Source organism: Mercurialis annua, linkage group LG1-X (assembly GCF_937616625.2).
Source record: "Mercurialis annua linkage group LG1-X, ddMerAnnu1.2, whole genome shotgun sequence".
NCBI lineage: Eukaryota > Viridiplantae > Streptophyta > Magnoliopsida > Malpighiales > Euphorbiaceae > Mercurialis > Mercurialis annua.
The window spans coordinates 70,341,487-70,450,947 of record NC_065570.1 but is presented as its reverse complement, the minus strand read 5'-3'; the positions used below and the strand labels follow the sequence as shown (position 1 = coordinate 70,450,947).

Genomic DNA, 109,461 nt, shown 5'->3' with positions numbered 1-109,461 from the left:
GAAAGGAAATTTGACCAAATTTTTTGGGAGGAAATATTTTTGGAATTCTTAAGTGTGTTGTTAGAAACGATCCATTAAATTTTATGGTTCCTCTTTTATTATAATTAGGAGGTGTTTGATAACCCAAATTATTATTTAAATTAATGTACTAAGCACTTAATTGTTTTAAGATTTATGGTCAATTTATTCAATTTTCGGCGATTGAATCACATAAAATGGTATTCAAACTTTAAAACTTAGTTAATTGATTATGAATCTGAAAATCTCTGGATTTAAAATCTTTCACTGGTGTGTATGTGGGTAGGGGCGGAGCTTGAATAGCTTAAAAAGTGAAACGTTAGGATTTGTTTTGCCAATTTTTTTTTTTAAATATGACCATGAGGTGTTCTGAACAAGTTCCAACTATGAAATGGCGCCTTTAAACCTTCTATATTCAGATTACTCCCCGGCCACTCGAGCTGGGTAGGTCCCTTACGAAAGACAAAATTCTGACCCTAAGTTTTAAATGACTGCATACATGAGTATGGTTCGAACTTGCGACCTCAATTAAGCTAAACGAGCGTTTTACCAATTCACATACACCTTACGGTTGCCAATACCCCTTTTTATGTATATATATTTAACTTTTTTTTAATTTGTATGATATATTGTCATGTTTATAATTTGATGTAGAAGTTTGACTTCGCCTGCGTCTGTAGAAAAAAATTTGATTCATTTTCTGATTTTTTTTGATATAACTGTATTTAACATAGCTTAATGTAAGCGTTGTTTATTTAAAAAGAAAATTACATGCATTTCAGTTTTTAAAATATAAGTGGCACATGAGTTCTTCAATATAAACATAAAAAAAACAGTGAACAAATTCTAAATTGGTTGTAAGTTAATATATTGGGAAAACACATGCAATATTAATAATTATTAGGGCTCAAATATATTTGTATAATAGTACGTTTACTTAAAAAAAAAGATTTATACCATAATTAAGTACGTAATTGAGAGGTCATGATTTTTATTTGGTTAAGATTGTTAATACCTTCAATAACGAGTGTATATTAACATAAAAAGTTCAAATATTCGGATGCCTTTGCATGCGTCCATTTTAAAAATCAGTTTGGTACATACGTTTATGTAAATTAGTTATGTCTGTCTACTACGTTGATTTGTACCACTAAACTTCGTAAATACTTTACTTTTTAGTTACTTCGTTGGCAAAAATAAATTTAATACAATTTAATTACATTTCCGCTTCTTATATTAAGAATTGATAAATCACTGCCGACTATTCCGATCAACGAGACCTTAAAACCACAAATAACGGTCAGAAGGAGCGCCGGGGGGTCTCCGAACGTTCACTCCGATGCTCAAGTCAGCTTTTTAGTCGGGGAAAAAAGAGAGAAGAGAAAGAAATAATAATATAAGTGAGTAGAAAAGAAATACCCTATAATTTTCTCATAATGTGAATTATATAAAAGATTATTATGGCCCTATTTCTCTTGTTCAGCAAATCATATTTTTCATATCTCGGTATTGATGGTAAATTCTTTCGTTGTATGAATATGAGATACGGGTAGATTGTACCTTCATATTTGTATCTCGGAATCCGGATGCGAACGTGGGAGAACAAATCATGTTTGTCATTATCTCAGCTTATTATTTGGCTGAGTTCTTGCGTATCGGCTATACTTGTATGAAATTTTCATGTGATGATGATATATCGGTCCGTGTAATTAAAGTTATCATGTTATGATAGTATCTTGGTCCGGATCATTGAAGTTATCATGTAATGATGGTATTTCGGTCCATATCATTAATCGTTTGACTTAATGACATCCCATCTCGGTGAGGATGCTTCGCTCCTTTCATGCGTTGCTTACTACGTTATCAAGAATAGAGAAGACAAATATATAATTTAATTACAGTTCTCTAAGGTTTTTTAAAATATGTATTCGCTCTGTCACCACGTCATTATTTTGTTCGGTTTCTGGTTTCATCGCTTAGCAATTTATATAAACCGAACCGACCATGCTGAAACTTTGTACATTTGGTAACCAATATGCACCACGCTGAAGCTTTGTAATCTGCAACATTCCTATCATTTACACGAACCAAATCACAACACAAACATTAATTCGGTTTGGTTCAATTTATTTGGGTGGTTTGATTTTTGCACAAATAAAGTGTGCTCCTCCTCTTTAACTATCCACAAATAAATAAAGAAAAACTCAGTTATTTAATACTAAAAATGAACCGAGTGATTAAATTATTGACGAAAATAAAAATAAAAGGCCATTTTATTTGACTTTTAAATAAAAAAGATAAAAATATGAATTATAACATATATAGAAAATAATAATGCATTGAAAATGGTCGACAAGGTTTTGCTTGGTGTGTCAATTTGGATTTTACTACGTGGGCCTGTCCAGATAACACAATTTAGGCCTAGCTTAAGTCCAGGACAATGATTCAAGCTTAAAGCCCGAATCAAAAACAAAAAGGGCCATGGATGTACTACAACATTAATTTGTGTTTAGTGTACTTATTTTGAAGGATGAAATTGCACAATTTTGACCTTTACACATATGTCGACGCTTCCAGAAATAATTAAATTGGTGACATAATGAAATTTATGTGAAAGATACAAATTAACCTCTCAAGGTTTAAATTGGTGGCTTGAGCTAGAAATTTATTTCTGAAGTTCTGTATAGATTTATGTGGAAGCATTTGTTTTTTAAAATTAAGGCTGGAAAATGATGTATGTTGTGCAAAAAACATCATGAGCTGATGTTTTTTGTTCCTATCACCTTGACATGAACAGAATAAATAAACAAATTATTCTGTTTCCAAGAAGACAGTTTCTCTCTCATTTTTTAACAGTTTATTATATAAATATTTGTTATTCTATCAAATTATTTCTTTTCGATCACCGAGTATTTTATGTAGTCTTTGATTCATTTAGAAATTTACTTTTAGAGATACAAAATATTATAAATACATACTCACAACATATTGATATAAATTGTTGACTGTAATAATTTCAACGTAATCGACAATCGATATATCAACTGACTATATATGTAGATCGGTTATTTATTATGTCTCTCGAAATATAAAAAGAAAAAAAATTAGCAATCACTCGGCTTAATTGAGATTCCTAACACATTATTTACTAGAATTAACGTGCTTTTAACTGTAGTACAAACATAATATTATAGACTCTAAATTTAGGAATTAATTAATATAAAGTGTTAAGAGAAAATATAGGGCAAATGGCAGTACTACACATATGCGAACGTTAGTAATATATCATATATTAAAGGTAAAATGAGTTATATACCTATAGTTTTGATAATTTTATCAGTTATATATTACAAATAATTCGGACATTTTTTAAGTTTTCAAACTGAAAGAGATATATTCAACCTTCAAACTAAACTTATTTTTAGACGCATTATTCTCATCTTAAACCCGCATAATCTTTAAATTATGCAAAATCATAGAATGACAGACTGAATAAAAATAAATCCTGAAATAGGTATAATTTAAGACATGATATAATTTTCCAATTCGTAAAATTGATGGATTAGAAGATTCAAATTATTTTTTAGAAATATATTTGAAAAAATGGTCAAAGTCGTATATTTAGAAAAAAAATCATTTTGCCTGTGTCATATAAGAGGTGTTAGTTAAGGAAAATAATATATTTCATGCCCCTTAAAGTTCGATATATCATACTAAATCTATCCATTTATTTTGTAATATTATACACTTACTTTTAATATAAAACAAATATAAACAATAATAACTATATGCATCAATGATAGTAATATGTTTATATTTTTTATAAAATAAGATAAATTGAAAAATGTTATATTATTAATGAAAAAAATATATTTATAAAAGTATAAGCACATAATTAGAATTAAACATATTAAAATAATATATATGATGGTAAAATGTGTAATATTGTAAAATAAAAGGTTTGGTTAGTATAATATATCAAACTTAAAGGGGCATATAGTATATTATTTTTTTAACTGAAGGTTAACTAACATAAAATAAAATGGAAACATGTTTTAGTATAATATTACAAAATTGAAGGGTGTTTTAGTGTAATTTTACATTTCAAGATATAAACTACTAATATGTCCAATCTCAGGGGTTGAAAATAATTACCTCTTCAAATGGAGAAATTCTTAGGTGAACCAAGTCCACTACATATGATTATGAACCATCCATTTAATACGTGACACGTGGCGCGATTATTTACATGAGCTAATTAATAAAATTAATTCTAAATAAAACACATTAAATACTCATTAATTAGTGTGCCTTTCATTAATTGGCTCATATAAATAATCACGCCACGTGTCACATATTAAATGGATGGTTCATATATAATCCTACGTGGTGGACTTAGTTCACATAAAAATTTCTCATTTTGATAATGTGTTTAAAACAAAAACCACACCATTGCCGTGACCTCAAGAAGAAGAAGAAGATCTTTCTGTAAAACCAGCCATAGAATGGTGAAATTGAAAGCCTATAGATTTAGGTTATACCTCGAAATCCTGCAGCCATACAAAATTAAAGAAATATATAAAAAATATAGATACAGAGTTGCGCCAAGTGTACGACTCCATTGTTAAGCTCCCCCTACCATGGCTGCCACGTTTATTGATGGTAGTTAAGCACAGGAAGGATCAGTGTTGTACTTATGGAGAAGAAGATAGGTCCACACCCAACACCTTTTTACTTTTTGACCACTTAAAACTGTTTCACTTTATACTTATTAGTATTTCAGACATCACTTTAATTTTATGTTCTTCTGAGCTGTGAATCAAAATGGAAACGGAATCGCCAATTTCAGTTCTTGAGAGGCAGTCGTCTATGGAAACTGAACCCAAAACACTGTTTGATAAAGATATGAATTCTGCTAGGGTTTGTCTTCTCTGATCTCTTTTTCTTTTGAAAGCTCATCATTTCATGTTTTTTTAACAGTATGTTTTTGGTGAAACAGGAGGCAGCTTTGAAGGTGATCGAGGAGTATTCCAAAGAGGAAGCGTTAAATATCTTTCTACAGGTACATCATCTTGTTGAAGAGTACTAATTAATTAATCTCATATATATATATATATATATATATATATATATATATAATATATGTTCAAGAACAGATTGTAAAATAGAAGAAATTAAATTAGTGATTCATTCTTTAGGGTTTGAGGCCTGTTGTTGCTGTGAAGCCGGATTGGGACCTAGTTTTGGATGTCGATGATGATGCAAGTTCAGCTGACGATTGATTCCGGCCAGTGAGAAGTGTGTGATCATCTTCTAGGCTTGCATGGTGATGCTTGTTTTAATTGAGACAAGAATTAAGGAGATCACCTTTTTTTTAGTAGAAATGATAACAGGTGTAATTAAAAGTATCGGCGCGAGATCTGCGGAAAGGGCCATCAAATATTTTAATGATTTTAATATTTTCATGCTTTCGTATTTTACATATTTAACTTTTTGACGTCATATTATTCATATATAGATTTATTTTTCGTCATAACATAATATCAAAATCAAATTGGACTCATAAATTAAAAAATAGTCAAAACTCACGAATCTCTTCGTATATCTCTTAATTCAAATAAAATTGAAAATGACTCAAATTTAAATTCATGATCTCTCAATATGTACAATCTGAAATTATTCCAATTCTAACTTATCATCATAGCTTTTAATGTCTAAGGCGGTTACAATAGAGACAAACACTACTATCGAAATGTTGAAAATCTCACAGCAATTAATTCCCTTCTTTAATTTGGATCCGATGGATCTTTCTTTTTTGTTGTTCTTGGAGAAATGGAGCCCGGATTGGAGACACTAATCCATGGATCCTCATGGTCATGGATTCTTTATTATTTGTAGTTTGTGTGATCATTTGTTGTAGGCAGCAGCTGCAGTGCAATTGTTCATGAAAACTAATGTTGATAGAGCTGTAAGTACAAGTAAGCATAACCTTAACCTGTGATTTTCTGTTATGTTTTTTATTGGAAAATGAGTTAAAATTGAAAAGATGGAGCTATTAGCAAAAAAAAATTAAAAGGTGATTTTTTTTGAATAATTAAGTCTAAATTCAAACATTCAATAAAATTATTAATTCTCTTCAAAGTTTATTATACTTTTGGTCTAATTTCATGAATTTGTTTAGTTATAATCAAAGAAAAATAGTTAAAAAATCCTTATCGAAATTAAATTAAAATTAATGAAATTAAAAGGTTCTTGGAAAAAGTTAGATAAGTTTTGAATTTTTTAAATAACTTAACATTTTATAATATATTAGGTTAAATATAAATTGACATCAAATCAGATATAAATCTATAAAAATATATTGAAGATGACTATATAAATATATATATAAATCTAATTTAGAAGTTTTGGTTTGATTTGTGAGAATTTTGTAGAACATTAGTCTTTAATAAATTAAGGAAGATGTTATTGAGTATGTACCATATTTGGTTTCATCACTAATTTTAGGTCTAAAAAGCCCATGTTATATGTTATATGCCTCCCAAATTTGGTTTCATCACAATTGTTTCTCCGTGCTTGAATATTTTATGGCACATGAAAGCTATCACTAAATTTGTGCTACACTTCACCAGTTGCCCTAAGATGTTTACTTGATTAATTATCACTTGTTTAGAAAAGTTTAGTCTTCCAAGCTATTCTAGCGAAATTATCACGAAAAATATAAAAATGGCCCGAAATTTAATTGACCAAATAACAATTAATTTTTTTCAAAATGCATGGCTATTTCTTTAAATAGTTTGATCAAACTAACCCTTATAATAATAGTTTGAAATGTATATTGTGTAAAAAGATCCTTTTGTAAATGACTACAGTTTTTAATTTTGATAATTTTAGTTCAATTTTTTTTAAAATCAAATATAATTATAGTCAATTTTATTAATTGTTCAATTTGATATATAATTTTAGCATTTTAAAAGCTAAACTACTTGTAGAAGTTTACTAGAATTTCTATCAGTTTTTAATTTAAATTGACTAAATATTGAAATTTTAAAGCTTTTATTACATTTATAAAAAAAGTATAAAAAATAGATATTTTTCTATCCATAAGGTCTATTTTAAGGCTTGCAACTTTATTATTGACTCCTCAATTTTTTCAATATTTATGTATTTGTTTACAATGTTAGAATATATCGATAGAAGCATTAAAGTCTATCGTAAATCACCTGATACAAAATATCCAAAATTAAATAAAACTAACATATAATCTACTCAAAATGAAACAATATAATAGAAATATAAAAATACAATTTAAGAGCATCTCCATTGCATGTTATATTTTTTATGCTATTTTTAGCATAAAATAAAATAAAATGCTATACATAGCACATATTATTGAAATTCACTCCATTGCAAAATGTTAAATTAAATGCTAAATTTATAATTTTATAAGTGATTATCATTATTGATGGAAAACCTGTAAATAATTTATAATAATAAAATTTGGCATATGCTAAACTTTCTAACAAATTTGACACAAAGTTTAGCATATGCTAAATTTAGCACATGAAATAGAAGTGCAATGGAAATGTGTTATTTATACTATATGCTAAATTTAGCACATGAAATAGAAGTGCAATGGAGATGTGTTATTTATACTAAATGCTAAATTATAGCATTGTGAGGATTTTTGGTGCTAGAGTGGAGATGCTCTAACAGCACAAATTAATCAGAGATGATAATTACCGAGCACTACACTTTTAGAAATTCTATCTCCAACGTATTTCGTTGTAAATATTCTTCAATAAAATAGAAATAACCTTGATTTATCAAAAAAATCAAAATTTTAAGTTCGATCAAAGGCTATAGACAGACTTAATTCAACCAATGATCAATTCAATCAACACAAATTAAAATAATCAAACACGCTAAAAACAAATAGATTTACAAAATATAATAAAAATAAATCAAGAAAATAGAGAAAAATACAGATATAAGGACGAAAAAATGATGAAATTCCATTATAAAGATTGAAAATCACCGTTTCTCCATCCTTCGAAACAATCTTTGATGGAAATTTCTTTAGCAAGAATTCTAGAAACTTGAAGTGGTGGGAGATATATTTTTATGTATGTTAAAATGTGAAATCTTAAGTGTTTATTGGACACATTTTCTTATCCAATTTTAACAATTTTTTGCCACCATAAAACTTCTGGCCGGCCATGAAATTGCCTTCAAATTGTTGACATACACAAAATTGTTGCACCTTACAGTTTCGGACCTAAATGACATCTCTTCCATTTTCGGAAAGGGTAACCAATATTTGCCAAAAATGTGATGAACATTATCCTTTACGGCTCGCTAAGTCCAAATGTAAACGAGTAGCTTAAGTCCTAAAAAAGTCCTAAAACTTGAGTTCTATCACTTGTGCATAAAGAGAATTGTTACATTAAATTTGGAAAATATTAACCTACACGACATAATTATAAAAATTATATTTTTTACAAAAATAATTATAAGTTTGAAATAATTGTACCGGAAAATGTCATACTTTAGTAAAATTATTTTTTTGTGTGTCAAAGAATTAGCTGTCTTTTTAAATTTTAAATATTGATGTATTTCATTAGTTTTCCATTTTTCTTTGTTATGATACATATTATACAATAATACTTAAAACAAGTGATAATTTCTTTATTTAAGAAAATAATTACATTAGAGAATATGATGTCTTTCACTTTTTCAAAACATATTATATAATCACCAAATATTTTGGGATAATTAGTAGTTTTTTTTATTTGTCTATATTAAAAATTTAAAAATTTCTATATTAAAAACTTCCCATAAATCAGTAAAATTTGTAATCCTTCTATCTAATTTTATCACATAATTAAAAACAAAATCAATTGTTTTTTTTATCAAATACTCTAATTCACTATTGTAAGGTAATGCAACAAATTAATAGTGAACTTATAATAAAGAAAATATAGAAATATTAATTTTAAAAATTATAATTTACTACAAAAAACAAGTATTTGGGAAATAAAATAATAGAAAACAGAAATATCATTTTTACCATTAAATATAAATAATCATAACTCATTCATTGATTAAAAATGAACAAAATAATCTTTATTTTGAAGAAAAAAAATAGAAGCAATTTATTGTCCGTATTAGTTTTCTTTTAATTATTAATTAAATATCTCTTAATTTTGTACAAACGGATTATACAAATTAAGTTTCTATAAACATAAATATGGCGCATATGAATTTTCAAATTTATATTCATCTATCCCATTATAAAAGTTATTTTTTAATTATAAATTACAAATCTTATAAAATCAGTTTCTTTCTCAAAATTTAACATTTTTATAGGCAGCAATGAAATAGAGCTTTGCCGTTTAAATGCCATTTTTACTAGTCATTTGGGCCATGACTAGTACTTAGACCTTAGTCATCCACCGTCCAAGAATACCTCATTGTAGTACTAGTAATGTCTACTTCTATGAAAATTCATAACCAAACGCAATTAACCTTATTTTTAAAGCAAATAAACACTTGTCAATCATGCAAAATCTTTGGACCATTTTTTAACATTTTACATCATCAAAAAACAAAAAAAGTGACAAATAAATGGTCTCAAACCCACATGATAAAACACATCATCATAAGTAAAAAAATATTCTCATCACAAAACGAAAAATCCTACCAATACTTTTTGGTTTTATACACTTTAGTCCATTACCTAAAATTTGCATTTTATCATTTGGTAGCAAATCGAAACAACATAGAACAATAAAACTTGGAAACAAACACTTGGAAGCCCAATTCAACTTTGCAGTAACAAAGTTTTGTTTTATAACCCATTTCGGTTCAATACAAGTTTGTATTCGGGTCTAAACTTGTTCATCTACCGACCCATTTGCCACCAATTGCTTCTCTTTATGTGGCTTTTCTGCTGAACCCAGTTCCATATTTTGCGATGTGGGTTTCTTGCTCTTCCGGTAAATGAAGTATAAGATCAACTGTAATGTCCCTAGTCCACACCCAAACCCATTTGGTACCTGCAAATTGTACATTTTTTTAAATACAGGGATAGAGTAGTAATTTTAACCTAATCTCAGGATTTGATAGTAATTATTTCTAAAATTACTAGAATTTAGTGTACTTACAGCAATAAAGGGGTCACGGCCGAGAAGACCATAGATGAACCAAGAAGTACCACAGAGGAAAACAAATAGTGACAAGAAAAATGGCATAAACTCCACACTTTTTGTCTTAATCACCAGCCTCTGTTCAAAATTTTCATTTAAATGAGGATTTTTCTAGTTTATCACACTCAAAAACAGTAACAAAATAGCAAATTAGAAAGGATTTTTTTATGAGACTTACAATGATGGAGAGAGGTGAAGCATACATAATGATGGAGAAAATGGTGGCAGCAAACCCACAAAAAAGCTTTCTTGTGTTGCCATGGAGAGCAAACACGGAAACAAGAGCCACAGTAGCAAAAATTGCAAGAACAAGTAGGAATAAGCCTGTAATTTTGGCTTTCTCCTTCTTTGTTGCATAGATTATGAACACTAACACATAAATTGTTTCTATTACTGCTCCTGTTCCATTTATTGTTGACACTAACAGATTGTTCTTTGACACAAATGGTAGTCCATACCTGTCATGAAGATTATAAAATTTCAGAAGAAAAAGAACATCTGTCTGTTATTAAGAACACAAATCTTTGCTCCATTGGGTACAAATTTTAGAGTTGCAAGAATACCCTCATCAAGAAAGTGAGAAAATGCATTGTTTGGTTGGTGAGAAAATTTAAAATGAAAAAGAAAAGAGAAGCATACCAGGCAGAGAGGAGACAGTTGAGCAAGGTCATCACGTACGGAATACCTGAGAACTGCTCTGTTGATTTACTCCTTATGATTCTCTTGAATGTAATCCTGTAAATTTCAAGAAAATTCAAATTTCAAGAAAATTCAAGAAAAACAAGAAAAATGAAAAGGAATTGAAGTTTCGATCTTTACGTTGGAGCAAGAAAGAGGAAGAGAGCAGTAGCATTTCCTGATGAAAAACAAGAACCATCAAACACCAAAATTTAACACAACAAACAACAGTAAAGAAACGTGAAAAGAAATTAAAATCACCCACCAAAAATACCAAACAAGAAGTGAAAAACATCCATGTTTCTTGAATCTTGGAAAGACTAGAAATCTTTGAAAACAAAGAGAACCAAGAAAAGAAAAAACTTTAAGGAAGAAGAAGAATTAAATTGCTAAAGAAATATTGAAACAGAGAATTATATATTAGCAAATGGCAATGTGAAGTTGCAGAGTAAGTAAGAGAAATGAAGAGGCAATTGGGTTTTTATAGAAGAAAGAAAATAACCGTTCGGCAGTAAGTATAAATATTGCGGTTTAATTTTGGCCTTATCCGTATGGTAATTCGGTTGCTGTCTCTGAAGAACTGTGGGCTAACTGACATTAGAGGGCATTCTGATGCTTTCAGGACACTACTCTATTTACTCAAAAATTAACTAAAAAATACTATATTAAAGTGATCAGGTCCACTCGTGTAGTTACTAATAGTTTTGAGTTATTCCAATATCTAGATTAAAAAAGAATACTTGCATATTAATGTTGTTAAAAATGTAATTTATAATTTTAATTTGATTTAATTAGTAAAAGTAATAAACCATGAATTTTAATTTGATTTACTCTTATAAATAACGGTCTTACAAATAATGTTGAAAGTTGTAGTCATTAATTTTAGAAAACGACCAAAAAATAAAAAAAAAATCATGTAAAATGATACTCCCTCCATCCATTTTTAGTTGTCGCTTTAGGCTAAATTGCTAAGATTAAGAAAGTGCTTTTTTTGTCTTAAATTATAAACATAAAGACTACTATAACCCTATTTATAAACTCCACTATTGAAAAATTTAGCTTTGAAAATAGAGTTATTAACCCACTATTGGATGATTTAGTTTTGAAAATTGAACTACTATTTAATGAAGTGATTTAATAAGAAGGTCAAATTTGGAATACTAGTGTAAAAGTCACATAGAAATTCTAAAGTGACAACTATTGATGGACAAAAATATTTGCCTAAAGCGACAACTAAAAATGGACAGAGGGAGTAGTAAAATTATCAAATGAACTTTTAGAAAGAAAAAATAATAATTAATGAAGTTGGTTACAAAATGCGGAAGGCATGTGTAGAATCAATTTCTTATGTTCATCCACCTGATCAATACCTACTACGTACTACTAATTAAGATTTGGGCAGCACAGACAATGAATGGAAATATAGAATCCATTTTGATTATGCCTACAATTTATTACCTTTTCAATAAATATTGTAATTTAATGCTAACTTTAATTAATTAATACTCCGTATCTGATATTCATTGCAACTTGTTCATATGTGTAATCTTAGCTAGCTATAGAGATAATTGAATCACCAATGAAGTATAGCAATGGACTATACTTCAACAGGTTAGCTCTTGAATTCAATTTTTTCTATAAATACCTTCGCTTCTATTTAACAATAAAAAAAGTGTTGTCGAATGATAACGGAGGAGAAAATTTTAAATATACTTACTCTATCACATCAACTGTGAATTGAGCTAACTACATTAGAACACATTGTTAAAATATACATAAACTTTAATAAATAAAATTATATTAATATCACCATGTTAATTATATATTTTAACGTGATTGACTAAATCCACAGATAATATAATGAACTGAGTCTATTTAAAAAAAATATCATATTAGAGCTCAAAAATATTTTATAAATTTATATTTAATCAGGTCAATTATCAATTCAACTATTTAAATAAAAAAAAATGTATCTATCCATAACTATAATTAAATTGATATTACTTCATCCACCCTATTGAAAAAGAAAAATAGGTCTTTTGTGCATATATCTTATTTTTCTTCATTTTAACCTACAAATAGTATTTTTTTAATTTTTGTTTATTTGTGATTAATTATAGAAGAGAATAATAAAAAGGAGAAATTTTAATGTAAAATAATGCTAAAATATGATTTGAATTTTTTAGATAAGATATATAAAAATAAAGGAAATTTTTTATCTAACCCTGGTCCATGAAAAATTTATGAACCTATCCAATGAGATGTTAGAAAAATGAGAAGAAAGGAGAAAATAATGAGAAGAGAGATAAAATTGTGTTAAATTGGATAGGTGCATAGAAAATTCATGGATCAGGTTTAGTTTACAATTTTCCATAAAAATGAAATATATCTCCTTACATTAACGTGACATAAAAAATAACTATTTTTAAAAATTAATTTTAACAATTTGGCTTGTCAATTTACAAATCTTAAAAATTAAATTTAAATACTAGATAAAAGAATATGAAGAATTTAATTGATGAAAATAAAATGTTTTTTATGTATCTTAATAACAAATTAGTGCATAATTAAAAAATAACTTATAATTTTTTTAAAAACTATGTACTTAATTTTTAAAAACTATTGTACGTTATTATTAAAATATTTGTTTTGTTATAATTATTATTTTTAAATATATGAACTAATTCACTAAAAAGATTAATTAAAATATTAAATTATATATTTTATTAATAAAATTCTTTATCTTTTTATTTGCTTTTTAGTAGTAATTGTTGTGATTTGTAAAACTGATAGGCCAACTGTCAATATTACTTTTTAAAAATATATTTGTAAATTTAGTCACAATTGAGGATATATAAATATATTTTTAAGCAAATTACACTGAGGTCTATGAGGTATACCATAATTAACAGTTTGGTACCCATTGTTTTAAAAGTATATTTAATGGTCCTTTAGTTTAATTTTATTAACCAATAGACTATTCCGTTAATTAGGAAACCAAATCGTTTAACATAATTGAAACTGGGGTACTAAATCATTTAAAAGCGAGGTACCAAATTATTTAATAAAATTAAAAGTGAGGTACTAAATGTTCACGAAATTAAAATGAAGTATCAAATTATTTGAAAGTAAGTCTCAAATTTAACGGAATGTTCCAATAGTTAACGAATTGAAATCGAAAGACCATTAAATAAATTTTTAAACAAAAAATAGCAAACTGTACTCAACGCAATTTGCTCTATATATTACTAATAAAAGTAAGTATTTTCTGTAAAGTTCTGTTAAATTTCCCCCCCCCCCCCCCCCCCCCCCTCCCCCCCCCCCTCTAAAGTAGCTCTATATGCTTAAGGTTTCAATACATGCATAAATATTTAACTAGCAAATGGACTGAAAATTAGTAAATGTAACACACTCAAATTAGTAAATAAAGAACCAAATCATTATAACGGTTCAATTTGTTTTATAGTTTTTCAAATTTTGTTATGGTTAGAAAAGATTGAACCATATTTTCAATTTTTTTTAAAAAAATCAAATGATACTATTTTCTTTTTGATGATTTCTTTTTTGATAAATTGATACTAATATTTTATTTGGCAATCGAACCAGTTGAACTGGTCGATCAAGTCTAATTGTTATAAATATTATTAGAGACTAGGAATTATCGTGTTCGAACTCTAGCTAGAGCTAATTAATAAAAAGATTAAATACTAATATTTAAATTCTGTAAAAATATATTCCTAATCTTGTACTTAGTGATTTAGTCAAATTTCTTTTAAAAATGTGATTTAATCAAATAAAAACGGCAGATGTTTTTCTTTTCTTTTTTTGATAAAAATATCGATTTATTATCAACATCCAAAATTTAGCATTACCAATGAGCGATAGGTCAAATCGGTAGTTTAAAAACCGGACCGGACCGGCCGGTCGAACAAAAATCCGGCCGGTGGTACGGTCTAAAACAGCAAAAAAACCATCTTTTGTTTGAACCGGGTTGGACCAAGTTGGACCGGTGTTGAACCGGTAGAAAACCGGTGTTGAACTGGTAGAAAACCAGGGTTGAACCGGTAAAAAAACCGGTGAATCCAATTTTTTTTATATTTTTTAAAAATTATTAAACCGGTTGATCCTGTCATTGAAACACTGGTTCAAATGGCATAAACACTAGACAACAAACAATTAGATTGTGGTTCAAATCCTTCCACACGAATTTTCTCCTCCTCAATTATAAAAAATTAATTAACAGATAATTTTTTAAATTCTTTGACTTTTGTAGCAATTTTCCCGCCAGTTTTTTAGTTTCTTGTGGTCTAAGTTATGCAATAATGCCCAGCTCTAATACTCTATTATTCTATCAATTCAATGTTAACACTGATTAAAATAGGCGCACTGTCTCAGTAAACTTTCACCTTTTTTTAATTTGTATCCTGACATTGTAAAATTGTAATTATACTCAAATTTCTATTTTTAAATTTTATTTATATCCTCAAGTATTAAATTAACATCCTTTTAACTTGAAAACTATTCAAATAAATCGTTTATATTTAGCACATTTAATGTTATAAATAGAACAAAAAATCATTCTTCCACACAAATCTTTAAAAAAATTATAATAATAAATAATAATTTTTTTATTTAATATAAATTAATCGCTTTGACTCCGCCCTCCTCTGGTTATGCCACCACATTTTCTGACTCCGACTCCACTTCCGATCCGCGTTCGTCTTCCTCATTCTTGAGAAAGACGAAACAATTTGGTTCATATTTCACCATAGAAGACGAATCAGAGGGCGGCGACAGAGTCTGAAAAGGCTGCAGGGTCAGAGTTAATTTATAAAAAAAATTAAAAAAATTTAAATAATTTATTTAGATTTAATTTAATTAAAATGTATTTGAATTAATTAAGATTTTGAACTAAATTTTAAAAAGGAGAGACTTGTTTGAATTTTTTCGAGTGAAAAAAGGTATATGATTATACCTGAAATTTAGTGTTTTTGATCCCTTTAATAATAAAATCGTCCAAATTTAAAATTACGGGTGCAATTGAAATCCAAATGTGTAAATTTGGATATAATTGGCAATTTTATAATATCAGATAAAATTGAAAAAAGGCTAGAAGATGAGTGTCTTTTTTAGACATTAGGGCACTGAAGTAAGAGTGTGTTTCATATTTTGTTTTATTAAAACTTACTTTTTAATTAATGCAGCATATTAAATGGCAATTGAATAATTATAAAAATAAGAATGGAATTATTGTCAACTTTTAATTTTCCGAATTTAAGTTTTCCGATTGGATTTACAAAATTGAATAGGTTTGAATTTTTTGTATCCAATAAACCTTGATTAATAAAATTGAATACTAGTTGCTTAAGCTAACCAAATGAACACGACATGAATATAGAAGTAAAAACGGAATTATTTTTTTGATAATTTAAAAATGGAAATTTAATAAATACTCTGTCGTTTCAAAGAGTATAATTGTATGAAGTTATTCTACTATAACATCATCATAATTGATTTGGATGTTAGAGTACGTCTTGTGATGGCATCTCAAGTAGAGTGCAAGAATGGGAGAAAATAAAATAGTATTCAATTTATGGAAACACTAAAATTAGATTAAAGACAAAAACGTAATTGCAAATTCATGCATTTGGTTAAGCATCAAGTCATCAAAGATCTGCGATATTGTCTGCAATTTTGTTGCATTATAGCAAGATGGTGAGTGCACTATTTATACACGAGACGAAGATGATATAAGAACTGTTTATATACCTATAATAAGATTATGATTAAGTCATATATGACATTACTATATTTGAAGAATAAGTAAGAGTATCATTATATTAAGTTCACTAATGTTTAAACCCCATAATTAAATGGAGATTTGAATTAAGGGAGAAGCAACAATGTATAATATGGATAAGAAATAATTAAATATTGAAAGAATTCACAAATTTATAAATTTTGAGAAGGAATCTTTTTAATAAACATATCTACTAATTGTGGTGGGAAGATTAAAAAGTAATTGTGAAATAAATAGAAAAACAACTAAAACAATCGAGTAACTAATAATTAAAATGATCATTCATCTCATTTATTTATATCTTGTGTCTAGCATAAATTTTATATAAATAATTTTGATATACTAATTATAACTAAATATTTTTTTACTTATAAATAGTATAGAGTTAAATGAAAAATATAAAGATAAAAGATTAAAAAGTGATAATTTCGTAATAAAGTGAGAAAATAACATAAATTAACATTATTAAGTAGAGATTTTACATTAAAATCTTAATTTAATAATTTGATATTTTTTATTTAGATGAATTAAATTATTTTGATAAGTTAAATTATATTTGAGTTACATTCTTAAATTCATTTTTTAAAAATATGCATTTGATAAAATTTAATTTTTTTATGAATAAAATTTAATTAAATAAATAAAATTATCCAAACATCTCGAGAATAGTGATAAAACGTAGCATATTTTCAATAAAGATTTAATCTGAAAGCCAAATGCTATACAAAGGGGTACATATAGTTGGATTGGATACAAGGGAATATGGAGATATGGCATATGGCATGGTCCTCCGTAACTATTAAACAAGACTCCAAACCTTTTGCCAATTAGAGTTTTCTGACATATCTAATACATGTTCTTTATCAAAACATGTGTGTTATAATTATATTATTTAATTTAATATATATATATATATATATATATATATATATATATATATATATATACAAATTAATGTTAATAATTTATACAAATAATTTTAAAGTCGAAAAAATTACAAATAAATTTTTATAAAGATATAAATAGTAAAACTTTACATATAAAATAAAAAAAGCCAAAATTATAAAATAAAATTTATTGAACAACATTGGAGTTTTTTTTGTTAAAGATAACTTATGACTTTTAGAGTTTCAATTTGTTTAGTTGTTAGTTATAAAGGCAGAATTCAAACTAGTGACCTTTTAATATACTTGAAGATGCCTTAACTATATAGGTTAAGCCCACACTTGCAACAATGTTAGTGCATTTAGAGACTCGTCTATTACCACTTTCTTTGGATTACCAAAGGTACTTTTCTAACTAGTTTTGAAACTAGAGCAAATTATTTAGAGGCGTTTAAGTTATATTATAATTAACAGTTTGATATATGTCTTATTTCAAAAGATTATTTAATGGTTTTTCAGTTTTAGTTCCGTTAATTGAGAGATCATTCTGTTAATTTGAAGGATCAAATCGTTTAACGGATTGAAACTCAGGTACTAAATCGTTTAAAAGTGAGAGACCAAATCGTTTAATAAAATTAAAAGTGAGGGACCAAATCGTTTGAAAGTAAGAGTCAAAATTAACGGAGGAACCTAATAGTTAACGAAATTAAAACTGAGATAATATTAAATAGATATTTAAAATAAAAGGTATCAAAATATTAATTATGATATATTTTAAGGATTTTAGCATAATTTGCTCTTGAAACTATACGTAATACAGACTGACTGTGGTCCTGCATGGTTTTCGCCAGCCGGTACAATTTGTCTTGCATGCATGATAAAACTAGCTATATAGAGATTCTTACCAAAACATGTGTGTTTTATAGCCCAACAAAAAAAAGAATTAGGTTAAATCCATATTAAATCACTAATTTTACACTTTTTGTTATTTTTAAATACGGATTTTTAAAAGGTCACCTTTCAGTTTTTCAAATCTATCACTAGTTTAAAATTCAGCGAATTTTTGCTGATTAAACTAGCAGAAAATAACGTAGCATAAAATTGTTATAAGAATTAAATACATATTAAATCACCATTTTTACATTTTTTTTTAAATTTATCACCATCTTTTAAAAAAAATTAAAATCTATTACGAACTTTAATATGAAATTCGCCGAATTTTAGATTATATGATAAATTTGAATGTTTTAAAGGGAGGTGATTTTATATGACAACAAAAGTCGTGATTAAAATGAAAAAAGACGTAAAAATGGTGATTTAAAATGAACTTAATCTAAAAAAAATCAAATAAGATAATAAAATAATTAATATATCAATTATCTAAGAAATGGTATCTTCCCAGCTGATAATGTACTAAATGGTCAATTTGTTGATTTCAGCCAACACACAACTATTGTATTCAAACTACTGTGATTTGATATCCTCATGATGAAAAAAGGGTAAACAGGTAGGTCCAATATCCATAAAGAATCATATTATAATAAATATATATCCAAATTAATTGCATTTTAATTAATTTCATCGGTTGTGTTGGTTCTAGACTTGTTTTTCAGGTATTGGCGTACTTATCATCACATTAAATGCACTGTCTAATATATACTTAATTGGTTCTGGAGCTATAGCTTAATGCAGGGATCATTAGCATGAAAAACTAACACCATACATATGTAAAATCCACATTCACTTTGCTATGCATACATATTAAGGGTTAATTGCTAGAATAACCATGATCAAAAAACAACAGATCACTATTCATGCAATTGTTAAACAATTAATTAAACTATATGTGTGTGTAACTAGTGACCTGATAAGGAACGAAATTAGATAATTAAAATTGAATGTACACAAATCTACATAAACAATTATACCTATGTAACCGATTGATTTGATCCACATAATAATAATTTGAGAAAAGCTTATCACAAACACAAGGGCCAAAATGAAACAAAAAAATAGCAATGCTGATTACATAATACAATGTGTACAAGAAAGAAAGAAAGAAGCTTTAGGGACCCATTAAAAATTAATTAGCATGACATAATTGAGGTATTGTATTAAAGGCTTTGAATGTTCATTTGCCCTAAAACAAAGGGATCTTTATACCTTTAGTACCCTCGCTAGATCGCTGGTTCAAAATGGACCAAGGGTTATGGATGTGATATGGGTATACATATATATCACTACACCTACAAAAAAGAGACTTTTAGTAACGAACATGCACTACTAAAAAGCATGGTTTTCCCGACGGATTTTCCCGACGGATTATAAATCCGTCGCCAAATCTTTATTTGCCGACGGATTTGGTGACGGATTTAAAATCCGTCGGGAAAATCCCAAATTTGCTACGCGGGAAGCCTCCCGCCCTTTTTTGGTCGCCATTTAGCGACGGATTATAGATATCCGTCGCTAAATGTAGCGACGGATATCCCATCTGTCGCTAAAGTGGGCTCAGCGAAACTCACCGTTTCACTGGGCCCAATTTAGCGACGGATATTTTGAATCCGTCGCTAATTTTAGCGACGGATTCAATATATCCTTCGCTAAATGATGCGTTAATGAAACGCAGCATTTCATTAACGCATCATGTGGATTAGCGAGGGATGGTTTTGTTTTAGCGACGGATTTGAATCCGTCGCTAAAACAAAACCCTTTTAATTCCCACTGTCGTTTTTTTGATTTCAGAAACCTCCTCTCCTTTTTTAATTTCAGAAACCTTTCCTCTCCTTTTTTAATTTCAGAAACCGCCGGTCACCGTTCCTCTCCTCCCCTTTCCCACCGGTCACCGTTCCTCTCCTCCCCGTCCAGGTAAGCACTCCGCCGGTCACCATTTCCTCTCCTCCCCTTGCTCGTTTTCTTTTTCTTTAATGGGTATTAATTTTTTTTTTAATTTGAAAACAGAAACCGTTTTCTGCCGTCCGCCGTCCGCCGTCCGCCGTCCGGTTCAGCCTCACCATCCGCCCCTTCCGTCTGCCAAATAGGTTAGGTTTTACTTTTTTTTTGCTTTGTTAATTATAATTAATTAGGATTGTTTTTTTTTCTTTTATTAAATGTATTGTTAATTTTAATTATTAAGAATATTTTTAATAATAGTATTTATTTTTTATTTAGGGCTGTTTTAATTTTTTTGTTAGGGCTGTTTTAATTTTTTTATTAGGGGTGTTTTCTGTTTTTTTTAAACTAAATTAGATAGATATATAATTATATATATATATATATATATATATATATATATATATATATATATATATATATATATATATATTAATTTTGTTAGGGCTATTTTTATAATTACTTAGGATTGTTTTTAGATAGCGTTTTTGTATTATATATATATATATATATATATATATATATATATATATATATATATATATATATATATATATATATAATTAGACCATTTAGATTGTTATAATAAGGTTATATTATTGTTAATTGTGAATAAATTGTTAATTTAGAATATATCTAAAATTACTTTTTGTAATGTGTTTAATTGTTATATTAGGGAATTTGACAAAATAGGTAAATTTATTTTAATTATTTAATAATTAACTAGAATTTAATTAATGTTCGTGTAAATTGTCGAATTAATTATATAGGTTAATTGACGTGAATATATTGAGTTTGTTAATCTCACAGTTGAGTTGTTTATTTTAAAAATGTATTGGTTATTTGCAGGCTTTTCCTGAAAAATGGGTGATGCTCATTTATAGGGGAAATGCTGCCAAATTTTTTATAAAAAATAAAAAACTAATCTGATATAATTATTGTCTCTTTTGTAGCTAGGTTCGTGTTCCGCTTACAGTTTCTGATTACCGCTCCTAGCCTTTTTTTCATCCATTCTGTGCGGTTCTGCTCTACAACAAGTAAGTATCATTGTTTATTCTTTTTATTTTATTTAATTAAATTAGATTGAATAAACTAAAATAAAATAAAAAGATTTTATTCACACCGAATAAAATCTCACCTAGCCGTAGAAAACCCGTCCCGTGTCTTCAAGAGATTGAACGACGCGGGATTGTACGTGTGTACAGTTCGTAAAACTGGTATCTACGTAATTCGATCACGATAACAAATATATGTGTAGATGCGGTAGAAAAATATTTGGTAGTTTTCCGTCGTACGTTCTCCGGTGGCTATCTCGTATATGCTGCGTAACGCTATTTCCTAACGGAATACGTATTTCGCGTTATTCAGCATATATTTGATAATGCACTTGGAGAACTGCGCCGGAAGGCTGCCAAATATTTTTCTCCGTTTTTACGCATATATCGTGATCGTATTAAGTAGACCCAGTTTTGCGAATGGGATAGGGCCCTACCTTTTTAAGCGGTCAATTGCATTGACTTTGCTGTAACCGAGTAATAAACCCACCTAAATGTACGTGCTACAGAAATGAATTCAGATCGCAGTTGGATGTATAGTGGGAGACTGGTCAGAGGATTGTTGACTGAAGGGTACATCAGTAACGTTAGGGAGTTTTTGAACTTTGCTGTGCAACACCCCGAGTGTATGAGCGGGGCTCAGATAAAATGCCCTTGCCCTAAACCCAAATGCCGGAACACTGCTTTTCGAACTGTTGATGAAGTGGAGTTTCATCTCTACACAGACGGGTTTGTGAGTAATTACCACGTCTGGACTCACCATGGTGAGGAAAATAGGAGGGTCGAGGTGCCTGTTAATGTTCTGCAGGCGGACAACATGTGGGAGCCTAGAAATGAAGACGAGGGTTGCAGTTCATTCCAGAGAATGGTTACTGATGCGGGTGGTCCCGAAGTTTGGACAGAAGAGCCTCCGAATGCAGAAGCTCAGAAGTTTTATGATATGATGCGTGCGGCCGAAGAACCCATATGGCCTGGGAATGACAGACACTCCGCTTTGTCTGCAGCCGTAAAATTTTTAGAATTCAAGTGCCGATTTCAAGCGTCTGACGGTCTGATGAATGAAATGAGCGAGTTTGTACATCAACTGTTGCCTAAAGACAACAAGTTAGCCGCCGATGAGAGATTCCGTACAGATCTCATCGCTCAGTTCGCGGATACGATCCGTGATCAGGTCCAGATTGCGGTTGCGGCGGCGATGCAGCAGTTGCAGCAGCGGGCCCAGGGAGATGTGCTACACACTCCTCCACCACCGCCACCTCCACCGTCACCTCCACCTCCACCCGCTACTGATGACGGTGTCACAGATGACGGCACCACAGACTTGTAGTACTTTAATGTAGCGATGTTTTTGTATACAGTTCTGATGTATCGTACGTTATATATTTATATATATATTATTTAGTATTTTCAGTGTTTTTTAATCTTTTTTACAATTTGTGCGTTATTAAACACAGGATTTATATTTAATTAAAAGTCGGAAAGCAAAAATATTCTGCCCAAATAGATTACATTTCCCGACGGATTTTGCATTTTAGCGACGGATTTCATCCGTCGCTAAATGCAACCCGTTTTTTAAAAATGTGAGTATGGCGACGGAAATATCCGTCGCCATTTGGCGACGGATAAATGGCGACGGATATTTCCGTCGCCGTTTGGCGACGGACTTATCCGTCGCCAAACACGTCCCCTGTCGTCGCCAACCGCGTCGCCCAAGACGTGTTTGGCGACGGATATTTCCCATTTGGCGACGGATGAATCCGTCGCCAAATGGCGACGGATAATATTGAGGCGTCGCTAAACCGATTAGCGACGCCACAATTGCCGACGGATACCATCCGTCGGCAAATCCGCCGCTAAAGGGTTTAGCGACGGAAAACGGCGTTTTAGCGACGGAAAAATCCGTCGCTAAAACGCTGCATTTTAGTAGTGATGTAGGAACACTTTCAGAGAGTGTCGTCGGTAAACAATAAATAATTAACATATAAATATATTTTATGGACAAGTCAGTAACGAATTTGGTGATTATGGGTCATTAACTCCATTTTGATAATTCTCCCCTCAACTTGTAAGCTAATTGTTCCCTCAATTGACAATTTGCTCTCTCAACTTGTAAGCTAATTTCTCAAAATGAGACATATTGTCCATAATCAACAAGTTCATGACTGATTTGCCCACAAAATTAATTTGTATGTTAATCGTCCTTTACTTACAAATTGAGGGAAAAAATTGCTACTCATTAATCGTATTCCATGCTGGTGGTAAACATTTTTTTAAAGAGATTCATTTCTCAACTCTACTCTGATTGGTATTTCGAAATGGTTAATTTTTTATATTTTTATCAGTTTAACCAAATTAATCTACTAAGTTGGTTGGTTTGAGTTGATGGGATTAATTTGAGTTTTATTAAATCTATCGATTAACTTAACCGACCCTATAGCTACCCAAATCTAGACTTAGCCACATATCGTAGTATATAGATCTCCCAAGCATTTATAATATTATTAGTGAAGATAGAGGCAAACAACACCTAACCCAATTTTGCAAAGTAGAATAAGAATTTTAAAAAGTAGCCGATGCAAGTTCAGTTGGTATTTATTGTTATAGGGTTTTTTTTTTCCTTCTTGTTTCATCAAATTGTTCTGTTTTGACCAATTTGTAGTGCCCTATCAGATAGGTTAAATTAGCTCTGCATGAAAGTTTCAAACACGTATCAAAGTAGTATCCATCTATATGTACATATTCTGTTGAGAAAATGATTGTTTCTGGGAAAATGAACGCATAAACACGTAAGTAGTAGTCGTGGAGAGTTATGACAGTGTGATTCATGAACGTTTTTCCTCAATTGAATTTAAAGCTCCTCTGATGCACTAGCTTGAGTTTAATAAATTAAATCTTTTTCAATTATATACAGATTATGTTACCATTAAATATCTTATTATTAATAACAACAGATCCTTTATTTTTTATTTATTTAGGTAAATTTACAAGGGCGGAATAAAGGATAAAACGAGCGTCATTTTTGAGTTGTCATATTTGAGGTTGTTTCTTATTTTAATTATTGAAACATCATTTATCTCTCAATAATATTTTCATCACATTCTCTTCTTTATTCATCAGTTGTTTTAGTTCTCCGATGCCTCTTTCATTTTCTTAATTCCATCACTTTTTATCAATTTCCACTCGATAATGTCCATACATGCATGTATTTGTATTTGATGTACTAATATTCAAAAATCGTTTTAAATTAGCAGAATGTTGGTCAAAATACGCATTGATATGATTGTGATTCTCAAAATCTCATATTTTAACAAAAACATGGGAATTCGATACCATAATTTGGAATAAAATGTAGATTGATGAGTCAGATGAACAACTCCAAATCCAGACAAAATTGCCAACCTTTACCTGCAATCATCTTTTCCTCTTTGTTCCACATCTCATTGTCACCGAAAGTGAAGCAAAGTTGGAGAATTTATGCAACAAAATTACCAAAACAAGTACCCTCTTCACTGTTCTTAGTTCCAAATATCATGCCTAATGCCTTCTTATGTTCTTGCTACTGCTAATAGTGACTTGATCTCAAGAACGTGGCTCTATCTGTACTGGACAAGTAATGATGGAATTGATGCTTTTTGATATTGATTTTTCAAAGTCACTAAACTTTCATGTTATTTTATTTTAATTAGACAACTTTAATTTATTTCGACCAAGATACTTAACTTTAAAATTACAAATAACGAGATTTTTTTTAATGATTTCAGACAAAATTGCATTTATGTCGAAATTTAACCTGGTCGTATTATATTTTCTGTTGGTAACTTTAAAATTCAATATCTAAATTAATTGAATTTATTAAATCGTTAGGTCTCTTCATATATATTGTTTATTTATCTTAATATTAAATATAAATTTAAGGACTAAACTGAAATTTAATTCTAAGAATTAAATATTTTGATCTAGTTGACTAATACAAAAGATAAATCGAATGACTAAAATATTAAAAAAATAGAGGACTATATCGTTTGACTTTCAAACAGAAAGAAAAAACTATAATTAAATTAGGGTACATGTCATGGGTGTTAGAGTAATTTATTTTTATTTTATTCTAATGAAAAGAAAAAAAATGTTACTCGATCCATGACGTTGGAAGCTCTAGGTTTCACATAAACTAATTTGATTTGAGAATCATTTATTATTTAAACTTAAAATGATTCAAATTTTATATCTAAAATAAAATAACAAAAAATTGATAACCTTGAAAATATAATACTCTAAATTTTTTACTACACGAATGACATTATAAAAAGAAATCCAAGATGTAGTAAAATGATTGTGGTTGTTTGAACATGTAAATCACATAATTAATTATTATTTGAGGCTCATGAGAAAGCCTGATCTTGGTAGTATTATATATATTTTTTTAATTTAAATAGAACAAAATTGTATATTTAAATTATTAAAAATTAATGAAAGTTATGTTTAAAAAGTCATTCGTTAAAAGTGATTTTTTTTATAAAAAAATTGCTCTTTGTCCCATATTTAGATAGAAAAAGAAAAAGATTCAATGTTTTTATATTAATTTTTATCTATGCTTAGGTGTAAGCATTTGAACTAAAAAGCTCGCAAAATCGAACGAGTAGGTCGATTTTAGGGTAATCACTCAATACCTCCATCTTTAACTTTTTTTGCAAATATATCTTAACATAGAATTTTTTTCAATTTAACCCTAATTTGCCTTTTATATTTCAATTGTATCCCAAAATATTAAATTGATCTCTTTTCACTTGAATTTTTTTTAAAAATAATCCTTCATTTTTAGTTTATATTTCAGTTAGATCCTAATATTATTAATAATATAAAAAATAAAAAATTATTTAAACTTTTTTATAAGTGAAAAGAGGTCAACTTAATGCTTTGGGGTACAATTGAAACATAAAAAGGCAAATTATGATAAAATTGGAGAAATTTTTACGTCAGGATATATTTACAAAAAATGATAAAAATGGGAGGTTTTTGAATAATTAAGCATCGATTTTATGATTGAAGCTAAGGAACTCTTTAGGTGTATGCACGACCATCGTCTACGAATGTAGCGCAAAGGATTTAACCTTATGCAAGCTTTCTTTTGTACTCTTTTATTGTTCTTTTCGAAAACAAACTTGTAATATTCCAGTAAATTTTTACTAAATTTTAAAAATTACAAACAACATAAAGAAATTAGTTATTTCAAGCCAAATTAATCTTTATATCACTATAACTTGTAGAAATTCGATAGAAATAAATCTTCCATAAAAACTATTGACTTGTATTAAATAATACTACATTTTTTTATAATTTAATTATTTGATGTGCATCACATGCGTACAGGAATGTAACGCAAAAATAAATAGTCTTAAATAAGATTTTTTTTTGGCAAAAAATAGAAAAACGATTCTCATAGTTTCCATGAAAGTATAGGTTAGTCCTTAAAATAATCTTGGCACTGATTAAACTCCTTTATTTTCAATATAGAACAAATAACCACTTTCGTCCATATCATTAAAAACTTCCAAATAATTATTGACGTGTCTCTTATAACCATATAGGAAAAAGGTTCAAAAATAATCTTAATATTTATAATATTTATCAATTTTATAATTAAAAATCTTTTAACATTTTTTCACCTTCTTTCTTTAACCATTACACATAACATTTAAGATTAAACAATGTTTAAAAAGACAAAAAAAAGGGACTCCGGCAAACGGAGATTGTCCGTCTGAAACGAACCCATACGAGTTTGGATTTGTCTCAGACACTCTGAGGTGATGGAAGGACGGCAGCGGCAAAGTAGTGGTCGGCAGAAGAGAAGTAAAAGAGAAGAAGATGAAAAGAAAAAAAATCAATTGGGTTATTAATTTAAAGTTTCTATGAATAAAATATCCTGAAGGATTAATTTGAAAAATATTAAAAATATTAAGATTATTATTTAATTTTTTTTCTAATAAATCGGATTTTACTAACTACCACATTAGCGATTTAATGTCTGACCACAAATAATATTTAATAAATATGTTTATTTGTACAATGTTAAAAATTTAGAAGGTTTAATAGCCCAAAAAAAACTGAAGGGACTTGAATGTTTTAAAAATAGTTTAAAGGCTATATTTTCATGGAAACTACTATTTTTCATACCTTTGTCTTTTTATAAAGGCAAAAATACTGAAAACTCCCTCATCTTTGAACTTTTTTTCAATTCCACCACCACTTAGAAGAATTCTCAATTGCACCCTATTTAGGGTTTTCAGTTTTCATCTGTACCCCAAAATAATAAAAATTGATAATTTAATGATAAAATTATTAAAACCAACAAAATAGAGGGATTGTATCATTATTTTTTCCATTTGAAAAAAACAAATAAATTAGTATATGAAGGATTAATTTAAACTTTTTTTAAATAAAAAGAGGTCGTTTTAGTCAATTGGGGTACAGACGAAAACTGAAAACCCTAAATAGGGTGTAATTGAAAATTCTCCTACGTGGTGGTGCAATTAAAAACAAAATCAAAAGTGGGGAGTTTTTAAGTATTTTTGCCTTTTATAAATATAGTTTTTTTTTTTACTTTTTATGTCTTAATAGATTTTTTTTATTTTTTTATTTATATTTTCTTTCAAAACTCTTATTCCTTTTCAATAAATAACAATTTCTAAAGTAATTTTCTTTTATTGTTTTTATTTAAAATGCGCTAATGAGAGTAAGAATAAGAAGGTCGACAACTTTATATTAATTCTATAAGTGCAGAATTAATGAGTTGTCTGCCTTATTAGGTTTCATTAATTTAGAGGTATTGGTCGGTTCGGTCACAGAACCGAACTAAAACATAATTTAATGAACCTGAAATATTAAAAAAAATTATAATCAAACTGAAACCGAACTGTATTAAAATCAAACTGAAAGTTTAGTCAACCGAAATAATCAAACTTCATTAAAATTAATTATTAAAAAATAAATATAATAGTAATCAATTTAGTACTAATTTATAATTAATATATAATTTGAGGGGCAATTAGTATCTAAATCCTAAAAACATACAGAAATACCTTAATATTTTCTAAAAGTTACATAAATAACATTATAAATATATATAATTCAGTTATTAATCGGTTCGGTTAATTAAAAAAATTTCATATCAAAATCAAACTGAACCAATGATTGACATTGTTAAAACTTCCTTCCTTTCACTCTTTCATCAGCTGATGAAGAAGATATACCTTATGATCCGAGAGAGTTATAATCAGCTCGGAACCGATCTCCTTACAGTTTCAAGCCGATTTTGGTTCAATTTCGAATTTAACCAATTTTGGGAAGAATTTGACCGGACTGGTTCACGGGTCGAACCGGCCCATGGCCACCTCTACATTCAGGCATATGAGCAATGTCTAGTTTCTATTAAACCGGTTAATTCGGTTTAAAGACAGATTGTTGGCCCCTACATCTAGAGCATATGGCCAAGCATTACTATCTTTATCAATAAACAGCAAAAATTGATGAGCAAATCTAAGAACAATTGCACACATATATTTGATTCTTGATTCATTTAATCTTGAAAGAAAAAAAAGTAGAAAGAATATGTGATCTAAGTTGAGCAAGGTGTAATTTGGGACAAACATAACCCATTCCTCCACTGAACATAAAAAAGCAACATCACACTAACTAATTTCTAACATCTGTCTCTACTTTTGATTCTTAATTCTAGTTTTTCGGCAACTCATCATCTATCAGAGACGACATCACTTTGTTCTTCGGTTGACCCCGCAAAAGTTTGAAACGACAGATACCATTATTTCATCTCATCGCTTAACAAATTATTTTTAGTTGGATTGCTATCATTGTATGCTCCTTCCATTGATTTATACCAAAAATAAATTGTCCTATCGGGTAATCTCAGAAAAGCAAGCCACAATACATTTCTATGTAGCTTCTGGGTGTTATTGCTTGTCAATATGGTCTATGAATGATCAACAACCAAACGAAAGGGACCCAAATCAAAATTTTAAAAAAGAATTCAACAAAGACAATTCCAGATCAACCCAATTGGTCTTGCATTATAAGGAACTACCTTTCTCAAGGATCCCATAGAGAAGCCTTAGTGTTATATAACCAAATTCCATGTAGAGGAGCTTATTTGTTAGGCTTAGTGCCTTTAGTTCTCAAGGCCTGTGCTTCTAGCTCTGATTTAACTTATGGGAAATCTTTACACACTGAGGTAGTTAAGAAAGGTGTGGACTTTGATGTAGTTATTGGAACTTCTTTGATTACCATGTATGCAAAATGTGGGGATATAGTTGATGCACGTAAACTGTTTGATTATATGCCTGACAGAAATGTTGTGACATGGAATGCTATGGTTGGTGGATATATTAGAAATGGGGACGTGAAATCACCTTCCGGTTTGTTTGAGAGGATGTCGGTAAAAACTACGGTGACCTGGATTGAGATGATCGACGGGTTCGCGAGGAACGGAGATTTGGTTGGTGCTAGGTCTTTGTTTGATCAAGTACCTCTTGAATTGAAGAATGTGGTAACATGGACCGTAATGGTTGATGGCTATGCAAGCAAAGGAAACATGACAGATGCAAGGGTAATTTTTGAAATGATGCCACAGAGGAATTTTTTTGTATGGTCATCAATGATTTCAGGGTATTGCAAGTTAGGTGAAGTGGAAGAGGCAAGGGCAATTTTTGATAGGATACCAATTAGGAACTTGGTGAATTGGAATTCTTTGATTTGTGGATATGCACAAAATGGGTTTTGTGAGCAAGCATTGGAGGCATTTGGAAGTATGCAAGTAGATGGCTTTGAACCTGATGAAGTAACTATTGTGAGTGTTTTATCTGCTTGTGCTCAGTTAGGCTTATTAGATGTTGGTAAAGATGTTCATCAAATGGTGTATGATAAAGGGATAAAGCTTAATCAATTTGTTATGAATGCATTAGTTGACATGTATGCAAAATGTGGGGATTTAACTACTGCAAGATCAATTTTTGAAGGGATGTGTTATAAGAATAAATCCTGTTGGAATGCTATGATATCAGGTTTTGCTATTCATGGACAGTGCTCGGAAGCACTCGGCTTTTTCAGAAGGATGGAAGAGTCCAATGAGAGTCCTGACAAGATAACATATTTATCTGTTCTTTCGGCTTGCGCGCACGGAGGATTTGTAGATGAAGGTTTAGAGATTTTTTCTAAGATGGAGAAGTGTGAGCTAGCCGTGAACATTAAGCATTACGGTTGTATGGTTGATCTTCTCGGGCGAGCGGGAAGACTCCAAGATGCATATGATTTTATTAAGAGAATGCAGATGAAACCAAATGATGTGATTTGGGGTTCGTTGCTTGGAGCTTGTCGAGTTCATTTCAATATGGATATGGCAGAAAAGGTGATGGAAGAGGTTAACAGAAAAGATTACAGAGCGGATTCTGGAAATGATCCACATTCTTTGCTGCTTTCAAATATATATGCTGCTTCGGACAGTTGGGAGAAGGCCGAAAGTATGCGAATGGTTACGATGAATAAACGGCTTCCAAAGACTCCTGGACGCAGCTCAGTTATGCCTCTCAGTACATAGCTTTGTTATACAAAAACTTCTAAACTCCTGGACGCATATCAGTTTTCTACAACTTGAAAACTATATATTTGGTGGTGTAAAAAATATCGTTTTTTTGTTTTCAATTTCAGCATTTCTTGTTTAAGCATTTCTTTGCCATGCTACACATATAGATAGTATAATGCAATCTCCTATTTGCTCATTTTGTTGCTTAAATTTGCAGTATAGGGGGGAAAAATGCATCCTATAATTTGCTTGAGCTAATTTAGGACTAGACAACACGGAAAGATTCGGCTATTGTCTTCAGATCCTTGTAATGCCTCTTCCATTGAAGACCTACAAAATTTGTGAAAAGTTTAACTGCTTTATCTAATAGCTTGCAATTGTGAGTCCATGACTAAAGAACACTCCTTACCATTCCCGGTAACACCAAACAGGTAGAACCGATTTCCAGCAGCAGTGGCAGTGATCAGTATATGAGGCGGCTCTAGCTCGTACTGATAATATGTTCTTCCAGAATGTTCTGCTACATTCATACTAACAACCTTCCCTTCCACATTCTCTCCGATAACTTCGGGTCCGAATGCACTGATCACCTTCTCTGGAGGTCCAATGCGTTCAATTGTCGCATTATCACCAAGATCTGTATAAGTCACCAAAGCCACCATTGGTCCAGGAGAATACGCTTTAAGAAAAGAGGAGCAATATGAAACTTAATTACCATCAGCAAATCTAAGAACAGGCGCAACAATGACAAATGCACGTCCTTCCTTGGAGCTGGCAAATCGTAAATCAATCTCTGTGCCACCAAGATCAGCAATAGATACTGGAACCTGTTAGAAAGATGGAATATTAATTCCGGTCAAGATTGTAGGTACTTACGTAATAGTCACACCATTGGCGACACGAGAAAAAACCTTCTATCTTCAATAAATGAATAGCTGAAAAGATTTAATGACTGCGGTAGAGATCAATGATAATACCTCTTCCCAATCTTGAGGAACTTTAAAGACATAAGGGATAATTGGACTCCATCCTACGCCATGCCCTCCGGATTTCTCATCTGGTCTACGGTATGTCCTAAAGCCTGTCTGGGAATATTTTGCACAGTGAAGTTGACTATTTCACTTATACTCTAAAAATGTAGCTCAAAATGTTCCATTCAATTATGATAGCATGCAAAATTTCATTTTTCTATGTTGAAATTTCAGGAGACTAGATCACTGATTTTGAAACAGTAATTTATATGGAATAACGAACTACCAGCTACATTTCCTGTCAACCAAAAACACAACCATTAACAAGCTTTTTTGCAGTAATTTTGAAGTTAAAAGCTAGGTAGCATGGATACGGACACGGGAAAACGGGACACTTGAATACGGGCAATAGCAAAACCGTATTATTTTAAGATTTCTCATGTAAAAAATGAAGTTTCGTGTCTGAAACGTCAAGTGTCCAAAAGTTTCCGAAACGGGACAATGAAGTATTTGTCCTACAAAGGTTAAATGCAAATAAAATCATCCACTTCAACTTCTAGTTTCGCAATTCGAAACATAAATTTTTATTTTTGTTTTGCAATTCGCATCACCAATTAAAATTCTAATCAATTGGCATATTCGTACTGATGACGCGGGAATCCAACAATAAAAAAGCACGAATTGGCTGGATTTACAATAGGTGATTTGAATTTAAGCGGTGCTTGGTGTTCATATGAGCAAGAACTGATGGGATATATAATAGGTGATTTGAATTGCAAAAAAGAAAAAAATCATACTTTAAATTGCAAAAACTAGCCGCTATAATAGTTCATGATTGTATTTGAATTTAAGTCTAACTTTAATGGCTGCACTTCTATTTTAGTAGGGAAAAGGAAAGAGAGAAATTAGAAAGCAAACAGAGGTATAAATTTTGTATTGAAAAACAATAGGAATTATCAATATAAAAGCATGAAAACTAACCTTGTTCATCAGTTTCAGATAAACCAGGGATTCTGCCAGCTAAAGGTCCTTGTTTAATAATTGCCAATCCTTCTCCTGGAAATGAAGAGGAGACCAAAGAAATGCCAGTACCCAAAACTGTTCTTCTCGTCCAAAATCCAGATAATAATTTCTCATTTTCTCTTGCTTCTGCTTCTGCAGATGCTTTAGCTACAGAATTGCCGCAAGGAACTATTTGGTGGTGATGATATCTCCAGGAAAAACTACAACTGGTGAATAAGCTAGTTCCCATATTCTCCAAACCACAGAGCACAGTTACAGAAAATGAGAATTACACATATTTTGCTGATCTTTTGTGGACGTGGTGCAATCCCGTTGCCCATTTTGGATTCTTGTTGATAAAGTTCTGCAACTGTAGCCTCACACGTGTCATAATATATGTTGCTTATGTAAGCATCAACAAGTACATTTACCACATTAAAAGTGGTTTCATAATTTATAGAGGCCCATATTACTTACAAGCGCAATTGGAAATTAGGGCAATTTAGAATTTTGATTGGGGATATTTCCGTTCAACTGCATAATGAGCAAGATTAAATAATACGAAATAATAAATTTTAGTCATTGCAGCAATCCACCATGGATGACCTATAAAATTCAGTTCATATCAACAGCAACAAACTTTATCCGGAGCACGGAAAAGAAATGCATTGATCATCGTCAATTTCTCTCATAGTATACAGTGCTAGACGCCTTTACATTACGTGAATTTGATTCCCTTAAAACTACAAGGAGACAATTTTCTATACCTATCGATTTAGTGGCACTTGACATTCATCTAGAGTAAAAAAAAATGAAATATTGTGATGTACCCAGATATACAGTAAAGATAAGCAAGTTCAAGAACAATCATGGCAGAGGCATGGGAGCCTTCCAACTAGAGAATTCTACCAAATTTCGGTTCACAATGGTTCGATTGTGTAGCCAGAATGTCTCAATTGATTGGTGGAATTGCCTTACTTTTCTCTGAAGTTCCCACATTATTCCTTGCATTGCAGAACACTGCTCAGATTCAGGGGCATATACCCATAAACACCTTACTCGTCTCCCATTGGCTATCATCCTTTCTATATCTTCATCTGAAACACAACACCAAAGTTTAATCGCATGATCCAATGCATTATACTAGTAATACAAGTTTAGTGAGTTTGACCTGGTATAGATTCTAAATACTCCAGAAGCTCAGGACCAATTTGAGTAGATGGCCATTTGATTGAAACATGCGAGTAGTCAATCACATTCTGGAAAGGCAGCTCTGCTGCATCTGATAAAATAACTGGGACACACTCCTGTTGAACAGAAGAACAAATATCAGCTCAATTGCATCTCTTTTACATGCATGTGTCTTGCGCAAAAGAGAGAGGCGGACCTACCACAAAAAATGACTCGTAAAAGCGAAGTGTCCAAGAAGATTCCCCACGTGGAGCAAGACAGAATTTTGCATTCCTGAGGTGCTGAAAATAGTCTACTTTTCCAAATTTGTCAGGGCCGCTAAACTTCAACTCCGGGCATTCCAACTGTTCATAATTCAGGGTGAAAATGCTAAGTCACTTGGTAAGCATCAGAATTAATAACTCTATGCAAAAAAAGCATGAGTATTATTCATAATAATCAGCATTGCTAAATTACATTGTGCATATCTAAAAACAATTGCATCCAGCCTAAAATAAGAAATCTAGTTTCAAAGAGAAATGTCGCTTAAATTTCAAGGCTAGTGAACAGATAGCCACTACATATGATTAATAACAAAGAAAGCGCCATCAAATCACCAATCATTACCCAAGCATAAGATTAACTATGTGAATTACGTCTTATTAATGCCAACCATTTAAACTTTTTTCATGTGTTTTACATGAAGGAAGAATGAAAATAGAAACTTATTCAGTCTAGTTAATAATCAAGAATTTGGAAGTAAAGTAACTCAAAGAAAATTAAATACCTTATTTGAATATTGGTTTGCAAGCTCTATTAACTTAACACGACCGACTTTTCCTTGTGCACGGCCTAAATAATTTGCCAAATACTTCCTCTTTGATAATGGCAAAGGTTGAACCATGCGGGTTCCACTTTTAGTCATCCCATCATCAACATTGCCGGGAATGATGATATCCTTCCATGTATTAAAAGCACTTGTATCTTTCTTATCAGTCCGATCGCCCTACACTAACACACAAAAAGCCAAAATTCTTTAAATCAAACAATTAGACTGGAAACGGAGCATGAGGGCAATAAAATGCAAGTGTTTTATCAAACTGAAAAGGTTAAATAAATCATAAAATTTTCACTTCTCTCCCTCCAACACACCCAGCAATAATTGTAATAAAGCGATAAATAACTTACTATAAACTAAGCATGTTCAGAAGCATGAAATCTACCTCAGGAGTGAGAATAATAGATCGATTTATGTAAGTTGACCAAGATCTAAATAAGTGTGCTCCTGCTCCGCTGCACACAAACAAAAATATGAGTTGTAATCTTGTATCATTCAAATGCCAAGTGATGAAAAACTTGCAAAAATGCAAGCTAATATTAAATAGAAACGAGACTATATATGCTAATAGAAACCGCAGTGAAACCATCCACCTCTGTTGTTTTTATAACCAGTGTCACTAATCTATCTTAGAGTAATTAGAAAAAATCTACCAATTGAATCAAAAACATTGAAAACCATAACTTTTCCAGTTTAATTAAAAAAAATCTACCAATTGAATCAAAAACATTGAAAACCATAACTTTTCCAGTTCACTGATAAAATTGCATACCTAGGAAAGATAATCACATGATCACGCCCTCCAGAACGCCTAAAATAGGGCATCTGACTTAACACCTGAATAGAACAACCAAATCAAAACAAAGTAAAAATAACTTATAAAGCAGTAAACATGTCAAAAAACAATACCTTGACATAAGTATGATTAATTTCTTTATCATTAAGACCACCAAACATTCGAACACATTTCACATAAGATGGAACAAAGAATAAATCAGCTTCTTCTTTCTTTCTCGTTCTAAACCTCGAATTCGAAAGCAGCCTGTGTATTTTAACCTAAAAATACAATATAAATACCCTCAACATTCATCAGTACATTCACAAATAGATTAAATTGATACAATTAAGTACAGCATTATTACTAATACGACTAAAATGAGTCAATAAAGTTACCTGAGTGCCCCACTGGCCTTTAACGCAAGCATCGGCGGTTATCTTTCCGTCTCGACCGTGAAGTAACTCTGTTAATCCGTCAATCTCGGTCTCTTCGTAGATATAGATCTTTAGCGTGACGTGAGTCCCGTAGCCTCTTTGTGGCCAGGTGAAAGATCCACTGCTTAGGGTTTGTGATATTGAGTGTGATTGGGACGAGGAAATAGCGCGGGAGGCAGAAAATGATTGGTCGAAGAGGCGCGTGAGGAAGAAGGTGGTGATGATTATAAGAAGAGCGCCGATCTGGTGTGTGCGAGTGCATGACGGTGGGGTTTGATTGTGTGATGTAAAGCTTCGAATTTTGTTGCTGTTGTTGAAGATGGTTCCCATTGTCTGTATTTCTTTGGGTTTTGGAGCCAAACAAAAAATTCGGTTTTTTTCATTCAGTTTAACTGATTACTGAAGGAGAAGAGACTCACTGAACTGTCGTCATACTGATGGACATAGAAGACACATAGACTTCAAACGGGGCCGTTCCTATTTTGTAATAATTCCTCTAATTCCTCTAAATCTTCCTATATCAATTTTTTTTTTTTGAGAATTTTCCTATATCAATTTAATATGAAAGACAGCTATATAAAAGATTTTCATTATCATTTTATTAAAAAAAATTGTAAAAATTGATTGCATTATTATAAGTAATGTATATTTGAAATAAATTTAAATTTTATTTATATTGGATGTAACAAGTTCTGTACAGATAATATTTTCATTATATTCAAAGAAAAATATTTAATTTGACAATTTTAAATTAAATGTATGAGTATATTTACTATAAAAAAAATTACAATTTAGATTTTGTAAATAGAATTGATTGTATTTATTTTAAATTTTGTAACATAATATAATTTTAAAATAAACTACTATTACATTGTAAGAATTTTTTTATTAGCGATAGAAACTATTTTGACATTTAAAAGAAATGGCTGAATATAATTTATATAAATATATTTTAATAAGAAATATTGATTAAATTAAAATTAAAATATTTAATATATTTTAAATACATTTTATCGATTGTTTATGATGCTTAGCTCCCAACCGCCAACCCTTAAAATAAAATAAAAAACTCTTAATTAAATCAAGCACATCCTTCCAAATAAAATATTTTTCTATATTACTACCTAAAAATGCATTACCTAACAATAAACACAATAGTAGTATTTTTTTTTGAATTAATTAAGAGCATTACAAACTCTTCTGATCTCTCCGTCTTCCCCTGTTTTAACACCAATGGTCCCCAGTTTGACCATTGCTACAGCAAAATCATTTTGAAAAGATGATCTCCTTCTTCTTGACCTGGAGAAGCCTTGAGCATATGTGTCCACCATTTTTTTAATGTTTCTGTCATCATAAAGCCTGGCATCTGATGCAATCACAGCGAACCCATTTCTGATATTTTGAAATATATGAGCATCGAAGGTTGATTCAGAGCCCAAATCCAGAGGAATTCTGACGTTGGAATCTCCATCAAAAGGGCATTGATCTTTTAGTTGTGGAAGAAGCCGAGGGTTGATTTCTGGGTCGGAGTCTCCTTCTCCATGGAAGTTGTAAAGCCTATTTGGCATGAAAAAACATGCTGTTGTACCAATTGAATGCCCACCTGATCATTTATATTTAATTTCATTACACATTTTTTATTTTGTAATTTTCTATACAAACAGGGACTTTCATTCATGTATAAATTTTATGGTCTGGTTTTGGTCTAATTAAAGGTTCGATTCACCCCCTCAATTTGAATCAAGTTTCAAAAATTATAATATTCAACATTTTCTGACAATTAAATTCACAATTTAGATGAGGTGCATGCCTTCAAATAGAGCTGCTCACCTAGCTGGATAATTGTCCAAGCCCGGCCCGCTTCAGCCGGTCTTAGACACGTATCCGTTTCATCAAATTTGGCTCGAGCTCAAATTTTAGTCCGTATTAGGTCTGTTTATTTACGTGTAGAGTTTGAAACTTGATTTCTGGATTAGATTTTATGCATTATTTGAAATAAAAATATGATATAACCTTGTAGAAATCTAATATATAAATCTAGTTTGGATAGTAAATAGTAGACCATGAATTTCGAACCAACCATTGGAATCCTCAGAATTGACAAGTTGTGATTTGATTGTCAAAAATAGCTAAAAATAACTTTTTTAATATTATGATCCAAGTTAAGGGGTGAATTGGTCCTTTATCCTCAGAGTTATATTTAAGACTGTGAAGTCTCAAGCTAAAGCTCCATCCATAAATTCATGTGAGGACCATGTGATGCACAAGAAATAAATATATGATCAAGAAAGTATAATGATGATAAACATAATACTCCAAGGATCAAAGATTTGAAATGTTACATTAAAAATTGGAAGGGATGACTGAAGGCATACCCGCACTAAGAAGGAGAAGGTCTTTATCTGAAAGCCCTTTATGTTGGAACTTGGATTTAAGAACCTCAGTTGAATCATCGACATCAGGCAAATCAGCAGCGAGTCCCACTTCTGAAATCAGGCCATCTCTTCTTCCAGTTGGGACCTCAATAAATGGCCCTTTACTCTACAATTTCACACCATGGTCATCATTATTTACAAATATATAACATTCTATAGAAAACATCTATATATAAGCTCAACAAGTACCAAGAAAACAGCATCACGGGCAGCTAATGCTACAATGTCTGCACAAGAAACAACTCCTGGGCAATTCTCTTCTAATTCTGTTTTAGCATTTTCTATCACTTCAAAACCTCCCACTCCCAAGTGCTCTCTTGCATTTCTCTCCCCATCATCCACCAAAATCGACCCATCGCACCCCTGAAACAAATTAAGCAAAAGAAATCTATCAGCTTAGTTATACTAAAAATTATAGGAGTATTTGTACGCAGTGCTCGTTTAAGTACCTGAACAAAGCAGTCATGGAAGAAGAGCCTGAGCAACTTGGCAGCAATCCGATGATCATCAGAAACAGCTGATCGGACAACATTTAAAACAATAGTTTCTGCTTCCGGACACGTCTGTGAATAGAACCCAGTTTGCAAATGCCCTTTTGAAACACCAAAGCAAATATGAACCAAAACAGCAGCAAAAGCCAGAGATTTCAGATTGTAGTTACTCAGCATTTTAAGGAAATAAGTATGGTAGTTCATGATTTGCTGTATTTGTAGACGGACACTGGTTCTATGTTTCTTAGATATATACAAAAGCTGCATGCGTTTTGAATTAGACTTGATCAGCTGAAAATGGGACTAACAAGTTCTCAAATTGAGAGAGAAAAGAAATTGATTGATTATCAATAATACTTGTTACAAAGAAGTAACTGCTCTCTTGAGCTATTTATACAAGCTGATAATGAAAAACTCATGCTGATCTCATGCTGATCTCAGCAACACACACAATGCAGCATGTTTCTAACTAACTTGCTGAGCTGGCATTTCTAGCTAACTTGCTGAGCTGGAGCTTCTGGAAACAGAAACTTGCAGTGTAAGCTATATGGTATTACCCCCCCTCAAGCTGAGACATGTAAATGTTTGAAAGGCTCAGCTTGGAAATAGCAGACTGAAAGGCAATAGGAGGAAGTGCCTTTGTCAAGCAATCAGCTAATTGAGAAGTAGTAGAAATAGGCAATAGGTGAATCAAGCCAGAGTTGATTTTTTCTCTGATAAGATGACAGTCAATCTCTATGTGCTTAGACCTTTCATGGAAAACTGGATTCTGAGCAAGTTGTATAGCAGAATTGCTATCACAGTAAACCTGGACAGGTAAAGAAATAGGAATCTGCAGATCTTGAAACAAATAAGTCAACCATTGAATCTCACATGTAAGAGCAGCAAGGGCTCTGTATTCTGCCTCAGAGCTAGACCTGGAAATGGTAGTTTGCTTTTTGGACTTCCATGAGAGTAAGGATGAACCCAAGAAGACACAAAATCCAGAAACTGATCTTCTGGTATCCAGGCAAGTTGCCCAGTCTGCATCTGTGAATGCAGTGAGCTTGAGATCTGCAGAAGCAGATAGGAAAAGACCTTGCCCTGGAGTACCCTTGAGATACCTCAAAACTCTGTGAGCAGCAGCCTGATGAGCATGAGTAGGGCAATCAAGAAATTGAGACAGTTGCTGGATGGCATAGGAGATGTCAGGTCTAGTTGTACAGAGATATAACAGTTTACCAATAAGCTGTCTATAAGCAGTGTTATCTGAGAGTAAGTCCTTGTCATCTTTGATGAGTCTGTTAGAAGCTATCATAGGTGAAGGAACTGGTTTAGAATCCAGAAAACCACTATCCTTGAGCAAGTCTAAAGCATATTTTCTCTGGGAAAGATGAATGCCAGTAGAGGATCTAGCAATTTCCAAACCCAAGAAATATTTCAAAGTGCCTAAATCTTTGATACTGAACTCCTTGTGTAAGTATGATTTAATGTTATCAATTTCTGGAAGAGAAGTGCTTGCCAGAATGACATCATCTACATAAATGACAAGAGCAATGAAGGAAGTATCAGTATGCTTAATGAAGAGAGAAGGATCAGAAACTGCTTGTGTGAAGCCAATATTGATGAGTGCAGAAGTTAACTTGAAGTGCCACTGTCTACTAGCTTGCTTAAGGCCATACAAAGACTTCTGCAATTTGCAAACTTTACCAGTTGAGCCATCAAAACCAGGAGGAAGCTTCATATAAACTTCTTCATGAAGATCACCATGTAAGAAAGCATTGTTTATATCTAACTGGTGAAGATGCCATTTCTGTTTAGCTGCCAAAGCAAGTAATGTTCTGATAGTTGTCATTTTGGCTACTGGGGAGAATGTGTCTGTAAAGTCAAGTCCTTCTCTTTGAGTGTAACCCTTGGCTACTAATCTGGCCTTACATCTGTCAATTGATCCATCAGACTTGTATTTGAGTCTAAATACCCATTTGCATCCAATTGGAGACTTTCCTGGAGGTAAGTCTATAATTTTCCAAGTATGATTGGCTTCTAAGGCTTCAATTTCAGAGGCCATGGCATGTTTCCAGCATTCATGTTGGATTGCTTGGTTATATGTGTGAGGTTCAGTGGTGGAGTTTATGTTTAAAGCAAAGGTTTTGTGAGCTGAAGATAATCTGTCATAGGATAAGACAGTGGAAATATGATGTGGAGTGGTGGAATGTTTGACAAGAGAAGGAGGTAAAGAACAAGAGAAGTCTTTGAGATGGTTTGGTAATGAAGCAGTTCTAGTAGATCTTCTAAGGGTAGGAAAATCTGAAGAACTGAAAATGGTAGGAATGGATGGAGAAGCAGCTGGACTGGAAGACCAAGCTGAAGAAGGATTTGTAGGTGGTGAGCTAGGAATAGATTGTGCAGTATCAAGAAGAGAAGAAGTTTTTGAAAGTAAGAGCAAATCACAATCTAAGTCAGTACTGGAAGTTTTTTGAGGTATATCAGTTGAATATGGAAATTGATCTTCATAAAAAATAACATGCCTAGACACAAACAGAGATCTTTTGTGTAAGTCATACAAAAGATATCCTTTTATGTTTGGTGGATAACCAATGAAAATGCATTTTATTGCCCTTGGATCAAACTTTTTCCTGTTTGCAGCAATAGTACTTGCAAAGCATAAACAACCAAATACCTTGAGATTGGTAAAAGAAGGTTGTTTATCATAAAGTTTATTGAAAGGAGTTGTGTTTGAAATGACAGGAGATGGAGTCCTGTTTATTAAATAAACAGCATGCAACACACAATGAGACCAGAATTGAAGAGGAAGAGAAGATTGAAACCTGAGAGCCCTGGCTACATTGAGGATGTGCTGATGCTTTCTTTCAACAGTGGAGTTTTGTTCTGGTGTATATGTACAGCTAGTTTGATGCAGAATTCCAAACTGCTGGTAGAAATCTGAAAATTCAAACTCCACACCATTGTCTGATCTCAAAATCTTAATACAGGTGGAGAATTGGTTCTTAACATAAGCAAGAAAATTCTGCAAATGATATCTTGTTTCAGATTTATTTTTCATGAAGAACACCCAAGTAAACCTTGAAAAATCATCCACTAAAGTCAAAAAATACTTGTAACCATTAATGGACATAGTGTTTATTGGACCCCAAATATCTGCATGCACAAGATCAAAAACCTGCAGAGTTTTTGTTTTGCTAATAGGAAAAGACAACTTCTTCTGCTTAGCTAAGTGACAAACATCACAAGCCATTGTTTGACACATTTCAACAGAGGGATCTATCTGTTGTAGAAGCTTGAGTCTTGGAGCTGAGAGATGTCCTAATCTATAGTGCCAGAGATCAAACTTAGGCTTATGAATTACATTCATGACTGCAGAATTTTGAGCTTTCTGGGAAACCATTTGATATAGTCCATCTCTCTTTTCAGCCAAACCAATCATCCTCCATTTTTGGATTTCCTGAATAAAACATAATCCATGATGCAGAATTAAGCAAACATCTCTGTCATCAGTGAGTTTACTAGCAGATATTAGGTTGAAGTCAAAACTTGGCACATGAAGAACATTATGCAAAGTTAAGGAGGGATTCAGTTCAACAATCCCTATGTGTGTGACTGGAATGAGTTGTCCAGTTGGCAACCTAACATGAACATTATTGACAGGAGTACTCTGCTTAAAAAGAGCAGAATTGCAAAGAATATGATCAGTGGCACCAGTGTCCACAATCCATGAGTTTCTATATGTTTTTGCACTAAGGTTGCAAAAATGACCATTACCTTGATCTGTAGTCAGAGTCTGAAAATCAGCAGTGAGAGAATTAACTCTACTGTGATCATTGGAAATGGATTGATTGGAGGATTGAATAATTGCCATGATTTGCTGACACTGCTCAGGAGTGAATGGAAGAACCATACTAGATTCAGATTTTTGACCGGAGGATTTTTCTGAAATATGCCTGCTTATCTTGTTTCCTTCATTGAATTGATGATTATTCATATTCTTTGAATCATAAGAACTATGATCTATTTCCTGCTCATAAGAATCTGCATTTTCAAACTGCACTTGATTAGCAAATGAAGATTCTGGTCTGAAGTTTTGACCAAAACCAGGAGGGTATCCATGCTTTTTATAGCATATATCAATTGTGTGGCCAGATCTACCACAATGAGTACATAACTTCTGTTTGTTGTTAAAACCAGTGTAATATCCACCTCTTCCTCTATAGTTACTTGAACTTCCTCTATAGCTGTTCATACCTCTGCCTCTAGCATAACAGGCAGTGGGTTCATACTCAGATCTTCCTTCATCATCATAAGGACTCTGTGCCATAAAGGCACTAGAATCAGAAATTGTTTTTGTACTTGCCCCAGGCAATTGTCTCTCATTCTGGCTAACCATTGAAAATACCTTGTTCATCAAAGGCAACCTTTCATTCATCAAAATTTGTGTTCTGATGTTACTAAAACTGTCATTCAATCCCTTTAAAAACTTAATCACCTGTTCATTAGATCTTTCTGTCTTAAGAATCTCAGTCAATCCACAAGAGCACTTAGGCTCACATCTGCAAATCTGTGCTGATTTCAAACTGTAAAGCTCATCCCAAAGAGTTTTCAGTGATGTATAATAATCAGTTACACTCATTGTGTTCTGATTCAAAGCATAAATCTCTTCCAATATATCTCCAATACGACAATAATCTCCTAAAGAGAATCTATCTTTCAAATCTTCCCATATCTCAAGAGCAGTATCCAAATTAGCAACACTATCAGCAATAGCAGGTGAAACTGCTCTATAAAGCCATGACATAACAAGATTATTGCATCGTTCCCAAGCAGAAAATAAATTGTCATCAATATCAGGCTTGATTATCGATCCATTAACAAATTTGTACTTATTCTTAGTGATTAATGCCATTTTCATCTGTCTAATCCATGTATGATAATTTCCTCCACATAAAATCTTAGGAACAAGAACTAAAGATGGATTTTCACCTGGATGAACGAAGAACGGACTTGAAAAAGAATCCTCTGGTCTTTGTTGATTCGCCATTGCTGAACTCAACGAAGAAGAAGCAGAAATTGATTAAATCTGAACGATAGAGACTGGATTAACCAGCTCTGATACCATAACAAGTTCTCAAATTGAGAGAGAAAAGAAATTGATTGATTATCAATAATACCTGTTACAAAGAAGTAACTGCTCTCTTGAGCTATTTATACAAGCTGATAATGAAAAACTCATGCTGATCTCATGCTGATCTCAGCAACACACACAATGCAGCATGTTTCTAACTAACTTGCTGAGCTGGCATTTCTAGCTAACTTACTGAGCTGGAGCTTCTGGAAACAGAAACTTGCAGTGTAAGCTATATGGTATTAGGGACATCTTAGAGTTTTTTATTTTTTATTTTATGGTTGACTAAAATTTTACAATTTTAACCGATTTTTCAATTTTCAGTTTCAATTACAGTAGTTGTTCAAATTATATTGAAAAGAAAAATCAAATATGTCGTTCATATTATTTCATTTTATTCCGATTTGTTTTATTATCATAAGAATTTTAAACGTGAAAGGAATATTTGAATGTTTTTTCTCTCCAATTTAGACAAATGGCTACAGTTGAAATTAAAAATTGAAAAATTTGTTAAAATTAACGATTTTGAAAGTTTGAACCACATATAAAAAAGTCAAAAAAATTGAGTTATTTTTTAATGGTTAAGCCTGTGATTTAAGATTCTTGACACCTTTTTAAATTTTTCTTCCTTTATTTTTACTGTTTTCTATTTTGGAATTGTATGTCTAAATTGATTTTTATCATTTTCTGCCATATCATTTACCTATAACAAAACATAATCGTTGCTGTTTTATGTTTGTTAGATCGAAGAAACAATTTAGTGATTGGGAATTAAGAATGACATGGTTAATTTTTAAATTTTATATCATAGCATTTTCAATTCTAATCTTTAAAATAAGGAGTATTTTTAGAAAATTAAAAATACGTCGATATCTAAAGAATGGAAATTTAAAATTAACATGTAGAAATTAGGAGTGCATATAATTCTATTTTGATTTGGTTATAGGACTTTTGCAAAGTTTGATTAACTAGATTCAGTTTGATTTTGATGTGAGTTTTTTTTTTTTGTTACAGGGTACATGAGATGTCCTGAACGGGTCTCAACTATGAAACGGCATCTTTAAACTTTCTACATTCAGACTAAACCTCACTCGAGACGAGTAGGTCCCTTACGGAAGGTAAAGTTCTGGCCCCAAATTTTAAACGGCTGCATGCATGAGTACGGTTCGAACCCGCGACCTCACTTAAGCTAAAAGAGTGCCTTACAACTCATCTACGCCTTGGGGTTTGATGTTAGTTCTTAATTACCCGAACCACTTTAATTAAATTAATCATAAATATTGAATATATTTTTGTAATTATAAAATTTAAGGTACTTCTATAATTTTATATAGAACTCAAATATCAATTTGTCTCCTAAATGTGTATCAAATGAGAATTTTTTTTATTTTTTTTAGTAACTTGGATTATAAATTTTATTATGTTTACGATTTAAATCACCTATTGAAATTCAATCAATCCGAGAGTACATTGGAATTCAAAAATAAAAGAGATGCTAAAATAAATTACGATATATATATCAACTCCGATTGATCGAATTCAACTTATGAAAAGTAAAATTTGTGTTTTAAAAATTAAAGACTAAAAATTCATATTGAAATTATAAAACATACTAGTACAATTTACTCCTTAATTTAAATTCTCTCGTTTGTGTTTATGTCCCATACGGGACAAGTTAAAGAATGGGTTGAGGGTTAAGGTGAGATGCAGATGCTATATTGAGAGTGTTGCAGCTAGCTAGAGGTGGTAACAGCTTTATATCTTCCTACTGCAAATGGTAATCTAAAGTGTCGAAGCATACTATCAAACTTGATTTATTGGTTAATCAATGTTGTAGGTTGCAAATTAGAGGTACTTACTCTTAATATTTAATAAGGTGGTAAGTTAATTTGTCTTTAAGTAGAAAAGTTTCCGTAGCAAAGGTGTGAAAGAAATGGAAGATCATTGGAAATTCTGAACCAAGCTTGCATTTGTTAATAAGACGTCATATTAATTAGCTACGTGCTCGTCTCTAGTTTTGGCTATATAATTCTCTTATTTATCGATATCATTTTCAAGAGAAATTTGTATATAGACTATCCATCACATCATCCAGTAATTTAAGGCAATCACATAATTAAAGTAATTATAATTTTGTAAATTTGTTTATTACTTATTTACATATTTGAATAGTAATATTACAAAATTTATCATTTAATGATATATTATTATGTGATAGACTTATCCACACACACAGATGACGTGATAGACTGAGTATATATAAAGATTTCTCAATTTTCAACCCGAAACATTGAATCTATGTAAAAATTAACAACAAACATGTAGTTTGTTTTTGTTGAAATGAACGAGCATGTAGTTTGAATATATGAATTTCAATCAACTTATTTAAACATACTATTAAACTTAGAAGAGATAATAAAAATGCCAATTCTTTTTATCATTTTTACGCTTTATATAGAATCCAAATTTTATTTATCAATGCCAACTTCTTCTTTTTAAAAAAAAAATCATTACCACCCATTATGGTGATGTTAGCGTATGTCAGATCTGAGGCAGATGTCAGCGTGTATCAGTAGGCGTCAATCCTACTGACGCGTGAGCATATGCACCAGCAGAGGTGAACTTGGCCATAATCTTCACCGGTTCAACTATTCCTTCAGTTCGTCTACAATGTTGAATCAACTGGATTTGAAAACCACAACAGTCGGAAGTTTCCAGTTTTTTTTACAACGTCGCATGTTATTTTGTTCGAACAACCAGTTACAACCTGCAAAGGCCAGGTTTATGCGGCTAACGACATCTCACAACAACCCCTAGAAATGGTATGACGTTGTGGGTGTGATTAAAGGAGTTGGTGATGGTGAGGGTGATTGTGAAGTGGGTGCGTGGTGGTGGGTGGTGGTGGTGACAGGGGATGAAGGATGAAGACGGTGGAGGTCAGCTAACTAAGGGTTGGGAGGGGTTGAGTTAAGTTATACCTATTTAACGTGAGTATACGGATAATTGCACAATTTTTTGGTGGCCGCCAGAAAAAACACGTGCCAATAATAATTAAAAATAAAAAATTTAAAAGTGAGTAAAATTAATAATTTTTCAACGTCGAAATTGGATCGAAAAGTGGTTAATAGGTCATTACATTTAAGGTATTAGGCCTTTTTAAAATTATATATTTATTCATATTAGCATTTGCAAAGGCTGTACGACACCGTATGGATCGCAACTACCACTCTTTTCCACCTCGTGTCCGGTTCAGACAACGCAGTCAGTCTCTGTAAAAAGGAAAAATGACAAATAAATCCCAAATCTAATAGTAATTCTCTTTCTTCTACACCGTTTTATGTTTTAGAACACTCTAGCTAGGGTTATATGACCCAAAACCCCCCAAATTTTACACATTTCCACCACTGAGAACTCAAATCTTTTAACCTCTGATCGAAGAACATCTACCAAATATGGCTCGTCATAGAGACGACGACGATGACGAGGGGTTTGACGGCGAAGACGAAGAATACGGAGAGCGAGAACAGGGGATGGACGAATTAGAAGAAGAAGAGGAAGAATTGGAAGAAGAACAAGATAAAAGAGGATCCAATAGGAAGAGAAGGAGATCAGATTTTATTGATGACGCTGCCGAAGAAGATGACGAAGAGGAGGAAGAAGAAGATGACGACGACGATGACTATGGCAGCGGTGCAAGGGGAAAGAAAGCCAAACGAAGGTCTGGCACGCAGTTTTTTGACCTGGAAGCTGAGGTTGATAGTGACGATGATGAAGAGGAAGATGATGATGCTGAGGATGGTAATTAATTAATTCTCTTGTGATTTGATTTTGTAAATTAGGGTTAGGGTTTGTGATATTAGGGTTGGAGAATTGAGAGTTCCTGGTGATTAAGATTATTATGACGTGATTAATTTAGAAAAGTATTTGGCCTTTTTAGTTATTGAATTTCAGGGTTAATGAATTGTTTAAATTAGTTATGCTGTAGTAGTAGCAGCTGCAAGAAATGGAATGCTGCTTATAGTAGTACTGGGAGTTATGAATTAGTAAATTTTTGTTCTGCCATATGTTTTCTAGTGATTTTATTAGAAGTAGATAGTAATTAGTATGGAAGCATTATGCGAGGTTCTGAAATTGGGATCTATGATATATGACTTTTTCAGGTTTGAAAGTGAGGAAATGGGATTTTAAGTAGCCGAGGTTATTATGTTTCAGCTGCAAAACTGTTCATAACTCACGGCTTGTTAAATGTTTAAGTTTTGAAGTTACTATTAATTGAAGTCATTGCCTTGTTGCCTGTTGGAGACTCTGAAACCAATGATTTTAGATTTTATTCGAATGAGTCCTACTGTAGGTGTCTTCTAGGTCTATAAGGAAAGGTTTGCTGAATTTACTGAAGTTATGTACGCCAGAAAACTATTGCATGACAATTTATGGCCCCAGTTTATGATATCCACACAGTATCACATCCATATTTTTCTTAAATCTTCTATTCAGCTCTATGATAAATTAGCATACTTTTTTTTTATCCGTACTTGTTTCTGTTTTATGCTTTTAGTCTCTTCCCCACCCTCTTCTCCTGTCCTCTCAAAATGTCTGTAACTGAATATTCCCTACTTCTTATGTGAGGTGTACCTGTTCGAGCGGATTTGTTTTTTTTACCGCTGTGATTATTGTTTTTCCAATAAGTGAAGTCTTATTATTTTGAATCTTGTACCAAGGGAGTTTTGATTTGATTCTCTATGTAATGAAGTTGATGGATGCTTTTTAGTTCTACATTGACCAGTTAATCAAATTCAAGTTCTTATGTTATATAATTTAGCTATCCTTTTTTGAATACGTGCTTTATAATTTCTTGTAAGCTTTGGCATGATACCTATCATTGTTATAGTGAATGTGATGGCAATCAATGTAGCTTTGTTCTGGATGTATTTCATTCTTTGTTCTTCTGTCAGTGTTTGTTTCATCTAATAACCAGGCTGAGTCTTTACCCCCGGTTCAAATCTTCCTCTTCTTGTTGAGGTTCATGCAATCATTTAAGTGGATTTAAACCAAGCTGCGCATGCACTTTAGGTTCCCTATTTTGATTTCATTTCCTTACACGACTGTTATAAGTTATGTCAATTTCATCTACGTGAAAAATTTACAGTGATGGTAAATTTTCTTTTCCAAAATGGAAAACTGGATCTCTTTTATTAGTGGGCGGGCGCATGAATGTTAAGAATTGATCTGGATTCATTTGAAAAGTGTGGCTTGCTTTGCTGAATCTGAGGGTTATCTCGTGTACATGCAGATTTTATTGTTGATAATGGAGCTGATCTACCTGATGAAGATGATGGTAGAAGGGTTCATCGTAGACCATTGCTTCCTCGGGAGGATGAGCAAGAAGATGTGGAAGCTCTTGAGAGAAGCATTCAAGCAAGGTATGCAAGGTCAAGTCACACAGAATATGACGAAGAGACATCAGAGGTGGATCAACAAGCTCTTCTGCCATCTGTTCGGGATCCTAAATTATGGATGGTGAAATGTGCGGTATGTTTTACAGTTCTGCTATGATTTTTATACATGTTTGAATATTCTCCTACAATATTTTTCTATATTTATATCTGTGAAATTATGTTTTAATGTACACCAGATTGGTCGTGAACGAGAGACAGCTGTTTGCCTTATGCAAAAGTATATTGATAAAGGAGCTGAATTGCAAATCCGTTCTGCTATTGCTCTTGATCATCTCAAGAACTTTATCTATGTTGAAGCAGACAAGGAGGCCCATGTGAGGGAGGTATGCCAATGGTATAACTTTTGTTCATGGAGTTCAATATTGATGTTTTCCAATGACATGTAGGCCATGTTTGGTTCATGGAATGGAATAATATGGAATAGAATAGCTATTCCATAAGGAATGGAATAGCCATTCTTTAGTTTTTGAGAGGAGTCCTTATTCCACAAAATCATGGAATAGCAATTCTTTGGAATACCTATTCCATGAACCAAAGCAAAGAATTGTCATTCTATACGGAATAGCTATTCCATTCCGCAGCTATTCCATGAACCAAACATGGCCGTAGATGTAGCTTAATGAATGTTTTTTTATTTTGCTCCAGGCATGCAAAGGTCTGCGAAACATTTATGCACAGAAAATAATGCTGGTCCCAATTAAAGAAATGACTGATGTTCTTTCAGTTGAAAGCAAAGCACTAGATCTTTCAAGGGATACCTGGATTAGAATGAAGATTGGAATATACAAGGGAGACCTTGCTAAAGTATTCTTTATAACTTTATTTAGTTGTCGTGGTGTTCCATACTTATTCTCTTCTAAAGCTTCTTTCTATATGTTTTTTTTACTTTTTTCACTAGGTAGTAGCTGTGGATAATGTGCGACAGAGAATTACAGTGAAGTTAATACCAAGGATCGACTTACAGGCTCTTGCAAATAAACTGGTATATACATTTTTGCTACTTGATCATGATATAGTTTCTTCTGGGCATATGAGTTTCATGTTGATTTGTAAGAGTAGGATCGGTGGCATTATATAAACTGGTGTTGTAACATGTTATTGGTAAACCTTGTCACAATTGTTTGTGATCTGTTTTTGAACAAATGACAAAACGATCATATGAATTTACAAAGATCTTGCACTATTCCTCCATAATCAATACATATTTTGGAATTTCTACTTTGTAATTTTAGAGAATCTTCTGAAACTTCTTATAGGAGGGCAGAGAGGTTGCCAAAAAGAAAGCTTTTGTCCCCCCACCACGGTTTATGAACGTAGATGAAGCTAGGTAATGATTATTTTACAGTTTCTCTTTGCACAATACTTCCACTAAATCGTATTTTGATTTAGTTATTGTTTGTTACTATTATGTATTGTTCTCAGAGAACTACATATTCGCGTGGAACGAAGAAGGGACCCTATGAGTGGTGATTATTTTGAAAACATTGGTGGGATGCTGTTTAAAGACGGGTTCTTATATAAAACAGTGTCGACGAAATCAATTAGTGTTCAGAACATCAAACCAACTTTTGATGAACTTGAAAAGTTTCAAAAGCCTGGGGAAAATGATGGTGATAATGTGGGTTTGTCAAGCTTATTTGCAAACAGAAAGAAGGGTCACTTTGTGAAGGGCGATGCAGTTATTATCGTCAAGGGAGATTTGAAAAACCTTAAGGGATGGGTGGAGAAGGTTGATGAAGAGAATGTTCATATTAGACCTGAAATGAAGGGCCTTCCTGTAAGAATTGTTGGAAGAGATCTGTATTAGTTATATCTTGTGTATTTCCTACCATTTTTTTAATTTCAATTTATAAATCTGATTCAACTGTTTGTTATTCAGAAAACTATTGCAGTCAATGAGAAGGAGCTTTGCAAGTATTTTGAACCGGGTAATCATGTGAAGGTTGTATCTGGTACCCAGGAGGGTGCAACCGGCATGGTTCTTAAGGTTGACCACCATGTTCTCATCATTTTGTCGGATACGACCAAGGAAGATGTGAGTGATAGTTTTCATGTGTGGCAATTGAGTTTAAAAGGAATAGCTGTATATGGTAATTATGTTTTGCTATGTCCAGATCCGTGTTTTTGCTGATGATGTCGTGGAAAGTTCTGAAGTGACCACTGGCATCTCGAAACTCGGAGAATACGAGCTTCATGATCTTGTGATGTTGGAGTAAGTGCTGCACTTCCAGAATCATTGTTGTTTTCTCGATGAATATTTGAGGTTTTATATATTTTCTTTTCCTAAATAGATCTGTTTTCTCTGCTGTATTATGAAATGACTTATTGATTATTCTATGGTGTGCAGTAATAATAGCTTTGGTGTTATAATACGTGTGGAAAGTGAAGCATTTCAGGTGAGTAATCACTGGAGTGCCCAAGTATATATGTATCCATTGCTCCTTAAATCTTACTTTATCATGTAATTAACTTCAGGTTCTCAAGGGAGTACCGGAAAGACCTGAGGTTGCTCTTGTTAGGCTGAGAGAGATTAAATGCAAGATTGACAAGAAATTTAATGTGCAAGATCGGTACAAGAATACTATATCAGTGAAGGACGTTGTTAAAATAATGGATGGTCCTTGCAAAGTAAGACTCTAAACTGCTGTCTTTTTTGTCTTAATTACTAGGCATACTTGTTCTTTACCATCTATCCTTCTTATCTTGTTAGGGAAAACAAGGTGCTGTGGAACACATATTCAAAGGAGTCTTGTTCATCTACGATCGCTATCACCTTGAACATGCTGGATTTATATGTGCTAAATCCCATGCATGTGGTGTTGTTGGAGGAACGCGAGCCAGTGGTGACAGAAATGTAATTTTTTCTGTGAATAAATAACTCATTCAACAATTGAAGTGTCAATTCCATTAATTACTTAATTTTGGGTTGAATGGTTTTGATTGGGATGTTTTGCAATGATTATATTAAAGAAAGAAGACATGATTATGAAAATGCAAATAGCTTAGCTGGTTTATATCATATTGTAATTCTAATTCACTTATCTAAAGATTCTGTTATTCAAATATACCGACCTTTATCCTGTATGATTCAGGGGGATTCCTACTCTGGACTTAGCAATCTTAAACCTTCCCCTCGTGTACCCCCATCACCAAGGAGATTTCCAAGAGGAGGTCCTCCATTTGAGTGTAAGTTGCTGACACCTACTCTTGTGAAGACAGAACTTGTTTTCTGATATCTTGATATTTTGCTTAAGCATTGATTCTGTTATCAACTTGTACTTCAATGCCACAGCTGGAGGAAGGAACCGGGGTGGAAGAGGAGGGCGTGATAGTATGGTGGGTACAACAGTGAAGATACGCCTGGGACCTTTCAAGGGTTACCGTGGGCGAGTTGTAGATATCAAAGGCCAGTCTGTTCGGGTTGAGTTGGAGTCTCAAATGAAAGTTATCTTAGGCAAGAATTTATTATAGTTACATACTTCGCTCTAGTTTTTGCTTATTTAAGCTTACCAATTTCCGTTATATGAACAGTTGATCGAAGTAATATCTCCGACAATGTGGTTGTATCTACTCCACACCGGTAAATAACATTCCCTGTTAATTCGTCTATTAGTTTTACATTCTCCTCCTAATGTCATCTGATATTTTTGTTTGTAGCGACTCATCTCGGTATGGTATGGGAAGTGAAACTCCAATGCATCCTTCTCGGACTCCATTGCACCCGTACATGACTCCAATGAGAGATGCAGGAGGTTTGTTCTTTAAACTACCAATTGTTTGTTTGTTGCTTAGGCTATCTCAATATTTGTTCAAGTGAAATGACAGTCATGTTTCCCTTTTGGTCGTGCTGTTATATTTGTAGCAACTCCTATTCATGATGGCATGAGAACGCCAATGCGTGACCGAGCATGGAATCCTTACGCGCCAATGAGTCCTCCAAGGTTTGATAATGATTTTTCTGTTGTTATTATCTTGAAATGAACGCCAATGATTGATATGCTTTTATGAAGTAGGTCCCTATTTTTCTTGAAGATAAATTTTTTTGTATTGATTTGCATGAGTGCTGTTATTGTTCTTTGCAAGCAAGGTGTGGCTTGATTGGTGGTTTCAACTAAAAACACTCAGTTCCATTGCTAACTGATAAAATCTTCCGCTGATTTTTTTTGTTAGAGGCACTTTGAATAATTTGTTCTGAGCACAACATATAGCAAAAGATGCATGTTTTAGCAAAATAGCAGATGCCTTTTTATGATACAGTTGAGTTATATTTTCAGTAGACTAGTCTAACGACGGCATGTCTGTCATCACAATATGTTTTCCATAATGTATGGCATCATGTTTAAGACCGTCTGTATAATGTTATTGGGTAAAAGTTCTCACTTGTTTTGAATAGATTTCTATGTAATATGGTGTGACCCCTTTTGATCCCTTCTCTTGCGATATTGTTTCTCATTTTTGGCATGCCATGATTAATTATATTTGCCGAATGAAACTTCTATATGGCGCATTTTAAGTACTCGGTTATCTTGTAATATTCATAATTGCACAAAGACTTCATGTTTTGCATTAATCTAATGGTTTCCATTTGCCAATTCTTTTATGCAAATGTTGTCTATCGTGAATATAAGAAAGGTATTTGGAATTGAGGTCTGAAAAAGTCCTTTACATGTTTTTTTTTAATGACTTTCTTTAGCTTCGAAATCTGTTGTTTAAGAAAAACAGGTAAATAGATGCTTTTTTCTAAAAGCAATTTTTAGTAGTTCAAATAATCAAATTAATTTATTCAAAAAACATTCAAGAAGCATTTTTTCGACCCCAAAACAACAATTCTTAACAGGCCAAAAATTGTCACATGTTTGAGCATTATTGTGGGACATTTTCAATATGCAATGGAACTAATATAAGAATATGGGATGCCCAACAATATTAAATAGGGATAATTGGGAAGATGGAAATCCTGGTTCATGGGGATCGAGTCCACAGTATCAGGTTAGGAACTTAGCATATTTTGGCTTTCTTATTTTTGCTTATTTTTTGTTGTTGTCTGTTCAAAAAACAATTATATTGTTCTTCCCTGGTTTGTTTTCCAGTCGGGAAGTCCTCCTTCTCGGGCATATGAAGCTCCAACTCCCGGTTCAGGTTGGGCTAGCACTCCTGGTGGTAGTTACAGTGATGCTGGGACACCAAGGGATAGCAGTTCGGCTTATGGTAGACATCTTTTCAGTAAAAGTTATAATGTCAATTATAATAGTCCTATTTTAACTAACTGTACACACTTGTAGTCAATGCTCCAAGTCCATATTTGCCGTCAACTCCTGGGCAGCCTATGACTCCTAGTTCTGCAGCTTACCTCCCTGGTACTCCTGGAGGGCAGCCAATGACGCCTGGAACTGGCAGTCTTGATGTTATGTCTCCTGTTATAGGTGTGATTTGTGCTTCCTATCTTTAATTATATTTGTCATGTGATGAATTTGTTAAATTGTATTCTCGAGATTTTTTTTGGGTATTTTTGAAATCTCTGAATGGTTGGCTAACACATTTTTCTCCTAAAATAGTAAGGTTTTTACAAATGGAATATGAGAGTGCATTTATCTGGGTATTGAGAGGTTCATATGCTTTTTTCTTTTCTTATTGTATAATTCTTTCTGCATTTATGATGGAGTTCTATGAGATTTCTCTCTCTCTTTTATATTTCTAATTTTCAGAAGAAAGTGTGTTTGACTTTGAAAGGTTAAACTTAAACCACATTAAAGAAGCTGCTGGCATTGCATTTTACATGCTTTCAAGTAGTACTAAAGAAACTGTATTCTCTTTGTGATGTAACAACACTTAAATTTGGATTTTACATGCTTCAAATATATTAATCCTTTTTAGCATATTTGTGATTTTGACATTGATTCTATTATAGGAGGGGACAGTGAAGGACCATGGTTCATGCCAGACATATTGGTTAATGTTCGAAAATCCAGCGATGACTCTGCTATTGGTGTTGTCAGGGAGGTTTTTGGGGTATGTTCATCTGGATCTTTTGTTAAGTTTGCCTTTGCTTCCTAGAATAATTTGAAGTAATTGGCCTATATAGATATTTAATCACAGCAGCTCAGATAAAAGCATACAAACTGGGATTATTAAATGGCATGCATAGCTTTTGAGACAAAAATGTTGGTATAGGTTATTAGCTTAGTTTTGTTTATTGATATTGATTCTACAAGGCTGGTTGGAAGTATACAAACGTTCGGCGCTGTTTAAGTATTGTTTCTGTTTTCCGTTTCCGTTTACGTGCTACTTAGATAGCAGCAGATATATAAGTGTAGGGAAATTTTTATGCAATGCATGAACTAATGTTGGTGTTGCATGGTACAGGATGGGTCGTGTAAGATAGCCCTGGGGGCAAATGGGAATGGCGAGACAATGACAGCATTTTCAAGCGAAATAGAGGTAGTAGTACCTAGAAAATCAGATAAGATCAAGATCATGGGCGGTGCACATCGTGGTGCCACAGGCAAGTTGATTGGTGTAGATGGCACTGACGGAATTGTAAAAGTAGATGATACTCTTGATGTTAAGATATTAGACATGGTTATACTTGCTAAACTGGCTCAACCATGATTTTTGTGAATTATTTATATATGAAATTACATGTTTTTACTCATTCTAAGATTTAATATCTTTCCCTCGTACGCTCTCCTTCTCTATTATTCATTCTCACACACTATCATTAATATTTTGTTGTATTCTGTGGGTTTAGTAAAATATTTGCTAGTTTGTATGCAAGATATTACTGCTCTCATTTTTATAATGTTTTCCTGTATTAAATTAATTTAAGACCCCAACTAACTCGTGAATCAGAGTGGATTGTGGACATATAGTCCATTTTCCTACTTAATTTCATATTATCCTTGAAAGAAACATCTGACAATTTATTCTAAAAAAGATCATGATGAAAATTTCATAAGAAAAGATTTAGGCATGACCATGGGTTTATAGCAGCTGATATAAAAATTTAAAATTTATTGGTTGATATTGAAGTAGCACATATAGAACCGTCGATGCAGGGTTTACTGGGCAACTTGAGGAATGTATGGTGTAGGGAGCAAGTGGCACATATAGAAACGTTCGTCTACTTCTATGATCATCAATGATGTTCTGGTATATATTATCTGCTATTCCATGAAGCTTCCTAAGCCTACGCACCATATTGCTCCAATGAAGTAATTTGACTGAAGGATACATATCAGCCAGAGTAAATCCTTCAGATCCCTGTAACAGTTTCTTCGCAGTTGGTATGAAAATTTCTTCTCCCTTCCATATTTTGCCAAATGCTGCTCTCGAAATAATGCTATAGGTCAGAGCACTCACCATTTTGCTAAGGTTGATCGACGACCCTTCATTACCTGAAGACGTTAATGATCTCAAAAGTTTTGATACTTCTTCTTCTCTGATTGATCTGAACGATTTCACGTGTTTTGCGGTTAATAGCTCGAGCATGCAAATTTTCCGCATTTGTCTCCAGTAATCTCCGTAGGGTGCAAATGCAATGTCAGAATAGTTATAAGTTGCAACACTTGCAGCAACCAGATAAGGCCTGTGCGAAAAGTTGGTGTCGTTGGTTTTCATCACTTGTTTAGCGATTTCAGGCGAAGAAACCACGATATTAGTAAGCTCCCCGAGCTGAAGATGCATAAGAGGTCCGTGCTTTCGCGCCAAGTCTCTAAGGCGGCGATGGGGTAGAGAGCCAACTAAATGGTGGATGCTGCCTATTAATGGTAGCTTCCATGGTCCTGGTGGAAGATTAGTATTTGAGTTGTTGGTTTTTGATTTCTTCCATATCCTCAATACCATAAAAATGAAGAGGAAGGAGGTACAAAGGATTGGGAAGGAAGCCATAGCAAAGAAAGTGATTTGATTTCAAGAAAATAAGACTAATGGATGAATTGCTGCAGTTCATCCAATTATAAATGCAGAGATAGTCAAAATCTGTATTGCTTTGCCAGAGTTGGTCAACTTTAGGCTGAATGCTTCGAATATTATAATCCTGTCAACAAATTCATGCCTTAATATTAAATATTAATAGTAAATTAATTCATGCCTTAATATTAAATATTAATAGTAAATTATTATGTCATTCTTATATAATTTATAGTTTTATCCTTCTTGTATGTAAATTAATGACATTTTATTTGTTAATATTTTAGTCATCCTATTTATTTTTGTATTATTCAGCTAGATCAAAGAACGTAATAGAAATAATTAATTAGTCATTAAACTTTTTTTTTGACGTTAAGATAATTGTTTGTGACCACTAATTAAAACTGTGATTATTTAATTTAATCGTCGCCATTTTAATAATTATTGATCTGAATTCCTATAACAATCTCTCATTATAAAAATAAAAATTTAATTATCAAATTTTAATTATTTGAATCTTAATAATCATAATATAAAATGACTATAGCTTAGTGAAACGTCAAAAATAAATAAATAACTTGATCATAAAATAGTTATATCACCAAATCCCCCGCTCTTGGGAGATGTCCTCAGCGCTCAAAATTTCCATTGAAAGAAAAAAATAATATTTTTGTTTGCCCATGTATCTTAAGTGGAACAAAAATTTCCTGCTGCCAAGGCAGCAGGAATTTCCTGCAACTCTAGACGTGGCAGCTTAACAAGCTGCCACTTCAATCTCTCTAATTCCCTATTGATATGGTTAATTAGCAGTCTAATTAGCATTTAATACTTATACTTTTTTTATTTAATATGTTTATTATATTGATAAGTTATTTTTGAAACTCTAAACAACAATTTTCATGGATGATCTAATTTACATTCTTTTCAATCTTGAGTGTTTATAATTTTTTTTTATAAGTATAAATTTATATTATTTTATTTTGAGTCTTCAATAAAGACCGGTTAGTAAAAACTTTTTAATTTAATAGTGGGGCAATTTTTGGTACCAATCAGTAGCCAACAAATTGAATTCGTTGCTTGTTAGCTGAGCCATAATAAGTGACAGAATAATACCCAAAAGAATTAGATTTCTAATTACCAAATACCGATTCAAAAGAAAATTAAAGAAATTGAAGTGGAGATATAATTTTAACTTTTCATAGTAGTGATAGTGATCAATATGTAAATTTTAACAATAAAAATGTATTCAGAATTTAATATTTTAATATTATTTTGTCTCTAATTTAATTTGGCTACAGCTACAGCAACAAATTCAATTTTTCCGTGTATTAAATTGGCTAACTAGACTGGCTAATTAACCATATCAATAGGAAATTAGAGGGATTGGAGTGGCAGCTTGTTTAGCTGCCACGTCTAGAGTTGCAGGAATTTCCTGCTGCCAAGGCAGCAGGAAATTTTTGTTCTTTTAAGTGATGTTGATTTTTTTTTGATATAATTGGAAAGGAAAAATAAATTGAGCTTAGCATTTATAATATTTAAATTATTGCTGGTTGGTAAAAAATGTTGAAATAAAATAAGCTAATTTAAACAATCATGTTTTTTTTTTTTTTTGAATTCATCGGATCTCATTAAATTGAATATGAAACATTTACATTTGTAAGAAATTCGGGATAATTTAAAAACTAAACCCGATGACCTGACATGGAACAGACAACATGCTGCCTGATTCGCAGACCTTACTTACGAAAATAAAAATAAATTACTAACTGTTTCGCAAATTAAGTGCAGTCTTCAATCACCCTTCGTTCAAACTTCTTCAAACACCCGCAAACTCACAACATCCGATTCAATCAACACTTGATATAACTCCTTCTAAAAAAGAGACAACAACTCCTCTAAAAAGGAGACAACAAACCTTTCACAGAGAAAGGACAACAAACCTTTCATAAAGAAAGGATAAAGTAAAACATTAATAAAAAAGACAAACAATAGAAAATAAATAAAACTAGTATAACTCATAGACGAATCCATTTTGTTACTGAAAGATTTTCAATCTATCGTCGCTTCTTGATAATTGAATTGCGCTTCGTGATAAATTTTAATCCGTCAGAAAAATGAAAAAGAATTGGCTATTTATTATGTTCTATGATATTAAAATAACATAAACAAAAGGGGTGGCTACCGTCAATAGAAAATTAAGTTATTGACGGCTGCCGAAGAAAAAAATAAGAAAAAAAGCTCTAGGCGGCTAGGGTTTATTAGAGAGAAAAGAGAAGAGAAGGTTAATTAGTAGCTTTTGAAGTATCCTTGTGGATATGCTAGTTCGTTCCCATTCTATTTTATAGTTTTATTGATTGCTTGCATCCCTAATTAACATGCATAAATAGTGTTAATAGTTGACAAATGAAAAATTGATATGTAAAAGGAATCAAGCTGACTTCTATCTAAAGGTGACCATCGTTTATAAACCAGCTGGAACTGCCGCATCACCGTTCAAATTTTTAAACTAGTTTTGAACTGCCTCTGGCCCTCTTGAGAGATTTTGGGCCGGTATAGAATCGGCCGATTCCGGTCTATGATTTCCTTTCCAAAAATTAAAAAAAATACTATTTTTTTAAAATAAATTAAATATTTGAAATTTATATTAAACTTAAAATAAGTGATTAAATACTTAAAAATTAAAATTATTTATTTATTTTACCATAAATTGTAATTATTACACACACATATAATTATTAATAGAAAAAATAAAATAAAATCCATGCATGGTAGTATATAAAAGGAACAACGAATATCAGTAATTTATATCGTATTTATGGTGTGATATGATTATATATATCAATATAAAAGGAAAGATAAATTTATGATTAATATTTGAAAGAAATTTAGTAAGCAATCTTTTTATATGGTATTTGAGAAATTTTTAGATAGATTCGGTTCACCACATCATTCATAGACTAAACCTATTATATTATGACACGTCATTAAAATAATGACACTATCGTAATACCACTATTTAAAAGTGTAAACAAGTAATAAATAAAATTACAACAGTGTCATTATTTTAGTGACGTGTCATAATATGATAGGGTAGTTCACGGATGACGTGATAGATTGAGTCTACTTAAAAATCTCTCATGGTATTTGATGTAATCATACACTATAAAAGAAAAGATAGATTTACAACTAATATATAAAAAGAAGACTATATTTTGATAATTATTTTAAAATTTATAACCCATCTTTTTAGTCCAACTTTTTTAACACACCTATGTGGTATTGTTTCATTCGTCCAATTTCTATCTAAAGTGTATATCTCAAAAAACCGAATTTAATCAATCCATTCTCTGATTGCCACGTCAGGCTGTATAAAAAGGTAGATTAAAAGTGTTGGATTATATAGCATTATTCTCTCTCTCTCTCTCTCTCTCTCTCTCTCTCTCTCTCTCTCTCTCTCTCTCTCTCTATATATATATATATATATATATATATATATATATATAATGAAAATGGTATAAGCGTTAGCCAGCAAATTATGAATGTTGTGGGTTCAATTTCTCCCACAAATGCTCTCCTTTTTTTAATTATATATATAAACAAAATATATTAAAAATATCTTATGCATTTATAGTAGGATATATTATTATTAAATATGGTAGGTTACATTAGCAATTAGTTTTATATATATATGTATTAATAGATATATAATAAATATTTTAAAATCTATTCTTTAAAAAAAATCCGGTTCAAAATTGGAACCGACAATTCTGATTTTAAGGAATGTTGGACCGGCCGGAAATCGACCTTCCTTTAGTTCCGGGCCGGTTTGAGGTCAGTTTAGGATTTGATCGGTTTTAGACCGGGTTTGACCGGGCCAATTTTAGATCCAGTTACAGTTCAATCCGGTCTGTGGCCACCTCTGCTTCTATCTAATAATATGTTTGAAGCCATGTTTTTAAAGAGAGTCTGGATATCAAATCGGCTTCATCAGAAGTTTATAATTTGACCGCTTCAAACAGTTTAATTTGAATTTTTAAATTTTAATAATTATCAATTATTATATTAAATGAAATTATTTCATATAAAATTTTAAAAATAAAAAAGCTACAGATCAAAAGTGATTATTAAATTGACCAAACTATTTTTTAAATCCAAACCTCTGCATTTTTACGATCAAATTTTTTAATTTTTATAAACATGTCCAATTTTAAAGGTCTTATTTGCAATTGCGTCAAAAACTTTTAATTTTATTTTTTGAATCCAAAATATTTGTATCTTTTATCAATTATGACCTAACTTTCATAATAACTCATTTTAGAAATTAGACAACATTTTAAAAATTTCTTTATAATTAATATGACGCAAAAGTTTGTGCTTAAAAACAAAACTTAAAATTTTGAACACAATTACAACAAACCTTTCAAATTGGGACATAAAAATTTAAAAATTTCATCGCAATTGCTAAAAGTCACAAATGATTGGACTATAGAAGTATTTGTTTTTGAGAAAGATTATAAAGTATTAGTGTACATCCGTGCAGTAGCGCGACATCCTGATAATTTTTTTTTTTAATTTTTTACATAATCTAATTTAGATTTAATCAAATTTAAAAATAATATTAATTGATTAGATATTTTTTTTTATAAATGATGAATATATTAGCTCATTCACAAGATGTGATCAGGCAAAAACAAAAACACTAAATTGAAAAGAGAAAACCTAATGATCTAAATACATTATTACCATCATAATTAAAGCTCGGATTGTGATATTTGTAAGGAATCACACCCTTGCAAACAGCGGCGTAGCCAGAAATCGAAACTAAGAGGGGCAAAATAGAAAAAAAATTCATATGATATATGTAATCTAATTTTTTTATATAATTAAGGGGGTCAATATGTATTAATTATCTAAATAGCACGTTAAATTTTAAAAAAATCACTTGAGAAATTTGTAATTTTGGAAAAATAAGAGGGGCTTATCCACAACGTGGCTCCGCCACTGCTTGCAAATACAAAAGACTCATTTGTTTCTTGCTTTCCAAATCTCCCAAACACCGAAAAACCAAATAGAATCCTAAAGATTTTTATGTCTCCAAGAAGCTAGAGACTTCCATTGATATTAAAATTATCAACACCATCCGGAAGAAGAGCGTCCCAAAAGATCCGAGTTGTTGCACAATGAAGAATGTTGTGCATAGAAGATTCAATTCCTAAGAAAACTAAACAGCCTGCATTATCAGTCAGAAGAAGGCCTCTTATCGTCAAGAAAGTATTCGAAGCAATGCGATCTCTGTAAGTTTTGTATTATATTAGCTAGTTTGTATGCAAGATATTGCTGATGATAGGACTACCTTTAAATTTTAATATTAGGTAATGAAAGATACGACCCCAATTAACTAAAGAATCAGATTGGATTTTGGACAGACTATATTTTCCTAATTTATTTCATTTGTCTTAATTTATTATTCCTGAAAGAAACATCATTACAATTTCATAAAAAAGACTTACGTATGACAACCATGCGTTTATTATTCCTGAAAGAAACATCATTACAATTTACTCGGCGACTCAAGTAATGTATAGCGTAGGAAGTAAGTGGAGATCTTTTTTCCTCTTTGCAACGGCACCAAAAGCTTCTTCCATGTCGAGAGTTTCTGGTTTCACTCCTGAAGGCAGTTTCCAATCAAAATGGTAAAGCAACTGTGCAAGTGGAAACTCCACATTCGAAATGCCGAACAACATTCCTGGACATATCCTTCTTCCAGCACCAAATGGAAGAAACTCAAAATTAGTCCCCTTATAGTCAATTGAGCAATCCTGAAATCTTTCTGCACAAAATTGATCCGCGTCGTTCCAGTAATTAGGATCTCTTCCAATGGCCCATGCATTCACAATTACTTTAGATTTGGCTGGAATGTCATAACCATTAATCACGCAGTTCTCTCCACATTCTCTTGGAACTAATAATGGAAGAGGAGGGTGCAATCTTAGAGTTTCTTTGATTACCATATTTAAGTAGGTGAGTTCTTGAATGCGAGATTCGTCCACATTTCCTTGTGCTGCGAAGACCCTCCTCACTTCTTCTTGCGCCTTTTCCATCACTTTTGGATCTTTTACCAATTCCGACATTGCCCATTCTATTGTCGTAGATGATGTCTCACTTCCGGCAATGAAAGTGTCCTGATTAAATGAAGAGATAAACATAATTTATTGTTGTTAGTTCTTCTTTATATCTAACTACTAACTAGCACCCAGCTTAAACTTAATTAGACTCTTCATCTTTTCTATTTGCTTGTCCGAGGCGGAAATAACTTAAAGGGATAGATGTACTGACCGCGAGGACTCCTTTGATATTGTCGTCTGTTATAGGGATAGGAAGGTCTCCTTGCTCCTGACAGTTGAGAAGAACATCAACAAAATCTTCCTCATCATAAGTTCGTGATTTGGCTTCTGCTGCTCTTCTACTTCTGTGATCATCAATGATGTTTTGGTATATGTTATCTGCTATTCCTTGAAGTTCCTTAAGCTTACGCACCATATTGCTCCAGTGAAGTAATTTGACTGAAGGATACATATCAGCCAGAGTAAATCCTTCAGATCCCTCTAACAGTTTCTTCGCAGTTGGGATGAAAATTTCTTCTCCCTTCCATATTTTGCCAAACGCTGCTCTCGAAATAATGCTATAGGTCATAGCATTGACCATTTTGCTAAGATTGATCAATGATCCTTCACCACATGAAGACGTTAATGATCTTATAAGTTTTGATACTTCTTCTTCCCTGATTGATCTAAACGACTTCACGCGTTTTGCAGTTAATAGCTCGAGCATGCAAATTTTTCGCATTTGTCTCCAGTAATCTCCGTAGGGTGCAAATGCGATGTCGGAATAGTTATAAGTTGCAATACTTGCAGCAACCAGATAAGGCCTGTGCGAAAAGTTGGTGTCGTTGGTTTTCATCACTTGTTTAGCGATTTCAGGCGAAGAAACCACGATATTAGTAAGCTCCCCCAGTTGAAGATGCATAAGAGGTCCGTGCTTTCGGGCCAAATCGCTAAGGCGAAGATGGGGCAGAGAGCCAACTAAATGGTGGATGCTACCTATTAAGGGTAGCTTCCATGGCCCTGGTGGAAGATTAGGGTTTGAGTGGTTGGTTTTTGATTTCTTCCATATCCTCAATACCATAAAGATGAAGAGGAAGAAGGTGCAAAGAATTGGGTAGAAAGCCATAGCAAAGAAAATGATTTGATTTTCAAGAAAATAGAACTAATGAGGACGTGGCTGCAGTTCATCCAATATGCAGAGATAGTCAAGTATATATAGGCTGAAAGCTTGGAATATGTTTTAAGTGATATTGAAATAAAACAAGCTTATACTGTTTTTTGTAAGTTCAAATGTATTTATTCATAATTTTCTATAATTCTAAAATTTTATCGGTTTTTGAAAAAAAAAAATTGAATTTTTGTAAATATACACAACTTGTTTAAAGATGGTTTAGCCACGTCATATCTTCAGAGAAGGAAATCAAGTGGTGGACAGACTTGCAAAATTCAGTGTTTTCGCAATTTGTTATTCATAGTGGGATTCAGGTCCGGATTTTTGTAATTCTTTAATTTCGCATGATTTTAGTCGACATATATTTTACAGATTCTGCTAGGTTCAATTTATAGTTATTTGTATGGATATTTTATTTTTCTTTTATGATATTTTTGGACATTAGAAGCGTGATGCAAGTGCCAAAAGGGTGTCAACCTAGTTGAGATTCCTGATTTCTATATTCCAACATTTTACTTAAAAAAAATAATAACTAAGTCGATGCCCGCGTATTACGCGAATGAGATTTGTAGTTTTTCAGAATAAATTTTATAAATTTAATTTTTTTGTTATATGTAATGTTATTTAATTTTTTAGTCTTACTTAAAATAATAGTTGAATTAATTAATCTAATATGTACTTGTGCTTTTCTTTAGTTTTGAATAAAATTTATCTCAGATAAAAGTGTTTTCTTTCACGAACTTGTGCTTTTCTGGTATTTCAAGTCAAATTGAGGGGGTAAAATGATCATTTATTTGTAGTCATTAATATATCTTTTACACTTAAAGGTTATAATTAAAAAAATTAATTTTTTTAAAATACTTTTGGAAACATAAACAAAATACGAAAAATTCAATATTTTTTTTGTATTAACGAAAAATTTATTTATATTCAAATCTTTAAAAAATGACTATATTGTCCCAAAAACTCATGCTTTGTTTCAAAAATGTCCATATGGTAAAAGGCACATGCCTGAGGTGGCGTGGCGTTAAGATAATTACGGTCAAGTATGCTGGAAAGATGGTGAATTGGCCTGCATTGCATATATGGGCATATTTTTCTTTAGAATTGAAATTTTTGTACTCCGAAAAGGAACTCTGGAAAAGGATTGAGCCTTAATACCATAAAGATGAAGAGGGTCCATCGACGTGGCTGCACTTCATCCAAATGTAATGCATTGCTGCTTGTAGCGTCGGTCAAATTTAGCTAGGCTGAAAGCTTGGAATATTATAATCCCTTTCAAGCAATCTTTTTGAAAGCCCACGATTCCATGAGAGATTTATAATTCGACTGATTCAATTAATTAATTGTATTAATATTTTCAAATTTTAATCATTAAATTAAAAAATTATTTAATTAATATTAATATTTTTAAAAATAAAAAGATAACTATAGATAAAAAGTAATTATCAAATTTTCTCGTGTTTAATTATATTTTTACTATCCAAAGAGAGAATTAAATTTATGAAATGAAGAGGACAAAAAAAAAATCGAATTTAGAAAGATCAATTATGTTCAAAAAAATAATGAATCAAATTTTTCAACTATTACTTCTTTGTTTTCATAAATGATAACACTTCTTGAGGGATTAAAAGATATTAATAATGTTACACATTTTTTATCATTTTTTTAAAATAATATTAAAATGTATTATAACGCTAATCGATTTAAGCTGACAAGAGTTTAGACTTTCCTTTAGGTATAACGCAATTGATTTATTTCCTCCCCTCTTTCTCAACACGAGTCTTAAATTCAGTGGATAAGATTTTTTTCTTGAATAAAAATCTATTTTTTGGATTCCTTTGGATTCTAGAAATTAAAATTTTATTTTTTTTCTTTTGAATAGGATTTATTGGTGGAAAAAGATTTTAGATGCAAAAGTTCAACCGCCCGTAACCTTCTTTTAATTGACATGGTCTTCTGATTTGTTGATGAAAGTCTTTAAATGCTGATGATGCTTGTTGGAGTCCTTATCATACTGTCTCTGCAGAAATTGCATAGGCTATTAAAAAGTCTTTTTTTGTCATAATTAAGAAGGGAGAAGTGTTTATGGGAGAATTTGAAGTCACGACTTTGATAATTTACTGTTCAGCGCTTAAACCATTTGAGCTATAACTCATTGGTTAGGCTATTAAAAAATTGAAATGTTTAGTTTTCAATATCTTCCTGCCAAAATTTATTATCCTTCTCTTATATTATGTTAAATTTTATAGTTAGTATTAATATTTTGGAATTGCTAATGGAATTAAAATGAGGAAATTCAAGAGATTTGGCTTGGTATTATGATTTTTTTAGCCAAATATCATTTTAATTTAACAAGAATGATGAAATACTGTAGAAGTTATGATTTTTTTGCGACTTGTATATATCATGTTTTTCTTTTCTGCATTTATTTTGCATGTATAATTTTTTTATAAACCATGTTATTGATTGGTAGTTGAGGCTGTTTATTATCTAAAGGCTACATGCAAAGAATAAGAAATCCTGTCTCTAATTCTCCATCTGATGAATCTTGCATTTTCCGTGTGCAGAAAACGTAATTTTATTGTTGCATGACTAAAAATGTTTTCATATAAATAAAAAATAAACAAAAAATAAACAAAAATAATTACTAAATAAAATAAATTTTGATTAACATCTCTCTGTATTTATTTTTACCTTTGATTTCTCATGACTTTAATCTTCTTCTTTTTTGTTGCTCTTTCTGACTTGACTCTTACGTATGTTCATATAATCCGCATACCGAACCGAAATTTTGCCAACATGTCTGCCACGTTACTGCCAACTTAGCAAATTGATGACGTGGCAATATTTTTTATCCAAGCAAGCCACATGACAAATTAAACCACATGACCAACCAAACTAAAGTACAACCCAATCTTTATACCAAATTAATTAATTATATTATTATAAAATTCAAATATATTTAAAAATATTAATATTTATTAATTAACTAATTAAAATTAATTTAAAATTATAATTAATTTTATTAAATCTAATTATACTTAAATAATTTTTTAATAAATTTATTAAAAATCTTCTTATTTTTTATTTATTGAAACTAATTTAAAATTCTATTTAATTTAATTAAATCTAAATTTATCTGGATACTTCAAATTTATTCTAAAAAAGAAATAGTTTCAAAATAACCGTCCTTCACTCCCGCTGTCCTCTCGCACTCCGCCCATTATCGCTTTTTTTGACTCGCATTCCGGCCGGCCACTAGTCATCTTCTCCATGAGAGACATAGAAAACAGTTAAAAGGACATATATGAAAAATGATGAACACTGAATCAAACAAGAGAAAACAATAATCTCTAATCTATTTTTATTTTTTAGTTTACAAAATATGCATTTCATGAGAGGGAAATTTTTTTGGTGTTACTATTCGCCGCCCGGTTTTACTTAACACCGCACAGGCCAAAGACATTTCTACCCCTCTAGCAAAATTTCAAAAAAAAAGTTCTCTCAACTCATTCGAACACACTCGAACAAATACGTAAAAAGTCGAGTAAAATGACGGATAACGAGTATAATTCGTCGGAAAACGAGTATCGACGTTCGGAAATAAGCTTTTCCGGCTTTTCCGAGGTAAAAAATAGTTTTTTTAAATTTTTATTTAAAATTTTTGAAGGGGGACGATTGCGTTTCACGTTAGAGGACGTTCGGCGTCCTCTCTAGAGGAGGGGACGCCGAAAATTGGCGTCCTCTCCGGGAGGGGACGCCGAAAATTGGCGTCCTCTCCGGGAGGGGACGCCGAAAATTGGCGTCCTCTCCGGGAGGGGACGCCAAATTCCACGGCTCATCCTCCGGAGGAGACGTGGAATTTGGCGTCCATTCCGGAGGAGTGGACGCCAATTTTCGGCGTCCATTCCGGAGGAGTGGACGCCAATTTTCGGCGTCCATTCCGGAGGAGTGGACGCCAATTTTCGGCGTCCATTCCGGAGGAGTGGACGCCAATTTTCGGCGTCCCCTCCTCTAGAGAGGACGCCGACTCCGGCGTCCACTCCTCTGGAGAGGACGCCGGCGTCCCCCTTTTCCGGCCGCGATCGAAACGTCGCGGCCGGAAATTTTTTTTTTCAAAAAAAAATGTTAAAATGATTTTTTTAATAATTACGGTGATTTTTTATTGCATATTATTACGATTTTTTATTACATATTATTACGATTTGTTAAACATAATTATTTATGTTTTGCAGGTTCATTTAGAAGATTATGGCGGTGACGGAATTGATTACATCGATTGGTTTAAGCCACACCATGGGTTTGATACTGATGTTGAAACAATTACTTGGGCTAAGAGTACTGCTATAAGGATTGGATTTGAATTAGTCATTTCGTCACATAAGAACGAGGGGAAAAAAAGCTTCTACGATGTGCTCGGGGTGAGCGTTACAGAGGTTCATTCACAGATTCTGATTCATTCATACGGAAAAATACGAAGACAAAAGCGTGTCAGTGCAAATTTAAAATTAGTGTCAAATTAGAAAAGACTGCATGGTTTATACTTACAGATCCTGGTATTTCGAGTACACACAACCATGTTTTAGCTGTGTATCCTGAAGGATACCGTCAGATGAGTGGGCTGAGTGGTGAGGCGAAAGAAATTGTGCGAGATATGAGTGCCGTCTCATACCACTGTCTCAGTTTCCGAAGTATTCCATGTCTAGTTTGACACTTCGCACGCCTCTGTCCGCCCCATCCCATAGCCGAGAAGCGACATGTCCGAGAAAACTAGGAATAACAGTGTCATCCTCGGGTCCACCAGATACTGGACCAGTAACGGTCCACACGTCAACCTCTTCGGGTCGTCTGTTCGACCCTGAAAGTAACATTAAACATAATTAAATTACATTTAAATTTTTTAACAACATTATTAAATTAATTAAAATCATTTAATTATATTTACCTGATGACGAGTCGCCAACGAAACGACCACCTGCACCCTTCTTCCGTTTAGAAATGTAAATTTTTTCACTTGCCTCGTCCTCTGAGCTCTCAAAATCATCAGACTCTCTAAGATCATCAACAGACATGCGTCTGTTATCGGGAGAAGTATGCATCGGTTGCGTCGATTGTTTCTTCCGTCGAGCTGAGACAAAAACTTTACGCGTAGTAACGTGACGGGCTCCCGACCCCCCTAATTCTGGGGCCAAAAACGACTTCCCCATATGCTTTCCGCCCTGCAATTATAAAAATTTAAATATAAGTTATAGAAATAATATATAATGTATATTAAATCGAATAAATTTCTAAAATTATTTAACTTATTTAAAATAATTATTTATTTTATAACTATTTTAAAATAAAAAATAATTATTAAATTTATATTCTTTTTAAAAAAATATATAATTTCCGGCTGCGACTTTTCAGTCGCAGCTGGAAAAGCTGTCGTCCGGCGTCCCCTCTGGAGGAGGGCACGCCGGACCCGTTCGTCCCCTCTGGAGGAGGGCACGCCGGACCCATTCGTCCCCTCCGGCGGAGGGGACGTGAAAACCCACATCCCCTCCGGAAGAGGGGACGCCGTTTTTCGGCGTCCCCTCTTCCGGAGGGCGTTTTCCGGCGTCCCTCCTCCGGAGGGGACGTGAAATCGCGACGTCTATTTTAAAACCGATTTAAAAAAAATCGAAATTTAAAAAAAAAAACTTACCGGGGGTTGTCGATTTTCATCTCGTTCGGAATCCGACGTTTTCGTAAAATATGAAATTGAATATGGTTGAATGAGTTGAGAGGATTTAGGTTTTTTGTTTATGAGTTGGTTTTCTATTAAAAAAGTGAAAAGGGTAAAAATGTAATGTGTCTGTGCGGTGCTAAGTAAAAAGGGGCGGTGTTTAGCAATCCAGTGTTTTAATGAAATGACATTCTACCTTATGCAAACAAGACCATGATCTGTTTAATTGATATATTTTGCTTTTTATTTATTTGTATTGTCAATATATTCTAAAATAAATCAATTACACCTAACACAAAAATAACTCGATGCTTCATTTAAATAATAAAGTCTATTTTTACTTAATATAATATTTATTTTCAATTTATAATATTTATTATATGATTTATATAATATATATTTTTACATTTTTGTGTGTATGTTTTTAGTGCAAATAAATTTTAATGACGAATAATTCAGCCATATGAAAATAATCGCCATGACATATTTAAATGTTGTCATTTATTTTATGTTTATTTTCTATATTTATATATTTAAATGTCAATAAATTCTATTTTAGACAAGTAACTTGATAATATGTTTAAATGATATTGTTTATTTTGTATTTATTTTACGTGTAACATCAGATCTAATAATTTTCTAACAAAACTAGCTATATTTTACTTAATAATTATTCTTATTAGATTTAATATTTTCTTTAGTTTTCTAATTTCTTTGGTTTTAGTTTATTTAATTTATTGTTTATATAGAGTTATCTTTAGTTTATTTACATGATTGATCAAACATTATTGCAGGGAGTTTAGTTTCTTTTTTGTTTGCATGAGCAGTCCAGCTCTCATATAATTGGTTCATTTTTTTTGGGGGGGGGGGGGGCGTTAGTGATCCGATGGGGCGGTCGCTAGAGATGGAAATTGAGGAATTGGTGGAAATGGTGGGAGTACCACGAAATTATTAACATGAATTTTTCATTGGAAATTTATTATCTGTTGAAGGGCATCAGCAGAGACATTAGGGAAAGACCTACAAAGCTGTGCTGGAGTCCGGACTGAGCAAATCAAAGGTAAAGAAGATGCAAGAAATTGGAATATCGAATTTAATTAGGTCATAGTTGTAACATGTTCCTGATCCAGAAGTCTCATCTTCTGCAACAAATCACCTCGGGAATTATTAGGTAACGACTTGAGCGTCCTGAGGCAGTGTTCATCCGCCAAGGAAAGCTGCAGCAACATACAAATAAGATTTTCATTTGGAGACAGATTTTTGCTCCGCATTCTTTTCAGAAATTCCATTGCTTTGTCAACCTGACTTTCTTGGAGAAAATTTTGTATAATTATATTAAAGGATATGTCATCTGGGTCACAACCATTTTCTTCCATTTGTTCAAACATTTTTTCAGCCTCTATTAGCTTCCTTTCCTTGCAAAGACCTTCAATCATAATGTTATAAGTAATAACGTCAGGAACTAAACCTACTGTCGAAATTTCGTCAAACATTACCTGTGCTGCTTCAAATCTCCTTGCTCGAAACAATCCGTCAATGATTGCGCTATAAATCTGAATACTAATCTTATTTTCCATGCTCTTGAGAGACTGAAATATGTCTATTGCCTCCTCGATATAGCCGTTTTGGCAAAGTCCATTTAATAGGACCGTGTACGTAGGCAGCAATGGAGATTGGTCACAACTATGCATTTCTTTGAATAATTGTCTTGCAATTCTAGTTCTACCTTTTTGGAATGATGCCTTCATGAGTACATTGTAAGTTGCTGCAATTGGCTTCAATCCTTTACGTTTCATTTCTTGAAATAGATTCATCGCTTCATCAATCTTACAACTCTTACAATAACCATGAATCAATATTGTATAGCTTATAACATTTGCCTCGATGCCCCTCGCTGCCATTACTTCAAACAGCTTCTCAGCATTATTCATCTGATCAAGCAAACACAAGCCATTCAAAAGTGAATTATAAGTAAACTGAGTAGGCTCTTTTCCGTGCTTAATCATCAAATCAAAGATCTCATAAGCTTCTCTGACTTTCTCCTTCTTGCATAAACAATTGATCAATGTCGTGAATGTTACCACGTTTGGTACTATCCCTTCTGCCACCATTTGATCAATGAGTTTCATTGATTTCTTCCATAATCCCAATTCACAAAACCCATGAATCATAGAGTTATAAGTAACTAAATTAGCTTTAATCCCTAGGCCAACCATGTGATTGAAAACGTTAATCGCGTCCGTTAGTTTTCCTACCTTGAGGAGCCCATCAATCAAAGAACTGTAAACAAAAACATCAGGAGAGATTCCCAAACTGGTCATTTCCTTCAACATTTCCAATGCATCAGAAACCAATCCATCTTTACAAAGAGAGCTAATAATAATAATATAAGTGATTAAATCACCGTTACGATTTCCATCCACCATCCTCCTATGCAACTCAACAGCACAGCTCGTTTTGCGGATTTTACAAAGGCCACTAATTAGAATGTTATACAAGCAAACATCCCATGGAAACCCACTTATAGTCATTTTATCAAACAGTTGGAGTGCATCCATTGCCTTTCCATCCAAGCACATACCTTTAACCAAAGTTCTAATAGTAACCAAATCAGGCTGAAAACCCCTCTTCATAATTTCACCAAACACACAAAACCCACATTCAATTAACTTCAAATTACAACAACAATTAATGACAATATTGAGTGTAATTAAGTCAGGGCTCACACCAGCATGATTCATCTTGTTGTAGAGAGAAAACACAACTGAATAGGATTTCAGCTTAGAAATTGAGCCTAACAAATGATTAAAAGCAATGTTTTTAAAACCGGACCGGAACGGGAACCGGCTTCGTCGGGGGTTCACGGTTCAACCGGTTCAACCGGGTTGGATCGGATTTTTTAATTTTAATAAATATAAATTTTTTAAATTAAAAATGTATAATATTATAAAAAAGGGCTTAAGGTCTGAAAAACTACCGACCTTTCAATTTTTTTTCAATAGCACCCTCACCTTGTAATTTTTTCAATAGCACCCTATTTTGTATTTTTGACTTTCAATAGCACTCTAAAGTAAAAAAATTAGATGATTTGATTACTATAAGGATGAAAATTTTCAAAAAAAAACTAAATTTAAAGGTGAAATCATACTTTTTTCTACTTGGACACTTTTAAACAAGTCTTTTAACTTAAAAAAAGTTCAAATAAGTCTTCGATAAATGAGTTTAATTTGATAATTTATGGTGCTATTGAAAGTCAAAAATACAAAATAGGGTAAAATTGATTGTTTTACAAGGTCGGGGTGCTATTGAAAGCCAAAAATACGAAATAGGGTGCTATTGAATAAAATACAAGGTGAGGGTGCAATTGAAAAATATTTGAAAGGTCGGTAGTTTTTCAGACCTTAATCCTATAAAAAAATATGATAAAATAGTTATGTAATACCATTTTTTAGAGTTTTTTTATAAAAAAGTAAAATATAATTATAAATAATAAATATTTAAGAGTATATAAAATAATTATTATATATGAGAAATAAAAATTAATTTTAGTAAAATTTATTGTGTGAAATATAATAATAAAAATTAATATTTAAAAATATGTTGAATAATTAATTTGTGTTAGAGAGAAAAAATGAGTGTTGTATATGAAAGAGAAAATGTGAGTTATTATGAAAGAGAAAAAAGTATGAAAAAGAGAGAATAAAGTATGTATGAGAGAGAAAAAACAAAATAAAGTGTGTATAAAGTAAAATATGTATAAGAAAGAGAAAAATAAACACATGAGATGTGGACATGTGTAAAATGGGACCACAAAAATATTCTTTGACAAAAAAGAGATTTTTTGGTCTAATTTTTCTGAAAACCGGGTTTGGCCGGTTTTGGTCAAAAACCGGATTTTCCCGGTTCAATCCGGTTTTTGACCGGTTTTTGAAAAAGTTGACTTTTATATTTAACCGGACCGGACAAAGGTCCGGTTCCCGGTTAACCCGGTCGGACCGGCCGGTCCGGTCCGGTTTTAAAAACATTGATTAAAAGTATTACTTGAAGGAATGGGCTTGGAAAGAAGCAGCTTATCAAAATATATAATTGCATCTCTGAGGTTCAGTTGACCTGAATTGCACTGAGTCTTGACTTCATATTCAAGTTCAGAATTTTTTGAAGAGCATTGAGAGGAGTTAACGAATAAAGAGACGAGAGATTGAGGTTGTTTAGTGTTTTTGACAAGAATTGCAGTTCTGGGTACCATATTTTAACCCAAAATAGCACTTGCTTTGCTATTGCAGTTTCCAATTAATTGAGGTTCTATTTGGAAGTTGAACAAAGGCGCTGAACCGACTGCTGGATAACGTTTATGTCTTCCAGTACAAGCACATATATTCACTAGGAATTTCTGAAAATCTCATTTAAATTAATTCTGACATTATGACATATATTCACTAGGAATTGTACTATTTTTGTTTGCAAGGCAATATGGATTGCTTCCTGATATTTTGAGCACAAGGTAAGTTTGAACTGCCATTATCAGTTAATCAAAAAATTTAAGAGAGATAAAAGAGTAAGGCAATAAAGACGAGTAAGAGATAAAACGATTAAAATACAAAATAATACTAAAAAGACAGAGACAACTAAAAATAATCGGTGACCGATGGTTAAAAAACAATTGTCCATCCTGTCTTTTTAGTTTCACACCGGTCAAAATTAGTGTCCAATTTATGTTAGAAATGGGAAAAACACATTTCTAGTAGGGATCGTAGACAATAAAATGAAATTTAATATTTTGTTATTGTTTCATACCTATAAAACACATTTAAACATAACACATTTTAACTACGTACTAAGACATGCCTGGGGATGCTATAATAATAGTGTTTGATTTTGTCAATTGAATTTCATACTCCAAATGCAGGGTTTATCTTCGGAATGCTAGCGTCCTTACAGGTGACTCCTCACAGAAAAAGCTTGTAGATTTCATCTTTGACATTGAAGATTGACTACCAAGAGATTGGATGGAAAGAAATAAAAAGCCTAAAAACATGGCCAACTTACAATGTGACAGAAATATTTGATTACAAAATTTATATTTTAGGATTTTAATCATATACAACTATACAAGATGACTGGTATAGTACATAGACTAGTGGTAGCCGAAAGGAAAATGGGTAATTATGATTACTTATGATGGAGCTTGGAGAGTCCAGTTTTATGATGCAGCATATATTATCCATTGAAGGAAGCTTAGTCATATTTCAATTACCTTTCAACTATGGAATATAATCTATTGATAAAATATATTGTTCGAATTTAGTAGTTTTATATTTGAATTTCTGACTTTCTTAAGCAATAGGAAGTAGGATTTATGCAAAATCAGGGAGAAATTACATTGTATATGTTTATTTATTTTTTATATTTTATGCAAAATAAGTTTTTTTAATATTTTGCAAAATATTCCTTTTTTTTACAGAAACATGTTTTTTTAACTTTTTATTTTTAAAAATATACCACTTTTATTAATGACTTATAAAAAAATCTGCAATAATCTATCAAAAGCGTGCATTTATAAAAAAACAAATCCTAAAATCATGTTCACAAGGCCAGTGTCCTTGATAGGCCGAACTGAACTTACCCTGAGCTCTAGTTCTTGGGCTTATAGCTCAATCAGAAGGAAGTTTTGGGCCCTCCAAAAGGCCATTTACTCCTACACTTTGAATAGATTGAAAACAAATAAATTTCTTATACAAATGTCTGGTTTTTTTCTTCAAAAGATTATATTTCGTCTCATGAATTTTTTAAAAGAAAATTAAAATTTTATTTACACCTTACAATTCAAAATAAATTTAACTTTAAGTTGGCGTAAAATTGACTTTAAATTGGCATCAAAACATAATGTATAAATATAAATTTTAAGAGAAATTTGCTAAAAAATAATACATATATTACTTAAAAATTAAAAATAATAATATTTCATTCAACAATTGAATTAAATAGTTATACATAAAACCTTAAATAATAAATAATAATTATTATTTGTGTGAAACTAAATAGAATACATTGATATTTTTATTTATCTCGTTAATTATTATTTAAAATAATTAATTTATTATTTGATAATTTTATGGATTCTATAAAAGTAAATTAAAATATCAAATTGATACAATAAATTTGACAAAAAAAAATTAAAAGAGTATAAAATACCGTTTGGATTGATAATTTTAGAATTTATAGATTTCAGTGAAATTTATAAATTTCAAATTCATAATATGTGAAATCATAAATTTAAAAATTTTACTATTTGGTTCGAACATAAATTCATAGATTTGCAAAGGTTTTTTTTGGAGTAATAAAAGTGTACAAAAATTAACTGCATTTTAAAAGTAACAAAATTTAAACTTTTTCATATTTTATGTGCGAAATTAAATGAGAGAATTTAAAAGATGAAATTTTAATTTTTGTTTTTGTCATGTCAAATAATAAATTCTTATAAAATTACAAATTATACAAAATTTATAGATTCTATTTCTCTAAAATTCCTCAATTTTAACCGCCCCTTAATAGATTTGAAAGTTCAATTTATAATGTGTAAATGATCCATAGGAAGTCCAGAAAGTAGGAAGTGGTGTCTAGAAAACCATTGACAAACCGAAAGAAGTCAAAAGAAAAACCGGTACACGTGTCATTGTAATATGAAAACTTTAGGCGCCACTGGTAAGTTAAAACAACTAACAACGTAGTACAGTCTGCTAGAGCGGCACACAAAAAATGGTATTCCTCTCCCTTTCTTCCTTATAAATATACTCTGTTCTCTACAATTCAAACACATTTACAAAACTTCTCTAACTCTCTTTATATCATCTCTATATAAGTTTGTTAAACCCATGTCTACCACTGTTGGTCAGGTTATTCGCTGCAAAGGTATAACTAACTCGCGTTTCTTAATTTTTATGATTTCTTCATCAATCTTTTTATTCTCTATCTGGGTATCTTGGATCTTTAATTAATTTGATCTTATTTTTTACTGGAAATCTCCAAAGGAATGTAGTTACTGTTGTGAATTTTGTTTATTTAACTAATTTTTACTATCTGGCTGATCGCCTGAAATTGACTATATGGGATTCGTAGCCGCCGTAGCATGGGAAGCAGGGAAGCCACTGGTGATGGAAGAAGTAGAGGTGGCACCACCACAGGCTAATGAAGTTCGTATCAAGATCCTCTTCACCTCTCTGTGCCACACCGATGTTTACTTCTGGGAAGCTAAGGTTAGGTGACTCACCAATTTGATGCTTTTTTAGTACATAATTTGAGCAAACTATATATCATGTTGATCCTCTAAATTGCAGGGACAAGCTCCACTGTTTCCTCGTATATTTGGTCATGAAGCTAGTGGGTAAGCATTTCTGTTTACCTTGCAAATTTAAATTCTTGAAAATCTTTTGTCATTATCATAGTTTAATGTGTTGATTAGTTTGCACTGCTTGAATGGGGCTTAGAATTGTGGAGAGTGTGGGTCCTGGTGTGACTGATATCCAGCCAGGCGATCATGTCCTTCCTGTATTCACCGGTGAGTGCAAGGAATGCCGCCATTGCAAATCAGAAGAGAGCAACATGTGTGACCTTCTCAGGATTAATACCGATAGGGGTGTGATGCTTGCTGATGGACAGCCTAGGTTTTCTATCAATGGGAAGCCAATTTACCACTTTCTAGGCACCTCCACGTTTAGTGAATACACTGTTGTTCATGTTGGTTGTGTTGCGAAGATTAACCCGAAAGCTCCTCTCGACAAAGTTTGCGTTCTCAGTTGCGGAATTTCCACAGGTTTTGCACAGTTTTGATGCAATAGTTCTGCCATATTTCTTAGTGATGTTTATATAGATAAATGAGGTTTTTGGTTTCTGCTTAAGGTCTTGGCGCCACTCTGAATGTTGCAAAACCAAAACCGGGTCAATCTGTTGCTATTTTTGGACTGGGGGCTGTTGGTCTTGCTGTAAGTTGTTCTTGGTGCTTTTGATAATATGGTCTTTATAGGAGAACATGAACTACTTAAACAGGAAGAATTGTTCTCATTCTTTCTGTTTCTCTATCAATTCATTGCCAGGCTGCTGAAGGAGCAAGGATGTGTGGAGCTTCAAGAGTCATTGGTGTTGATTTGAATTCCAGCCGTTTTGAACTAGGTAATGCGTCTTTATATCAACAATTTTTTGAATAATTTAACGCCCACAGTGTTTGTGCTCTTAGTATAATTGACAATGTCTCTTCATTGGCAGCCAAGAAGTTTGGTGTTACTGAGTTTGTGAATCCAAAAGATTATGACAAGCCTGTTCAAGAGGTGAGTTCTCAGACAATTTTGTGGTGCTCCATTTGATTTAATTCTTGATGTTAGAATAGTATGTATTGAATTGAGAGTGGTGTGTTTGTTTGTTGGATCAGGTAATTGCTGACATGACTGATGGAGGAGTTGATCGGAGTGTTGAGTGCACTGGAAGTATCCAAGCCATGATCTCAGCGTTTGAATGCGTCCATGATGTAATCTCTTTCTACAGTTCAGTGAAACACCTTGTAAAGAAGAAATTGTGAGGTTTCTTTTAACACATTATTTGTTATTTTCAGGGCTGGGGTGTTGCTGTGCTAGTAGGCGTCCCGAACAAGGATGACGCGTTCAAAACTCATCCAGTGAATCTGTTGAATGAGAGAACACTAAAAGGAACCTTCTTCGGCAATTACAAACCTCGCTCTGATCTTCCATCTGTCGTGGAAAAGTACATGAATAAGGTAATTGAATTATAACAAGGTCTCATATATAGTCGGAGCTCTGTCTCAGTACGTATATCTAATGTGAGATGTATCGGCTGTGGTTTTGCAGGAGCTAGAAGTGGAGAAATTCATAACTCACAACGTCAAGTTCTCAGAAATTAACAAGGCGTTTGACTATATGCTTAAAGGAGAGTCTCTGAGATGCATTATTTCCATGGAACATTAGAATAATCGTACACAGCTTCTATATATGACATGATGTGTTTTTTTTTTATTTGATGTTTATTTAAGAAATGCTACTGTAAGAATATTTTTAAGCTTTTGCAGAAATGAATAAAATGTTTGCTATCTTATTATTACAAGAACAAGGAAATCAGTACTCTTTTACTTACTCATTATATGTTACTTATCATACGTAACTTTAATTTTTTTATAAAATCTCAAGTCACACTAACACACATGAGACTAATACATTTCTTGAATGTAATGCCAGCATGGGAGCTCTAACAATATCTCCTGTCTTCACAGAAACCGTCAAAAATAAAGAATTAGTATAAAAAATAACAGAGAATTGATGATTTCATATGCAATTAGTAGAAAATTGACCTGTATTTGGTGAGCAAAACATGGAAAAAACAAAGCAAGCAATATTTTACTGTATTCTGCTCCAAGGCAGTCTCATTCTCCGACCAAATGGGATGAAGTTTTTGGCAAGAACATCTAAACCCAAATCTTGCTCGTTTTAGAATAATTAAAATGAACAATAAAATCACATTGAAATTGGTTTATTTTGAACACAACTGCAGATGGATATTAAACTCTATAGTTCAATAGGTTTTTGTCAAATTACAGAAATATCACTAAACAATTTTTTATTACAAAAGTATCACTGAAGTCAACAGTTTGTTACAACGGGATGTCACCCGCCTTGAATGTCAAATGCTGTGTTTTGCACTCACTTGGCACGTCAGAATTGGTCAAAAATCTCTCCCTTCAATGTCAGCAAAATAGATGGCCACATCACCCACATCGGCCATCCTTCTAACGGTACTTTTCCTAAAATCAAAAATTAAAACCATGGAATTGTTTTTCTCCCTTTTCAATTTGTTAACTCTAAAATGATTTTCCCAACTGCTTCGCTGCATTTTTTTTTATTCTTCAATCCATATGTTCGAAACCCTAATTAAACACTTCTGTAAATTGTCTGTTTGTCTCTCAAATTTTCCTTAATTTCAAGTTGAAACAATTATACAGTAAAATTTATTACCACCAGCAATTAAATTAAATTTTTCGGAGCGTAAAAGAATCACACAAGAAAATTATAAAAGATGACCAACTAACATAAAATATCTCAACTATATCAACAATCATATAAATCCAATCAGAAGGAAGACAAGAGTGAAGAAAGGGTACGATAGCCCCCTTGCTCCAACACAGCCCCTCTTGCTTCCCCATCCACCCTTCAGGCCACACAGTTTTCCTATCTCTTTTCTAGACAATCGATTGCTAATTTTTTTCATTTTATGAAAAGAGGTGTTTACATCTATTTTCTCTTATTAAACTGTTGTTCTTTTTACCCCTCATACTTATTATCAATTTCAAATAATTTTCTCTTTATACTCATTAAATATTTAAGAATTGTTTTTTTTTTCAACTCAAAGTAACAAATTTTATCTTTATTCTATTTTAATTGTTTTATATTTTAAAATAATTTATTAATTTATTTTTTGGATTAATTTTTTTTTATTATTTGAAGATATAATTTATTTTGTATTATAGTTTTTATGTGATGAATAAATTTATAAATTTATAAAATAGTTTTTATTAATTTGATTTTATAATGTTATAAAATTTATAAAATTCTAAATTAGTTTAAATTTATAAATTTATGCATGTAGGATTTACAATAAAAGAAATTGTAGAATATATATATGTTTTTTGTTTATAATTATTTTGATTAATTTTTAATTTTTGTGTCTGCCTCTATTTCTAACTACTGACACATGTTCCAAATGACACATGTTCGTATATCTTTGAAAAACCTAGTTGACAATGACATGTGGTAAGTTCAAAAAAGGCCTAATTACTTAAAAACACCCCACGTCATAATACAAAATAACCCCAAAATTCAATTAAAAAATTTCTTTGTTCATAATTTTTCTCGTAAATATTCATTCTGGATGAACAATCCTACTAGAAAGAACATGAAGAGAGAATCCGAAGCAGAGAAAATAGAGGAAGTGGTGTGACATGGAAGGAATATAAATCCATGACTTTTACAATGATTCAGCTAATTAGAATTACTTACGACTTTTCAGGTTTTTATTTGCTGATTTGATTGTAATGACAAACACAGGTTATTAATGAAGCACTTTGGATGAATGGTTCGGTAGGAATGTTAAGAAGAACACTGGCCGATATTTATGTAAACGGTAATCATGTTTTTATTTTCCTTAATTTTTTCGAGGTTACAACTTTCTTATTACTTCGGGATGTGAATAAATCATTGTAAATTGGAAGGATATACGATTCCAAAAGGCTGGACAATCATGATAGTTCCTGTTTCTATTCACTTAAACCCAAATAATTATAAAGATCCTACTGCTTTCAATCCATGGCGATGGAAGGTAATGGTATTAATATTACTATCTTCAACTTTAATTACATAAACATTCAAATGAAATGAGGCTAATCGGGGGTTAATTAATCTTTTATTACATAAAAAGGATTTGGGGTCAGATGAACTGTCCAAAACTTCTATCCCATTTGGTCGGGGAATGAGACCATGCGGTGGATCAGATTTCACCAAAGTGTTTCTTGCAGTGTTTCTCCATGTTTTTGTGACTAAATACAGTTGTAGCAATGTGAAGACAGGAGATATTGTTAGAACTCCGATGTTAGAATTTGGTAATGGATATTTCATCAAGCTCTCAGAGAAGCAAGAAATCAAATGAGGCCACGGAAAATTATGTTTCATAAATAAATAATTAATGCTGTAATGACAAGCAACCCTTTTTTTTTTTGTATTTTGTAAGCAATAAAACTTTGCATGTGCAAGTTTGGAAAAAAAAAATCTTTTTTTATAACGTTCACCTATGAAAATCCCTCTATGTCTAGTCAAGGTTTCCCGGTCTAAATTCTATTCCTTTTGTGGATTCTTTTGATTTGCATTTAGCAGTAATTTTTCTGTTTGAGTTTGGTTCAGGCATTTCATCGAATAGTTTGTGAGCATATGTAGTCTTTTGGAGAACACCAAGATAATGTTTATGGCAAGTAAGATAATTTCAACAGTTAGTTGTGAGCATACCAGGCTCCTCAAAATAATCAATTAAAAGATAGAATCATACGTTTATGTTCATCCTGTGATTAAGCGTTATTCATCAATATTATAAAGAAAACGAAGAAATGGAGATGAATTGTAATAAGTTGGAAGTTGGGTCTGAAAGTGGGAAAGAAGAACAGTTTCAAAGAGCAAGATGAAGAATATGATTATGCTTTAGCTGTTTTTTTAGAACATTTAAACAAGTCAGAATGGCTAACACGAAGGTCGGGATTACTTTCAATAGCAGAACAATAAGATTCTTTTGCTTGCAACAATTCATAAGGAGATCAAACAGAATTAAGTAATTAGTGCTGCTCATGGAAATTACTACAATTTTAAATCCAGCAGCCATTCCAACATTAACAATAGTCCGACTCAAATGACACTGACACATGATAATTTAATTACACATTTATTGAGTTTTTTCATTGCATAATTTACATTTGACTTTCTTGATTCACCGACAGCATTTCTTGCTTCTTTGACACATTAATGTAATGTCCATTTCCAAATTTTAACATGGGAGTTCTAACAATTTCTCCTGTCTTCACATTGCTACACCTGCAAAACATTCAAAATTAGTTCTATGATCACAGCCATAATTAATTTAGATGGTGCTAGTAGAAAATTAACCTGTATTTAGTAACGAAAACATGGAGAAACACTGCAAGCAGTACTTTACTGAATTCCGCTCCGCCGCATGGTCTCATTCCCCTACCAAATGGGATAAACTTTTTGGCAAGAACATCCGATCCCAGTTCCTGCTCATCGTTTTATAACTGAAATTAGGATTGATATTTATGCAGTAAATGTTTTATTTAATTAAAGTTGGATATAGTACCTTCCATCGCCATGGATTGAAAGCAGTAGGATCTTTATAAGTATCCGGGTTCATATGAACAGAAGCAGGAACAATCATGATCGTCCAGCCCTTTGGAATGGTATATCCTTTAAAATTTACAATGATTTAATTAGATCCTGAATTAATATCTAGGAATTAGACAAGCTGAGATTTTCAAAATTTTAAAAAGAAGAATTTTAATATTATTACCGTTTATGTAGATATCTACCATTGTTCTCCTTAACATTCCTATGGAACCGCTCAGCCGAAGTGCTTCATTGATAACCTGTATTTCCATTATAAACTAACTTAGGATTGCATGTTTCTAAAAAAATCGGAAAGGCATCAATATACTATAGTAATGACTTACATGCATTGTAAAAGTCATGGATTTATATTCCTTCCATGTTAAACCTGCACTTTCTTTATTTTCTCTGCTTTGGATAATCTCTTCACTTTCTTTCTGATAGGATTGTTGATTTCAGAATAAATAATTACGAGACAAATTATAATTTCAAAAATTATTTAAAGAATTTTGATGATGAAGCTGGTGATTTCGGGTTATACCAATAATTCTTGCATGACTAGAGGATGTTCAGATAATAGCCTAATGGCCAAAGTTAAAGTTGTCGGAACTGTCTCAGAGGTAGCAAGTAGAAGTACAAAGATAAGGTAACTAATAAGATCATCTGTAAATACATTATCAGCTTTCATTTGTTGTATCAGATTATCAAGTAAATCCCCTTTACTTGTTTCAGGATAAGCTTGTCGTTCCACCACTGCATTCTTTATTATCTTCAATATATTTTTCTGATTCTGGAATTTGGATTAATCAATTAATTAATCAGCTGAGAGTTTATAAAAGAAACCAATCTTTTTAATCCTGGAATTTTGATACAGTGTCTGATTTATAAATTCTGACATACCTGCATACACTCGTGGAAGGTGGTTCCTGGAATATTTAAAGGAAAAGAAAATAAACCTTTTGCAAAGCTTGCAAATGTGTTGCTTAGACTGTCCCCATTTTTCTCAATATCATAACTAAATAGCAATTTTGAAGTGAAATCTAATATCATCTGAAAGTCAAAAAAAAAATGTTACTGGAATATGATCATTAGTATCATCATATTTATTAAAAATTGTGACAGTAATTTTTTTAATTTCGTACCCTGGTACATGCATGTTTTAACTCGACAGATTCATGCTTTGACCATGCTTCCAAGGATTTGTTAACCATATCTTCTAATTCAGGGAGAAGGTTTTCTTTAAGTCTTTCAGGACCAAAATTTTCAGTAATTACTTTCTTGAAAGTCTTATATATATATCCAAAATTAATACCGTCTTTAAACGAACCATTTTGGCCAACAAGCTCAGCCAAAGAATCCAAATACCATAATTCTACCAATTTCCCTTCTTGTTGGAGAATAAAATGATTAAAATCAGCATCTGATGACACAACTACGGATCGTCCCGCCAAGCTTGTTTTGAATATTGGCCCATACCTGAAATAAATATTTTATTTCATTGCAGGTATTAATATAAGAGAAAATATGATGCGATAAAATAATAGTTGCCACACGGATTCAATTTGCTTTAAAATTATTACTTTTTATTTCTCAATAAAAAAATAAAAAAATATGAACGTTTAGTGACTCCAAAAATCTAATTAATATCCAAATATTACATATATCAATTAGTAGAAATAAAAAAACAATATGTTTATTCTAGTTACTTCTCTAAGCTTACTTATTGATTCTGCTCTTCACGAAAATAGGTATATCAAGAGACTTGCTCGGAATAAAGAACTGAACAGTTTCTCCGATGAGCGGAAAGCCCATGGAACCAGGAGGAAGTGTTCCATTACAAGGAGGATTCGACCACCTGAAAATCCAATAAACAACGGATAATACAATTATTGAAAGTGCAAAAACAGAAACAATTATGAGGCTCATTATTGGTATTACTGAGAATTGTCCATTTTCTATTAAAGAGAAGCCCATTTATATAAACGTAAGACTTGAATGAAGTAGTTCCGCCTATGGAAAAAGAATGGGTTTCCATATTCAGATTTTATTACTGTTATAAATGCGTTGGATACATATCTAATCTCAAAGGATCTTCAAATCTTCTTGTGTCCCTTGCAATAATAATAATAAAAATTAATACAAGCTAAATATTTTCTCTATTCCTAAAAGTTTTATCTCATGAGTCTATATTTGGTCATTGATCGGGCTTTGTCTATATTTAGTGTTCAAATTCAATTCAAAAATTAAACTTTGGATTGTATTAAAATGTCAAATCCACACATAAAAAAACAGACCTAGTGGATTTAAACTTGGCGCAGGCTGATTTTAATGAAAAATTAATGTTTACAATGTTTTAAAAACCGAACCGATAGCTAAACCGATGAGGTCACCGGTTTTCGGTTCAACAGGTTGAACCGGTTTAATAATCAGTTCAACCGGCATAATTAATAAAATCTTGGTTCACTGGTTTTTTACCGGTTCAATCTTTTGGGTCCGATCCAGTCCGGTTCAACTATAAATTTTGATTTTTACAGTTTTAGACCGGATTACTGACCGGTTTTCCATTTAACCAGTTCAACCGAATAGTCCGATCTGATTTTTAAAACATGGTTCAAACCCGGCACAAGAGGGGGCGAAACCCAGCCCTAAATACTCTACATCAATGTAGTAATGAGTAACAATAACATTATGATTAATTCAAACAGATTAAAAGAATATAATTTTCTTAATTAGACTGTTATTTATTTATCAACAATTCAAAATAAATAAAAAATAATGACTAAATTAAGAGTTACAAAAAGTGTATCTTTTTGAATATAGGAGGAAATAATTTTTTTTTTTATAAAGATAGACCTAATCTACTTATTAGCGGCATTTAATATAAATATTCATTTTTAATTTAGTGTATTGGCTACAGAGATCTGGGTCAAATCCAGAACCTCTGAAGGATGTCATAGGAGATTTACCAACCAGGTCAAAGCTTCCTAGCTAGGAGGAAAAATATTTACTATTATAAGATGAAGAAAAAAATTACCACAATTAGTATATTTATTTTAAATTAAACTACTATTTTCAAACATACACTACCACATAAGTCACTTTCAGCAACACTAACATAGCAACACTATCAATACTGTTGCAATAGTACATATAAGGCAACGGAAAAGTTACGGTTAAAAACCGTTGTAAAGAAATTAACAAAATTCTGAAATTTATGACTTAAGACAACATATATAGAAAACTGTTGCATTAGCTTAAGAAAACGCAACAGTTTGACTGAATTTAGCAACACTTTTAAACTGTTGTCTTTTATCACTTCATACCAAATTATATTTTTAACTATATTTAAGTTCTAATAAACAATAAATAATTTAATAAATAATTTTTAAACTCAGTAAATAACACTGTAAGAAATTGATGCTATAAGTACGGAATATTTGCGGAAGAAGTTTAATTTGGTCGCAATAAGTTTATTAACTGAAATCGTAGTTGTATCCGATCGGAATATGTAAAAATATAACTAAAATTTAGGACGTAATTTGTTTCTTTTCCTCGAATAAAAAAATTCTGGGTCGCAATAGCCTAAAATTATAGACTCAAATTAAAGAAGACGAAGAAAATTATAGCATTCCATGTAACGAGTCAAAAAGCCCTGAACCCTCTTTTTCAATGCTAACTTTTTGTTATGCTGTGTACTCCTCTGCTATTCACTATTCTCTTTTCCAACTCTCCTCATTTCTAATCTCTCTCGTGCTTGCCGGAGATTTCTCTTGTCATTTCCTACCGCCACAATGTCCGCCGCTAAGAATGCCACAGCCAAGGCTTCTCATACTAAAGAGGAAGATTTTCTCAACGCGGTAATCAAAGAACGCATCCAATTGCTCGAATCCATCAAAGAACAGCAAATCTCGCGCATTCAATCGCTCAAGCACGACACAGTTAAGTAAGACTAACAAAATTAACAAAACTCCACTTCTTTCACTGCTAATGAATCGATAGGGTCAATTGTAATTTTTTTTCTCAATTTTGTCAACTATTAAACTTTTGGTAAATTGTAACGCCGGTCTACTCTCTTGAAAAAACACTGATGTAGCTGTCAAAATGGTGTATATTTTGCATTTAACTCACATTTTAATACTTTTGATATAATAGATTGTTCTTTAGAAAATATATAAATAAAAATAAAATAATAATAATAATAATAACAATTTTTTTCAGAACTAATAGTAATAGTGTTAGACCCTGTAAAATGATAAAAAGTAATAAAACATAGTATAAGGATAATTAAAGAAATTTAAAAAACTGTTTTCCATAATTTAGTCATTATTTTCATTAATGAACCATAATTTAGTTTCCATCCCAGTTTCAAACTCATAAAAACACTCAAATTTCTCTCTTCGCCATCTCTCTTCTCCGTCGTTTCACTTTTTCGTTTGCTCATAAAACTCAAATTTCATTTTCGTTTGCTCTCAATTTCATTTTCATTGCTCTCTTCGCTATTTTCAATTTCATTTGCTCTCAATTTAATTTTGATTGCTCTCAATTTCATTTTCATTACAGATAATTTGAAGATCACATCAACGTCTTCACATGCTAAGTAAGTACAATTTCAATTTTATTTTGTATATATGTTAGGATTTATGCTTTAATTTCTTGGTAAAATCAGCACCAGGTTTAGTTAGGGTTTATGTTTTGATTGTTTTGTATATATGTTAGGATTTATGCCTTATTCTCCGACGACGGTGATGCATCTGTCAGGTAAGTTACAAACTCATGGATATTAGCTTCCATTGAAACCTTTATGATTTCTTCTTCAGAAGCTTCGTCGTTACCGTATGTATTGTTGTCTCTGATTGAACAGCTGAATAGTAGTGGCTCTTGTTGAACTAGTCCTATCTGTGTCCTTAATACTCTCAAATTGTATTCTTTAATGTTCTTTCCATCAATTAGGACTCTTCCTTCTCCAGGATCGTAGAATCTTAGTAATAGGGCTAAAACTTAGGATTTTCCTGCTCCGCTTGGACTAACTAGGGCAACCCTTAATCCGGATTCGATTTGTAAACTGAAATCGTTGAGAACAACCACTTCCAGTAGTTACTTTTTCGCACACATGATGATACGAGTGGTGAAAATTTATTAGTTACTATTGTTATTCAGATGAATAATTTACAATTGCATTTCTGAATTAGTTTAACTTTCCTGTTGCATTGTGTGTTTTTCTTTGACTGGATCATCTACCTTTTTTTAAGCGATCCGCGTTTAAAGCCTTCTTCATTTCATGATAAAGGCATATATAAGTATACAACGTTTGTTAATGGAAAATTTCTCTAATGGTCAGTCAAATGGATTATTATAGAATTGACACTTCATTGAAATAACTAGTCATGACTCGTAGTAGTACACAAACAATTTACATTGCTCCTTTTTGTTTCCTTAGCATATTATACGCATGGATGGTTATGGAAAATTATTTCAGCATGAGCTAGAACATAGACAACTTATGGATTATGGAGATGCATCATTTTTCTCTTTCCCTCCAATTATTGCACAACCTCAGTGTAAGTATTTTTAGATCTATTTCTTGACGTCTGTATGGCTCACTTGCTTTTGTAAAACATTACTTGTTTGCTGAATTCATTACCTTCCATTTTCCTGTTCTTCTAGATTTTTATCTTCCTTGGTAAACAAAGCATGTTATAGTTTTCGTCTAGCTAGTAACTATCTTATATCCAATGTTGAGTTTTGTCATTGTAGAAAATATGGAATTCTAAAATACCATTGTATAAAGGTATAATACTTAGTTATGCAAAATTATTAGATGGTCAGTGCCAAGACGGGGCCAAAGAACGATTCAACTTTTCTAGGATGGGTTGTCTATTAGGCCATAAATATATGAATACTAATCAACCATTAAACTGACCTTAATTGATCAAGAATTTGAAAGAGTTCAACATTTTCTATGCTTAGTTTCCATACTACATGCTTTCCTGATGTTGAAAGTATAATGATGGCAGTCGCAAGTATTGTCCCCAATTTCTTATGGGCAAGGTCTTATGCTTAGTGCTGTTCAAAAACCGAAATGAACCATTGAAATAAAACAAAATTAGATGCTTGGCTCAGTGATATGCTAGATACGCTCCGGTTTGGCTTTAAACATATTTCGTTTTGGTTTAATTTGGAAATTTAACATCTTTTATCAATCAATTTCAGGCGGAACCAATTAACCAATCTCAACCTTGGGTGATATGGATAACTATTTTTGTTGCTGGTATTTTCTTCGTTGATCTTTTTTTTTCTATTGTATAGATACGCACGATAAGCTACTTAAATTGATTTGTCGTCTGTGTTATTGTAGATAAATCAATTACTGCTATTAAATTAGCCACTTACTGATAGTGCTTGAATTCTGGACTGAGATGATAATTAAGGAGTCTCTTATTATATTATCTATTTTTACTCTTTTCTCCATGTTTTTTCTTTCTACTATAATTTAGGATGACTGCTGCAGGTACTCAGGATGAAACAAATACACAAGAACTAGCAAGCTCACTTCCTAGAAATATGGGATCTGGATTCTTTCATATGTTGTGTTGTGTCAATGAATTAAGAAAACTACAATGATTTAAATAATTTCTCTAGACTATAATAACTTAGCATTTTAAATGTTAGGGCAACAATGGATTTATATGCACCATCTCAAATTTTCTATTTATAAGCATCTAGATACTTGTTTACGGTTTTATCTTGCTGAAATGTTGCGTTTATTTAAGGGTTTCATTTTTTACTTTTGATTTGTTTTGCAGAGATACATGCAGCAACACACTGAAGTTGAACTCTTTGCTCTTGGAATTGGTATGTTTCGTTTTTGTTACTCGGTTTCTTTTATTGTTGCTTCAAAGTTACTAGCAATTTTAAATTTGTTGTTACTGTTGGAGCTTTTTTAGTGTTTAGTATTGACACTTATAAATATTGGTAGTATTGGTTGCTTCACTTACTGCTATTGGCCTTTCCCTTTAAACATATTATGGAGGTAGAGTTATCAATACTGGTATTATTGATTGCTTCACTTTAGGTCCTAATAGTTATTCAAGAGTTAGTTTAGCCTGCATAGGATTATACCTACATACTTACTCATCCAGGAATTCCATTAGTGTTTTATGACCATTTTTAAGATTGCGGTAGCTCCATTCACGACCATCTTATTATGTATTATGTTTGCATATTTTGAGTATAATTGTTTATGTGGTTTTTTTGCAGGATTTCAGGTTGATAGTGTGGAATTTGACCGTAGCAGAAAAGACACTCAATTTTTAGTAGTTTAATCGTTATTTTTGATGAATATTTTGATAAACATTTTCTATTTGTGATGTAAGGATATATGTAATATTTTCCGATTTTGAATTTTATGAATATTTTTCGTTTTCTAATTTTGGTGTATATTTTCTGTTATCACATTTTAGTGAATGTTTTCCGTTTCTAAATTTAGCGAATAATTTTAATTTCTGCTTTTAATTTATGTTCCTTAAATAGAAATTGTTTTATTTTCTATATGAACTCTTGTTTAATATTTTAGTCATACCATTGCATCATAGTATATATAAGTGTTGTCTAAAGTACTGTCCAAATCGTTGCCTTATAAATACAAATGTTGCCTAAAGTGCTTATAAATTGTTGCCTAAAGTGGTTTACAAATCGTTGCCTTATAAAAATAAATGTTGCCTAAAATGCATTACAAATCGTTGCCTTATAAAAATAAATGTTGCCTAAAATGCATTACAAAATTGTTATAATAGATGTTTAAAACCGTTGCCTTTGTTATTAATTGCAGCAATTTTATTTCTGTTACAATAGTATAAAAAAACTGTTGCAATAGCTAAAAATACCTATTGCAGCGGCCGCAAATGTAGCCGATTGAAAAGCGTTGCAGTAGACCTAAGGCAACAGTTTTTGTACATACAGCAACACTTGTCTGGTGTTGCTGAAAGTGACTTATGTGGTAGTGATAGTAGATGTATATATGATAATTTTAATATTAATTTTGAAAAAAATATATCGAGAAAGTATACATTAGCAATATATGTAGCATAACATATACCACTTTCATCCCATAAATTTATTTTTATTACTTTTGATTTTAATTAAGAAAGTTTAAGGCTACTTAGGATATGGTTGGTCCGTGAAATGATTTATTTTTCCTGCAGCTTTTGAGATTTAGATATTGTATTTATATTGGTGTATATACAGGGTTCTGCTAATATTCTTTTGGTCTAATTACTTAAAAACTACTCACCTTATAATTTTTTTTTTCATTTATATCATTGTCCTAAGAAAATATACACTATATAGGAGATAATTTTTATAAATTGAGGGAGCGAAATTGCAAAAATAAAAAACTTCCCATGCTAATTTAACTAATTTTCTAAAATCATGGAGGTCAAGATCATTTCCAGCCTATTCCTCCTTCCGTCATCTTCTGCGAGGAAAATTCTTTTCCATAGAGATTCTAAATCTTTGTCCATGTCGTTAAATTAGGACAACATATATAACAAAAATAAAATGAAAAACCGGCCCACTGAAACTGTAAATAACAAGGAGTAGAAAGAGTATTGCTATACAACCCAATAAATTGCACCGCATAGCATTAAGGAATTAAGAGTTTTTCTTTTGTTTTCATGTTGGTTGCTAATCACATATAATAATAATAAATGTCCGACTTTTTTTCGTTCTTTTTTGTTTTTATTATTAAATTTATCGATGAGGCACGTCACTTTCAACATATATATGAATTAAGAATTATAGATAGATCAAGACCTTTTAATAGTTAAAATGAAATCAGATCATTTTATTATTTTTATTTTGATATTTTTTTATTATGCTGATTGTTTTTATTTAATGAAATTTTCATTGTACTTTCTTTACAAAAAGTTTGTTCATCCCCTTTTTAGTAAAATGTTTGTGATACTTCTGTTTGACAGTGAAGAGTTAGATTCTTATTATGGTAGAGGAATTATGTAATTTAATTTTTATTTTGTAAAGCATTCGCGAATAAAATTTTGCATTTTGTTTTGTGTCAGATTATTTGGAAATGTCTATTTTCATTTTAAATTCTTACATGTATAAATGTTTGATATTAATAAAAAGTTATTTTTTATGTTAAAGAAATAGATAATGCAAAACCAACAAAATCCACAAATTAAGGAAAAATAAAGAAAATGACTTAATCGAATAGAGAGATGTCGGATATTAAACTCTGAATATCACCAGACTTTTCTAAAATTACATAAAAGTCACTAAAAAAGCTTTTGTTACAAAATGGTTATTGAACTATACCTTTTATTATAAAAATATTTATGTTGTTACAAACTGAACGCTGAACTTTTCGTGAATTATAAAAAAGTCATTGGATAATACTTTTTATTATAAAAAGATCACTCAACTATGTTCCTTTTGGTAATTTTGGTTGTCACGTAAGTAAAAATGTTGTGTTTTTGCATAAAACGCAACGTTTTATATGGTAAATCCTTTTGTAATAAAAGATATAGTTCAATGACCATTTTGTAATAAAAGAAAATTTAGTGATCTTTTTTTAATTTAAGAAAATTTTAGTGACCTACAAAGTTTAATATCTGAGAGATGTCCATAGGTGAACGTTACAAAAAAAAAAGGACTTCTTTATTTATTTCAAACTTACACATGCACACTTCATTACTTAGAAAATACGGAAGAAAAAGAACAGTTGCTTGCCATTACATTATTAATTATTTATTTATATATATTTATGAAACATAATTATTTCATAATCTCAATAATATCTTTAATTGCATAATTGACTTTCTTAATCCAGCGGCTTCATTTCATTTCTTGCTTCTCTGTCACCTTAATGAAATGCCCATTTCCAAATTCTATCATCGGAGTTCTGACAATGTCTCCTGTCTTCACGGTGCTATAGCTGTACTTAGTCACGAAAACATGAAGAAACACTGCAAGGAACACTTTCGAGTAATCTGCTCCGCCGCATGGTCTCATTCCTCGACCAAATGGAAAAAAAGTTTTGGACAGCTCATCTGATCCCAAATCCTGCTCGTCATTTAAGGATCTATTAATCTCTGATTATAACCTCTGAGTTTTTATTTAATTAAAGTTGAAGATAATAATATTAATACCTTCCATCGCCATGGATTGAAAGCAGTAGGATCTTTATAATTATTTGGGTTCAAGTGAACAGAAGCAGGAACTATCATAATTGTCCAGCCTTTTGGAATCGTATATCCTTCAAATTTACAATAGTTGAGGTATTAATTAAGAGTAGATCATAAGCCAAACTTCGAAAATTTATAGATGAGAAAAACATTAATTATTACCGTTTATATAAATATCTACCATTGCTCTTCTTAACATTGCTACAGAACCACTCATCCGAAGTGCTTCATTAATAACCTGTATTTGTCATTACAATCAAATCAGAAATTAAAAACCTGAAAAGTGGTAATTAAGCAGTAACTCTTAGCTGAAGTTGACTTACATTCATCGTAAAAGTCATGGATTTATATTCCTTCCATGTCACACCAGTTTCTTTGTTTTCCCTGCTTCGGATAATCTCTTCGTGTTCTTTCTGGTAGGATTGTCGATTCCGCAATAAATATTTAAGAGAAAAATTAAGAATCGGAGAAATTCAAGATGAAATTTGCGAGTTTGAAGTTATACTTGTAATTCTTGCATGACTAGAGGATGTTCAGACAATAGCTTAATAACTAAAGTTAGAGATGCCGGAACTGTCTCAGAGGTAGCAAAAATAAGTACAAAGATAAGATAACTAATGAGATCATCTGTAAATAAATTATCAGCTTTCATTTGTTGTATCAGACTATCAAGTAAATCCCCTTTGCTTGATTCAGGATAAGCTTTCCGCTTCTCCAGTATTTCCTTTATAATCTTCAATATATTGTCCTTATTCTGAAAAATGGAATCAATAATATATGAGAGTATCAAATTCTGACATTTCTACGGAAGTTTGTGATCTGTAAATTCTGAAGTTACCTGCATACACTCGTGAAAGGTTGTTCCTGGAATGTTTACAGGAAAAGAAAATAACCCTTTTGTAAAGCTGGCAAATGTTCTGCTTAGATAGTCTCCATTTTTTTCTGTATCGTAGCTCAGCAACAACTTTGAAGTAAAATCCAATATCACCTGAAAACAAAACTTACTGTAATTTGATCTATATTCTATATCATCAAAATTTCCAACGTTATTTCCTACGTACCCTGCAACAAGAATGTTTTAGGTCAACAGAGTCCTGCTTTGACCATGCTTGCAAGTATTCGTCAATCACGTCTTCCAATTGAGGAAGAATGTGTTCTTTAAGTCTTTCAGGACCGAAATGTTCTGTTATTAATTTCTTAAAAGTCTTGTAGATATGTCCGAAACTAATACCGTCTTTAAAAGAATTATTTTGGCCAACAAGCTGCGCCAAAGTATCCAAATACCATAATTCTACCATTTTTCCTTCTTGTTGAAGAATAAAATAATTGAAATCGTCATCTGACGATACTACTAAGGGTCGTCCCGCCAAGCTTGTTTTAAATATTGGTCCGTATCTGCAATCATATAAGAATACACATCACCATGAGATCTCGAAGTCGAATTTCAGTCGGAATCAATGAAATCTAAAATATTACATTTGTATAAGCTTACTTTTTGATTCTGCTCTTCACAAAATGAGGCATGTCGAGCGACTTGCTAGGAATAAAGAACTGAATAGTTTCTCCAATGAGCGGCAGCCCCATAGAACCAGGAGGAAGTCTTCCATTACAAGGAGGATTCCGCCACCTGAAAATCCAATGAGCAATGAATGATAATGTTATTGCAATTGCAAATACAAAGATACTCATGAGCCACATGATCATCGAACACAATGGAAATGGCAGTGGGTTATGAACAGTGAGAATTGTGCAATTTATTTATACACGAGAATTGAATGAAGTGGTTCCCCTATTATTATTTATTAAATGCGTTAGAGATTTCTAAAATCTTAAAGGAAAATGAAATTTTTATTGTGTTCCTATACAATTTTAATTATATTTTATTAACTAGTTTCGCATTACGTGCTACGCACATTACTTCTTAATTTTTATTTTTATTTATAATAATTAAATAAATTAATTTATTTATAATCAATGTTAAATCAGTTGGAGATAGATAAAATATTTTAAATAATTTTCAATTAATTGATATTAATAATATTTATTTAATATAATTTAATAATTGAATTTATTATATATATATATATATAATATGTAATTTTAAATTTTAAATGTGTATTAATAGACCACCATTTTATTTTTAGCGTCCAAAATTATAAGCAATTTTATATATTTGGTAAACGGTCTTATATATGTCTAATAAATATATCTAGTTATCTTCAAATGAATTGATGATTTCATGTTTCAATATAAAATTTTCAATAAATAAATTAGTCATTAATATACTATTTATATATTTAAAACTTACAAAAAAAAATTAAAAATTTAAATGCAACAAAAAATTATTTTTTAACAAATTTAATTATATTTTTTAAAATTTTATATTTGTTCAAATAATCCAATTTTTTTTTGAACGGAAGGAGTGCAACAAACGGAGCCACCATATATACAAAATGCGTAAAATAAACGTCAGTGTATCGACTTTCTCACTCCAAAACTAATTTTTGCACTCCACTAATTCTGCAGTTGACTCTATTACCCTTATCCATGATGAGCATCATTTATTATCCAACAAACCTACATGATACACATTTTCTTTTTATGTTTACACTTTACACTGGCAACTAAAATATAAATTAAATCTCATGTTCTTATACATTCTTAATATTTTTAGAAAATGAAGCCATATAACCAAAAAATATAGTATAAAAAATTATAAGCAAATATATTTGGATAACTGAATTTTGTTAATATGATGTAACCTTCCTTTTAAAAAATTTCTCTCCCTTCTTTTTAAAAGATTATTTTTATCTTTATCCTTTAAAGGATGGTAAAAGGCGATTATCAGTTTCAATCGGAAATCACCTCCTCTCTGTCCATAAATAATACTTTCTCCATCCTAATAGAGTTATCCACTTTGATAAATTTTTTGGATTCAAAATTCTTATCCACTTTCAAAAAAATAACTAACCTTTACACTCAATTTTTCTATGTTATCCCTATTTAAAATCAACTAATGAATAAATTGAAAGTAGATTGCAAGTATATCATATATTAAATAAGGGTATAACAAGAAAAGTAATTTTTTTTTACAAAATTCATAAATAATAATTGTTTTTCTTAAACTGTGTGATAAAAGTAAAGTGGATAATTTTATTAGGACAGAGGGAATAGATAATATATCATTTTAATCTTTATTGAATAGCATCTCCAATGCAATACTAAAATGGAGTGCTAATTCTATAATTTAGCATTAAGTCTTAAAATACAACTCCAATGCAGTATTAGAGCATCTCCAATGCAATGTTAAAATAAAGTGCTAATATTATAATTTAGCATGTAATTTTAAAATGCATTTCCAATGTGATGCTATAGTTTGTGCTAAATACATCATATGCTATATAACGTGTTAAATTTAGCATAAACTATAGCATATGCTAAATTATAACAACCAATAGCAATCCATTATTAATTATAATTTTACCACGAATTTTTTTACATTTATTATTTTAACCTAGTTTTTTTACTTTTTTATTTTTTTTCATTTTAGATTTTGTGGAATTATTTATTTTTACGACATCGATTTAATTTTTTAATAGTAGACCATACATCATTATAATAAAAAAAATTAAATAATTTATTTTTATATAATTTATCGGTTCTTTTAATTATTTATTTTGAAAAGCTCGTTATTATATTAAAAAAATATTACATAAATTTTAGTTTAAAATATCTAATTAAAAAAATTACTGAATAATTAACAATTAAATAAAATTAAGAGATAATTATCCTAATAAATAATTATAACATATCTTTTTAATTTTGTGCATTGAAATAAAAATTGAAATGCTATACTATCTATAGCATTTTACCACTTTTTATGCTAAATTTAGCATGAAAAGTAGCATTTCATTGGAGATGCTCTTATAGTTTGTGCTAAATTTAGCATATGCTATATCACGTGCTAAATTTAGCACATACTATAACATATGCTAAACTACAACAACCAATAGCATTTCTTTATTAATTACAATTTACCACGGTTAACTTTTTTACATTTATTATTTTAATATTTTTTTACCTTTTTACTTTCTTCATTTTAAATTTTGTGCTTCAATTTAATTTTACGGTTTTGATTTGATTTTTTAATAGTGGACCATATATCAATATAATAAAAAAAATTATATAAAATATTTTTATATAGTTCATCGATTCTTTTAATTATTTCTTTTGAAAAACTCATTATTATATCAAAAAAAAATTACATTAATTTTTGTTTAAAAAATTATAAAATAATTAGAAACTAATAAAATTCAGAGATAATTATCTTAATAAATAATTATACCACTTATTTTTAACTTTGTGCATTGAAGAAATAATTAGAATGCTATGCTATTTATAGCATTTTAGCACTTTTTCATGCTAAATTTAGCATAAAAAATAGCACTCCATTGGAGATGCTCTAAGAACTCTACGCTATGTAGCTCTACAAAAGTTTATTCTTTCTCTTGAAAGAATTTTTTATGGTTTTATATTTATTTTATTATTTTCTTAGATCTTTCAAGAATTTATAGTGACTATTCGGATTTTAATGTCAATTTCTTGTAAGTCTAAAATTTTAAAGGGTTTTTCTATCTAATTTCATAGAATTCCATGGACAAATATGATCGGAAATACTCAACTTCAACGGATCTGGCGGTTTTAAGGTCTAATCGGAAATGGTTCTAACTCAAGACCCTCGCACGCAACGGGACTTTGTTCCTGTCATTTGCGGCCCATAATGTCAATTTTAGCGAGATCAACGGCTTGTTTTTCTTATTTTTAATTAGTTTTTTTATTTATTTATTTTGTTGTTGTGTTTGTTTTTTTTGTTGATTAATTCTTGATAGATTAGAGTAGGAAAGATTATATAGTTCAATTTTTAAATTGTATTTTAATCTTGTTCTATGAATTCTAAATTTTAGAAGAAAAAAACTGAGTTTTCTTAATGGCGAAAATGATATATAATGGTGTTGCCCTCGAGAACTCATATATTTCCTTATTAATATTTACCATTTATATTATTTTTCTCGTTTATAGAAATTATATTTCTTATCGAATATCAAAAACAATATCTATAGATTGAGATGGATATATTTTTCTATTGTCTTATATCTTGCATGTATATATAATTGAAAGGTACAACAAAACTCTTAATTGATTCTCAACAAATATATTCTTATAGTTTTTTTTGTGATAAATAATTTTTTATAGTTTAATATTTTAAACTACTTCAACTAATTGTCCTAATCTATATAACATATATATTTTAAACTACTTCAACTAATTGTCCTAATCTATATAACATATATATTTATCTTATCTCAATCAAACAATAAACAAATAATTTGTGTAAATGGAAACTAATATAAATATTTATCTAATAGTAATAACTTATATAATAAAAATTTAAAATTTATTATATATTTATATTATTAAGAGAACCATGACAGAACTCTTTCTTTAATTCTCATCAAATAGAATATTTTTGAACTGGTTAACCATTTTTTGGTTCGACTTTTCAATGGTGTTTTTTGCCTGCCCCCCGGGCGAAACTAGAACTCCAAATCTAGAGGGTTGAAATTTTTGCGTTTGACTATTTAAAAAAATTAAACGACAGTAATTATGGTGTAAATGTGGTAAGAAGCACTTGTCAAACCACCCCTAAATAAAAAAAACACATGTATAACTTATAGGGGCTTTAAAAAGAAAAAAACCCTCCCCACCGCGGGGATCGGCTCCTGCCTACCCTAAGTGAAAAGGAACTCTAAGACTCACAAATCTAACTTTGCCTTTGCTTTAGACTCCATGATACTGAAGTTAAATGAATGATTCTGATCAGGGGCAGAAACACGTCGCCCAGCCTCACCGGTGAGACTTTAAAGACCAGTGGAGGGTTTAAGCGCAATTCAATGCGGATTCCCGTAATACAAATTTTTCCCCATTTCTCTTGAGGAATCATAAGATTTACGAGTTGAAAGTCTATTTTGGTGATCGGTTCTATTTGAGTAATTAAACGTTTTACAATTAAAAAATTAAATTTATTGTCATAACCTGGGATTAGGGCTGTGCGTTCGGTTAGTTCGGTCGGTTCGGTCACCGAACCGAATAAACCGAACACCGAAGTTTGGTAAAAATCCCAAACCGAACCGGACCGAATTTTAATTTTGGCTTACACCAAACCGAACCGAAAAATTCGGTTTGGTTCGGTTCGGTGAAAAACCGAATATTTTTATTTTTTCCATTTTTAAATTTTGTTATCATAAAATAAATTCTAATATTAAATAATAAATGTCTAATAAATAGTTTTATATATTTATTAATATAATTATATGTTGTATGAAATTTATTAACCTATATATTAACTATAATTAAAATATTAAAACCAAAAAATATAAATTTACATATATTTAAATATATTTTTTATTTTTTATTTCAATTGTTCGGTTTTTCGGTTTTTTCGGTTTTTAAAATGCTCAAACCGAACCGAAAACCGAACACCAAACTTTCACCTAATTACAAACCGAACCAAACCATATTCATCAAAAAACCGAACCGTAATTATAATTTCGGTTTGGTTCGGTGAAACGGTTCGGTTTGGTTCGGTTTTTGCACAGCCCTACCTGGGATACCTAAGTGCTAAACAACTTAGTCATGATCCCTTTGTAATTTTGTCTACTAGTTGTTTTTTATGTAAAAAAAATCGAATTGCCCTTTGCCTCGATCTGAGAGAAAAGGAGATGAGAGTCAGAATTAACACATTCAATTAAATGACCGATTCCACTCATTGAGGGAGTTGAAAAAGCCTTAAATGTCTAAGCTTTTAGTTCTTTTAAATCAGTATTTCAATTCTTTTAAGATGTATCAATTGAGTTTTGTTATTAATATTATCTATGAAAACAAATAAGGTCAACAATAATTTCTAAATTTACTGATATAAGTGTATCATTACGCCAAAAATGGTCATTTTATTCACTAATATGACATGAATTCAAGTTAAAAGGGGAGTTATATTTGTCTTCACATTGGTGACTGAAACACGATTAAGAGGCTTGTTTGATATACTTTTAAAAGTTGAAACACTAATATAAAAAAAAAACTTCAGACATCAAAATAAAAGATTTCTAAAAAGTCAAACATCAATGTAGTAGTTTGTTTTACTCTAACACTCTCACATGCAACATAATTTACAATTGCATTCAGGGACGAAGATAAGGTATGCCAGGCACTGTGTGGGGCCTACCTAAAAAAAATTTAAAAAATCAGTAAATAAATAAAATATATAAAAATATCCTATTTTAAAATTTTAATAATTGTATTTTCTAGTGTGTATCTTTTGTGGTTTTAATTTTCACTACAAGAAAAGTGAGTTTTAGTAACGCTCTATCACAACGTCTATTGGAGTCGTTATTAAAAATATATTTATCACGACGACTTTTTAACGTCGTTTGTAAATATATTCATTTCATAATGACAAAAGAATTATTGTTAAAAACAATTTAGCAACGTGTTATCACATCGTTAGCCAAAATCGTTACAAAAAATAAATATTTTATAACAACTTTTTTAATGTCGTTTTTAAGTATCTATTTCACAGCCGTAAAAATTACGGTTATCAAAAGTATATTTTTAAAGGCCTAATGATGAAAAAAATTCAAACCTTTATAACATTGTTACAATTTAATCCAAACTTTTTAATTTTTACGATAACAGGTAAATTTTATTTTTTGTTTTTTTTACAATAACAGCCAAATTGGTGGCCAAACTTGTTACCTAAATTAAAAAATTTGAATTAAATTGTAATAAGTTGTAAAAGTTTGAAATTTTTTTTCACAATTAGGTCATTTATAAAAAAAACTCTTACATAGTAAAGTCGTTATGAAAAAGTTTTTTTTTAACTAAATTGTACCCTATCTGAAATTTTGATATGGTTGCTTCACTAATTGCATTCTTTTTATTTCAAAATTAAATGATGTCATTTCTTGAGTTTCATTTTGATTTTAATTATTTTGTTTATGTTTAGTATTTTTTTTGGTACAAAGAGGAGGCATAAGCCTAAAACAGAAAGGAACTAAACAAGCACATTACGATCATATGCTATGCCTTGAATGTCATGCTTCAAAAACTCTATAAGACTAGGAGGGGGCGAATCATGCCAAGAGACTCCTACAACATTATCTGGCATAACAGAAGCTAAGTGATCCGCTGCACCATTCGCTTCCCTGTAGACATGATAAATTTTGACTACCCAATTTCTTCTCAAGAGACCCTTAATAGCAGAGAGGATATTCGAAAATCCCGCTGCATCATCTGAACCAGAATTAATCTTGTCCACCACCTGCTTATTATCAACTTCCAGCAGCAATTTAGCAACACCCAGATTCCATCCCAGAATTAACCCATTATAGACTCCTCTGAACTCAGCACCAAGAACCGAGTCTTCACCATAACACAAAGAAAAGCTACCCAGCCACTTACCAGAATCATCTCGAGCTATACCACCGGCCTTAGCAACACGTGTTTATGTTTAGTATTAGTTAACTAAATGAACGACTTGCTTAATTATTGAAGCAGTCGATTCGATATAATATAATCATTCATCAAGGGCTTAATGATATATAATATGTTGCAACTTGCAACATATTAAGGGCTTAATGATATAATAATAATATCGAATCGATTTAAGGCTGCAACTTGATACGTTGCTTAAATGCAATTCAAAGTCACATGCTACTACAATAATATCCGCATTCCACATGCTTCTATATTTAAGGGCTGAAGTTCAAAACAAGATAAGTGGGGTGAAAATCTCACGGCGTAGCCCTAAAATCGTATATGATGTTGATGAATTTAATTAACTTTTTATAATGTTTAAATTAACAATAAGAATGTAAATCAAATTAATAAAAATCTTAATTTTTTTTAATTTTTTTATTAAATTATATTAACGATCATTTTATAAAAATAAATATGACTTAGATATTAGAGTACATATCGTAAATGAGATCCTTACTCGAAATATATTCAAAATTAATTGTAATTTTTTTTGAAGGCAACTTAGATAAAATTAATCAAAAATTAGAATTCCATTCAGACTTTCGTCTTATATATATGTCTCCTCTAAAAATGAAGTAGTCAGCTTTGTCTTATAAGTTTATATAACACACTTAAATTCGAAATTGACATATATGTGTTTTACTTTAAAAAAATAGAAAGTCTCGTTCACTTTTATTTTTTGACATGATAAAAAAAATTAATTAATTTTATTTTTTATTTAAAGCTAAGTAATAATAATTTAAAAATTTAGTAAAATTATATTAACGGTCAGTTTATCAAAATAAATATGATTCAATATTAGAGTACGTTTCGTGAATGAGGTCCATACTCAAAAAATATTCAAAATTAGTTAAAAAAAAATTAAGGGTGACATAAAAAATTATTAAGAAATTAGAAATCCATTCAGACTTCCGCTTGATATGTCTCCTCTATAAATGGAAGTAGACAGCTCCAACTTGTAAGCTTATATCGGGATAGAATATTATTTTAATTATTTAATACTTAATATTAAAATTAGTTTTATTTCTCTAAGTTAATATTTACTTTTTAAAATAAAAATTAAATTCACTTTTATTTTTCAACATAATAAAAAAATTAATAAATTATATATTTTTTAATTTATAGATGAATAATAATAAATTAAACATTTAGTAAGAATAATTTAAATATTCAATAAATAATAGTTAAAAGATAAATTTTTTGATATTATTATTATTTAAATATGTTAAATCATATCCATTAATTTTAGTTTCATTAAACTAAAAATTAATGTATATTTATACACAATCTCTACATTTAAAAGTGCAAGGACGTAACATTAAAAAATTAAAAGTACAGGGATCTAAAGTTAAAAAAATTGAAAGTGCGTTAACGGCGTCAACACTCGTCTTAACAGAGGGACCTCGGGATGATGGAAGTTAAAGTGCAGAAATTTAATGATGGGATATTTTAATGCAGGGACCTTATATGCAAAAAGAGAAAAATGCAAGGACATGCAAATGTATTAAGCCTTTTATTTATAATAGGTCTAATATCTTAAAAAACTCCGACCTTTTAGCCCCTTTTCAATCATACCCTGACGTTGAAAATTTGTCAATTTTACCCTATTTTGCATTTTTGTGTTTCAATTGTACCCTGAAAAATTAAATTAACGTCTTTTTCGTTTGAAAATTTGTTTAAAACATTCTTCATGTCTAGCATATATTAATTGTACGTTTTTAAAATTTATTTAAATTTAGTTAAATTAATTAAGAATTTAAGTTAGTGTTAATATGATTATGGGATTTAGTTAGTTTTTAAAAATAAAGGACTTATTTGTATTTTTTTGAATAAAAAAGAATTTAATTTCATGTTTAAACTTAGTTAATTGAATGATTTCATCATTTAAGTTAAAAAATTAACAAAAATTAAAAAATTGGGGTACAATTGTAAACGGAAAATTTAAAAGTGGGTAAAATTGACAAATTTTCAACATTGGGGCGGAATTGAAAAAAAGAATAAAGGTGAGAGTTTTTTTGAGTGATTAAACCTTTATAATATAGTATATGATATACCACCTGTTTTTTTTTTTGTACTGGTACTGCGTCTAATATTCGGTGTTATTATTCTGATCAATTCAACCTGAAAAATATATAATCTTTAACGTGATAAGGCTCTTTCAATATATTTATTGTAAAGCTGCTCTATATTATTCGAGATTTTTATTAAGAAAAAAATATATCTCTGTCATTCCATCTCAATCTGCTGGTTTTAAAAATACAAAGAAATAAGTGTTGCAAGCAACTATTCACTCTCGAGATGTCAACGATTCAATTTAGTTTATAATTACCAACTCAGTTACACATTTACTATAATATACACATGTCATCTGTGATTTGGGTTGTTCTAAGGCACTAATTCCCCTCTCTCAAATCAAATAGCTAGCAAATGTTCATTTAAACTTATCATATTAATAAACACTTACTCTCGTGTTATTACTAATTAAATTAATTAATTAAACTCATCTAATAATCCACTCCAGGGACATCTAAATGTTCAACTCATTCTCACGTTATTAAATATATTGGATTATTAATATACTAGAGAGTTTAGTTAATATATTGGATTATTTACCGTGCATTCGTCAAAGTGACATACGTGTGGCATGCTTTGTCAGCGCCACGTAGATGCCACATATGCAAAATCAATTGAAAATTGAAGTTTGAATAAAATCGAAACGAAATTATGCGTTTTAGGATAAATTGGATAAAATTGAAAAGTTTGAACTTTTGTGAAACTTTCTCCAACGATTTGGCCTTTTTCGATTATTTGGCCTTTTTAAAAATCCGTTTCGCCGTTTCTATTTCTGTTTCCATTTCTGTTTCTGTACAATTTAGGTTATGACTATTAGAAAACAACAAATTGCCAACCGAAAACCTATTTTCTTTTACCTATTTTCTTTTACCGACGGAAAATTGATTTAGCAACGGATTTTAATCTTTTATCGACGGAAATATTCGTTGCTAAAGGACTGTTTTCTAGTAGTCGCCTAATGACTTTAACTTGTTTGTGCAGTGGATTAAGGTTATTTCGGGAGGTAATTATGTTGATCTTTGGAGTTCTCTTTGGATTATTCTTATTAAGAGATTTGAAAAGTTCAGAACCATCTTATTTTTCTGCAAAAGCAAACGACTGCAAATGATATTATCTATAATTGTTTTATAAAAGCTGTTTTCTTTTTTACATCATGTGACAGTGGAGTTTTTTTTTTGGTTTAGATTCTTTAGAAATCTAGAGTGTCTATTATATCTCTGACATTGTATCTTCTTCTCTTCAAGCAGTGAAATTTCGACTAAACAACAAAAATACACCAAATTTTACATCAGTAGTAAATTTTAAAAAATAAAAAATAGTAAATTTATATGACATGTTTTAAAGGATATGATTACATATAAAGATTGTAATTTATGAAATTAACCATTCTTTTTATATATATATATATATATATATATATATATATATATATATTAATTATTTGAATTTTATCAAATTATTGAATAATTTAATGTAATTTAAATTTATCAAATGAAAATAGGACTTGATTAAAATCGTGAACTTTGATGAGTTCAAGAAATAGGCAATATGTAGACTCGAAATTCGATTCGAAAATAAATGAATTAATGTCAATTTTTGTAATATTTGATAGATTTAACTCGTTTACATTTTAGTCAAAAAATTTAAGTTGATAGATTTAATGGAAGTCACCTTAAACTTTTCACATTCAAACTAATACTCACTCGAGCCGGATCTGACTAATTCAAGTTTAAAACGGATGATATATGACTATGGTTTAAAACATCAACCTCACTTAAGTATTCATAAGAAAAAAAACCCCACTTAAGTAGCGTCCCCAATTCACATGCGTATTAAAATTCGACATTTAAAAAAAAATCTTTAGAAATGCTATGTGATGCGTTGCAATTAATTTGTACAAATCATTTTTTTTTATATTGAAACTATCATCTAAATTTTATAAATTATTTATAATTTTGAGTAGGTGAGAGAAAATCAGCAAAATAACTTTTGAAAGGATAACGTGAACAACCAAATCAATTTTAATCAATTTAATTAGTAATTAGATCTAAAATGATTATGTATACGAGAGTTAATGTCAATTTCTACCCCTTCACTCATTTTAAATAATCAAATTTAATCAACTCGAGTTACTTTATTTAAGCAAATTTAATACTGTTTGCACTGGCCCAAAAAGAGCTCATATGGGCTAATTCGGGTTTTTGAGCCCAAAAGCCATCAACTATCCTTTTGTTCCTATCTTAGCTTAATAGTTATCTTTTTTAGTCATTATCTTATTTTTAGTCATTATCTTAATTATTTAGTTTAGTATTATCTAAATAAGAGATTGTATCTCACTAGACTAGGTTTTCTATTTTAGGGTTTGTCCCCTATAAATAGCTAGTTTTAGGTTTGTATTAATTACAACTCAAATCAATCAAACAAATACAACTTCAAAGCCCTGTGCTTTTCTATCCCCAACCTCCGCGGTTGGTTAATTTAGGAGTAGTTTTCAGTATTAATCTCGCCTGAGTTCATAGCTCCCAGATTATTACTATTAGATCACGTGGTTAAGTGTCTTTAACCAAACAACACACTTTTCTGACTAAATTTCGGTCTAAAGCATACTTCCATACAGAACCCATCTATAAATTCAAAGATTCGAGCTTGGAAATATTTTCCTGCGAACATCTTTTGGCGACTCCACTGGGGACGTGTTATGGTCGACACAAGGACTGCATTTAAGAAGGAAAGTGTCAAATTCAGACTCTTTGCAAGCTGTGGTGCGATCATAGTTTTGATCAAATCATGTCTTATTATTCGAGTCAACTATCGGTGATCATAGAGAATATGAGAGCCGAACGTGCTGCTATCCAAAAGGAAATCATGGCCGATTTTAATAAATTAAATTCGGCTATAAATAATCTTGCTAAGGTGTTAGGAGGCGAACAGATCAAAGAGCCAGCCTATGACTACGAGATCACCGAGTTTTCTTTAATCTCTACTGGAGAGATTGATAGTGTTGATGAAATCCACACCGATGATGACATCAACGCCGATCTTGACGTTAGTGATACTGAGACCGAAGAAGCTTACATCAATGATGATCCTAATATTAGTATTAACCTTGATGATATCAAGGATGATATTTCTAGGCAAGTCAACGATACTGGGGGGCATGGGCGATCTCCATTCCTTTTAAGGGGTCAAATCCCATCGGATTTTGTACAAACCGATATTGCTGATGATGAAAACACCGAGAGGCAAGGCCGATCACCATTCGCCTTGATAAGTCATGCCGAATCGATTGTTAAGAATCTACCAAGGTATGTGTCGCGGTCAATGATTCATGGAAAATGGAATGAAATTTTTAGTCAAGGTACAACTTACTTCTTACTATATTTTCGGTCAAAAATTCAATATATGAAAGAACAGATTAAGCCGATTTATAATAAAAAGTTTCGCTTTAAATTTTGGACGATCTATTTAAAACAACCACGAAGGAAAAGAAAAGGTTGATCGTTTAAAATTGAAAGTAAGCCGATCACAATATTACAAATTGGTTGATGTTGTGTTAAGTGATCGGTTAAAAAATAAGCGAAGGTGGCCGATCAACAATGACGTTATTTTTAAAAAATTAAATTGATCGGCCAAGTGACGATCAATGCATTTTAAGAGTCCAAGTATGCCGATTCAATGGGTTAAGAAAGTGGTTCAGTGACATTGTGAATCGGCCAATTAAATTATTTGTGGAATGGGAAAAGCTAACATGGTGACATGGCGATTAAAAAAAGATTCAGAGTTCAAAAGTAAGGGTTGATTCGGAGATCAAAGACACGCGATAAAAATACGTCTTCTCACCTTACTTGACATTCAGCTAAAAAGACGTGGGGGGCATTGTTTGCACTGGCCCAAAAAGAGCTCATATGGGCTAATTCGGGTTTTTGAGCCCAAAAGCCATCAACTATCCTTTTGTTCCTATCTTAGCTTAATAGTTATCTTTTTTAGTCATTATCTTATTTTTAGTCATTATCTTAATTATTTAGTTTAGTATTATCTAAATAAGAGATTGTATCTCACTAGACTAGGTTTTCTATTTTAGGGTTTGTCCCCTATAAATAGCTAGTTTTAGGTTTGTATTAATTACAACTCAAATCAATCAAACAAATACAACTTCAAAGCCCTGTGCTTTTCTATCCCCAACCTCCGCGGTTGGTTAATTTAGGAGTAGTTTTCAGTATTAATCTCGCCTGAGTTCATAGCTCCCAGATTATTACTATTAGATCACGTGGTTAAGTGTCTTTAACCAAATAACACACTTTTCTGACTAAATTTCGGTCTAAAGCATACTTCCATACAGAACCCATCTATAAATTCAAAGATTCGAGCTTGGAAATATTTTCCTGCGAACAAATACATATATTATAATGCAACCACTTAGAAAATAATTAAAATTAACAAGATCAAAACTTATTAAAATATATGATCATTTTGTCTTGGATAGTACTAGTATAATAAAGAAAAGTAAAGCAAATCACATAACCAACTTGATCAAACTCAGAAGCAATCCACCAGCATAATTAAGTAATCTTACAATAAATGGGCTTAATTCCTTAAAAAACCCCACCTTGCACTTTTTCTTCGTTTATACCCTGACCTTGTAAAAACACCATTTGTACCCAATTTTGGGTTTTTATGTTTCATCTCTACCCAAAAGCATTAAATTGTACTTTTTTATTTGGAAAAGAGTTTAAAACATACTTTTTTCTATTTTAAAATATACAAATAAATCCTTAAACTTAAAAAATAATCAAATACATCCAAATAATTAATTAATTTTTTTAATTTGATAAAATAATAAAAAATTAAAAAAATTATTATTATTTTTAATTTTTTTTGTCGGAAATATTTTTAAAAAAGTTGAAAAAATTAAAAAAAATTTGAAATATTTTCTAAAAATACTAAAAAAAATTAT

At 31.3% G+C, this 109,461-nt stretch overlaps 13 protein-coding genes and 1 long non-coding RNA gene across 17 annotated transcripts; 5 read left to right on the top strand and 9 right to left on the bottom strand.

Annotated features, from left to right (window-relative positions):
* Positions 1–9,680: 9,680 nt before the first annotated feature.
* Positions 9,681–11,376, bottom strand: LOC126672486 (bidirectional sugar transporter SWEET1). Its single transcript, XM_050366438.2, has 6 exons — positions 11,170–11,376; positions 11,046–11,082; positions 10,866–10,961; positions 10,405–10,684; positions 10,185–10,304; positions 9,681–10,076 (listed from the first exon to the last, which is right to left on the bottom strand). Exons 1-6 carry the CDS (start codon positions 11,201–11,203, stop codon positions 9,909–9,911), a joined length of 735 nt encoding a protein of 244 aa, XP_050222395.1. The 5' UTR covers positions 11,204–11,376; the 3' UTR covers positions 9,681–9,908.
* Positions 11,377–29,061: 17,685 nt separating this feature from the next.
* LOC126687506 (pentatricopeptide repeat-containing protein At3g21470) lies at positions 29,062–31,317 on the top strand. The gene has a single exon (XM_050382067.2). It carries the CDS (start codon positions 29,523–29,525, stop codon positions 31,134–31,136), a length of 1,614 nt encoding a protein of 537 aa, XP_050238024.1. The 5' UTR covers positions 29,062–29,522; the 3' UTR covers positions 31,137–31,317.
* LOC126687560 (psbP domain-containing protein 4, chloroplastic) lies at positions 31,204–33,414 on the bottom strand. 2 transcript variants are annotated; one of them, XM_050382122.2, is made up of 5 exons: positions 33,074–33,414; positions 32,099–32,202; positions 31,837–31,948; positions 31,531–31,758; positions 31,204–31,451 (listed from the first exon to the last, which is right to left on the bottom strand). In XM_050382122.2, exons 1-5 carry the CDS (start codon positions 33,342–33,344, stop codon positions 31,387–31,389), a joined length of 780 nt encoding a protein of 259 aa, XP_050238079.1. In that variant the 5' UTR covers positions 33,345–33,414; the 3' UTR covers positions 31,204–31,386. The 2 variants fall into 2 exon arrangements, with proteins under 2 accessions (XP_050238079.1, XP_050238082.1); XM_050382125.2 differs by having other exon boundaries at positions 32,099–32,206; positions 33,074–33,167.
* Positions 33,415–33,734: 320 nt separating this feature from the next.
* On the bottom strand, positions 33,735–36,745 carry LOC126687529 (probable glucuronosyltransferase Os01g0926700). Its single transcript, XM_050382093.2, has 8 exons — positions 36,276–36,745; positions 36,012–36,158; positions 35,875–35,939; positions 35,488–35,557; positions 35,052–35,270; positions 34,486–34,629; positions 34,266–34,401; positions 33,735–34,191 (listed from the first exon to the last, which is right to left on the bottom strand). The coding sequence occupies exons 1-8, from the start codon at positions 36,642–36,644 to the stop codon at positions 33,962–33,964; spliced, it is 1,380 nt and encodes a 459-aa protein (XP_050238050.1). The 5' UTR covers positions 36,645–36,745; the 3' UTR covers positions 33,735–33,961.
* Positions 36,746–37,438: 693 nt separating this feature from the next.
* LOC126687553 (peroxidase 43-like) lies at positions 37,439–39,441 on the bottom strand. The gene is made up of 4 exons (XM_050382116.2): positions 39,199–39,441; positions 38,939–39,112; positions 38,690–38,855; positions 37,439–37,917 (listed from the first exon to the last, which is right to left on the bottom strand). Exons 1-4 carry the CDS (start codon positions 39,415–39,417, stop codon positions 37,490–37,492), a joined length of 987 nt encoding a protein of 328 aa, XP_050238073.1. The 5' UTR covers positions 39,418–39,441; the 3' UTR covers positions 37,439–37,489.
* Positions 39,442–47,613: 8,172 nt separating this feature from the next.
* Positions 47,614–56,464, top strand: LOC126687488 (putative transcription elongation factor SPT5 homolog 1). 2 transcript variants are annotated; one of them, XM_050382052.2, is made up of 22 exons: positions 47,617–48,154; positions 49,647–49,885; positions 49,989–50,135; positions 50,458–50,616; positions 50,711–50,794; positions 51,069–51,139; positions 51,235–51,589; positions 51,692–51,847; positions 51,927–52,024; positions 52,160–52,208; positions 52,288–52,440; positions 52,523–52,666; positions 52,905–52,998; positions 53,105–53,266; positions 53,344–53,392; positions 53,470–53,564; positions 53,675–53,753; positions 54,747–54,801; positions 54,903–55,020; positions 55,095–55,235; positions 55,721–55,821; positions 56,176–56,464. In XM_050382052.2, exons 1-22 carry the CDS (start codon positions 47,809–47,811, stop codon positions 56,419–56,421), a joined length of 3,141 nt encoding a protein of 1,046 aa, XP_050238009.1. In that variant the 5' UTR covers positions 47,617–47,808; the 3' UTR covers positions 56,422–56,464. The 2 variants fall into 2 exon arrangements, with proteins under 2 accessions (XP_050238014.1, XP_050238009.1); XM_050382057.2 differs by lacking the exons at positions 54,903–55,020; positions 55,095–55,235; positions 55,721–55,821; positions 56,176–56,464 and having other exon boundaries at positions 47,614–48,154; positions 54,650–54,772.
* A 159-nt stretch (positions 56,465–56,623) lies between these two features.
* Positions 56,624–57,654, bottom strand: LOC126675556 (cytochrome P450 71D7-like). The gene is made up of 2 exons (XM_050370214.2): positions 56,857–57,654; positions 56,624–56,737 (listed from the first exon to the last, which is right to left on the bottom strand). Exons 1-2 carry the CDS (start codon positions 57,652–57,654, stop codon positions 56,624–56,626), a joined length of 912 nt encoding a protein of 303 aa, XP_050226171.2.
* A 5,445-nt stretch (positions 57,655–63,099) lies between these two features.
* Positions 63,100–65,031, bottom strand: LOC126687511 (desmethyl-deoxy-podophyllotoxin synthase-like). Its single transcript, XM_050382072.2, has 2 exons — positions 64,057–65,031; positions 63,100–63,902 (listed from the first exon to the last, which is right to left on the bottom strand). The coding sequence occupies exons 1-2, from the start codon at positions 64,948–64,950 to the stop codon at positions 63,291–63,293; spliced, it is 1,506 nt and encodes a 501-aa protein (XP_050238029.1). The 5' UTR covers positions 64,951–65,031; the 3' UTR covers positions 63,100–63,290.
* Positions 65,032–71,653: 6,622 nt separating this feature from the next.
* On the bottom strand, positions 71,654–73,511 carry LOC126687500 (pentatricopeptide repeat-containing protein At3g22470, mitochondrial-like). Its single transcript, XM_050382061.1, has one exon. It carries the CDS (start codon positions 73,444–73,446, stop codon positions 71,803–71,805), a length of 1,644 nt encoding a protein of 547 aa, XP_050238018.1. The 5' UTR covers positions 73,447–73,511; the 3' UTR covers positions 71,654–71,802.
* A 3,925-nt stretch (positions 73,512–77,436) lies between these two features.
* On the top strand, positions 77,437–79,725 carry LOC126687546 (alcohol dehydrogenase 1). The gene is made up of 10 exons (XM_050382108.2): positions 77,437–77,614; positions 77,822–77,958; positions 78,040–78,086; positions 78,190–78,515; positions 78,602–78,684; positions 78,796–78,871; positions 78,965–79,026; positions 79,128–79,223; positions 79,308–79,469; positions 79,561–79,725. The coding sequence occupies exons 1-10, from the start codon at positions 77,578–77,580 to the stop codon at positions 79,675–79,677; spliced, it is 1,143 nt and encodes a 380-aa protein (XP_050238065.1). The 5' UTR covers positions 77,437–77,577; the 3' UTR covers positions 79,678–79,725.
* Positions 79,726–81,760: 2,035 nt separating this feature from the next.
* On the top strand, positions 81,761–82,407 carry LOC126687571 (beta-amyrin 16-alpha-hydroxylase CYP87D16-like). Its single transcript, XM_050382133.2, has 3 exons — positions 81,761–81,883; positions 81,972–82,078; positions 82,178–82,407. Exons 1-3 carry the CDS (start codon positions 81,829–81,831, stop codon positions 82,403–82,405), a joined length of 390 nt encoding a protein of 129 aa, XP_050238090.1. The 5' UTR covers positions 81,761–81,828; the 3' UTR covers positions 82,406–82,407.
* A 597-nt stretch (positions 82,408–83,004) lies between these two features.
* Positions 83,005–85,592, bottom strand: LOC126687519 (cytochrome P450 87A3-like). The gene is made up of 10 exons (XM_056105009.1): positions 85,579–85,592; positions 85,361–85,495; positions 84,783–85,116; positions 84,541–84,690; positions 84,182–84,430; positions 83,985–84,077; positions 83,825–83,900; positions 83,615–83,721; positions 83,407–83,534; positions 83,005–83,334 (listed from the first exon to the last, which is right to left on the bottom strand). The coding sequence occupies exons 1-10, from the start codon at positions 85,590–85,592 to the stop codon at positions 83,211–83,213; spliced, it is 1,410 nt and encodes a 469-aa protein (XP_055960984.1). The 3' UTR covers positions 83,005–83,210.
* A 2,764-nt stretch (positions 85,593–88,356) lies between these two features.
* LOC130015320 (uncharacterized) lies at positions 88,357–91,007 on the top strand. 2 transcript variants are annotated; one of them, XR_008790351.1, is made up of 5 exons: positions 88,357–88,398; positions 89,078–89,198; positions 89,851–89,908; positions 90,444–90,492; positions 90,898–91,007. It is a non-coding gene; the product is annotated as an uncharacterized LOC130015320 (long non-coding RNA). The 2 variants fall into 2 exon arrangements; XR_008790350.1 differs by lacking the exon at positions 88,357–88,398 and having other exon boundaries at positions 88,797–89,198.
* Positions 91,008–93,290: 2,283 nt separating this feature from the next.
* LOC126687523 (cytochrome P450 87A3-like) lies at positions 93,291–95,587 on the bottom strand. Its single transcript, XM_050382085.2, has 8 exons — positions 95,332–95,587; positions 94,901–95,234; positions 94,678–94,827; positions 94,345–94,593; positions 94,163–94,252; positions 94,002–94,077; positions 93,804–93,910; positions 93,291–93,717 (listed from the first exon to the last, which is right to left on the bottom strand). The coding sequence occupies exons 1-8, from the start codon at positions 95,541–95,543 to the stop codon at positions 93,490–93,492; spliced, it is 1,446 nt and encodes a 481-aa protein (XP_050238042.1). The 5' UTR covers positions 95,544–95,587; the 3' UTR covers positions 93,291–93,489.
* Between the last annotated feature and the right edge of the window lie 13,874 nt (positions 95,588–109,461).

What these genes read in the sequence shown, in the direction of transcription:
- LOC126672486 (XM_050366438.2), bottom strand. Translation starts at nt 11,203, where the DNA reads ATGGATGTTTTTCACTTCTTGTTTGGTATTTTTG. An exon ending in TTCCTCTTTCTTGCTCCAAC is followed by an intron (nt 10,962 to 11,045) that starts GTAAAGATCGAA and finishes TGAAATTTACAG; the next exon opens with GATTACATTCAAGAGAATCA. An exon ending in AACTGTCTCCTCTCTGCCTG is followed by an intron (nt 10,685 to 10,865) that starts GTATGCTTCTCT and finishes TCTTCATGACAG; the next exon opens with GTATGGACTACCATTTGTGT.
- LOC126687506 (XM_050382067.2), top strand. Translation starts at nt 29,523, where the DNA reads ATGATCAACAACCAAACGAAAGGGACCCAAATCAAAATTTTAAAAAAG.
- LOC126687560 (XM_050382122.2), bottom strand. Translation starts at nt 33,344, where the DNA reads ATGGGAACTAGCTTATTCACCAGTTGTAGTTTTTCCTGGAGATATCAT. An exon ending in TGTTCTTAGATTTGCTGATG is followed by an intron (nt 31,759 to 31,836) that starts GTAATTAAGTTT and finishes TGACTTATACAG; the next exon opens with ATCTTGGTGATAATGCGACA. An exon ending in GTTTGGTGTTACCGGGAATG is followed by an intron (nt 31,452 to 31,530) that starts GTAAGGAGTGTT and finishes CAAATTTTGTAG; the next exon opens with GTCTTCAATGGAAGAGGCAT.
- LOC126687529 (XM_050382093.2), bottom strand. Translation starts at nt 36,644, where the DNA reads ATGGGAACCATCTTCAACAACAGCAACAAAATTCGAAGCTTTACATCA. An exon ending in TTAATCATACTTATGTCAAG is followed by an intron (nt 35,940 to 36,011) that starts GTATTGTTTTTT and finishes TGTTCTATTCAG; the next exon opens with GTGTTAAGTCAGATGCCCTA. An exon ending in CATGTGATTATCTTTCCTAG is followed by an intron (nt 35,558 to 35,874) that starts GTATGCAATTTT and finishes GTTTGTGTGCAG; the next exon opens with CGGAGCAGGAGCACACTTAT.
- LOC126687553 (XM_050382116.2), bottom strand. Translation starts at nt 39,417, where the DNA reads ATGCTGAGTAACTACAATCTGAAATCTCTGGCTTTTGCTGCTGTTTTG. An exon ending in TCCATGACTGCTTTGTTCAG is followed by an intron (nt 39,113 to 39,198) that starts GTACTTAAACGA and finishes AATTTGTTTCAG; the next exon opens with GGGTGCGATGGGTCGATTTT. An exon ending in CCCGTGATGCTGTTTTCTTG is followed by an intron (nt 38,856 to 38,938) that starts GTACTTGTTGAG and finishes GTGAAATTGTAG; the next exon opens with AGTAAAGGGCCATTTATTGA.
- LOC126687488 (XM_050382052.2), top strand. Translation starts at nt 47,809, where the DNA reads ATGGCTCGTCATAGAGACGACGACGATGACGAGGGGTTTGACGGCGAA. An exon ending in AGGCTCTTGCAAATAAACTG is followed by an intron (nt 50,795 to 51,068) that starts GTATATACATTT and finishes AACTTCTTATAG; the next exon opens with GAGGGCAGAGAGGTTGCCAA. An exon ending in CTGAAATGAAGGGCCTTCCT is followed by an intron (nt 51,590 to 51,691) that starts GTAAGAATTGTT and finishes TTTGTTATTCAG; the next exon opens with AAAACTATTGCAGTCAATGA.
- LOC126675556 (XM_050370214.2), bottom strand. Translation starts at nt 57,654, where the DNA reads ATGGTATTGAGGATATGGAAGAAATCAAAAACCAACAACTCAAATACT. An exon ending in CAGTAAACCCTGCATCGACG is followed by an intron (nt 56,738 to 56,856) that starts GTTCTATATGTG and finishes GATCTTTTTTAG; the next exon opens with AATAAATTGTCAGATGTTTC.
- LOC126687511 (XM_050382072.2), bottom strand. Translation starts at nt 64,950, where the DNA reads ATGGCTTTCTACCCAATTCTTTGCACCTTCTTCCTCTTCATCTTTATG. An exon ending in ATATCAAAGGAGTCCTCGCG is followed by an intron (nt 63,903 to 64,056) that starts GTCAGTACATCT and finishes TCATTTAATCAG; the next exon opens with GACACTTTCATTGCCGGAAG.
- LOC126687500 (XM_050382061.1), bottom strand. Translation starts at nt 73,446, where the DNA reads ATGAATCATGCTGGTGTGAGCCCTGACTTAATTACACTCAATATTGTC.
- LOC126687546 (XM_050382108.2), top strand. Translation starts at nt 77,578, where the DNA reads ATGTCTACCACTGTTGGTCAGGTTATTCGCTGCAAAG. An exon ending in TCAGGTTATTCGCTGCAAAG is followed by an intron (nt 77,615 to 77,821) that starts GTATAACTAACT and finishes TGGGATTCGTAG; the next exon opens with CCGCCGTAGCATGGGAAGCA. An exon ending in CGTTTGAATGCGTCCATGAT is followed by an intron (nt 79,224 to 79,307) that starts GTAATCTCTTTC and finishes TGTTATTTTCAG; the next exon opens with GGCTGGGGTGTTGCTGTGCT.
- LOC126687571 (XM_050382133.2), top strand. Translation starts at nt 81,829, where the DNA reads ATGAATGGTTCGGTAGGAATGTTAAGAAGAACACTGGCCGATATTTAT. An exon ending in GGCCGATATTTATGTAAACG is followed by an intron (nt 81,884 to 81,971) that starts GTAATCATGTTT and finishes GTAAATTGGAAG; the next exon opens with GATATACGATTCCAAAAGGC. An exon ending in TCAATCCATGGCGATGGAAG is followed by an intron (nt 82,079 to 82,177) that starts GTAATGGTATTA and finishes TTACATAAAAAG; the next exon opens with GATTTGGGGTCAGATGAACT.
- LOC126687519 (XM_056105009.1), bottom strand. An exon ending in GTGAAGAGCAGAATCAATAA is followed by an intron (nt 85,117 to 85,360) that starts GTAAGCTTAGAG and finishes TATTTATTTCAG; the next exon opens with GTATGGGCCAATATTCAAAA. An exon ending in TCAATCCATGGCGATGGAAG is followed by an intron (nt 83,535 to 83,614) that starts GTACTATATCCA and finishes AACGATGAGCAG; the next exon opens with GAACTGGGATCGGATGTTCT.
- LOC126687523 (XM_050382085.2), bottom strand. Translation starts at nt 95,543, where the DNA reads ATGATCATGTGGCTCATGAGTATCTTTGTATTTGCAATTGCAATAACA. An exon ending in CCTTTCACGAGTGTATGCAG is followed by an intron (nt 94,594 to 94,677) that starts GTAACTTCAGAA and finishes TCCATTTTTCAG; the next exon opens with AATAAGGACAATATATTGAA. An exon ending in TAGTCATGCAAGAATTACAA is followed by an intron (nt 94,253 to 94,344) that starts GTATAACTTCAA and finishes CAATCCTACCAG; the next exon opens with AAAGAACACGAAGAGATTAT.